Below are 126,245 nucleotides of genomic sequence, written 5' to 3' on the forward strand. Positions count from 1 at the left end.
TGCTTTAAATTGCCAGGGCCATCCGATGATTGGCTTTATGGATAACCCCATTGATTTTCCTCCATTCAATTTACTCATTCTGAGGTGAAAGTTAACTCAATTAAGGGACTTGAGGCTTGTAAGAGGTCACTCTGAATCAGGATGCATGCTTCCTATGCCAAAACGCTCTCAGGCTGATTAGGGCTGTAAGTGTTTCCACTCCTGTGTGTTTGATTCTCCTGCTGATAGTTTAGGGATACAATGCCAGCCAAAAGTCAGAGTAATAGCTCTGAGCGGTGGCGCTCCACCAAAAGACAGCAACAGATGGTGAGGGGAGTAGAAGAGGGGAGTGTCTGAGCTCACAATTGTCTAAGGTCCTTGAGATGAACAGTAAAGATAAAACTGAGACTCTTTGGCTTATTTCATTTTTTTGCAGCCCTAGGAGAAACACAATGTTTGAATTGTGTCTGCGAGTCCTTGAAGATGTTCAATATCTCGAATGAACCTCATTGTGAGGCTTCGTGTATTCATGCGTTATCTGCGGAGGCTGCAGCAGTGTGACGAAAACTGAGAAGAGGCCATGCATTGTGGGATCTTATAAAATGTTTTACCTTGAGGCGCATCTCGTGGGGGCCTACGAGGTAGAATAAGTAGCTGAAATATATCAGAGCCACATGCTTTTGCAAAAGTGGCCATTTGTGTTATTAAAGGGACATTGCTTGCAATTTAGTTTTGCACTTGCATGATTCTTAAAATTAGTTTCCTTGAGCTTCCATGCCTGTTAACTGTCCTCAACTTTAAAATTCACACCCCAACTGTATCCAGGCTGATTATATCAAGAGGGTAATTTTTTTAAGGCTTCTAGAAAGCTCCCATCAGAGCGGCAGATGACATAATACAGCTCTTTTTAACAAGCCGAGTGGTATTCTCCATGACGAGCGACCTTTTATGTGTGGTGTTGGTGGAGCATCCCTTTCAGGCGGCTTGTTGAGTGCATTGTGTGAAAGCAGAAGGCTAAAAAACAACAAGTTTTACAGTTCCACGGTCAGTATCCAAAGACCGGTGGAAGAAGATGAGACAAACTCCTGGTGTCTGTTCAGTGTCAGGCTCGGCTTAACGAAAACAATGTGGTAAATAAAAAGCATGTGTTTGACTGAAAAATCTTGTCTTTGCCCTTTTCACAAAGCCCTTGCTAATGTTCGTACAGCCAGGACTAGAAGGAACTGGAGGGAACCGAACTGAAGGGTGTGTAGATGATGGCGTCTCCGACATGCTCTGCTGCGGTGGAAGCTACAAACCCTAATCCATTGCAATCCAGAGCTTTGTTGACAAAGCAGCATATGTGCATCTGATCCGTCTGGAGAGCCAAAATGATCATAATCTTACAATCCTCAGAAGTATGTCTACAGAACCTGTTTGGACAGTGGCTGTGCAATGCGTCTTCATGGGAAACTTTTATTTAAAAAACTAAGCCTCTTCCTTGTATTCAAACTTCCTTGTATTTGCAGCCAGTGCTGAAGACATAAAGAAACAACAGTGAGTTATTGATTAGAGGTCATGCCACTAGTACGTGACTCTGACTAAAGTTTAAACAATATGAAGAAAAAACTGTAGTCTTAATTTAGATATATTAAAAACATCATATGTCCCCATGACGTGTATTAATTGGATACAAGTAGTATATAAAAGTAATTTGCCTGATGTAGACGTTTGGTAAAGCAGGATCACGGCATTTAACAGTTATTATTCAACAATCTCAAGAGGGAGAAGTGTTGCCTTAGGTTGCTATGAAAATCACACACAAACACACACACATACACCCACACACACATATTTGTCCAGCCATCCTTATTAGGACTTCACATTGACTTCCATTCATGGTGAACAGCCAAACCAAAACCTTATCACTAACCGTAACCACGGCCAATTCATGCCAAGCCCTAACTTTAACCTAACCAAAACTCACATAACTTATCAATAACCTTAACCATAGTTACTACTTACCTAACAATGACCCTGACCCAACCTAAACCTAACCTAACCCTAGACCTTAATTAACCTAACCACAACTCACATAACTTATCAATAACCTTAACCATAGTTACTACTTACCTAACAATGACACTGACCCAACCTAAACCTAACCTAACCCTAGACCTTAATTAACCTAACCACAACTCACATAACTTACCCATAGCCTCAACTATAGTTACTACTTACCTAACCCTGACCCCAACCTAAACCTAACCTTTACCTAACCACAATTCACATAACTTAACCATAACATCAACCATATCTACTACTTGCCTTAACCTGACCTAAACCCAAACTTGACTGTACCCTAACCTTCACCATAAAACACTTCTTCATCTTAAATTTGCAATGATTCACATTGTTATCCCAATGAGGAAGACAAGATTTAGGTCCTCACAACATGAGTAACACACAGACACACACACAAAGAGACACACACAGACACACAGACACACACACCCTGCCCACACCCTCCTCTGCCTCACTCAGTTTATCTTCTTCCTCCGCTCACTCAAACCCAGCTCCCGCTCTCTCTCCCTCCCTCTCTCTCTCTCCCTGTGTCCACCTCTCGGTCCAGTCTCCGTGAACAAAACTACATTTCAACACTTCGACCGGGGAGAACTTCACTTGCCCGAAACCTTGCGGGACATTTCCCCCCGTGGGCGAGACCCCCGTTCCGTTGACGGTAATTCGGCGATGAAGATTTCCACCGTGTGTCACCGGATGACTGGTGTATTCCAAACGTGCATCCGGTTCTTGTCTGGCGGACGGGAGCGGCTCCAGATGTGGGTCTGAAGGAGGCGAGGACACGGCTGTGGTGAGGGTGGGTGAGTTAATGGCGCTCTCCTCTGCTACTAATTTACCATTTATTTAAAACAAGAACTAGTGGGAAACTGTGGAGGGAAAAAAACTAAATCAAAAACAACGGGTTTAAATCTGTTTCCAGGTCAGTTAGGAAGAATTTTGAGCTCGTGCTAAGTTCGTTGAGTTAGCTTGTTGGCTGTAAGTAACATTTACCTGTAGGTTCGTTTACCTGAATGTTAGCTTTGCTAGTTATGTTGTTATTAAGTGTTAAGTTCATATTGTGTGATGTGTGTTCTTTTAAATTATTTATAAGAGTTACTAAGCATCCTAGTTCATCAAGTTTAAAAACTCACCGACCATATTCTCTTCGTAACTTTGACAGTTGGCTTAAAAGCTGTAGTTGCAAGGGTCTTAACTTTCTATTTCCGGTTTCAATCAACCTGTCATGTATTTATTTTAAATGTATTGTTTATTACAATCTAATAAATACATGTTAAAAAAAATGATGTTTCCCCCAAAAAAGTTTTACCCAAAGTTTTTTAATTAAACTATAATAAGTATCTATACGTTCAGATTATGTTATAAGTGCCTTTAGAGAATAATCTATCTTGAGAGTGCGCTATAACACCGTACAGTTAATTTATATTAGGCATTTATTCGAATCTTAATCTAATAATTTAACGTGGATCAAGGTTTTGCAAGATTTTTTTCAAGGAGATATTTATTTGGAAAAAGCTCTGCCGCCTTTAAAAAAGATGGTATTGTGTTTACCTTTTTATCTGCAGTAAATGAAAAAGTATATAATAAGCAATAATAACTCGACAAAGTACACTCTTTAAATAAAAGCTTTTAAAAACACAATTATTCCGTGAATTCACAACTATATTTCCAGCTATAAAAGCGTTGAGGAATTTGATGAAACTGATTTGTTTCTCTGTGTTATCTTTACAGCCACATTGGGGCTTGAAATTGCTCCAGATTTGGGCTGGGAAAACCAAAAGGACCGAAGGATATAACAAGAAGAGGTAATAAGGATTATGAGTGAATTTCATTAGCTGTAAGAACACTAAGTTTTGGAGCTTTTTTTAATAATTTGAGATTGGCTGAAGAGGTTGAGAGGGAGGAGGAGCCGCAGCAGAAAAAGTGTTGCTGTAAAATAGGAGTCAGCTGTTCATAAAATTACTATTTCTTGTCCGCAGACCTTGATGTGTACATATTTGTGTGTGTTAGATAATAAACAGATTTTACAAGCAATTTCTCACTATCATTTGCATAAGTAATAAGTAAGAAAGCTCCTTGTAATCAAATCTGCACTAACATTAAAGGGATGGTGTTTACTTCCACTGTAAAATTACATACAACTAATATGCACTTGGGCGGTAATTCTCCAGTTGCCCCTCTGGTTGTTCTCTCCACTAAGTTTTCCAGTTATAGTGTTGACTTTCTGCAGGTGGACAAAGAAGCTGTCTTTGCTAGAGGCTTGTGTCAAAATCAAATCATGTTATACATACCGCACCATCCGTGTGCGTTTTGACATGTTGTGAGTGTTTGACTCACAAAGTGACCTTAACATACCCTGCAGGCTTCATGTCTAAAGCAGTTGTCATAGTTATACAGATAAATGCTGAATTGTAAGTTTGGGTAAAGTACACAGGCAGCACTTATTGTAACTTTACGTCTTGGCACAATATTTTATTCCAATAAGTTGGCCAGGATGTGAAAGAAATGTGGTTATGGCTGGATCAGTGCTTGATTTAAAGGTATAGATATGTTCCGCTTGCTGCTGCCATCATAATTGTTATCTCTGCCAAGGATAAGATGAGGACAGGAATTTTTCTTTTTATCAGTATCTTTAATATTGCAAGATAGGGCTTTTTTTTACATTATCACAGATTTCCCAGGGAATAATTCTATATAATTAGATATATAAATTAAGGGTTTATACTGCTTAGCGTGACACCGACGTGGTGCATGATGTAGGACGTAAGCCGCACACTTAATGTTTTATGTTAGCACTTACTGGCAGTGTCTTAAAGCTTATTTTGTCCCTGGATCACAACATCAAAGCTACTGTACCTTGACTATCTTCGTAAGTCATGACAGGTGTGTCCACTTTGACTATGTGTTCATAGTTTACCTGGCACGTCCCCTGTGGGTCATTCGCTCCTCTCATTTCCCCATATTTCCTCATCAGCTTTCTACGGTGTACTGTGTGTAATCAAGAAAAAAAACTCTCCTAAAAATACTAACAAAAAACAAGTGCAGTGTCAGCATCCTACAAACATTTTACAGTTGCCTTTCAAGTTAAGAGTGGGTAAGCGTTTCGTACTCAAAAGATAGATGTTGGGTGGAGCATCACTTTAACAGCTTCGAAAGGAAACCGCAGCCCTTGAAATTCACAGCCTGGAGCCTTCACAGATATGCATGTACATGGGTGGCTGCTCTTTTAACTCTTTAACGCTCCTCAAATAGTTCATTTACTAGCACCGTAGGAAAAACTGGAGGCTGTTGGTCTGAGGTTGGAGGACATCTGGAGATAGGGCACTGTACCAACTTCTGGCTTTCAGTGTGGCACTGCCATCCGCCTTTGCTAGGGACGTGGTTTAATGCAAAAACATGTAGTGTCTGTGTGGTTTATAACAGATTTTAGTTGTTTGTTGAAGGCGACTCTGGTTTGCTGCATGTTTTAACAAGAGAGAAACAAAACTGAACGGTACTTTTGAGTGTTTGTGTTTCTGATAAGACTGATTTTGATCTGTTTAGTTTAGTAATTTGATGCTACAATAACTGGAAGGTTGACTCGCAGTTGGTTGAGCCTGTGTGTATCTGTGACTATACTGTGCAGTGAGAGACGCCAGCCTGTCTATTAGAAAGTTTTCCTACATTTTTGTACAATGAAAGGAAGTGGTGAGGCACCGTCAATCTATATTTATTGTGTCTGTGCTGGGAGGATGAAGCCCCTATTTCCTGTCCCAATACACTAAGGATGGGAATGTTGCTTTCCCAAGGGGACCTCTGCTAGCTGGGTCAAATCTATAATAGGTTGTTGAACAAAATGACTGAATGATCCACACAATGTTGAAATTAACGTCAGTTAAAGCGAAACAAACACACACAAGGAAACAGAATGATCATAGCGCTGTCAGAGAAATCACCTAACCCCTTCTTGTTTCTGACAGGTCTCTGCATATCACAGTGCCTATCTACCCACATTGCTACCATTTGACCTACATTTGTATTTTGTACATGTTATTATGAAGGTAACCATGTATTCTATAACTATCCATATATTTTATGACCAAAAAAGCACTTACATGGGCTTTACTTAGTCTTAGTGATGGTCTTTGCTGATGACCCGAAGAAAGGAGTGTTCCCAATCTCTCGCCCTTCGCTATAGACTCTTGTTTGGGTGTTGATAGCTGTGCCACTCGGTCTCCAAATAGTATGTTACACAACTGGGCCAGATGTGCAGTTTTAAAGGGCTCGTGACTCTTAATGAGACAGTCTGGATTTTTTTTCTTCACACAGTGAGGAACATTGTTAACTCTGGTGTTAGCAGCAGCTGGTCATGTTGTCCTGAGAAACCCTTTCCACTGAGTGGTTTTGTTAAAAGATATAGCATTTTATTACATTGCACTATAATTTGTAGTTGCCATTGCTTAGCATAAGATTAATAAATCTCCCCCCGAACAACCTTTTTTGATTGTTGTAATTACTCAAATATGACACAGAGTTAAATGCAGTGATTATGTCAATAATACTTTAGATCGGCACGAGTGGAAAAAAATTACTTATATAACATCTGGACAGTCAGATGTTGTTATGACCTACTGTAAAAATTAAAGGCTCAGGGGCATCTAATGAACAATAGACATCCCATTGTCGTCATTACTTTCCTATATTGTGGAAATGTTTAAACACAAGCTTAAGAGCACAGCTCCTGGCCTATGAGGGTACTGCTACTGTGGGAAATGCACTTTTTGATAAGCAGATACAGGAAAGACAAAGTACTTGTCAGTGATGCATTTCAAATCAGTGAAAACTGAACTATGTTTCCTGGTTGGTAGGTGTGCTCTCAGTTCATTCAGAGAACTCACGTTCAAACATGTATTGCAGCATTAGAACAAGTTTAGTGTTTGGCATCTAGGCTCCAACTTAATCACTCCCCCATATGATTACATAGGAATGATGTGAGTGATGACCAAACACTTGTAACCCCCCTGTTGGAGCCTACAGGTGGATGCTGGGGTGGTGGAGAGGGGCTGAAGCAAGTGATAGCAATACTGCAGCAGCAGTGCGAGCAAAGGGGATGAAGGGAATTTTTCTCTCTCCTTAAATAGACCACCTCATGAGGTGGGTGTGTATGGTTGTGGATAGTGAGGTATGTCACATGATGTATGTCACATGATTGGCGCAGCGCAGCTCGAGTTGGCTGCCTGAACTAGCTCGCCGGCGTCGCTCCATTTCTGGCAGAAACTAATTGTGTGCTGTTGAGCCATCTTGCCACGCTCATTTAAAATTACTCCAGAATACGTAGATTTTCGCCACTTTTGAAATTTCTGCGAACTTTGGTGAGTTTTTGATTATGTTAAAGCCCTCAAAAAGCCAATTAATTTGTCCAAAAATAATAACAATCATTACAATTTCAGTAGCGCCTATACTCCTTTCCAGTTTTCTCTGTACATTTCATATGCTGTTAATGCTAGGCTTGGTAACTTTGGAAAAGCTAGAGGAGGATACACTTTGAAAAAGGCAACTGCAACGTCCCATACATCCCATCAGCCCACTCGTCAAAACTGAATAGTTCTAACCAGATAATGTTCTTGTCTTTTACTTCTATTTTGCTGTCAGGAGACCTAAATAAATTGTGAATATTAATGTGGATAGTAACCATTTCTGCTCTCTCCCCAGGTGAGTAACAGGAGGTGTTGGTTGCTGTAGAATCTGTGCCACTACCATGAGCTGGAGTTTCCTGACTCGTCTGCTGGAAGAAATCCACAACCACTCCACGTTTGTGGGCAAGATCTGGCTCACCGTCCTCGTTGTTTTCCGCATTGTGCTGACGGCTGTAGGAGGAGAATCCATCTACTATGATGAGCAGAGCAAGTTCGTCTGCAACACGGGTCAGCCGGGCTGCGAGAACGTCTGCTATGACGCCTTCGCTCCGCTCTCGCACGTCCGCTTCTGGGTCTTCCAAATCATCCTGGTGGCCACGCCTTCACTCATGTACCTGGGCTACGCGGTCAACAAGATTGCTCGGGCAGAGGAGCGGGCTGGCGGTGGGGCAGGTAGTGGATTATCACGGAGGAAACTCCAGAAGCATTACCTGGGGGGCAGAATGCAGCACAGAGGTATTGAAGAGGCTGAGGACGACCAAGAGGAAGACCCGATGATCTATGAAATGACAGAGGTGGTGAGTAATGGTGCAGCAAAAGGAGACAGTGGTGAAGAACAAGTAAAGGTCAAGGCGCGGCATGATGGACGCCAGCGTATCAAAGAAGACGGGCTAATGCGTATTTACGTGTTTCAGCTCTTGGCCCGCTCTTTGCTGGAGGTGGCGTTCCTGTGCGGACAGTACTTCCTGTATGGATTTGCAGTACCTCCGATCTACATGTGCGCTGACCAACCCTGCCCTCACAGTGTGGACTGCTTTGTGTCTCGCCCCACTGAGAAAACTATCTTTCTCCTCATCATGTATGTCGTCTCCATGCTCTGTCTGGCTCTCAATGTATGGGAGATGCTTAACTTGGGCATCGGCACCATCTGTGAGATTGTACGCACCCGCCAGGTGCAGCTCCCCGATGGAGAGTTGTACGGACTGTCACATGACCATGGAGCTCTGAAAGAGGCCGGATTGGGCGGAAGGGATTACCACAGTTACCCTTATTCTTGGAACCCATCAACAGATCCACCAGGGTACAATATCGCAATCAAGCCTACTATGTCATCTACAAAGAACCACGACAAACCACTGCCCATCACCGACCTGGCTAATTCTAAGATGGCATGCCGACAGAACCACGTAAACAATGCTCAAGAGGAGCTTCAGCACTACTCCAGAAATGATGACAACTTGGGCAGAGAGGGGGTGGAGGATGCCTCCAGATGTGTCCAGAAGGACATCGGTCCATCTCAGAAAATGCTGGAGGCAGAGAGTCCGGCCTACCAGCACCTTCAGAGCCACAATAATAATAACCACAGCATTCCTCACCGGGATCGTAAACACCAGCAGGTCCACAAACAAGCCTCCAGCAAGGCCGAGGCAGACAGAGGCAGCAGCCTCACCAGTAGTAACAGCAAATACGGAGTAGTGAAGGGTTCCGAGTGGATCTGAAGGACAGAATGTGACTTCTTTTATTTCTTAAAATCAGTTTTTTTTACTCTTCAGATCAACACATATTTACATCGTGTATTAAATTGTATTAAAAAAGGAGGGGGTAGCTACTTTACATTATTTTCAATGACATTTAGGCAATTTAAATAGTAAGTTAAAATTAGAACCGCCCTGTACCAGCCCACTGAAGCTCTTTCCAATAAAAACAAAACCTAGACATCCATACTGATGATAAATTGCACACTTAATGCAAGTCTATTCCAAATAAAATTGGGTGTTAACAATTATCAGCTTGTGCTTTACAATTTTATTTTATTTTCAGGATTACATTTTGTTTAATGTCTCTGGAGGATGTTCATGTCAACTTAAATTTAGTTTGGATATAAAGTGCAGAGTCAGCTTTGCTGAAACCTATGGTGCCTTATGTAAACAGCCAAAGAGCTGCTTCCCACTGACTCTGCATCACTTCCTGTTCAACTGTTCAATAATTACTTTTTACACAATGTGCTCATCACTACGAACTGATAACAGGAGCCGGCTTCATGTGGCTAGTCTTCATGACTGGCCAGGTGTATAAGCAGTAATGCAAAAGTCGATCTTTATTTTCACCAAACTTTCATTGTTTTCAACACTATGAAGAAAAACGATGTATGTTGTCATTGGCTAAATTGACAGTTTTTCTTGTTTTCTCTTTAATATATTGTTCAATGGATGTTAGGCAAAGGTTAATGACCATAATTTGTTGTTCGTAGTATTTTTGTTGGCCTGTTGCTTTTAGACACGTGATGTTTGTGCCATGAAGGTTTTCTCAACCTTTCTTTATTCTGGCATCTGGCCTGGATTTTTACATTTTTTGTATTAGTATGAAAACTTCCTTGTTATTGATACCTAATTTCACTTTCAGATTTTCACATTGAAATGCCATGAAGCCCAGCCATTGTTTAATTTTGTCCAAAGTATTTTTATGAACAAAAGGGTGCATGTTTTGAATAAAGACTTTATATTTGTCTCACATTTTGACAATGTTGTCGTCATGAAAGGTTGTAAAACCTTAAACAAATGAATTAATTTAATCCATTTGAAGATATAGATCACAGATGATAAGTAGAGACAATTGAAGGTGCCACTTTCTTCACAGGGATGACTGTGTATCCCTGTGGCACACTGCCCTCTGCTGGGCAGGGAGGATAAGATTTTCTTCTTTTTCTTGAGGAAAAAGTATTTACATTATCACATTTTACCCCCTGTTGAAGGAGCAAACTAATATAATTATATATATCTGAGAGAGAAGTAACAAAGTGGCTAAGTCACGTAAGAACAACCTATTCCTGTTCAATTGTTTAAACCATCTCTAACTGAGTCAGAGTGAATCACACTCGATAACCATCTCAGCAAGCAAGTGTTGAAACTGACAGGGAAGTTGCTGCTGGATACACATTCTTTTGGAAAACAATAGTGCAACCTTATATATACAGTCTATGAGTGCAACCCATACACGCCCAAACTGAGTATATGCCTATTAGAGGCTTGTCTGATTCAAGTTTAGCTTCTCAGGTTGACTTCCACTTCATGCACAGACCGGGTGAGGCCTCACTACCGCACGAATCTAACAAATCCCTGGATCTTTACTGCTTAATTTCCAAGCAGTCTGCTGCAGCTTGTTTCCATGTGATGTCCTGAGGCTGCCCCCTGCTGGTTGCTGGGTTCCTCTGCTGCTCTTGCTTGGTTTGTGCAGCTTGTGATTAACTAAAGTTGTCCATGAAAGAAAATCTTTATTATCCTTCAAGGGCAATTTGATGTACAACCAGCAATCAGTGCACGACAAAAATAAACCAATGTATACAATGTATACATTGGTTTAACAAAACAACACAAAAACCCTATAGGTTAAGTAGCAGGGGGAAATTAGCTTTTAATAATTAATTGATAAGTCTACCAACAGAAGATTACACGTCAACTAATTAGATTTTCTAGAAACATTTCATTCTACTTTTAAAGCAACAATTCCAAATGTTTGCTGCACCCATTTTCAAAGGTTGTGATTTGACACTTTTCTCAGTAGGATTTTAAACTCTTTGTTTGACAAAACAATCACTTCAGGGTAAAAGTAACCCACAGATATAATCAACATTGTCCATCATTTTAACAAGATGTCAAAGATTAATGCAGAAATACTGATTAATCAAAAGTGAAAATCGTATTTAGTTCACATTAGCTTAGAGGAGGCAAATATCCCATTATTCTTAATGTTGGAGTCATTTAGATTTTCCTCCTCTCCATGTTTCTTGTTTTATTTCTTTCCCTTCTCTCTCTCCGTCTATCTGCCCTCCTCTCCCATTCACAGTATTTCTGACCCTCGTGTCATTCTCTCTCTCACTCTCTCCCTCCCTCTTCGTCCCCCCCTGCCGTCTTTCTCTCCCTCCACTCCTCTCACAGAGAAACCAGGGCTGTCAGGACACGCTGAGCAAGCCCTTCTCTCTTTGAGCTTTACCAAACGTTTGCATCTTGCAGTGAAGTCCTCACTTGACCGGGAACACATGCCTACACCCCGAGGATCATTGTTGTGTCATCTATTTATCATTCTTAACCCACTGTGCTTTTGTAAAAGTGCTTTTCCACACAACCTGTTGTCTTATCTACCAGGCTACTTGCCATTCTTTACTGTTTACAACCATGCAACAATTGTTTTAGAACATTCTTGACTTTGCCAAAGCAACATTTTTCATATCTGATAGATTTTTTGCTTTTTTATTTAACCTCATTATAGTCTTCTTCACTGACAGGCTCCTATTGACAGACAAGTCAACCTCGATTTATAAGTTAACTGTCAACTCTCACTCGAATTTTTTGACTAAATTGCAAGTTCTATAAACATTTAAGTGTCCTTGTGTCTCACACAGTTCTTTCTATACTGATGTATACCTACTACAAATAAAACAAGATACATGCATCACTTCCTTCAAAAAATGAACTGAGTTGTTGCAAAACGCCCTGTCTCACGTTCTATTTCTAATTCAATTCAAATTCAATTCAATTCAATTCAATTTATTTGTATTTGTCCTCACTATATAAAGAGCCACCAGATAATGTATGTTGTGATATGGAAGTATAAAAACATAATTAAATTAAATTTAACTTTATATTATCTCTTGACATTTTACATAGGACGACTGAGACCTTATAAGATTGTAGCGAAACACAACAGCTCCTTCTATGAGCCCCATACAATCAGCCGCACAGATCGGATGTGACGAGCTCCTCGAGCGCAGCACTGTACCGGAAGTGACCCGCACTCTACGTTGACGTCTACAGTGTTTTTAAAAAAGCGGCGGTTGCTCCTTCACCTATTCATGAACCATTTGCTACCGATTCTCTGGCTCGGCTCATCGGGGAAGTCACACTACGTAAGTGCGTTGTTGTTTCCCCCCACCCGGTCAACGTGGAAGCTCTTTCCCCCAGACCATCGATCCTCGTAACGAAGCAGCCGAACGCCATTTTTGTGTAGGAAAGCCCAGCTAGCAGGGGTGGGCTAATGCTAACCAGCCTCTGCTAAGTGTGTTAGCTCAGGGGCGAGGTGCCGAGCTAGTGCGTGTTGTGCTGTTTTTGTCACGCTGCGTGTGTTTCCTGCACAACTTTAATCAATTTGGAGAAAACCCTTAAGTCAATCTTACCTTTGAGAAGTCTTTAAACTTTAGCAGATAGACTTTATTAAGTTAGTTATATCATATTTTGGGGAAACAGCGGAGATTTGAACGGGGAGGTTACAAATAATAAGAAGTGTTGTGTAAGTGTTGCTAGACTCTTAATATCAGGTTCTTATTTTTTTAAATGTTTATATAAAATGTAATAGAATTGTAAATTCTGCTACTTTTTACAATCCTGTCTGTCTTTCCAGGTCAGTTTTACCATTAATTAATATGTTGATGGTTAACTCTGTTTTCTCTTGTTTACGCAGGATCCTGGTGCTTTGCAGTAAAGCTGTGAGCTCCTTCTCTGCCCCAGGATCATGCAACAGTACGCAGAGGAGAGAGACCTTCTGGGAAAACTGTGTCCTGGGGACAAGAAGCTGGAGGGGAAGAACTTCTATTTGGACAATTTGAAGAAACGTGCAACAGCTCTGCTTTTGGAGGCAATATCTCTTTTAGGAGGGGTGAGCTTGTGAGCCTGTCTGATCAAATGAAATGACCACTCTGACAGCATCCCAACACGTATTGGTTTCTAAACCGAGTTAAGCTTTTCAACATTAAACTAGAAACTAATGAGTCGATGTCTGTTTTGTCTCCTGCTGAAGAGTATCGAGAGTTTTCTTCACAAGGATGTGAGCTTTGTTGTGACTGGAAGCCAAGAGGGTCTGCAAGAGGAGAAGAGTGTGGTGACCAAGGGACGGGAGAAGGGAACAAATGAAGAAACCGAACAAAAACCCAAGAGTCAGAGTGTCCTCATCAGCGAGAAGCAGCAACCAGTAACTCCTCGACCGATGGTACTGAACATCAGGCACATGTGTCCAAAATATTTTAACATTCACTGATCAGGCTCACAGGAGTGTTAAAATCCAAAATTTAGGTGGTTTGAGCTGATAATAGAAAATGAAAAATAATTGGACACCTAGTGCTGCTGTTTAATACTAAACCCTGCATGTATTTGTGTTTCCAGGCTTGTGGCAGCCGGGGGAAAGCTCTTCTTGAAAAGGCCATTCGCAACAATGTAAGTCAATGTAGCCAAAGAATGTTTTAATCTAGTAGATCTTCAGGCTGTACCTTTTAACTATGAGGGTATTGGTGATGTTACACCGAAGAGAGACGTAGTTTGTTATTTTGATTTGATTCAAATGATTCTGTGTTGTAGGAGCGACTGCAGAGGGACAGTGTTCTCGCCAGTGCCCGATCGTGGGGAGTGAAGATTTTGTTTGTGGATGGTATCCTTTTTGTAATAACTTGAATATAAACACACTGGGATTCCACATAAGAAAGAAAAATGTCTGTGTTCACATATGTAGTGCTGTGAGGCCCTTCTCAAAGCAGGTGGCACCATCCAAGTGTTTTGTCCTTACTGTGTGTCTTACTAATAGAGACCGAAGAATTCTGCTGTGTACCAACACATAACTGTCACATTCTTAAAGCACAGAACAGTGTTTGTATTGTTCCTTAATGTGGTGACAGATGTGATTCTGTACCTGAAACAACTGACACGAGAGAGTTTCAACGTGAGGCACAGGAGACCTGAGGTAAGATTTCACTTAAAAAACACCCAGACATAACAGTTCAATATAAAGAAATCAAATAAGTAAAGTAAGTGAGTCGATAAAAAGCAAAAGATTTTAAAGATGGGCGTTCAATTAAATCAGCTTCCATGAAAAGGAGTAATGAATAAGTAATATAAAAACTACTATGACATAATGCACATCTCCATTTGTTCTTTAATATTAATGAGTCCTTAAACTTTCCTTTTTTTATTGCAGCGGACTTATGCCAAACCACAAAGTTCTCCTGTTGTCAAAGGTTGGTTTATGTTTTGTGTTTATTATCCAAATATTCTGATTTCTATTGGTGAAAGTGTTTGAAGTAATGTTATTGTTTTTTTTTTCTTCCCCTGGCACACAGCTGCAGCTTTAAGAACTCCATACCTTAAAATCGAAGACTCCAGCAGGTGAGTTTCTGTTTGTTTATTTTCTCCCAAGAAAGGAGATACTTTAATTCAAGTGAAAAGTTACGGTGGAGAAATTATGTATTAGGTTTTCCTCAGTCCATATAATGGTTGTTTAGTATCAGATTCAATTCCTTTTCTTGCAGTTGAAGCATAGTGACAGTGAAACTATAATGGGCGGCAGACGCCTGTCTCTGTTACCGCCCATCATACCCCACTGGGTGCTAGTTGTGGCGGTTTGCATTTCAGCCCAGGCGATTTTCCTGTTGGACCTGTTAAGAAGTCTATCATGTAATGTGACGAGGCCCCCCGCCTTCCAGTTGATGCCGCTCCCCAGGAGCCTTGTGCTCAGGCGGATATGATGTCTACTTGATGAGACTTTGCAGGCTTCATTGCCAGTTCCTCCAGGGGGACCTCTCTCTGTGCGAACAGGTCTTTTCATTTGCCCTCTCATTTCAGTTAATTGAAGTGCTCTGGCTAATGTTTAGACCCTGGCAATGAGAAACTGAACCCATGACATCTGAAAGGGTTGAGCAGCAGGGCAGCAGGGGTCAATCTCAGATGTGTTCTCTCATTTGCAGAGTTGTGAAGTAGGAAATAATACCCATGTGAGAGTTTGATAATAATCATAATCATATTATGTATGTGTTCAAATAGGCAGTCTTTTTTAATTCTTTTTATTTTACTTACTCACTTTTTGTCATCTAACCAGGAAATACAAACCCCTGCATATGCAGTCTACCACCTTCCCATCGCTTTGCTACTCGGGCCGATTCAGTCCCTTTGATATTCCACCTCCTCGATTTGAAAATCCGACAGAAGAAGGAGAAAGTAAAACAAGGTTTGTTCGTCTGTGCCGGAGTTGATATTTTGGAGCTATAGACAATTTTTAAGGTCCAAGTTCAACAACTGATTTCTCACAATTGTTTGTTCTTTGTTAATCAGGGAGACGAAAAAACTTGAAAGCAGCATTCAGGACCAATCCCAAACGCCGCTCCCCTGTATCCCTGCACCGTGGCGTCCGCGCAAAAAGGAAACGGCGTACTGCGAATGCTGTCATCAACCCTTCACCAATCTGGAGGAGGTAGACATCTTTTGAGTCTTTTCTTATAAGTATTTGATAGATTTGCAATCATTGTGTGCACAGTCTTTGACATAATCTATGATCGGGTCTTTGCAGCACTTACAGTCGGATCAGCACCGTATGTTTGTGCTGGATCCCTCCAACTACACTGTGTTTGATCAACTTGTGGCTGAAATGCTTCCAGGATTCAACCCTAGTCCACCTGAACAGCCAGAAGAAACGGAGTGAGTGCGATGATTACGTAGTAATGTTGGAATGCAGTGATACTTTTGGTATTTGGATTTCACTAGAAAAAACGTGTCTTTCTATATTTTTACTATTTTTGCACGTCTTCCTCCTAGATCACCAAGTCTGCAGCTCATCCAGGACGTCTGTGAACTGGAGCCTCTCACTGATGGCGAGGCGGAACGTGCCATTCAGGCCCTGCGCAGACAAAGTTCATCGTCCATAATCCTCATCTCCAGTTCTACCGCGGGTCCTCTTACCATTGAACCTGGCCGACAATCACTAGGAGTTCCGTTTCCCATCGCAAGTCCAGCAACACCACCTGCTGACATCCAGCCTTTCACTCCTACTGAGTGCCAGCTCCCGGATATCCAGCCCCACGCTTTGAGCCCCACCATGCCTCTATTGGATGTTAAACCACAAAACCACTCCTCACCCAGTCAGGAGCCATCCTCTTGCCCTGATACCCCTGATACTCCATCCGATGACCCTTACTCTCTGCCCCCAGTCCTCAGCCCTCAAATCCCTTCCTGCATTATGGAGCTGCACAGCCCATACTCGGAGCCGCCTGTCCTCAGTCCTCAACAGTACATCGAAGACGAAACTCTGGAAGTTAGTGAAGGGGATACTGCCGAGAGTTTGTCGGAGTCTGTCTCAGCTGTCACGGTTCCCATCACCGTCTCCCTCTCTTCCGCTGCAGCTGAGACAAATGCAGAGGTGGAAGATGGTTGTTTAGCATTCAGTGGGATCCTATTTTCTGGCAGTGGTTTGATGTGTGATAAACTGGTGTCATGTCGATCCCAGTCATTGCCTCGACAGTCAGCTACAGCTCCAAACTCCAAAAAACGCTGTCGATCAGCCAGCCCTGAATGTAACCACAGCAAAAGGAGTAGGATTACAGGGAAATGTAACCGGACTGAACAAGGGTTTATATCTATAAAACCAGAACGTGACATTATGGCAAAGTGTGGGGGGTATTCATTATTTGACAAGGCCTCTTGTCAGATAACACCGTGTGCTCGACAGCAGGTCTCTTCTCCATGCACGGGGGAAATACTTGATTTGACCACATTTTGTGTTCCCACTGTGCAGAATTTTCCATGGGAACCGAGTCAACCTGACATTTCGGGTCATAATAACGCACGTGGAACAACTCCTTTAAATACAAAGACTTTTGAGCCACAGCTTCAGCTCCCCTATGAAAAATCTCACAGTGCGTTTTCCAGCCAAGACTCTCAGCGTTCACTATCCCACTGTACCTCGGTGAGCATCGAGTCGGCCCTCATCCCTGACTTGGCTGCACTCTCTCCATCGTCATCTGACTCTGACTGGGAGTGTGACCTGCTGTCACGGCTGGGCCCGACCTCGGCGACACCTCTTTTGCCCTCTGAGCAGTGCTGTGTGGTCGACACGGAGCTCCTCCATAAGCCGTGCACGTGGATGCAAGACACCAGCTACGAGTCACGTCTGCACACAGTCCTCCAGCCGGCGACCCCAACGACCTCACTGTGTGGGGAGGAAATGGACCCATCAGCGTTTTCCAGGACTGTGATACAGATTGTTCAAGTGCAGCACTGACTATTAATTTGGGGATTGTTCCTGAAAACTAGAAGAACCACCACTGGGAGCAGTAAGTGTTGGACTCTGTAGCTGCTTATTCCACCTCGAGGAACAATGTGCAGCACTTAAGCCCTTCAAAATAAACCACTGACGTGTACATTCAATAAATATTTAAAATTTAGTGCAAACTAAAAGGTAACGCTCAACTGTTTTTAGGTCATGCACATTTGTATTATTGGTTGTAGTAGATGCATAGTGGATGCTGCATCCTCGCATGCATTTAAAGAGCTTCCATTATCATGCTTACTCTCAACCTGTAATTCTCCTTGTGCACTGAGCACGAGCAATTTCTGTATATTGTGCTGACTGCAGTGTTTCAGCAGCTATGTCCGGGAACACGCGGTGGTACTGAGAATTTAATGAGGCTTTTCTGAATGGGGGCATTACTCAATTACTGTAAGTGCTGCATCTGGATCAGATCCCAATTGCACCAGCGTAGATGGTCAAACGGGCGAGAGGGGGCAGTGGTGGAGGGGAGGCCTCGCACAAGGTGCAAGACAAACTGTCTAATTAATGTGAAACGACTTTTCCTCCCTTCTGAAGGTGGGCCAAAGAACCTGTTCCGCTGTAGTGCACTGCAGCTACAGGAGCTTTATTATCTTCACCTCTCGGTTGTGTTAAATTTCAGGTCCCGTTCCATTAAAGACTCGCCACAGCTCATCATTGCAGACAAAACTCACATCGAATGTCACCAAGAAATCTCACCCAGTTCTCATGGGGAAAATGTGAAGTGAAATCTTGTGGTGTTTTTAAATAAAAGTTTTTAACCTTAAACAGTTCCTGCTGCGTGTCTCAGAACGAGTTGTTGCTTCAGGAACATTGCAGCTGTGCTGAACATATTTCTTCCTGTTAATAAATGCTGATGGTGCTCCTAGAGTAAGGGAGGCAAGGATGGAGCAAGGGCAACAGCGAGGTCGATGTGTTCTCTTTGGCTCATCCCAGCGTCCAGCTGACACCGACAATATTTGATATCTAATCTCGGTGCCGTGTTGCGTAACCTCGTAACTTTCTAGATTTGTTGGACTGACAGGATCCTTTGTTGTGAGCAGCACTGGACAAAACCACAGCTGCTTGTCACAGGAGGATGGAGAACAACAACAGCCTTTAACTAGGCAGACTTCCTGGCTGTTGTGTACTGAATAGACTTTGTTGATAAGTAGAGGGGAGTGTGGGGAAGTACGTCTGCTGAGGCTGTAGCTGCCAACAGGGAGTCGAGTGTTGGTGAGATACAAAGCTCAAAATCTCAAATACTCCGGTCAAAGTATTTGGCTCCTCTGCCCACTGACTCCCGTTGGACAATGATGCCTTGCAGTCGGGCTTCTGTGGTGATGGATTACAGTCTGGAGCAGAGAATCAGATATATGTTCAAAAGATACATTGTTCAGAATCTCAAGCTTGGTGGTCCTCCTCTGAGACAAGGAGTCGGTGGATCGGGGAGGAGAATGGGAGAAAAACATTCACCAGAAGTCACCAGGGTCAGACTGCTGCTCACTGATATTCATGTATGTGCCTGTTGATAAGATGTTTATGACTTTGTGCAAGAGGCTGGAGGAGTCGTTACATTTTCATCTTTCGCTCCAATGTTTCCAAACACGATATCTCGAGAAAGCCACTCAGGTTGGTACAAATGTTCACTTGGACTCAAAGATGAACTGGTAAGATGTCAAAGTCATAGTGACCTGATGAATCTGGAGAAGAGTTACAGAAGAATGAATCTGCACTGGTTTGGTGGTTATTCTGTAACAAACCTCAGTTGGGTCATATTTAAAAGGAAAAAAAGACTTCAAGCTTCCTCTGATTAATTTAAAGCAGTGTAAGAAATAGTGTTTTAATTTGCATGAAGATATTAGACATGGGAAGATAAAAGACAGTTTTTCAGTTTAGTTTTTAAATCCTCAGAGGTGGGCCTGTCGACCCCCATGTGCTCTTTGGTCCAAGATAAACGACCCCTTGCAGCCTCAAGGAACATATAGGAGTGTGTGTGTGTGTCCTTGTACTTATTTGTGAGGATCATTTTGAGCATAGTCCCTACAGAGTGAGGCCATTTTTGGAAAGTTAGAACATTTTGGCAGGTCCTCACTTTTTCAAAGGGCTGTTTGAAGGTTAACACTTGGTTTTAGGGTTAGAATTATCGTTAGGCTTTTAGTTTGGGTGGTTAAAGCTACGGGCTACAGAATACATTACGCCAATGAGTGTCTACACTAAGATACATGTATGTACAAACGTGTGTGTATTTCTGCATGTCTTTCTATAATAAGGGCTAATTTTGGTTCAATGCCATCATTCTTGGGATATTTTGGTCGGTCCTCACTAATTCAAGAACTTGTTATGGTAGATGTTAGGGTTAGAATTAGGGGTTAAGTTTGGGTTAGGGTTAGTTTTGATGCTTAAGGTTTGCCTAAGGGGCTGGGGAATGCTGTATGCCAATGAGTGTCCTCACAATTATAGAGAGACGTGTGTGTTTGTGTGAGTGTGTGGGTGTGTGTGTATGTGATTGAGAGAGAGAGGGAGAGATAGACAGACAGCGGTGGAGCTCGTTGACACCGACACACACCGCGCAGCTGGATCCGAGCGCAGGAGCTTCATCAACGGGAGCTTCCACTGGCTGTAGGCGGAGAGGGAGGTGAGAGATGCGGGCTCCGCGCTGGACGGACCCCCGCTGTTGTGTTTGTTCTCACCGCGATCGACAGCCCCGCCGCCGCTGCAGCTCTGCTCCCGGCTCCCCTCGGTTCATCTAACGGAGCAGCACCGGAGGAGAAATCACAGGGACTATGTGAGCACCATGCTCGCCGTGGGATGCCTGCTGTTCGCCGCAGCGTGTGCACGGTGCGCCGCGACAGGTAAGAGGCTCCAGGGCTCAGCTCGACCCGGAGGAAGCTGCGCGTTCTCTGTCTTTTCGTGTTATTGCGGCCGCTCGACACAACAACAGGCTCCGTGCGGTTGTTGCATTGGCGTCAACAAGCGTCTCTCCATCGGCTCAAAGCGCAGAAATAATACGTTTTAACATCCGGTCCGATCCACCCTGCAGTGCTCTGATCCTCCCCCGGTGTCCTCTGCAGATCTGCCGCCCGCACAGGAGCTCGTTCAGCCCAAGCGGCTGCTGCAACAGATCCACTCCCCGGAGGAGCTGCTCCACAGCCGCCTGGACACCCGGGTCAGGAACCACACCACCGGGGTACAGGTGAGTGTTGGCCGCACCTGTGACCGGTGTCAACAGTACACGGGCTTCCTTCATGTATAGTGAAGGGGGCTTTAATCTGGATTCATTCACCCTCTGAAAAATGGCTGAGTTGCTTCATACAAAATTAGATGAAGAGGACCCCCCCCCCCCCAAAAAAAAAACTCTTCATCCTCATCAATGAAACCTCAATTTGTTCAATCATCTCGCTGAGGTGGAGAGATTATAGAAGTTGTCTCAGTTTGTATCTAAATGATGAAATATTTGAGGAGATATATTCCTCTTTTCTATATAAATACAAAATCATTTACCATTTTCTTTTTTCTACAACATTACCAATTGAAATATTCATGTTTTAGTTGCTACCTCTCAAAGATAGTTTATCTTGGCTCTAAATCAGCGGATATAGAAATCTGTACTGGCTTTAATAATTAATGATATGCACAGATATGAAAGCTTTATCTGCATAAATAATGTTAATGTTTTTTTTGCTCTAAATAGTTAGAATACTGTTCATGGTGAAATAAAGCTGAAATTGCATTTGCTTGTCGTAAGGGTTTGTAACAACAACTTATCAAACAAAGACATTTTTGTATGTATGTATCATAGGACTTATTTCCTTTTTTACTCCCTAATATAAATATCAGCATCGGTCACCAAATATCCATTTTGATCTGGCTGTAACTGCCACATATCAAAATATAAAGTATACTGAATGTTCCCGTTTGGCTCCGAATATGATTTTTCCAACGCCTAATCTATAACCATAAAATAAACTAAGAACAATATGCAAACAGCTATGAGAAAACAATGGGAGAAAGAAATCGTGTAATAGATATAAATGCATATTAAAGGAAAACAGAGACTATCGGTATCAAACATGTACCATAAGAGAGGTGATAACCTTTTGTCTGCTTCACCTTTTATGAGGTCACGTGTGTGTGTCACCCCTTCATCACCGTGTGACAGCTCCACATCATGCCCAGTTTGGTCAGGCTGAAGCAAGGCAGGGAAAGAACCCTCAGCCCAGCCCTCACCTCTGCCGTCTGCTCCACCTCTCCACCCTGTTAGATTATATTTCATACCTCTACCTGTCCTCTCTCATTACCGTCACTGTAAAACACTATCTGTCAGTGGATATGACACGGCTCGGACCTTGAGCTGCCCTCTTTGGTAAGCAGGTTGTCTCGTGACCTCTCTGTCTTACCTGAGACCGGAGGATATTTGCATCTTAAGTTCTGTCACGTAATGGGAATTCAGACATGAGGTTGAAGCGGTTCTCCTCTTAGTGTAAACCACATATTTAAAAGAAAACTCACCCACGAATACAAGGATTATCGTCTTTGTGATTTTGACATTTAGAGTTTTGAAAGATTGGCTTTATATGGATTGTCATGTCAAGTGAACACTGATATTTGGACCAAATGGCTGTTTCACAACCATAGAACGGCAATAAATGACCCAGATCAGATTTAATGCTGCTTAATATTTTACTTTTAACAGTGGATCAAATGATTGGGTGTAATGTGAAACTTGTTGCTTACAGCTACAAATCCATCAGTGTCTTTCAGCTCTTTGTTTCCTCCACCAAGGAGATTATGAGATCACCCTGACACTTGGTGGAAAGGTGCAGTTTGGGTCAGAGAAGAATCTCTACAGGGAGGATCCAGGAATTATTTTTTCGCATTCGTAAGCATCGCAAGATCGGGTGTCAGGGAAGTTCTACCCCTGAACTCATTTGACCCGAACCTACATTCATCATTAGTGAAACCCAAACTCCGGGGATATTGTGTCCATGGTTTAATGTCTGAAATCAGCTTATGATTCAGTGTCTTGAGCTGAGATGCTGCGTTGCCTGAATTATAGGCAGATTTTAAATATTTATGATTTCTTGTTAAAATGAAAAATACGAGATGATAAAAAAAGAGATCTAATGCAGTTTTCTTATCTCTGCTCACATTGTGGTTTTTATTTAACGTCCAGTATATGGACCTAGTGGAGGTCTAGGCTGATACTAAGAGGTTTGCAGAGAGTGCATGGTAATGCTAATGAGTACTTCCTTTCTGCTGGCCTTTAAGTAGCCCACTGCTGGGAGCCACCACAGAGCTCTGTCTTGTAATGGGGACGGGGTTCACCTTGGAGCAAGGTGAGACTGAGCCCATGAGTTTTGTCCAAAAATCCTGAGGGGTGTGTCGCCTTCAGGGAGAGGTCACTGTCGGAGGACAGTCCCTTATCATCCGACTCCTTTGTTGCTTTGTTCTCCATTCACGCTGTCAAATTATTCCATATTGAACATCCATCACTTTTCTTCCCTCCTCCTCTCTCCTCTCGTCACATTCTCTCATTTTTCTTCTTATTCACCATTCTAGTGAAAGCAGGAAATACTCGACAAATCAGTGAGTCATTTGTTTGAGTCACCGATGTGGGCCAACTTTGCAGGAATGTAAGTTAGGGATACGAGGTGTACATCTCTAAAAGTAAGATGTTGAACGTTCAAAATACTTTATTTATTCTCTGTTTGTCTTCTGCTGGAAGTCACGTCCCATCAGTTAACTCATCAAATCCCAGAGACATAACTTCTTTATGCTAGTTTAGCTTAACATTCTGAGCCTTAGATTTCCAAGGATGACATCGATTCATCAAGTGAAACGTCCCATCTGAACTCCCTCTGTGCTCCTACAGACTAAAGTGTTTAAACTTTGGTTTGGTTAGTTTAGGTTTCTAGCAGGATTTTTTATAAAACCTACTCAACAAATTTCATACCCCAAGGAAGAACAAATTAAATTTAGTTTCAAATCCGATTTTTCACAATATTTAACTTTTCAAGAGGGGGTGCATTCCAACATTTTCCTTAATCTCTCAGAGAATAGTTCATGGAACTTGTTGAAATAAGACAGGCAATCAAATCTGCTTTAGATCCAAATAAAAATCCAGATCTAGTGAAATATGAATGTGGTTTCATAAGGGCACTGTTGGACCTTGGCTGAGGCATGCACTCTAGAATGTAGTAAACATCTCCTCCTGTTTCTCTGTCTCCCTCTCACGCCACCTTCTCCCAACTTTTCCCCTTCTCCATCTCTCCCTCAGCCGGTCCATCTGGCCCAGTGCAGCTTCCTGGTGGAGGCGTTCGGTGCATTCTTCGTCCTTGACCTGGAACTCAACCAGTAAGTGAAACACATCCCTCGCCACGGAGCCAGAAAGCGGCACCCTCAGTGGTCACAGCCGTCACGGACAGAACTGTACCGACACGCACACTGTTTGTGTTTTGAGCAAATGCACATTCTTGTTTTTGTTTTGCATATTTGTAAGTGGTAGGGATTTTCCATATCCCTGTACTCGCCGAAATGTGTTTTTATTGTGGATGCTGTTGTTGAGGTTGTCTGTGTTTCTGTCTTTTTCGTTAACTCTTGTTGCACAACAGATTTCCCCATGTGGGAAAATAAAGAAACCTCACTCCCGCTACTCTTACTCTGATCTTCATCATCTGTCTCTGTCGACTGCGGGCAAAACAACACTGTACACCTCCCCCTCCCCCATCCTCTTGCTCCATACATCTTCTCCTCTAATGGACTACATTAATGTAACACCTCTCTCTGGCTGGATAAGCACTTAGAAGAAATGAATCCTCACACATTTTTAGTTTTACTTCCGAGCCGTTTGTTGATCCACACTGGGGCTGTATTTACAATGATGATTTTTGTTTTCTGTTAAATATCCCTTTATTAGTCTCACGGTGCTCTTGTCTAATGGAGGTGTGGAAACTTAATGTTACAGTGATTATTTTCCTTCTCTTCTCTTCTCTCCAGCGATCTCCTGTCTACAGACTATGTGGAGCGTCACTATGACGACGATGGACAGCCCTCAGAGAATATGGTAGGACTGGTATTATAGAGCTTGTTTTACCATTATAGAAATTATGCTTATTTGCTTTCTCGCCAGGGGTTAGTGGATGAAATTGACTGCACTCTCATGCTTGTTCCGTAAATAGGAAACTGCAGCGTGGCTCTGTCCAAAAGAAACAAAATATGACAACCAGCCAATAGCAAGCTCACAAATTAACACATTGTTTTTTATTAGTTTCAATCTGGGAAAAATAAATATATTTCTTGGCATAGAGCATAGACTGCCCAAAAGTGAAGCCAAAGCAGTACAGTCTATGATATGGAACATGCTGAATAACATTCAGGGTTTATGTGGATTCAATAAATTGGACAGCGTGTTTATTAATGGCCTTATAGAAAGATTGTGTACCTTGAAACTGCACCTAGTGTTCACTTACTAGCTGATTCCAGTATAAGCTGATTCCAGCTAAGCTAACTGGCTGCTGGATGTACTTTAAAACTCATATGGACATGGGAGCGGTTTTAATTTCTCATCTAACTCTTGACCGGATAATTATAAAAGTATATTTCCCCTGAATTGTCAAACTAATCTTTTATGAAACCAAATGATGACATCATCACTTTTGCCAGAATTTAATAGAAGCTTAAAGTCGATTTTGTGCCAACACCTACAACGATATAGTCCAGAGTGTATTGGAAATGTAACTGAAAACGAATCCAACAATATCGGCGGCGTGTTTTCATCTTAACCTTCGAGTGGAACTGGGTAAAAATGGCAAACTGGGAACCTGAATGGTCAGGCTGGTGTGAATGGCTGATTTTTTTTGCCCACACTCTGGTTTCTTTCACCTTTTGAATTCACAGCTCGTCCTGAATCCTGAGTGATGTGTCTCCGAAAACGATTCACACCAATTTTTAAATTGCTGACCTTCTCCTCTCTGTAACTAATGCTGACAGATCGACTGTCATCACTATCCTGGAGACTGTCACTTTCCGTCTTGTGTCCTCAGCTCTATATTTCAGCCTCTGTCCTTATCGTCTCTCCGTCTCTTTCTCGCCATTACTCTCTCTCTCTCCCTCTTTCAATCCCCCCCCCCCCTTTTCTCTGCCTAAGACCACCTGACCAATCAGTAGATGGTTGCCGTGGTAACATGCAGTCAGCAGCGTGGCTCTGCTTTTTCGTGTCGTGAGGGGAATTGAAATCATGTCCATTTCCAGAAACAATAATCCAAATCTTAACACCATATTGTGACATGACCTTCAGGAACGTATATTATTCCATAAAAGAAATATATAAATTATACTCTGCATGAGAAGATGAATCTATTACTAATATCGGGGTATAATAATAAAAAACAATAAATAATCTCATCTCATGTCGAACATGGATAAAGATTATGTAAAATAAAAGGTTATACACAGGAAGACAATTTTATTATTCTCTAAAAGGATCGGTGATACATTTATTTCAGAGCTCGATCGATATTAGCTCCACCCCCCAATCCTCCACCAACACCATCTCCATCTTGATTTATTTAGTTTTATTGACCTGCCAATAAATTCCCCCTTTGTGTGTCACTCTTTTATTGGTCCCCCGATGACACACGACTGAAAGAGGAACTGAGTAAGGGAGGAGGACGGGATGAAATAGATGGGAGCTGTTTCATGTATTAGTCCTTGTCCCACTGAAGCGCTTGTCTCTTTGATTTCTCGTTTCTCATCCCCTGCCATCACACATGCCCCATGACTCTGTGCACAAGACAACTATTGATCACGTGTCGTAATCTGCACATAACATACAAGATGTCAACGGGGAAGACATCACTTGTTTGACTTCTTGACGCCCTGATCGATACAATACTGAGAGCACGTACCTGCACCAAGGCTGATTGGTTTTATGTCCTCATTGTAAATTCACTCACACAGGAAGCAGGCAACATATACATTCTCTAATCTAGTTGAAAGGAATATGTGTTAAAGTAACTGAATCAAGACTTAAAATACATTATTTGATTCACAAAATCAGGATCATTACTTGGATCCGCTCCAGATTTCACAAGTTCTTAGCCGTCACCTGATGTTTTTCATAAGATCTGGAGAAATTAACAAAATAAAAAATGAAAAACTCTGGGTCCGCCCTCTGATCCCCACCCGCATCTAAATTAAATGCGTTTCTCTTCTCACTCAAAAATCACAATCTTTCTATTACTTATTGAGGATGTATACTATTCTGGATCGCTACCTTTCTTGGTTCCTGCTACTTTCCTCCCCCACTCCTCTCCAGCAATGCAGAGTCAAAGGGGTTAAACTCCCCCCTTTGTCTAATTCCGTTAAAGTTGATCATGTCAAATTTGATCTCGCCTCCATATGTGTGTGCCAGCAGTTTTTATTCCATTCATCTCGTCATCTAGCTCTGCTGTGACGTCCCTGCTCGAGTGGCACTGATGATATTTAATGACGAAGCCCGTTCGGTGAAGCATCTCGTCGGAAAACTCCCTCACAGTCGGTGTGTGTCTGCTGTGTCAGACAATTTGATTTCCTCCATTTAGCCTTGTAATCCTACCATTTATTTATTTATGATCCTGCCCGGGGCTAAGTGCTGTGGCCTGTCTAACTCGACTAGATGACTAATGAAAGTCCCTTTTCTTCCTGAACGAATCAACTGATGCTGAATATAGAAATGCGTCATTAAAAACAATACCTGGAATAAATTAAAGTTGTTTTTAATCGATTTCTAAAGGTCCAGTGTGCAGGATTTAGGTGAAAGGGATCTATTGACAGAAATGTAATATAAAATAATCCTAGTGATGTGTTATTCTCTAAATTGTATGGATTGTTCTTTTCTTGACCCTCGAATGAGACCATTTTATTCAATAACTTTATATTAACATGGGGGGGGGGGGGCTTCTCTACGCAGGACGCCATGTTTACTTACAGTAGCCCAAATAGTACAACCTTCTGAGTTTTAATGACAACTGGAGGCTTCCACAGGTTCTCTATCATGTTTGGAAGGGGAGAGTGAGGTAATGGGTATTCAGCTGCAACATGATAACTTACCACTAGGTGTCCCTACGTTCTACACACTGAACCTTTAAGATTCTATGTGATTATATCACATTTTTTGTATTGGAAGGTATTTACCATCGTTGGTTGGTGGATAATCTTTTTGCTTCTCATCACCACTTAGCTTGACTTAGGCCGCTCTTCAACAGGAGACAGGAAGACTCTGTGATGTTCAGTCCACCTCAGAGCAGATGCCTGAATGCATTGCAAACTGTGTTTCTTTCAAGAGTAGAAAAGTCGTGAAGACCATAACTTTTTCATGTTTGTGGATGACTTGGCTAGATTTTTTTTTTTCCAGCTTTGAGTTGCAGCTCGGAGTAAAGGTTGGCGATGTGTAAACAACAACAGCTCTCTGTTGCCTCTTTTCATTTTGGTCTATTAGACGTGCCAGACAACAGAAGTCTCAGGTGGCAGACATGACATTATTGGGGTTCATTACCAGCACCTGAAACTGACCCTCGCACACACACACACACACACTCACAAACATTCACGTATCAAGTATATGGTGGTACTGTATTCTCTGTCCACGTAGATGAGACGTGCCTGATTATTAAAATTCTCTCCTGAATGGAACTCTCTCCAACGCGCACACTTTGTTCTCTTCTCCACAACTTTCGATAGTTAGACACGTGGCGGTGTAGCATGTCTGACAGCGGTAGAGTCTCCTCTCTCACTGTCGTAATCGGATCATTCCTGTACTGTGAGAGGCAGCGTGGAAACACTATATCCCAAACATGATCATCTCGCTGGAGCCTCTCAGGGGGAATATGAATAATCAGGTCAAGGTATCTGGAAGCCGGGTGCGCGGGTAACACCTCAATGCATTTATCCCAACTGCAACTGATACAGACACACCCACAGTTTGTTTTATCCAATGCTAAAGTGGCAATTTATTATTCCACCTTGAAGGTCACAATGTTTGGAATGTCATAAAATCACTGGAATAGTTTTTGTGACCAAAAGAACTCCTGAGTCATACTGGGGGGCAGGACGTTTTAAGTACGTGGGCGTTTACCAGCCAGAGAGACAGTCTGGTGAAATATGCTATCAAGTTGCATGCTGGGAAGTGTAGGATCTGAAAGCCAGGATGCATCTCAGCCGTTGCTGCATCGATTTTCCTTCTGCCCTTTTAAACCCTGTCTCTTCCACGTCCTTCAAGTTTGACGGAGTTCAATTATAAATGACTGGAATATTTTTCTAGCACATCTAATATGAATTTAAAGCCCTCTCCATTACAGTTAGTTTACACATGAAACTGTATACTGACACAAATATATTGATATAGACTCTGTTGTGTCATGTTAGAGTCACATTGTACACACACTTACCTTCCATTGAAACCGGATCACATCACTAAGTTTCCCATTTGACCCATGGCCTTCCCGCACTTTAATTAATCTCTCCATCCCTCACACACACACGCTGTATGCACGCAGCTTTTCTTTGCTGAAACCCAACTCATCCACAGCCTCTGCAGGTGTAGGTTTTCCCCGGAGTCGAACACGTGTCACCGATACCCTTCAGTCCACCCACCAGGTGGCCCTATAGGCCCCGGACCGACATTTTCCACCTGCTCTGTGTTCACGTAGAGGTAAAGAGATCAGCTCCATCCAGGGGCTCACAGTCGGTGTTGGTTTCGCTCCCTGAAACCTTGATGTGGACGTGTTACTGAACAATGGTGGGTTTGGTGTCTCACTGTCACTTATGATTTGATTGGCAGGGGGGAGAACACTGCTATTACCACGGGCGAGTGCGTGGGCTGCCCGGCTCCTGGGCGGCTATGTCCACCTGCCACGGTCTGAGGTGAGTCTGAACCCTGTCACTTCACCTGAAAACACATCAATCTCCTCAAACTGTCCCTGCTACGTTTGCAAAACAATATGAAACACACTATATGGGACACTACGATGATTAAGAATCACTACACGGATTTAAAGCCATTTTTTTTCAACCTACAAACTATTATCCTCCTTCTGAACGTCCAGGACTCTCAGCGCACATCGTAACCTTCCTCTGATTTGTATTTTCAGAGGGATGTTTTCTGATGGAAGCTTCTCTTATGGGATTGAACCTGTCGGCAGTGGAGAGGTGAGTCAGGACGCCAGTGAAGCGGATCATGCACTTATCTTGTTTCCTCGGCTGCAGCAAGGTCGTGTGAAAAATGTTCCGGAAAAAAACTGGCACCAATCTGTCAAAGTGGCCAAAATAATACATTTAAGTCTCACCTTGTGAATATCGGCTAATCTAGACAGTGTTACTCTACCTCTGAGTTGCCGAATGGAAAATATTCAGTTGCCACCCAATCCACCATCACCTCCTGTCTCATACCTAAACTGAGACATCACCTGTCAGACAGAGTGACGACTCCTATAAATGAATAATGATGAGACAAAATGTTAAAGTTGCTTTTTAGATCTTTCAAAAAAAAAATCCGATTTGATTTGAGAGGAGAGAAAAGAAATGGCTGAGCATTTTTTCCCATTAAGACCCACAGCAGGCGAAGTGCAGCTCAATTACATAGACTGGAGAAATGGATCAATAGCAGCTCATCTTCAAACTCACCTCACTCTCTGTCTGTCTCTCTCCTCGCTGCTCTATCTCAGATGGGTCATTTTCATAAAGTATTTATCCTCAGCTCGAGTGTTCCACAGCGTCCAGTAGGGGTTTTGCCATTATGACAGCCAGGGCGACTGATTAATTATGCACCGCAGCACTTTTCTCTCCCGTTGATCCGCCTGTAGCTCAGAGGACACGGCAGCACTTCTCAGACAAAGAAGCTTTTAAGTTCAGGATGAGAAGAAAAATCGTTTCAGGGCCGGTATTATTTTAAAAGCATGTTTTTCCTTTTGTCTGAGGAGATCACATCTTGTTCAGATGAATATTTTCCTGCACTTTCGTCAGGAAGCAGTTTTGTAATTTTGACTTCTATTGGTCAAGGCCGGGTTCACCTTTTCAAAAGGGCAAAGTCGGATTTCCATCTCACTTGATCCACAATTTTTTCAGTCATTAAAAGTGAATAACCACAGTATTAAAGATGGAAAACACCTCTCCACCTTTTTTTACCACTATCCAGATGTGAAGCCAATTTATCCACGGATATAATCAGTGCCATCTTGAGCCAAATATGTAATTTGGAATCTGTGCTGTGACGATGGAGCTGCGGTATCAAGGTCCCACCGATACATGCATGCGTTTGACCAATCGTGAATCCGTCTCTTGAACGATTGACAAAATTGACTTGCACTTTGACCGCTAACATGGACGAGGAAGAGTTTATTACCCATACTGCAGCTAGCCACCAGGGGGCAATTGGGACCCTTTGGCTTCACTTTTGGGGGGCAGTCCCATTGTCCATCTCTATATAGTCTATGCACGCAACTAAAACCAACTATTCTGTTGACCCTTGATGGGTCAAATCTTAAATTCCAGAAGTTTAGTACCTTAGATAATACTTTTAAAAAGTTTATTTTTCTGCTTTAATATATTTAGTTTTTTTTTAATAAATAAATCTATTTTTCGGTTGGTCTTAGTTGTCCTTAAAAGCAAACAGCACTGAAAATAAGAAAATAAGCTAAAAAACTAAATTGAGTGACAACTTAACTTTTAAACCCTTTTCCCATCATCTCTTTCTCTCTTGTGTTTACTCCTGATGCCCTTCAGGAGAATAATGACCACATTGTGCATCGCATGCCGGACATCGACCTCTTCCACCCTGCCTGTCCAGGTAGGGCCTCCGCTTTGATAACAGGAAAGTTTACACACTGTTTCCATTCCTCCTGAGGTGGTGATAAAGAAAAGAAGCATATCTGGTTAAACTTTGTGATGTGATACATATAAATTGTATTAGCAGGCTCATCTGTGGGTGCTGTAGGTAAAGACATTAACCTGAGACTTTGATGAGACCTGGCGGGATGACAAACACACACAAACACACACACACACACACACACAGACACACACACACACACACACACACACACACTCTCTCCCTGCTGAGTATGATGTCCTCCTCAGGTTGTCTTGCTGCCCTTCTTGACCTTGCTAAACGTCTCATTTGTCAGTATCTCTTCTGTCTCTCCTCTCCGTCTCTGACACTCTCTTGATTCACCTCCTTCCTGTTACCCTACCTGCCTCCTCAACTCCTCTCTCTCTCTCTCTCTCTCTCTCTCTCTCTCTCTCTCTCTCTCTCTCTCTGTCTCTCTCTCTCTATCTCTATCTCCATTTAGCCTGTTATGCTCTCCCCTTTCCTCCCTTCTTCTCCAGTGGCTATGTGATATTGATTTCTCCCGCAGATTAGTGGACTAAAATACATGTTGCATTTGGATTGATGACTGGCCACTTTTCTATCTCACTCTAACTTAGTCTGTGTTTCTCCATACATCGGTGTGTGTGTGTGTGTGTGTGTGTGTATGTGTGTGTGTGTGTGTCAGGGTGCTCTGTGAACAGCACAGGGCCCGGGGGGCAGCCAGATGGCCACGGTGAAGGAGACAGAGAGCTGAGGGATGAAGACGAGTGGTCTGAGGAAGAGGAGCCTGTCGTCACAGGAACACTGAGACGCTCTAAAAGACAAGTCAGTTTTCACGCAGCCTCGTCCTCCTGGCACACACCTCCATGTTCTCATGCGTGCAGTTAACCTGCCAGGAAGTTGTCGCATGCATTGAGGGGGAGAGTGTTGAGATATGCAAACACAATTAATATTTTATGGAGTTGCTGTCTGATGCCAAATCACACACTCGCTCACAGCTTGTCTCAGCTTCCATGTTTAAAAAAAAGAGAGACAGAGATGTGCTTTTTGAAACCGGAGAAAATTAAGTTCATAATGACACTGGATTCATTTCTGATGGAAAATACGATAACTACGATTTATGAGGCAGGGACGGCCTACCAGAGGAAACTAGGAAATATTTTCTGTTTAATGGATTTGTGACTGATCAATTAAATTGTATTTGTATAGCGCCAAATCACAATATACATAATATACATTATCTCAAGGCACTTTACATGGAAGGTCAAGTCATGGTCTCTAAGTTGTGTGTCCTTCTCAAGGACAAAGACTAGAGTTTCCCTGGCATCAGCACTTGTTTGTATCAGTGTGTGAGTAATGGTGTCACCTGCTGGGTTTGTGTGTTGCATAGTTGTGTGACTGTTTGTCCTGTGTGAAGGTTATTATGACACTCGACTCAGGCTGTGTGGATTTCATTGTCCTCCTCCAGGTGCGGCGAGGCCATCGCACCGTCCAGACTGAGACCAAGTACATCGAGCTGATGGTGGTGAACGACCATGAACTGGTGCGCGTCCCTTCCATCACTGTACTTCTCTAAATGTGGCACAGCAATTATAGAAAGTTAGTTGTACTCATTCAAAAATAGATTTTTAAAATAGCTTCTCCTCTGCTTTTGTTAGTTTGTGCAGCTCCGTCGCTCGACCACTCAGACAAAGAATTTTGCCAAAGCGGTGGTGAACATGGCCGATGCGGTGAGTGGCTCTGAAATGCAACAGAATCACAACATCCACGTCCTCCTACTATCCAGAAATGAAGCCAAAAGTTATTTCTAACCTCCTCCGGTCTGGTTTTGTGTTGAAGGAGGTCGTGGATCAGAATTTCTGTGTTTATCAGCTGTCTCCAGCCGCTGTCTGACGACTGGACACCTGATGACATCAAATAAATCATCCATGTGTTTCTGCTCTCCCCTCCTCACCTGCTGCATAATTCATGAGGATGATTTCCCTCCTTTGATGTGTCCAGATTTACAAGGAGCAGCTGAACACGCGCATCGTCCTGGTGTCCATGGAGACGTGGTCGTCTGAAAACAGGGTCTCGATCGGGGACGATGCCCTGCTCACCCTGCGCGACTTCATGAAGTACAGGAAGGAGAGCATCAAGGAACGCTGCGACGCCGTGCACCTCTTCTCGTAGGTCCAGTCTGTCAATTCACCTCTTTTTTTTCTCCTCCTCCCTCTCTTCCTCCTCTGATACCTCCTCCTTATCCATCACTTCCTGCTTCTCTTCCCTTTACTTCTGCTTCTCTTCTCTTCTCTTCCCTCTTCTCCCTTTCCCACTGCGCCTCTTTCACCTTGTCCTCTTTCTTCTTCTACTCATTTTTTTGCTTTCTTCTCTACCGTCTTCTCCTCCCCATCCAATTCCTTCATCTCTTTTTCCTCTCCTTCTCCTCCGTCATATCCTCCTCATCCCTTTTTCCCTGCCATCCACATCCTTCTATCTCCTTCTCTCTCTTTTTTCATCTTTTCTTTTCTTTCCTTAACGCAAACGCCCTTCTCCCCCTATTTTTACTCCTCATTTTCTTTCTCAGTCTCTTCCTACTCCTCTTATTCTCCTCATCCTACAACTTATCCTCTTCCCTCTCTCATGATCTTCTTCCTTCCTCAACTTGTTCTCCCTTCCCCTTCCTCCTCTTTCTTGTGTTTCTTTCTCCTCCTGCTTCTCCTTCACCCCTTCTTCTGTCTTCTCCCTCACGTTAGCCTCCATCTCCTCCTACCGTCTTTGTAACTTTCTCCCATGTCTTCTCTACAGAGGGAGGACGTTCATGAGCAGCCGCAGTGAGGCAGCGTATGTCGAGGGCATCTGCTCCCTCACCAGGGGGGGAGGCATCAATGAGGTGGGACATGTGCCTCTTATGGCGTAAAAAGTCTTTAAGTCTAGTTTGCTCTTTTTCCTTCCAGTGTATCTTTACTTGTTTTGTTTATGTGTTTTCAGTTTGGCAGCGTGGGGCCCATGGCCATCACGCTGTGTCAGAGTCTGGGCCAGAACATCGGGATGCTGAGGAACAAGGAGCGACCGTCCGCAGGTAAGAGCAGTGTATTATTATCACTCACTGTACTAACAGCTCCCTCTAGTGGCGAGAAGTCAGCATCACCTTTTTCTGTGTAAATGTGTGTGTTCGTGTGTGTGTGTCCAGGAGACTGCAGGTGTCCAGATCCATGGCTGGGCTGCATCATGGAGGATACAGGGTATGAGCTCATTTACAATAAATCAATCAGTGACCAAGCAAAGATGGACATTAATCACATCGAGTCACTTTCATTAATTATAAAACATGTGACAGTGAAGAATCTAAAGTTTTGTTGATAAGTAGCATTTTATAATTTTGTTCCCTTTCCTGCATACCTCTGCCATCCAGCTAATGATCTGCAATGAAAGGACAATCAGTAACTTATTTTTTGTTACTGAATATAGTTTTTCTGTTGTCAATCAGCTACTACCTGCCGAGGAAGTTTTCCCGCTGCAGCATAGACGAGTACCTGCGCTTCCTCCAACAGGGAGGAGGCAGCTGCCTCTTCAACAAGCCCAGCAAGGTGAGCCTCCATCAGGTAGTATCAGAGGGGGGGGGGGTGTTACTCACTTGAACGGAGATCAATGAAAGAAAAACAGGTTATTATAATATTCATGCTGAATATCTAATATGAGAGTTAACTCATTTCAATGTTTTGTAAAAAAATCAAAGCAAACCCTCCAACCTTTAAGATAAAAATGTTTTTTTGGATCAACAGCTGTTTGACCCACCAGAGTGCGGCAATGGCTACGTAGAGCTGGGAGAGGAATGTGACTGTGGATCACTGGTGGTGAGTAAACTGAGAACTACAAGGGTCTTTATTCCTGCCAAAGCTCCTGCTATTTCATTTCTATGTTGTGTTTATGGCTCCACTATTAATATGTGCCGTTAGTTGTGTGAGTTCAGGATTTAGAGAAGCGTCGATGCAAAACACTGATGATCTATAAATGTGCTCTATACCCTCCCTGTCCTGTAGGACTGTGCTCAGGTCGGAGCCAACTGCTGTAAGAAGTGTACACTTACCCACAATGCCATGTGCAGCAATGGGCTCTGCTGCCGGGACTGTAAGGTGAACTGCTCTCATACGTCACGACACATTAAACGATCGACTCGTCCTATCTCACCTAGTCAGTTCCAAATCTGGAAGTTTTTTTTTTCTTCATCCATGTTCTCTCTCTTCTTCTGTGTTATTATGGGCGACAGTACGAGCTGAGAGGAACGACGTGCCGCGAAGCCGTCAACGACTGCGACATCCCCGAGACCTGCGCAGGAGACTCCAGCCAGGTAGGAGGAGCTTTAGAGAATGTTTTTATAAAATAGAGAAATCTGAAACCCACCGTGACCCTGAATGGACAGATGAGCTTCCTTCTCTTTCAGTGTTCTCATAATGTCCACAAGCTGGATGGCTACATGTGTGATGCTGGCCAGGTAAAGACATAATACATGTATAATATGTATATAGTACAAATATTATTCTCTTACTGTCTGTTATCATAACATAACCACTGTCCTCCTCCTCCCCCTCCCCTTCCTCCTCCTTCCCCTCCCCTTCCTCCTCCTCCCCTCCTCCTCCTCCTGCTCCTCCTCTTCCTCCTCAGGGCCGCTGTTACGGAGGCCGCTGTAAGACCAGAGATGGCCAATGCAGGAATCTGTGGGGCTACAGTAGGTTTAATATTGACTATTATTTCCCCCCCCAGGCTGTTGTTTGTTTGTTAAGTTTACACAAAGCAACTGAGCAAATATCCACGGAACTTGGTGGAAGGATGTGATATGTGACAGGGTTGAACCCAGTGCATTTTTGGGGCGGATCCAGGATTTCTTTTCACTCTCTGTAACATAGTGAGATAGTTTAGCTGTTTTTCAACATTTTCATTCATGGAGCTTGATGAAAAGAAATCCGCTTGTGTGGAATCTGGTGCAGCTTTATTGAGTGTTTGGCCTCGGTGGAGATATGCGCTCTACTGAGGGGCCTTGTGGTTTCTCAATGTTGCATGGCCTGCTGAGGATTAAAACAGGAATTCCTTGGCTGTGGGGAAATGGACAATATTAAAGAATTTTCAAAGCATTTGAGGTGTTTTTGCAAGACGCCCTTTCTCATTCAGCCATTGGGGTTGTAAATTAATTGAATCCACATTTCTGATGACAGAGTGAGCTCACTGAAAGTTTCCTCTTCCCTCAGACTCGGCCGACAGGTTCTGCTATGAGAAGCTGAACTCTGAGGGAACAGAGAAAGGAAACTGTGGCCCAGACTCCACTGGTCAGGGATGGGTGCAGTGCAACAAGCAGTGAGTGACCACTATAAACCACATAAACACCTCATGTGCGTGCTCTGAATGTTGAGCTATATTGTTGCATCTTCTGCCTCCACCAGAGACGTGCTGTGCGGTCTGCTGCTGTGCACCAATCTGACGGAGAAGCCGAGGTTTGGCGAGCTGCAGGGGAAGCTCACGAGTCTGACCATCCACCATCAGAACCGATACCTGGACTGCAGGTGAGGCAGCTGGGAACTTAATGGGTTTGAACAGCAATAGGAAGATTTGAGGAATGCAGAAAGCTGTTTTTTGGTTCCCTACATGAGGAAACAATGGATCAGGTGTATGTTGTAGACCTTTTATTTTAGTTTTAGTTGTCAGAGGAAGAGTGAAAGATATCTACTCATATTTGACCATGTCTTTCTTTACAAATGACATGTTAATGACAAATGTGATGAGATAATACTGAGAGATTAATCGATTCCTGAACTGATCCTGATGCTTGTATTATGATTTAAATATCACCTCACATGGATACAGTACATACAAACTTAATATAATCAATTTTATGTGACAATGAAACGTGCAGGGGAGGCCATGCTGTGCTGGATGACGGTCTGGACCTGGGCTACGTGGAGGACGGGACGCCATGCGGGCCGAACATGATGTGTCTGGAGCGCCGCTGCCTCCCCGTCACCAGCTTCAACCTGAGCATCTGCCCGGGCTCCTCATCCGCACGCATCTGCTCCCACCACGGAGTGAGTCCGTCTCATTTATCGAGATTTGGTTCAGTTTGTTTTTCTGTGACCTCCACAGGTTTGCTTGCAGAGATAAACTCTCCCCCCCTTGTGTTTCTCCTCCTCGCGCCGCAGACGTGCAGCAACGAGGTGAAGTGCATCTGTGACGTCGACTTCACGGGGAAGGACTGCAGCGTCTTTGACCCGCTCCCCACTCCCACCCTGCCAGACGGCCCGGAAAAATACAAAGGTGGGCACACTGAGCAGTTCACCTCCACACGCTGACATCTTAAACTAAATAAAGTGACATGATTATATAATAAATAGTACAGGTTAGACTGTAGTTTACTGAATGTGATTAAATGAAACGAAACTTTTACAGAGGCCTCAGAGTGCTGTTTGTTTTCCTCACCGGCTGACCCCTTCACTCCCACAGGTCCCAGCGGCACCAATATCATTATAGGTTCGGTTGCTGGTGCAATTCTGGTGGCAGCGATAGTCCTGGGGGGGACTGGCTGGGGATTTAAGTAAGAGCTATGACATGCCTCCGTCTGTGTGTGCCTGCTGTGTTGCTCTCTAACACACGTGCCTGCTGCGCTCTGCTTGCTGCTTGATCCTAACGACCGGAGACCGTCACAGGTTCATTTTCAATGCTGGGGCGGTAGATGATTTATCCTTCGGTGGTAGAGATGCTAGTCCTTATAGCCCCTGTTTGTACTTTAGGCTGCTAACCGTGTGGCATAACTAACATAGTATGTATGTATGGTATTTATTTGATTGTTAGAATGGGCCCAGTGGCATCGGTGTAACGGTGATGGAGCCCAAGTAGCCAGGTCACAAAGGTCTTAGCTGTAAATCGTGATGTTTCGTTCTGTTTTTATAGCATCAAATAACGAATCAAAACCAAACTTCACAGAAAAATCCTCAAAAACACACCAGTGGGATTAGAACTAACTAAAACGACAGACGCCATCTTTGAGAGGAATTTATTTGACATGTATTTTACCCTTTGGGGTTTGGTCCCTGTCTCATCCACTAACATGGAGGAGGCCTGTACTAGAGCTGACCATATTGAGGTGCTTTGGCTTCACTTGTGGGGATCCGTCATGTCGGCATTCTTTATACACAGACACTGATAGTGATGCAGTGAAATAATCAGATAAACACAGCAGATGAAGTCGCTTTATTATCCAGGTTTTCTTTTCTTTTCTCTCTCCTGTAAAGTTTTGCTTCATGCAAGCTTCGCTGAGACAGGCCTGCTGCATGCAAGCAAACAAAAATGCTGTAATATTGATGCAGCTTGTATGATAACATCAAATGTGCCTGCTGAGTTCCTCACTAGTGTCTGGGTGTAAACAGAGGCTCAGGGAGGGAGGTGGTGCCTCCGTTTACTTCTTCGCTTTTCAAGGCCTCTGGTTCACTGCATGTTTACTGTTTATTACATTAAAAAAAAAAGAACATGGTTGTTTTACTCGTCTTTCTACTTCACTTGTCCTGTCTTTTCTGTCTCCGTCTTGTTTCTGCCTCATCGCGGATCCAGAAACATCCGAAGAGGAAGGTATGACCCCGCCTTTCAATCCTGATCCCCACATCAGGCCATCTTTGTTTTATAATAATCCTCTGCTTCATTATCCTCTGATCACACACCTCATTCAGACTCATACACTTTGTTGCACTCAAATGTATTTTTATTCATCTTTCACACATTTTTTATTCATATACATTCACTTCACACAGCATTTATTTACAGTAGTGCATTATACAACTTCACTCATCATCATTTTATTTCAGAGCTTATTCAAGTTTGCTTCATTGGTATTTTTACTGCATGTCCCGTATTGACTTGGCCGCCATTTATAGAAAATAGCTGCAGTGTTGACTTTGTAATGTTCATTTCATAAGTTTCATAATAATAAAAGGTGAACATTTCTTTCATTTTCAGTTATTTTATTGTTATTATTGTTTTTCTGATTGAAGCTTGATTGAAGACCTTGTTCTTCATCTTCGCCTTCTTACATCTCTTCTACCTGTTTCTTCCTTCTACTCTTCTTCTTCTCATTTTCCTTCTTCTCAATCTTCCACTTCTCTTCCTTCTCCATTTCTTCCTCCTTTTTCTACTCCTGCCTCTACTTCTCCTCCTTCTCCTCCATCTCCTCCTTCCTCACCTTCTCCCTCTTTCTCTTCTTCTTATCATAACTGTTTTTATTTTGTTCGCTATCTGTATTAGAACCTCAATGATTCATTGATAAATCAATTAGTCAATTATTGACGGTTCCAGGTTCTAAAATGAGAGAAAAAGCTTAAAAAGAATACATAAAACAACACACACACACAACTATATAATTTCAATGATATGTAATTGAAATAACATCTGTAATGATAACAGTCATTTGTGGCATCAGTCAGTTGAATTCTAGCTTTGTTCTATCTGATTCTTTAGTCTTTATCTTCTCCTCTTCTTCCCTCTTCTGTTTCCAGATCTTCATGAGTGTGAGTCACATCTCTCCGCTGTCCTGTCTTCCTTTACACTGTGTCCAGTCCGCTCCGAGGAGACAAAAACAAAACACAAAAAATATGTCTTCCACCTACGAGCCATCAGACCTTTAACCTCCCTCTCTCTGACTCTGCTGAAGCTCTCTCCATCAGTATTTTCTCCCTGGATGCTTTTTGGGGAGTGGGGCTTAGGGACAGAAACCCTGAGGGGCACATTCCCACAGATCTGAATGTTCTTGTCTTGAACACCTCGCACTTAGTTTACTCCTCTTTTCGCTTTTCTTTTCTCTCCCTCTGGTTACAACTGCTCTTCTTCCATATTGACTGTTCTCCTGCTTTTTGCCCCTTCAGTGATGTTCATGGAGGAAGGCCGAGTCCTTCTCCTGCTTCTGGACTTTTTAAATTAGGCGTTCTGTTGTTACACAGTTGATATATTTAACCTCATGGAAAAAAAACGATCCAACTCTCCTCAGGAGTGTGACCCTTACTGCAATAGAAGTGTATAAATATACAGAATAGTGAATGTTGAGCTTTAATCTCTGTATTATTTTTGTGTGTTAGGACTTTACATTCCACGGTAATAGCCATAATTTCCCCTCAGATGCTGTGTTTCATTATCACTGCAAATGTCAACGCTTCAACATAATATGCATCAATGTAAGAATGTGTAGCTCAAACCTGCGAGGAAGCTTGTTCCGGTCCAATCTCTGTGCCGATGACGTCTCCGCAGCCAGGCCGGATAGAGAAGCTGCACATGTACACATCGAATGTTTAACCCCGCTGTATGATAGTAATCCATATAACACCAATACGCATACATGTATGCTGAACATGGGTGCTGATGTACATAGTGTATCATAAGGTTGACTTGTGTAGAAAGCAGTGACTCACTGCCGCTGAAGCACAAGAACACTCCTCCTGCCTCTCAGCCGAAACAAACTTCAATCAGCAAGAGAGGATTCTCGTCTTTGCAGTTTTTACGATTTAAGGACGTCGGAGCTCATCTGAGTTTTTCTAGCATCGCTCTCGGCTAAATGACAGATTATTAGGACTTGCAGAGAATATTTCAAAGACGACTATGAAGCCAATACTCAATTCTCTTCTCAGTTTAATCCAAATATGCTTTTTTCTAATTGAAAAAGTTAAATCCTGGCTCTACAAATCATTTAATAAGCAACTTGTCTCCCTTAAGACAAAATATGAAACTTCTGCAGCCTTTATGTGCACCACTGTCTCATTCTATCCTCTCTGCTCCTATCAGGTCTCATATCAGGTTCAGAGGATTTGACTCCTGCAATTATTTTATACGTGAGAAGCTTCGTGTCACCAGTAACAATTAAAAAACTAAAAACTGCGGCAAATAGCACAGATGCTAGAAGAGATGATCCAAGTTACACTGCCAGGTTAACCCACAGGTGCATGCAAGGAACATGTCTGAGTAAAAGTCAACGTCATACCTCTTCAGTGAAAGTCTCCGATAACATTCCTCACTGAAGAAGATAATTGAAGCAGAGGAATTTAGCAGCACCGAAACTTAATTGTAATATCTGTGTTTCCCTTTAATCCCACTCAGACTTCTCTTTGTTCCCTGAGTTCAAAGTTACCCGAGGACTCTTGGCTGAAAGCTCAGGTTTCGCTGTGTTTGAGATCACTCGTTGTAGTTAGACTCATCAGATCCATGGAAGTCAACACTGTCTATAGTGTCACGGTAAAGAATATCAATGTAAATACTCTATTACTGTTTATTCAAAAAATACATATTAAAACCTATGTGAATACCAGTGACTGTGTCATCATCATTTAACAGAGAGAGAGAGAGAAAGAGAGAGAGAGAGAGGAACACAAACTTTGACATATTTTGATATTTATTATTTTTTGGGGGTTAACTCTTTAAAAAATGCTAAATTGATTGACTTTAGCAGTGATGTCACATACTGAATCTATCTCTCTATCTATCTCTCTATCTCTCTATCTCTCTATCTTGTGTATCCATCCATCCATCCACTGTATCTATTTTTAAAAGTGTCCTGCAGGCTCCTGTACTTGTAGTTCCACTTGTAGTTCTGGGACAAAGTTATAAATCCCCTCTTGTCTAAACTTCACGGCATTAATGAAAAAGCTTAGTCTTGAGGTCCCAGGACTTTTTACGGCTCTGAGGCTGTTCCAGAGAGAGCCGCTCCTCCCTCCTCTCCTCTCCTCCCTCCTCTCCTCATCATCCCCCCTCCCCCCCTTGCAGCTGTGTACAGCTGTGCTGGAGCAACATCCTCTTCCAAAGTAAAAGCGGAAGAAGGACAAGTTTTAATAGAATGACTTGAACAAAAGCAAAAATAAATTTGGGGAATCTCTGCTCTATAATAAAATCTGAATTTATAATCTATTTATTACAAAAGAAAAGACACACACACACACACACACACACACACACACACACTCCATTATATCCCTTTTCTAGAAAAGGCAATGTCACAGTTATGATGATGATAATAATAATACATTTTGTTTATATAGAACTCTTAAAAACTCTTTTCAAACTTTATAAAGTTAAATTAATAAAAGATGCGAAATAAAAGAAAAAAGCAGAACTATGTAAAACAAATTAAATGTAAAAACACTTTTATGAAATTATGTTTTAATATCTATTGAATAATAATAATACACTTTATTTCTATTGCACCTTATAAAAACCAGAGTGGAAAGGTGTTTGCAAAAATTAAATAGAAAAGCATAGATAGAAAAGCCAGATCATACGCAGCAAGACAATATAACAGCATTAAAGAGTTAAATAAAATGATAACTATAACAAATGATCATCTATACAGGGGAGTTCGAACTGCTTCCAGGCTGAGGCCCAGATTCTGCTGATCTGACTTAGTGTGTTGGAGCTTAAACTTTAAACCAATGAGGAGCAGAGTTGGAAAAAAAAGTTGGGAAAAAAAGTTGGAATTACTATTTTCACTCAGCTCCTTCTCAACGTGGCCGAAATGAAACGTGTGTTTTTTTTTTTTCTTTCGAGTTTGTAACGGAAGTGATGCTCTCTTCTCACTGCGGGGAGTTTGACGGAGGCGCTTCCCACATTCAACAGCCCCTCCACCCTTCCCACTGGTTGGAAAAAGAGAAAAAAACTCCTCACGCACACTAACCTGGAGATTGTCCACGTTTACAGGCACCAGAAGCCGCTGCCCTGCGCCACAGACACATCCCCACTCGTGCGTAAAGAGCGCACCCAGCCCCCAGCCTCCAAACTTAACTTATCTGATTCGACTCTTCAACTCATCCAAGTTTTTCCCAGCGTGTGAAGATGTTTTCCTGCTGCTGCCTGGTCGCGGTCCTGCTGTGTACGTGGTCCTCCTCGGTGGAGTGCAACCCCAGTCCCGTGTTGGGAGATGTAGTCGTGGACAAATCCTTCACCCCCAATGTCTGCAGCCGGGAGGCGAAGGAGGGGGATTTCGTGCGCTACCACTACAACGCCACGTTCGTCGACGGGAAAACGTTCGATTCCAGGTCAGTTAAAGTCGCTTTGCACGTGAAAATGTCGACGCTTTTATTTTTTTATTTCAGCTCGGTTTGCTCGCATTCCGCTGCACGGAGGCCTGGCTGGGACCGGATCCCAGCCCGAGGCTGCAGCCGCGGCGTTCAGAGCAGGAGAGAGACGCTCACTCGATAATGGTTCACACGTTAAAACAAGTCTGCAGCGGATAACGTGGAAAAGATCTTTGTGCCCCGCAGATACACTTTTTTTTTACTATGACTTTCAATTCAACTCGTTTTTTTTTTCTTCAAATTACAACCTACATCATCTCCAGGCACTTTTTGATGAGGACGAGACCGTAGAAAACTACGCAGGAACCCAATGGAGCAAATATTTGGAGAATGTGGAGGAATTAAAAAACTTTTTTTAGGATATGGAGAAACTTTTTTAAGGACCAGACTCAATGTGGAGAGAGAATAGAGCCGGAGAGAACCAATCTAATTGTAAAAAATAGAATTCAGTTTGATCTATTAAGCTCTGTCTGACTTTTTTTTTTTAAAGGCTCGGTGTGTGGAATGTAATGACACCTAGTGGTGAAGTCGCATGTTTTCAGCTTAACACCCCTCATGTCACCCTCCCCCTCAACTTGTCAGGACAACTCAAAAGGGGTTTAGTTTGTCTCGTCTGGGCTCCTGTAAAAAAGATGTGTCCCCCCCCCCCCCCCCATTCAGAGGACCCAAAGTAAATATAAGGCTCATTCCAGGGTAAAGAAAACATCAAGTTCGGCTAAAAGATCCTTTTCACCTGAATCCTACACACTGGAGCTTTAAGAAAATGAGAATAGTCACACCTGTAGATAAAATGGTGTTATTAAAGCTAGCAGAACCAATTCATAATAATAATATAATAATATCTTCTGTTCCTCTTCCAGCCACCAGAGAGGAGCAGCTAAGGTGGGTCTGTTAGGAGAAGGCCGACTCATCGCTGGTATAGATAAAGGCCTGCAGGGCATGTGTGTGAACGAGCGCAGGAGCATCACCGTCCCACCCCACCTGGCCTACGGCAGCACCGGCGCCGGTAAGTCAAAATGTCCCATTCATTTCAAAATGTTTCAGTTAAAAAAATAAAACTTAAACATGGTTTTAGAAATTGTACATTCACAGTACAAATTTTACATTTTTTTTGTTGATGCCCCAGCCATTCAGAGTTTGAATGTTTGTTTAAGGAGGGGCCCACCCCGCATTTCTGCCCTCGGGCCGCCTAGTGGGTTAATCCTGCCCTGTTCATGTTTCAGGTTTACTGACGGATTTTCACATTTCTGTTACAAATGTCGTGAAAAATAACTGATAACACAAGTTAAAGGTTATTATTTAACTTTAAAAAGCAATTTAAGGAAGTAACACTTAAAATTTTTTATTTGAGCTTCACTTTTATAGATCAGATCACAAAGTCCTTCACAATAAAAGGCATATCAAATATTGTCAAAATAAGGAAATAGAACTTCATTGAGCCCCAGTAGATATAAATCAATTCAGAGCAATGCAGGTGTTTTATAGCGTTTCCTAACATCCTGTTCACACTTTGGCATCACTTGAGGAAAATAAGATGTTTCATTGAAAGTTAAAATTTCATAATGTCAAAGCTTTGCTCATATATAGATTTGTACTGATGTTATATTATATTGATGATTGTTCTCTTCAGGTGATGTGGTTCCTCCCGACACCACCCTGGTGTTTGAGATCCATCTGTTGGACGTGTGGAACAAGGCCGACATGGTCGTCACCAAAACCGTCACCACCCCCAAAGACTGCAAACGCTCTGTGATGAGCAGTGACTACGTGCGTTACCACTACAACGGCACCCTGCTCGACGGCAGCGTGTTCGAATCCAGGTGATCTTTCGACTTTTTATGAAACAATATCAAATGCAACGTGTGTGTTTCTCTCTCTGAAACGAAGCCCCCGTACGAATGACCGCTCTTGTGTGTGTTTTGCACTGTGTCATCCAGGTGTGTTGTCTCTGTGAGGTTGTGTTTGACAATGCGCTTGTATGAGCCCTACGTAGCTACAACAGGAAGCAGACCCACAACACCTTAGTGGGCGAGGGCTGGCTGGTCAAGGGCCTGGACGAGGGCCTGATGGGCATGTGTGTGGGAGAGATCCGACATATCGTCATCCCTCCATTTAAAGCCTACGGAGAGAAGGGATCCGGTGAGTACAGGAGACGGGAAGGAAGAGAAACGAGTGAAAATAAAAGTGTGGAATGTTTTATTCAGAGGCATATACCCCAAAAATCACATCTCACCCATAAAATACATTTCACGTATCACAGAAAATACTTTTACACATTTGTTTGGCCTGAAAGATGCACACACACACACACACACACACACACACACACACACACACACCCTCTGAGTGTGTTTTGTAGAGAAACCGACAACGTAAACAGAAAGTTGGTCCGTTTACAAGATGTCTACACAGAGAAACCTTAAAGTCAACCTTTTCACAAAAGTCGAACAAGTCTTAAATGGTCCCATAAACATTATTTAAAAATGTAACGGTCAAAATTATTACTTAGAAGCTCATACACTAAAACATAGATTAGATATGTTTTATATCCTGACATCTTGTGTTGTGTAGAACACATGCAGTGAAGCTTACTTATTAGCAGAACAAATAATAATTGACTTATAAACACCAATTAGGTCAATAAAAATGAACAAAATAATCTAAATAAACTCTTGAATCATTTAAATTTTTATAAAATGTTCCTCTTTCTGTTCACCAGGCACAGAGATCCCCTCCCAGGCGACGCTGGTGTATGACGTCCTGTTGGTGGACATCCATAACTCCAAGGACAACATCACCTATGAGAACCAGGTGGTTCCTGAGTCGTGCACTCGCAAGTCCGTCGTCGGGGATTACGTCCGCTACCACTACAACGGCACCTTCCTGGACGGAAGCACCTTTGACACCAGGTGAGCTCAGACACTGAAGACTTTAATGCTTTTTTACACCAAATTATTCAAGGGATTAAAAAGTTGTTTAATTGAAACCTGCCTGTGCCCACAGCTACCAGAGGAACAGCACGTACAACACCTACATCGGGATGGGGTATGTGATCTCGGGCATGGACCAGGCCCTGGTGGGAATCTGCGTCGGGGAGAAGAGGAGGGTCATCATCCCCCCCCACCTGGCGTACGGAGAGTCAGGAGCTGGTAAGTCCGTGCCTCCTTTACTGCAGCGTGTCACAAAATGAGACACTTAAAAAAAAGGACTTTAAAACTACATTTAATTATGAGACTTGATTCATTTGACACAAGTCCACTGACACAAAGCCGTTGAAGTCTTGAATTTAAAAGCGCTTTAAAAGAATAAAGTGATCATACAAACTAAGAAAATCAAAGGTTTTGATAAGCATAAGAAAAAAACATTTATTTCTCTTACCTGCTCACGTAAGCAGTAAATTCAACATCTTTGTATTTTTGTCAGTTAGATAAAATAAACATGACCCTTAATTATTTGCTGATGTATAACTAAAACACACATTGGTACTTCTAATCCAGTTCGACTTAATGCATCTGAACAAATATCATTTTTGGACACATAGTTCATAAAACGTTTTCTGTGATCCTTCCAGGTGAAGTCATCCCTCCCTCGGCCGTCCTCGTCTTTGACGTCGACGTCATCGACTTCCACAACCCCAACGACACCGTGGGCATCCAGGTCACCTACAAACCCGAAGTGTGTAACGACACCACGGCCGAGAACGACCTCGTCCGCTATAACTACAACTGCTCCCTGATGGACGGCACGCTGCTCTTTTCCTCGTGAGTCCGGCAGACGCACACTCTCAGCTGCAGCGTAACACACCACATGTCCACTTTTAATTTTAACGAATGCATTTTGTATCACTGTCCTCAGACACTCCTATGAGAACCTTCAGGACGCGGTGCTGGGCGCAGAAAAGGTGATCGACGGGCTGGACAGCGGTCTGCGCGGCATGTGCCTGGGGGAGAGGAGGGTGGTGACGGTGCCCCCCCACCTCGGCCACGGAGAGAAAGGAGGTGAGACTAAAACTTTATCAAGCTACAAATACACTTTACACGTATTACTACCAGTTATATACCACAAACTGTATGATCAAGCTGCACACACAAACTCTTTAATGGAGGTAAAGCCAAACCTAAACCGTGTCTTTCTTACTTTTCGTCTGTCAGCCACTGGTGTGCCGGGCAGTGCTGTGCTGGTCTTTGAAATCGAGCTGGTGAGCTTCGAGAAGGGAGTCCCCCCCGGTTACCTGTTCGTGTGGCTGCTCACTCACACTCCTGACAACCTGTTCGAAGCTCTGGACGCCAACAAGGACGAGGAGGTTCCACAGGAAGAGGTAAGACAGCAGCTGTGCCTGTGATCGCCAGAGAACCTCCTTACTTGGGTGACATCTAGTGGTGGTGTCAGCAATGACATGGGGCATTTTCTTTCATTGTCCTAATAAAATAAATTTAAAGATTTAAGATTAAACTGAGATTGACAGTTGCAAGTTACAGATTCAATGTTTTCAGATTTCAGTTTTAGATTGTTGCTTTATCCATTTATTTATTTTCCTATCGACCATATTCACATGATTTCCTGTGGAAAAAATGAGAAAAGATCTAATGAACTACCTCCACACTGTTATTAATCCGTTCATATTCCTCTTTGACTGTTTCTAGTTCGCGGAGTTCATCAAGCTGCAGGTCGCCGAGGGCAAAGGTCGTATCAAGCCCGGTCTGACTATGGACCAGGTCGTTGTCGACATGTTTGAAAACCAGGACAGAAATAAAGACGGCGTGATCACGGCCGACGAGCTGAAACTGAAGGTGGAGGAGGACAAGGAGCGGGAGGACATGAAGCACGAGGAGCTGTGATGAGGAGGAGGAGGACAGATCTTTTTTAAATTATCTCTCAGGGAGATACCAACACCTTGAGAAAAAAAAAAAAAAAAAAAAGGAACATCAACGAGAGACTTTTACCAAACAGGTTTTATTGTTGGACAGTTTTTGAAATGACAAGAACAAAGTGCAAGTGATCTTTTTGCAGAGTTTTGTGTTGTATGAGTGTTTTTGTTTGAGAGTTGTATTCCAGAAAACTGAGCAAGCACCTTTTTAATTTTCCTGAATTCACGTGAATTAAAATGTAAGAAAACAACATCGTTCCAGTTCTTCTATGACTGTTAACTTAAAATAATCACATTTGCTGTTTATTTATCACAGAGGTTAGACAACATATGGTTAAAAAAAAAAAAGCTTTATAAAGCTGCACATCGAAATAAATAATCATTCAAGTTTGGGTGAAAGATCCAGAGTAAAATCTAAAGGAGAAGTACACCCATTTGTTCACAGGTCAGTGAGCATTACAGTGTGACACATTAAACCTCTGGTGGAGCTGTAAGCAGTTAGAGTTGCACTGTGGGTAAGTAACAGGTTTTGTCAAGAAGATAGTATGGACAGATGTTATCACTGGTTCTGATTGTAAAAAAAATCGTACTTCCAAATCTGAAATAAAGTGTCTTATGAAACTGCTAAAATCCGGTTTGGTTGTATTTCTATCACCAGTAGGTGGCGTACTCGTGATTTATTCCAATCAGGGTGATCACACAGGAGTGTGTCTGGTGACAATGTGACAAGAGAAATGCTGCAACTCTGCATAAAACACTCAAACGTTAATGTGCAGTTTTGTTTTTAAGAAGATGAGGAAATAAAGAAACATTTCCACCAATGAAAATAGTTTTGAGAAGCAGCATAATATTCAATACATGGATTTGATTTAGAATTTTCCTGCAACTTTGCTGTTTACTAGGAGAAAAACCCAATTTGCTTCGAATTTAAAAAAGCATCTTAAAAATGGAGCGAAGCAACTTTACAAGCTGGGCCATCTCCATATTGTCTTCTAAATCATAAATATTACACCCATTGTAAAGTGCAGCTAGCTCAACATTTAGTTTTTCTATGCAGCAGCCACAAATTCAGCTAAGGAACATTTGTAATGAACACACACATCCCAGAATCCCCTGCAAGTAAAGTGACGATAGCCTGGAGCATCAGGTGTTCACAGTGGTAAAAGAAAGTAAAAGGGTAAACAGCTGTAAGAGAGTAAATCGGATTTGGCTGAAGTAAATAAAAAAATTCTACAAAAGTAGGTCAAAAAGATATTTTTAACCTTTGGACTTTGGTTGTTTTTTTAAGCAGATTAAAGTTAAAACATGTGAGTTAAACAAATTAGAAACAGTACAGACTGTGCAAGATTTGCACCATTATCCACTTCAGGGGACACCGAAGTGAAGAGGTCCGTGTTGAGGTCAGTTTGAGGTAAGTGATGATCCTGATGTGCGATTGTCCAGCTTGCAACACTGTAAATGGAGGGAACATGTCCGTCTGTGTGTCTCACTTGTCTCTTCATGAGGTAATATGTCTGAGGATGGCATTCGGAACATCCATCGTCTCGTCTTTCACCAGCACGATGTCAAAGGAGTTGACGTACGACTCTTTCCTCTCTTCCACCTGCAACACAAACGATGAAGAACCCAGTGTCAATCAATCAATCAATCATCTGTTTACAACGGATCCACAGTAGTCGATGCACTGTGGTCGGACCTGGTCGTTCAGGAAGCCGATGGTCAGGACGTTCTGGGGCTCGGCCACCCCGTCAGCCATGGTCAGGTCTCCCAGCGAGTCTCCCAGCAGCAGCACGTTGGGTCGACCCTGTAGCTCCCTGAGGCCGGCGGCGTGTGACAGAGCACCTTCCCTCTTGTTGAACGTGTGGATGAGTTGACCTTTGAAGGCTTGAAGGATGCCCTTAACAACAAGACAGTGTTTAAGAGAGGGTCTCACACATAGAGACTGATGTTGGTGGGGTAAATAAACTTGAGGTACTTGTGATAAAATGCATGTGGAGGCAGCCCTGGTCCAACTCACAGTTTGGTCAAAGTCCATGTAGTTGGAGACGATGTGGACGTTGGGATGGAAAACGTGGTTCTGTCGGATCACCTCCTCCAGGACGTCTCCGACACCGGCCGAGAAGATCAACAGAGGAACCTGCTGCTCTGCCAGACGCTCAAAAAACACCTTGTAGCCGTCCCTACACAAACACACACACCTCATTGGATTACACACATTAACTAATGACTATCTGAGCAGAGGGTTTAACATTAACGGTAACTCTGTGTTTACCTGAGCATGGCACTGGATTCCTTCACAGCCTGGGCGAGCATGTCCTTTCTGATCCTCTGCTGAATCAGCAGCTCATGAACTTTGGTCCACCTGTCGAGAGCAGCACAGACAAAGTCAGGATCCGAAACCTCCATAACCTTTCTACCGTTTTGAGTGTAAGTAGAAATATTGAACATTTTACATGGTTCACAAACTGCACATATTAAACAGAAGTGTGAGGATCTTTCGTACCACTCCACCATGAGAGGCAACTTCTCTTCAACACTCAGGCTTGCATCGATCTCTATGGGATAGTAGATGCTCAAAAGCTTCCTCATCTGCAATACACCAACGTAAAATATAGAAAAAGGATTTATAGACAAACTACACATACGTATCAGACTGTAATTGTTCATAGTGGAGTTATATGCAAAATTATAGAGTAGCAAACAAATCCTAAATCCTACCTTTCTAGTGCAGTCTTCATTAATCAATAACTGGCTATCCAGGATGTCTGCAAATGGAAGGAAAACAGGTTTGTATCAGTTTCAATTAGGCACAAGAAAGTCATAAATCCTTCACATCCAATTATCAGGAGCCTGATGATCATCATGCAGTTGATCTCTGTGGCCCGTGTGCTTACTGTGGGTGGTGGGCACTCGCTTGCCGTTGTGAGCAAATCTGGTCAGCGTCATGTCGAAGTCTGCGATGACCTGAGACAACAGTACTTTTTAGAATTGAAAACAGAAGAACACTCAATGGCGTTCTCAGTCCGGATGAGATTCTGATGAAAATGTGCCCTCCTCCGTTCATGTCTCTGACCTGCAGGCTGCCTGCACCTGCTCGCTGGATGGCGTGGATGGTCTCCTCCACTCTGCTGCGCTCCCTCATCAGCACAGAGCAATTGGCCAGCTCTGGGATCTGATCAGAAAAGAGTCTCAGTCTTACAATTCATGTGCTTCCTCAAACCGTTAGAGAAACAACTCAGTATGATTATCCTTCTTTTAGGCATATAAATTCATTTAAAACACACTTTTAAGTCATAATTATTTCTGGTTTAAGAGATTTTACTCCCACTAATCTTTACCGGGGTTTTGGTCAGCTGGTGCCAGATGGCCAGGACAGTCCGCGCCGGGGTGTAGATCCATGGAATCTGGTAAATCTGCAGGTGAAGCCAAGAGGAAAAGTCAATAGGTCATTTTATAGAGTTGGGTTTTGAAGTACTTGTGGAATTTGCTACCGACTCCACTGATACTAGGGGCAGTTTTCAGTTGGTACAGTTCCATTTAATTATTTAAACTATATAAGTCAGATATGCAAAATATCTAACTATATATAGTGAATAAATATTCCCTTAATAACGGAATAATACATTCATATTCACTTGAGTTTAAACTGATTCGATCTATCAGAGAAATTCCAATACTTGGTCACTATAAACATATTTTATTAGCTTTAAATTAGATCTTATGTTGCAGGCAGTTTAGAGCTGCTCGGTTCAAAAAGGTAAATATGTGTAGTCAGTGAGATTGCCCACCATGTTTTCAGCTGTTATATAAAACTATCTTTTTTCTCAGTGTAAACTCATCCCCCCGGTGGTTTTCACGTCCTAAATATGAACTAAAATGAAGTTTAAACCTAAATCTCGACGACGACTTCGATGAAAGAAACCTCAACTTACCATTTTCAAACGAAGTGACGAGTCTCCTCTGAAGTTCTGTTCATCACAAGCAGTTCATTGTTTTTACACACGAGCTGTTTGTTTCAGGAAAATCATTAAAAACTGCTAAAAACAAAGAAACAGCTCTGGAGGGTTTGTTTACATCCTCCGTGTGGGTCCCACCCGCAGCGTTCCCCTTGCAAACGCGGACTGTACGAGCATGGTTCCGACGGATATTTGTTCCTACTGCCTCAGCGTAGAAACAAATACAGAAAAATACAATAAAGTCAAATAATAATCTATCCAACATAAACATGATCATTTTAATCATACCAACAATTTAATACCAAAAAGTCAAACTCAATTTGTTTAATTCTACAAAAGATAGAGACCAAATATCAAAAAAATGATTATACAAGAACATCTACTAGCCCAGTAATTGAGGAAAAAAATTACAATTAATGACAAATATTATGGTTCTCACTGATTTTATGTTCCATCCTATAATGAGCTTAATACCCATAATTAAATGCGCATTTATTTAGCCTAGATATATATTTATTATATTTTGAAAATGATGTATGCCTAGTTAGCTATTACCAGCTGATTTTTTTTTATTTATTCCACTGGATGTACATATGACTATAAATAAATTACTTTGTTACAGAAAAGATCATAATAATTCTGTAATGTAAAAAAATTTGAACTGTTCCGTGACTTAAAATATTCACAAAACTATAATCTTAAATCATGATATAAAAACCTCGAGTGATTTATTATTGTAACTTGTCTGCTTTTGGTTTTGAGCAACATCAACAGCTCAAGACACTTGGCAAGAAAATTATCTGTTTGGCTAAATCTGGCATTTATCATACATAAATTTACTGTTATCACTGTTAATGAGTCCCTGACAAATATATTTCATCATCAGCTTGTAAAATGTATATTTGGCTGCGTGTAAATAAGAAAAAAAAGATGGGTACATTGTTTTTTCAGAGATGACATACTACATTTCACTGCAATAAGTTTTATTAATAGACTTTGTGCACTTACAGCTTATGCAATGACACCATGTCACAAGGTACCCTCGGCTTGGCCGCATGAAATCTGAATACATGGCACTGGGAAATCATACACAGTCTAAAATCACCTCTTATCAAATTTGGCACAAAAATCTGAAGCCTCAAATGTGACATCTATATATTACTTTGAAAATCTCCCCGTGTCTGTTTACACTCTAGAAAGGGACAGTAACTGAAAAAATCAAAGCCTCCACAACTGAATGAACCCATTCATCCACTAGTCCTGTTCACCTTATGCACAGTATGGTAGTGGAAAGGTGTCGGGCTCACCATGTCTAATGAGACCATATAGTTACAGACAGCTTGGCTGGAGATACCACAGGCCCGAGCAGTTTCTGATCAGTAACAGAGAAACACTGAGCTCAGCAACTGGTCCAAACAACACTGAGAAGGAAACATTTAAATTAACATTCAGGGTCTTTTAGTGCAGGAAATGCAGTTAAATCATCTGCATTGATAAAAGAAGAGTTCAGTGTCCGTGTGTGAACATGTGCTCTTTATCACTCAGAGGACAATGCAGAGCAAATTCTGCAAGAAGCACAAAGATTCCAGAAAAAAAACAACAACCAAGAACTCAACAAACTTTGGTTCCGGCCATAACGACACTTTAAATAAGAATTTAAATGTAAATCAGAAGCAGAGATTTTTTGACACGTTATCGTGGCGATATTTGATCGGAGTTTCAAGATATGTTGATCACATAAAGCAATTTTAAGCAGCTGAAATAAATCACACATTTATACACATTCATTGGAAATTAAAAAACATCAGTAACACAACAGTTTTTAGTGCAAAGTTGCCTTATGCAGGCTTATGTGTTTATATAATCACATTCCACCCTGTTCCCCAATATATGCTTTGCTTAATCCTTATTTCTTGCACATGAAATGATGGTCTCGTTCCAGCGGCACACACAAGGAACAATTCTAACAGCGCAAAAAAAGGTTAAATCATTGTTTTAGAGTTAGAAATAAATATACAAGACTGAAATCTTAATGGCCTGTCTTGGTATTTCTTATATTTTCCTCTTTTGGCAATTTGAACAGTGTGAACTTCAGCCCCACGTAAACCCATATAAGCCTCAGAAGTATTGTGCAAGGGCCGAACGTTTCAATAGAGATTCAATGTCAACATTCGATCTGAGTTTGCAGGTGCCTCCGCAGGCTGAGGGTGCGCAGGTGGAGCTGCTGCATCTGCTGCATGCGGTCCCTCTGACGAGCCAGGTTCTGGGGCATGGGGTAGCGCTGGCAGCCGCACAGATACTGGTACGGGATGCGCACGTGGCAGGCCGCTGCCCGACAGCGGGGCTGAGGTAAGGGCGGCAGCAGCATCCATCGCTTCTTTTCGGCACAGTAACGGTAGACCTCCTTGCGGTACTGCTTGTCCATGTTGGTGCTGTTCCTCCAGCCGCCAATGACGAACACGTCCTCAGCCAGGTAGCAGATGGCGGCACCTTCCAGACCGAGGACCTCTGGAGGGAGGCTGTCGAGGATGTCGTCGGAGATGTTTATGGATATTTTCTGCTGAGCGGCCTCCTGCGCCACATCGTAGTTCTTGGGGCAACAGGAAGACGTGTGGTAGAAGTTGGTGGACGCGACGGCCATTTGAAAGACGCAGTAGTTATCGATGAGCGGCAGTGAGTCCACATCCTGCCACTTGTGACTCTCTGTGTCGTAGCAAGTGGTCACGGTGCTCAGCCCATCCTCGAAGTCCAGGTCCACAGGGGTCCGGGCCATCACGTACACGTAGCGGTCCTCCACGCTCACCGTTTTGACGTCTCGTAGTATTTTTGGCGCCGGGTCGAGGTTGCGCCACTCGTCCTGCTCAGGCTCGTAGACAGTGACGTCCTTAAAGCCGGGACTGAAGTTTCCGTGACCACCGATGCCACAGAGAACCTCTTTGACACACGTGAGGCCGAAGGAGTGCTTGCGAGAGCTCAGGCTGCTGAGCTGCTCCCAGCTGTTGAGGTTGGGGTTGTAGCGCTCCACCATCTTGGCGTAGCCTGGCTCCATGGAGCCCGCCACATACACATGGCTGTCGGTGACTGCGATAGCATGTCCATCGAGGTGGTTGTGAATGTGCGGCAGGTTGACCCAGCGGTCCTCTGCCACAAAGTAGCCCACACACTCACTCAGATACTCTCCACCTTCTGAAACACCGCCCACGACCATGATGACGTCCATGTTCTGGCCAAACCGCGGCTGGGCGGCGGTCATGTGGGAGGCACAGAGCTCTAAGTCAGCAGACTTGAGGCTCTCGAAGTGAACAGCCTGAACCTCGAGGGTGTCGGACACCAGCTTCTGACAGGAAGCACTGTTTGCCACTAAGGGCTCCTTCCTCACCACCTGCAGCAGGGCGGTGGGAGCAATCTGTGACAGCCTCAAGAGCCCGAACAGCTCCTCAAAGTGCTTCTCTCGCTCCTCCGGGTTCTGCTGCACCCATTTCACGACGGCCTCGAACAGCTCCTCCTCAGAATCCACGGTGATTTCGGAGTCCGAGAGCCACGTTCGCAGGAGGTGAAACGGCAGCGTGAGGAATTCCTCGTTGCGGATGATTTCGTGGAAGTTCCTCCGGATCATGGTGGCGGCTCCCAGGGCGAGCTGGTCCAGGGTGTACATGTGGGCGAGGCTGTGCACGGCCACGCAGTTGGACAAGCTCAGCTTCTTCATGAGGAACTCTCCACAGAAGCTCTTCAGCTGCACCAACAGGAACCTAGAGGAGAGAATACATCCGAGTTATCAGACTAAAGTGAAGCCAAATACTGTCAACCGCCCCCTGGTGGCCAGCTGCAATAAAGGTAATATTCACTGCTTCCTCCATGTTAGTGGATGGGACCAAACTACAAAGTCAAAATGCACATTAAATCAATGTTTCTCAAAGATGGTTACTGTCATTTTTAGGTAGTTCTTATCAAACAGATTCTCTCTAATATCATAAGGTCTTGAGATAATGGGTGCTGTGATTAGGTGCTATACAAATACAATATGTTTGAACATGAACTGGAGCTGGGTGTAGTGATGACAATAACCATGACGTCACCAGTGTCTGTGTATTTACGAAAAGGGCAAAGGTGTAGGTGCAGCAGAACATGAGAGTTGTCCGACCAGCACATTGTTTACACCCAAAACAACAAGTCAAGGCAAATGACAACGATGTGTTCGGTCACGAAAAACACCAACACAAGCCTCAGCTATTCCCGGCAGACTCACTTTTGTACAAGAATGTAGTGGGTGATACATTAAACACAACAATGCACATGATGAAAGTATTTAAATCATTCATCCATAGATATCAGTCTTTTTCTATTTCTGATTCAGATTAAATGTAAGATTTAAATACTTTCATGTACATTCTTGTGTTTAATTTCACCCACTACATACTTCTACCCAAGTTCCTAGTGGGTGAATCAATTAAACGCATAAATGTACATGATATTTGTATTTAACTCGTTCATCCACAGACACCAGTCCCTTCCTCTTTCAGGTTCAGATAGAATGAAGTACATCACCTGTCAGCCAGCTCCAGTACTTCATGCACACTCGCGGTGGAGACTGTGATCTCCCCGGTGTACATGAACTGGATCACCCTCCTCACAGCCTCGGGCTCCAGCCCGCCCTCGGAGCTCCAGCCCTTCAGCTCCACTCTGGCCGACTGCGACTCGGAGAAGTGTCCGCCCAGCAGCAGGGTAAAGTAGTGCGACGCCGCGGACAGAACCGAGCGGTGGGCGGCCAGCGTCTGGACCCGCTCCCCGCCGGACCCGCACGCACCCCCGGAACGGAACTCCAGCGTCACGTCGCAGAACAGCCCCGCCTTCCTCTGCTCGTCCTGCCGCCGGGAGAGCTCGGAGCGGTGGGTCGGGCAGGTGAACTCCTCGGCCTCCTCCGGTTCCCCTTCACCTGTTAGCGCCGCTCCGGCAACGCAGCTCCAGTCAGCGCGGTCCTCCGGCTCCTCCGCAGCCGCAGCCATACCCCCGCAGGAGGCCAGTGTCAGAGGCGGCCGGACGCTCTGACGGATCTTGGGGAATATCTCGCAAACGTAGAAAACACACGTAAACAAACAGTCAGTCAGTGACATGCATGCGTTGCGTTCGCGGCCCGGACTGAACACTGCAGCTCACTTCCGTCTTCAGGTGATTTGTGTTTTTCCGCTGATGGAGCGTCAGTGGGACACAACAGGTCCATTGTGACACGCGTGCTCTCAACACAACACGGACACACTATCTCGAGGAGAGTCCCGCGTGATCTTTAACGTTGCTCACGAGCCGTTAACGCCTCGTTATTTCGGAGGGATTTAAACTTTGTTTCAGTGGAGGCTCCGTCTCTGCGCATGCGCGTGGTGCTTTGACGACCAATGACTTGTTACGTCTTATTTAATTTATATAAGTTATATTTATGATCTGTTGTTATACATCTACGGTGGCCCCCGAAGTACAAAACACACAAAACAGCTAATCACTACAAACAGCAAAACACAATAAATCATAAAATTATTTGTTGATGTACTTTTTGATTTGCCCCTCAGGGACACCGTATATATATACTTGCCAGACTATTCTATTTCAGAAATTTTAAAATCTAATGGTAAAGGATAAGTCCTAGTTATAAAGAGTTCATTAACAGTGATTGACTTATTGATGGTTAATAAATCATTTATAGATGAGTTATTAAACCTCACCTGCTTAAGACTTAGAACTACAGACGTTATTGATTATTGTACAACCTTTAATCAATAACTTAATCAAATGAATAGATGGCTGACTAGTTTTGCAAATGGACAAACGCACAGTATTATTACTGAATTAAAACAGCTCGTTTACATTTACTGTACTGTTCTCTTTGAGTTTGATTCATATCTCAAGTCTCATTAGCTCTGCCCACAGATCCCTCTTCTTCACCTTCAACCAATACACAAATTAACCAGCAGCCAGAGTGAAAAGTTAACACTTGTTTTATTATTATACTATATATGACAGCATTATTACAAAAACAAAGCATTTTTTTCACAGTTAAATAAAAACAGCAAAACAAAGGTCAAACATAACAGGCGGTAAAGTGGGTGGTTTCAAAGCCTTTTTTAGTTGGTGGCAAGACTTCAGCGAACAAATCTTTTACAGATCCCACATCATTATAATGAGCAAATCGCTTTTCGGCTTTCATGGTCCCTCTCCAAAAGATGCCTCCGAACTCGCAGGGCTCATTCATGAAGCGTTTTGTTTGGTGTGTCCACACGTTTGTGTTTTCTGACAGATATTCAGAACAGCAACGCATGTGGTTAGGTTTGGATTTATTGTAAAGGTCTCGAATGCATCTAATTTACAGCTGCAGATGAATTCCAACCACTTGTTATAACAGGGTTTGTAAACAGGGTAGTTGTCAAAAAAGGCAATGGTGGAGTGACACTTAAATCAGCTTGTGTTAAATTCCTTCAGCTCATTACGACGCCTCCTTCTCAAAATGTCAGATCTAGATTAGCTCTGTAATAACAACCTGTTTTTAAACTTTTAAACAAAGACAACTTCCTAAAAATAACTTTGGTTTATTTTTTGGACGATTCTCAATGGGATAGAGCCGTGGAGAAGAAATGAAAAGAAATCATGGGTCTACATTTGCTAGAGTTTAAACTAAGGTGCAATACTCAAAGACAAAGCATGCGTAAGCACACTTTTCTTGTGGCTTGATACAGGGAACTGAGGCTTATTTAAAATAAAATAAAAAAGTTTTTTTTTTTGGTAAGTAGTATTAAAGTCCCACAGTATTGCTGAGCTTGAACAAATTTCTCTTATCAGCTACTGCAGTTTAACTTAGACTCTGTATCACGGGTCAGGTTTGAAATGGGCTTTGAATCCCGGCCTCGTACCAACTAAGCAAAACAGATTTCTTCAGCATTTGGTTTTAAAGTACCGGTGGATTTTATGCTCCTGCAATTGCTGTAATTTGCATTGGTTTGGCTCTTGGTTCAAAACTGAATAAGTTACATCTTAGACTTTTTTTTAAAGAATTTGTCAAAAGATAAATCTAAAAATATACTTCCCCTTTGTCTCCGTAAAAACTAGATTGAAAACCTCTTCCCAGATCCCTCAGCCAGAGCGTCATTCAACTTTCCAGAATCCTCCTGGCCTTTTATTCCAGAAGGCAGCGGTTAACTGGGGCGTGCCAATACACCAAGTGAGACTGGCTGCCACATCAGGAAGTGCGTCCCAGTCTGATGTGCAGTTTACATGGACATGTGTTCAGGGAGAACATAGGAGATGTCGTCCCAGGGGTGTCGGTACAAACCCTGTTTCAGTCTCTTCTGGTCCAGGTAATGGCCTAATACAAGACAAACAAACAAACACAACTTAGACATGGTCTTGTTTTATCACTTTAAACAATTGGTGTCATGACTCAGTCTTAATGGGACTCACCAATGAAGCCCATACTGCGGCCAAGAACAAAGATGCCATTCAGTGCACCGATCTCCACAAACTCGTCAGCCTCATCTCTGGAACCAGTTCAACATTCATTTGAGAAACAATACAAGGCAGTCAGCGCGAGATCAGAGCCGAGAGCAACAGTACAGACAATGCACTTTTGACATGCATATTTTATTCAAAATGTATTTAAGAATCTTTTTATAAATAACAGTATAATTATCATTAGTACTTGAATGGAACTCTTATCCTACTGTGGACACCCATAGTCGGAGGCTGGAATAAAATACAGTCGTAATAAATAATATAATAATAGTATAACAAATAGCTTGATCGGAAAAGATGAAATTGTCTGAAAAATATTTTTTACATGAATATTTTACATATTTTTTATATCTGCTTACAGCTATACTATAGTTTTATAAACCTGTGTAATATATGCCTATTAATGATATATAGAAGAAAAGTAATAAAACAACAACTATTCAATGGTTTCAAAGTTGTGGTTTTGACATATATTTTATGTACTCATAAAACATTTTTTGTTTCCTAGCAGACAGTCTTACCGTGTGAATCCTCCACACGTCCTGAGCAGGTCCACGAAGGCAACACCAATAAAACCGTCCACATTAAGGATCAGGTTGGGTTTCTGAAAATAAATTTAAAAATTCAAAAATCAATTAATCACGTTATTTGTGAGCTAGCCAACCCTGTGTCCACAGATGTTGGACTATAATGAGTGTTTGTCATTATAATGTTCTTATTCTAACATTTGAACAATATACAGGTTCCTTTACAAATGCCCTGATTGTAGCTTCTGACTGCCTTTCTGACCATTTCATCTCATTAGTGTTTTTGCCTTGTTTCCCACTCGGCTAATTCAACTGACAAGTACCTTTGAGGTGGTGATTTTCTCGACGTCGAGGGCGTAGTCGAGTAGCTGGGTGGATGGGAAACTCTGCTTAACAAAGTCCTTCAGAATCTGCACCCGCACGTCCGGGTTGTTGATCTGAAAACAAAGACAAACTGTAATTATTAATACGTATATAAATAATCTTTTAAAGCTCATGACTATGTGACTTAAGAGATTGCGATAAGCTGAGCGCTGCATACCGATTTGACCCTGTGGCCGATGCCCATGATCAGCTTCCCGTCCTTCTTCATCTTGTTGACAAACTCCATGGGGAGCATGCCGCTGTCGAATGCTTTGCTGAACTGCTTTGCAGCTGCATCCAGAGCCCCCCCAAATCGGTCCCCCTGCAATAAGTGATTACATAACAATTCAGCACAGAAACATGTTGATCAGTTTGAACCATTTTGAAATTAAAGTGCAGGGAAATCAGTTTCAAATCTAGTTGGTAGAAAAGTACATATTCCTTCCACTTCTGTTATTTTGATGCTGGCACAGTGTGAATGTGTGTAATGTCTTTGTGTCGTGAATACTGACGATGGTGAGTAGACCAGAGGTGAGGCATGAGATAAGGTCTTTGCCAGCACGAGTACAGACAATGGTGTTGTGTGCACCAGACACAGCTGGCCCGTGGTCCGCAGTCACCATCAGGCACATTTCAATGAACTTGCAGGCGTAGTGCGGCAACCTTGACAAAAGAACAGAGATATTTCCAATGAAAATAAGTTTCTTAAAGAGAATAAAGAGCCATCTTCTTTCCCCAGTAACTGATTAACGTCGCGGTCTGGAGTAGTCACACTGACCTGCGCTGGAACCAGAGCAAGCCCAGCACTCCTCCTAAACCCATCTCCTCTTTAAAGACCTCAGTGATGGGCATGCCAGCGTAGATGAGCTCCTGGCCTCGCTCGTCACAGATGCTCGTCATGAACGAGGCTGGTTTACGGATCAGTCCCAACTCCTGGAAAAAAAAAACAGCGGTGAGTTCAAGTGTTATGTTTGCAGTAAAAGTGGCGTCATTAAATATTTTGTCCAGAAGAGAGCGCCAACAAGTTTATATTTCAACTTTAAAATGCTAAACTCCTAACATACTGTACCGAGGTCACATTTCTTAAACAAATAAATCCTTACCATAAAGGTTTCTTTATGTTATGAGTCTATCTACACATCCTAAATAGTTGCTCAAGATGCTTACCCTTGCCCAGGAGTAATCCATAGGTACTGTCGGGGGAGGAACCTCCTGAGCAGGAATGATGGTACCATTGGCCACCAGCTCATCATAAACGGTCCTGTTTCATCAAATATACAAACAGAACATCAGTGAAAAACCCTGGAAACAAATCAGGGATAAATTTTGCATGATCATGTGAAACCCTCTCACTTGATGACGTTTCCCAGCTCATCGAAGCTCTTCGGAACATAAGCGCCGGCGTCCCTCAGAGCCTGGTTCTTGGCTACTGCCGTTTCTGAAGCCTGGTTGGCGCAGGCCCCTGCATGGCCAAACTGAACCTGAAGATGACAGCACAACCAAATTAATCAAAAACCCTAAATCCTCACCAAACAACAAAATACTCAGCAATTTCATTCCTCAACAAACCTCTGAGGCAAACATGGTGGCACAGGTTCCAATACACCAGCACACTACAGGCTTGGTTATCCTGCCCTCTCTGATTCCTTGGCAGATCTTGTACTCCTCTGTGCCTCCGATCTGGGTTGTTGAGAGTAAAAGATGTTTAAAAATGACAAATTGCTTTACCCACAGGACAATCTGAAAATATGAACATTCACAGAGCCTGTCCCCACCTCTCCCAGCATGACTATCATCTTAATCCCTGGAGTGTCCTGGTAACGAAGGACGTGCTCCATAAACGTGGAGCCTGGATATCTGGCAAAGAGGAAAAAAATATAACACAAGTCCTTCCAACAACAAACATTTCTGTGTTGACAAGTTAAAACCATCTTAAATTCTTAACTGTCTCGGAGTCCAAACAATGTTAAATTAAGTTATTGTACCTGTCTCCTCCAATGGCAACACCTTCATAGACGCCGTCTGTGGTGCGGGAGATGATGTTGTTCAGCTCGTTGGACATTCCCCCAGACCGCGACACATAAGCCACACTGCCAGGACGGTAGAGTTTGGAAGCCAGGATGTTGTCCAGCATACCCCCTGTATTACCGATTTTAAAACAGCCAGGCTTGATGCCACCAACCTGGGAAACAGAAAATAAACTTAACTGCTCACAAGTGTAACTTACTGCTTACATGTATTTATCTGTGCAACATATCTATACATTCACAAGCAGAGAGTGACTAAGAAATTTACACTATCGTAGAAATTCAGAGTCCAGCTTTAAAAGTTGCAGTTGGTGTGATGCGTACCGTGGCGGGGCCAATGATCGTGACAGCTTTCTCATCAGCCATCTTGATCAGCTTTCTTGTCTGTGCTTCAGGGATACCCTCAGCTATAATGGCAATAGTGTGAATCTGGAAACACAATTAAATAAAAGACTTAACTTTAATGTCTGACTGAAAATCACATGTTTATTCAGAACAGTGTTTGACTTTCTACCTGTGGGTGCTGCATGCCCTCAATTGTACTGTCGAATGCGGAGCGCAGAGATGCGAAACTGATCAGGACGTCCACCTCCGGATGCCTCTTCATGGCATCGGCCATGTTCTTATAGACTGGCACCAGGATTTCTTTGTGGCCCCAATAAAACTTCTGCTTGTGATCCCCACTGTGCAACAGGAATATAAAGTTGAGGTGACTAGGTTTTCAAGTTTAACATTTATCAAGATATGAAGACATCAGATTAACACATTTTATCAAGATGAAATGTCTTGAAAGATATGAAGACTTGAATTGGTAAAACAAGGTAAAAAAAAAACAGAACTACAAGTTAAAAATGGCTGAACAGCAGCAACATGTGTTGGTTACATCATCTTAGTTTATGAAAACAGATGTTTTTTCCGAGTACACAAGTTTAAACCACTGACACACAAACACCAATGCAATTTCTGAAATAAACAGTTGTAACAATTAAGAAACGTATTGACTCTTTTAATTTCCTTAAACTGAGGCAGTGGTTAGATTTTGGTGAACCTACGTGAAGGGATAGACCATGGCTGCCACTGAGGGTTCTTCCCGGGAGCAAACGTAGTCAAAGTCCATCATGCCTTGCACAGCACGGGTCTGCATGCCCCAGACAATGGCCTTGGTGTTTTTTCTGAAGAGGGTGGTGGCTTTGGCTACATGAAGGAGAAGGCAGAGAGAGAGAGAGATTAAAGTTAGGGATGAAGAGAGAAATAAAAAGTAAAATCACAGTCAAGAGAAGGAGGTCTGGCTCAGATAAACACCAGGAATGGGGATGGAAGAAAGTAGAGAACAGAGAGATCTTGTTACGAGGACAGAGACACAGGAGGTAGAGTAAATAACTCTGACGACTTTTTACCACTGAAAACACAACTACAACAGATCGTGTCCGACTTTCTTGATGCACACAAGCATTTAGTATGTGACCTGCCACACACAATCTAATATGTCACACTTCTTATGAACAATAAGGGTACACAGAATATTATTTTGTCGACCCCCCTCACACCATTAAAAGGATCAATTTGGGATCTCACAGTGTTAATATTCAAACTTGTACAGGGGACACTTTACCAAATGATCCACACTGAAGTTGATTAGAACCATTCCATGCTCACATGCTGATAACAACTCTTAGTCCTGCACAAGGCCTGTGCAGTTGCACTGTGTGAGATAAGACAGATTGGCCAACTTCACTTCCTCAGAGGGTAATGACTTCATCGAATCGTCACGAAAGTAACTTCTCTGCCAATATGTGTAGATTGTTTTTCAAGAAACCTTTTCTACTCTGGGCTTGTAAAAATTGCTCAATGCTCTTAGAGACATGTTTCTACACCCTATCTTTTCACCATGTGGGGTTGTCTGAGAGACAGAACCCCCGAGTGGGGATGACGCAGTTGTCTCCTAGTTACTGAATTAATACTTTTCCCTATCCAGATACTGTGATGACTCTGGAGTAAATCAAGCCCATATGTGAAGAATAAAAAAACAACAGCCTGAAATATGAGGCATACTAAAAAAGCATCTGAAGACTCAAGTTCAGATCTCTGTTTTGAAAGTAGAACGTCAGTTTACAATGTGGCTTGAAATATATACTGTTAATCACCATGCCACATTTGTTCCAGTCCTACCAAGCCTCTCCTCCTCTCTGCCTCTGTTGTTACATCTGATCTACAGTAATTCAGGCACACAGCGATCAACTGTCCAGTGACGTTTTAGGACAAAGTTGTGAGGGGAACTGCTCAGTTTGTACCAACCAGTATAACTGATAGTTTTGTCCTTTTTAATTTACAGCTCTAAAAGGAGAGTAAGCCACCATCAGAATGGGGGAAAAGGGGGAGGGACAAACTGCTGAGAAACATCACAGAGCAGACAACGATGGGAAGGCAGAGGGGAAATAGGCAGAAGACCGAGAGGACTGGTTTTTCACACCCTTCCATACCTCCGCTGCAGCCTGAAGAGGCTTGTGCTTCTGTGACCCCCACGGGATGGAAACACAGAATGTGACAAAATAAGCACAAAAGGAGAAAAGAATGAGTTCATCTTTAGCTTATCGTTCTTGAATAGACTTCAATGCATTGTGGTAACTGTGTTATCTCTGAAACCACTCCATTACAAGCCTAGCAGAGGGAAGAGCATGCAAAGCTGAGCTGCTAAAGAGCATGCCTTTACTGTGCTGCTATACGAAGCGATCTAAAATGTATAGTCAAGCCGCTATTCAACTCTCATTCCCAAATAGCCTGAGATGAACTTCTGACACAACAGGTATCTCCACACAACAGCACACAACTAGACTCAACAAATCTTTCCAAAAAGATCCTTGTATTTATGAGCCTTAGCAATAAAAACTACAATAGGAGATATACTCAATTTGGGAATTAAAAATATTATTGCTAAGGAAAATATACCTGGAAAAGAGTTGATGCAAACATGTTTATAGGGCTGTGCGATATATTTTGTGTAATACAAAAAGATCTGATGTTTCACATTATTTTGTTGGGCAGTAAATCACTTTTCTGTCAATGTTTTTCATCATTTGGAAAGCACTTCACACTTACTGCAGGATATTGCATGAAGGCAACACAAACAAACATGAAGTGAGGGAGCGTTACATATAATGGGGTCATTCTAGACAGGAAGACTCAGAAGAGACAAAATGAGGAACATGTACACAACAGGGGAGCTACTGTTCTGTTTCATGGACAGGGTTTGAGTCTGACATGGACCTGAAAACCTTAGTTTGCAAATTATGCTGCAGACTCCAACACCACTAACGTTTTCATCACCCCCACGAGAATCATGAAAAACCATACAGACAGTATCTGGATGAGTAATCCAGACTCAGACGCACACGAGTGGAAGCAGATAACAGCTGAAGTTGCAACTTAACATCTGCAATGACATGACAACTTACAAGGTGGAGAATAAGGAATGAGTAACAAATAAAGATATGTGTTGTTTTCAGGATGTTTTTGTTCATATCGCACAGCCCTTTATGTAGGTGTCACACACACACAGTCAAAGTCCTTTCTACGGAGATGAGGAGACAATAGTAAAACCAACGTTGAGCATGAGGACAGCAGCGAGCAGTGAGGTCATGGCACACCTACCACTTACCTTTCCAATCAGCTATGACCACATTCTTCAGAGGCCACAGTATAGAATGAAGAGAGTCTTAGAGAAACAAGCATGACAAAGAAGTGGAGTGAGAGGACAGTTTGTGCAGGAAAACAAAAGAAGAAGAGAAGGAGGATAAGGAGGAGGAGGAGGAGGGAGAAAGCAAAAGAAAATGCAGAATAGCAGCGACCGCATTGGGGGAGGGAAAAAAATAGGAAGTGAGGGCAAGAGAAATGAAATAGCAGAAGTCTCTGAGTGCCTGGAGTCTTGCTGACGACAAACAGTGGAGATGAGGTCGACAGTTTAGATACCTGCTGGAAGACCTGCTTTACACTTTTTCGCTGGGATGGCGTCATTAGGCGTCCTGGGTTCAGAGAACGACGCCGTCCTTGTTGCAGCTGGAGTCTGGAGCAGAAAGAGAGAAATAATGTTTTGAGATGGAACTAACAATGTCGGCCTTTCAGGGAGAGAAATTGTAGGGTTTTAAAATGTTTTATAATTCTGCAGAGGCAGATATGAATTTTTGACGGCAACAGCTCTCGTCTTATAAAATGTCTTAAATTAATAATATGGTGCTGCAATGACGATTTGGTTGGTCCACTGTCTTGAGCAAGTTTGCCTTCACAATAAAAAAAATGCTAAACACTAAATCAGCTCTTCAGCAAATAACCAGCAGATCATTCTATTGTTCCCAAGAAAGTTACTGGATAAAAATACCATTGCACTATTGCTGGCGTTGAGGAGGAAGTTGGCGGTATGTGCGTCCATTGGAGGCTGGTTGGGGATCGGCCGGTGGCCCATGGCCATTCCAACGATGGCTGTCATGTGAGTCTCGGTACCAAAAACATGGATAGGAATACCTGTGGTCTTTCCTGCAGAGGAAAAAACACCATTTTAATAAATTCTGCTAATTCAACAAAAATTTTACAAAGAAAGACCAAAAGGTTAAAAATCACCATCTTTCTTGTAATGATTAGTCCAAATAACTTCTCTCACTGCATCAACTAACTCACCAACTTCTCCCATCACCCTCAGCCCCTCCTGGTAGTTGGGTCCACCACGTCGAACAAAGATTGTGACCTCATGCTCCTTCAGAGGACCTTGGTAGTCTTTGATGGCTCTGACAATGCCCTGAAGTGAGAGACACGCAGGTCAGCTAGAGGCTTGAACATTATCAACACTTTTAAACAGGTAAGACATTTGTCCCTCTCAGAAAACAAGAGGAAACTTGGATTCCATGTTCCTCAAACATACTGAGACCCATTTTAAAGTTTAAAAAACATTATTTGATGTGAAATTTCACACCGAGCTTCTCCACAAGCTGCTGCAGCTTTGGGAAGAAACTATTGCAGTGGTGTTGGCTTTCCTCTAAGGATATCACACTATGTGGCAATGTGATAATGTGTCTTAGATAAATATATCATTGCGTTTCACCTTGAATGTGGCTGCTACATTGGTGAAGTTGGCAATACTTCCTCCAATGATCAGCACTTTCCCTGTAGAATAAAGAGAGAGGAGGTGACATGTTAAGAGCATGTCCGTGACTGAAATTTGACACCCCCACTAACATTGTTGAAGTGACAGCCTTGAGGTCTATTGCTGGCAAAGTACAAATAGTTAACCTGGAAACAGGTGTGACGGTTCCCTGTATGTTGTGTCTTCCATTTGTTTCTAGGACTGGGGAGCAGAGACCTACTTAATTGGTCATTAGGAGTGATTGGCGTGCACCTGGGCCCGGGTGCCAACGCCCTATAAGAGTCTGCTTCCCCAGTCCTTCCCTCTCTGTTCTTTGCAGCTCCATAGCCATGCACACCTTTCAACACTTATGTTGAAACAACACACACCCATAATCCACTCATGCATACACACTCCACCATACGGACTTACTGACTTCCACATCCCATACTTTTATTATAAGTTGAGCACTTGGATTGGTTTGGTTTGATTAAATACTTATTTTGATTCGGAAACTGTTGTCTCCCGTCTTTTTTGTTGTGCAGCCTGGCGCCCCTAGGCCAGGTGCGTAACAAAGTGGGGGCTCGTCCGATAAATTGTTTGTACAGTGAGTTTGGAGCGTCAATTTAGTCTCCCTCCTGTATTGGATTTGTGAATGGAGTGACGTTAGTTGGGAATCTTTCCGGGAGGTTCCGTCGTTCCATGGTTTGGTCAACAGTCCGGTGAGTAGACAAAGCAATGTTACAGGCTTGTTATTCGGACTTTGGGGAGATGCAGTTAATTGTTATGAGTTGAATTAATCTGTTTAAATTTGAGTTAATTTGATTAGGTTTGGTTATTTCAGTACAGTACGGTAGCTGTTTGGTTCATTTTGTGCGGTTGGAGAGTTGTTTATTTCTGGTAGTTGTGCAGCTAAGTAAACGTCATTTGGGACGTCAAAAGTTGCCTGGCTGGGTTTTTTTTTGTATTTGTTGATACAAGTGTCCCTGGTAGGTGCGCTTAGCTGCCTGGGTAAAATAGCTCGTTGGTTTAGGCCGGGGGGTGGCTAGGTGCGTCAGGTGCGGCAGTAGCGAGAAGTTCGTACTGAATATCTCGACTCGGGGGCACGGCTAAGGGGGGCATGCGGGTCGCCAGTTATTGGTTGCCTTTCCTCCCCTTTGGTATGAGCTAGGCCTTTGCGGTGGCCTTCAGTGCGTAGAAATCCCCCGCAACCGGCACACGAAGAGGGTGGAGTTAGCTGGGGTTTATATAGGCTAGGGGGACACTTGTATTGTATTTTGTTTGTTTTTTGTTTGGTTTGCCAGCTAGGAGGCTCTTAAAGCGCACAATACCCAGGATGGTGACAGTGGATGACGTTGTTCAGTCTCCCTCGGTGGAGCGCTTAAATCAATGCACCAAAGACCAGTTGCTGAACATTGCAGATCGTTTTGGATTGAAAATTGAAGCTAGTGATAGAAGGTTAAAGGAGACATTGTTGGAAGTCTTGAAAAGAGAGCTATGTGGTATAGCGGTTTCAACTGAGGAACGGGATAAGAAAGAGGAGGCGTCTCTTTCTCCCGCAGTAGGTGCCGCAATGGCGGTGCCTTCACCAGCAGCTATGTCAGGGTTGACGTTCGACCAACAAAAAGAATTAATCATTTTGCAAGCTAAAGTACAAACTGATCGGGACCACCAACAAAAAGAATTAATCATTTTGCAAGCGAAATTACAAACTGATCAGGAACGACTTAGGCTAGATAGTGAGTATGCTATTGAAAAAATGAAACAGCAGACAGAACAGGCTAAGTTGCAGGTAGAGCAAAATAGATTGGACTTGATAGGGGATGGTAAGATTTCAGCGGCTGCACAAGTGTTTTCAGAACCTGCAGAACGGTCTGCAGGGGGGTTTGACATTAGTGGCAATCTACGTCTGGTGCCCAAGTTTTCCGAACGTGATCCTGAGGCATTCTTTGCCATGTTTGAGAGGGTGGCAGATGTGCGTAAATGGCCTGACTCGGCGCGCACATTGATGCTGCAGTGCGTCTTAACAGGCAGGGCGCAAGAGGTTTTTTCGGCTATGAATGCGGCTGACAGTCAAGAGTATGCCCGTGTTAAGGCGGTGGTACTGAAGTCATACGAGCTCGTTCCTGAGGCGTATAGGCAGCGGTTTCGATTTTGGAAGAAACATGACAGACAAAGTCATTTGGAATTTGCACGTGATTTGACGACGAGCTTTAACCGCTGGTGTAACGCCTCGGAGGTGGAAGATTTCGAAGGCTTACAAGATTTGATGATTTTGGAGCAGTTCAAAGATTCTGTTCCAGCTCGTGTGGCAACATATATCAGTGAGCAGAAAGCACGCAACGCAGCAGATGCGGCGGCGCTCGCAGATGACTTTGTCTTAACGCACCGTGGAGAGTTTAGAGCGGGCGGTGGCAATTATGTTGCTGCCAGTGAGTCGCATGGCCGATTTAATAAACCTCTGCCTGTTGATTCCAGAGCTAACGCCAACAACAGTAGGGATGTGCGTGACTCGGGGAACGTTTGCCATCACTGTAACAAATGGGGGCACTGGAAAAAAGATTGCTTCTTGTTAAATTCCCCTAAGGCGGGTCATTGGGAACCAAAAGGGGTTGCTACGGCAGCTCCAGTTCGTCCGGTGTCCACTGGTGTTACACCTATTTTCGGTTCAAATGAGGATACATCGGTTGTAGCTCTGAATTCTTACCGTCCATTTATCATGCAGGGGACTGTGTCTTTGGTGCAGGGTGGGGAAGAAGTACCGGTAACTATTTTGAGGGACACTGGGACTTTTGATTCATTCATTCAAGCTGGTGTTCTCCCTTTGACTAATGTTTCTGACACTGGTGATAAGGTTCCTATCCGGGGCATAGACATGAATATTTTGTTGGTTCCCTTGCATAATGTTGTCCTAAAATGTGAACTGTTCCAGGGAGAAGCAAAGCTCGCTGTGCGCCCAGCACTGCCTATTCCGGGTGTGACGCTGATCCTGGGCAACGACCTGGGGGGTGCTAAGGTCTGCGCTGGGGTCCCGCCGCCGCCGGCAGTGGTGACCTCTGTTCCCTTGGTAACGGAGGAAGCTGATGAATGTGAACATGACTTCCCAGAGGTTTTTACAGCGGGTGCGGTGACCCGTGCAATGGCTAAGTTAAAAGAGAAATCTCATTTAAATGATTCAATTAAGACAAAAGTATCTGAAAAGTTTTCGATACCTCTTTCTGATTTTCCATTGTCCATAACCCGTTCAGATCTGGTTGCGGAACAGCAGGCTGATGCCTATCTGAAGGAGATATTTCCATTGGTACGGCCAGAGGAGGAGCTGTTTGACAGTGCTTGTGGGTATTTTCTGCAGGACTCATTGTTGGTGAGAAAATGGCTGTCACATAAAGGAAGGTTTGTGGGTGAACCAGTGTTCCAAATTGTGTTGCCAGAGAAACTTCGCCAGTCAGTGTTAAAGGTAGCGCATAATGAATCTGGACATGCTGGTGTGAGAAAAACTTACGATAGACTACTTAGGCATTTCTTTTGGCCTCGTATGAAGAGAGATGTGTCAGCATTTATCAAAACTTGTCATACATGCCAGTTAACTGACAAGCCTAATCAAAAGTTGAAACCAGCACCATTGTATCCCATTCCGGCCATTAGCCAGCCGTTTGAACATTTGATAATAGACTGTGTAGGTCCTCTACCTCCTTCAAAATCTGGAGCGGTGTATTTGTCTGGTCATCCGCTTGCCAAGAAGCATTTGAGCAGGCTAAAAAGCTCTTGTGTACTGCTCCGGTTCTTGCAGCTCCCCGCTTAGACAGGTCATTCACAGTCTACACTGATGCTAGTCATGTGGGGGCGGGGGCCGTTCTAATGCAAGAGGACAACCTGGGCATAGATAAACCTGTTAGCTTCTATTCTAAGAAATTCAACGCTTACCAGCTAAATTACTCTGTCATTGAAAAGGAAGCATTGGCTTTGATTTTAGCTCTGCAACATTTTGATGTTTATGTTGGCGGTAGTACCCCCCTGGTTATTTATACAGACCATAACCCCCTGACCTTTTTACATTCTTTGCAGTGTCCAAACCAGAGATTGATAAGATGGTCACTGTTCCTGCAATCCTATGCCCTGGACATTCGTCATGTTAAAGGGGCGGAGAACGTGGGGGCCGATGCGCTGTCACGGGCTCCTCATGACTGAGGTTCGGTCTCCGTTGGTCCTTTTTGCCTCTGTCTGTCTTGCACCCCTTAAAGTGCTTCCGTGGTACTGGTTGCTGGGGTGGAGGCCTGTGACAGTGGGCAGGCGGCCATTGGAGTAGAGGTTGGGTATGATAGAGAGTAGATAGTATATATTTATCTAATGTTAAATGGGTTGCCGGTGATCCCTTTGGGACTCCGTCTTTATGGGGGGGGGTGTGACGGTTCCCTGTATGTTGTGTCTTCCATTTGTTTCTAGGACTGGGGAGCAGAGACCTACTTAATTGGTCATTAGGAGTGATTGGCGTGCACCTGGGCCCGGGTGCCAACGCCCTATAAGAGTCTGCTTCCCCAGTCCTTCCCTCTCTGTTCTTTGCAGCTCCATAGCCATGCACACCTTTCAACACTTATGTTGAAACAACACACACCCATAATCCACTCATGCATACACACTCCACCATACGGACTTACTGACTTCCACATCCCATACTTTTATTATAAGTTGAGCACTTGGATTGGTTTGGTTTGATTAAATACTTATTTTGATTCGGAAACTGTTGTCTCCCGTCTTTTTTGTTGTGCAGCCTGGCGCCCCTAGGCCAGGTGCGTAACACAGGCTAGAGGAGAAGAAACAGGTTGCATTGAAGAACAATTATTAAATCCAGAAATATCCAAGTTCATTAATGGAGTCCATTTTCTGGTAACCTCCTTCTCCCAGCCTTTCAACTTTGGCCAACTTTTTTTTAATTCTTCAATGATGTTTGTAAAGGGCGTTGGCTGTACTTGCCTTCCTGATGTTTTTCACGAGTCATGAGCGAAAGGATGGTTTTTGCATAGTCGTAGGTCTGCTGTTCGCTCGGAGCGCCAGAATATTCGCCGTAGTTTGCCAGCTCATCCACTCCACCCAAGTCACAGATGGTGTCACTTAAGAAGAGAGAAGATGGACAGTCAAGTACTGTGTCCTGATTGTAGTTTGTAAATCTTCCCAACTCCTGTTGGCTAAAACGTCTCACATAAATCTTGCGAATCAATGGACTACCTGTACACAACCGAAGCTCCTCCTCCCGCCACCATGGTCCAGATCCGGCCAGTAGGGTTCAGCAGGGTCAGCTTCAGACTGGCCCCGCTCTTTGCATCCAGATCTGCTATGTAGGCCTCCTACAAGTGACAAACCATATATGTATACAAAATATTACTAGGTATTCATGTCATTAAAATAAATTAATCTGTGAAGTCAAAAACATATACCAACAAGGCATTACACTTGTACAGCCTCTATGAATAAACTGAGAAGGTAGAAAGTAAACGGGAACATTATAACCCCAAAAAACAACACCAACTAGAAAGGTCAGATTTATCGTTCTTCAGATCTCACCTCTGGATATGCCTCTCTGCCGAAAGGTGGTGGGAACTCAATGTCACCCCATTTAGCCTTGCAGATATAATCCGCTGTGGCATCAATCTTTGCGGCCATGTCAAGGACGTACACTCCTTTGTGGGTGACAACTGGTTGATAGGAGGGAAAAAAACACACAAGTTCTTTGTTCATGCGATTTCATTATTATTATAATATAGAACATTTAAAAATCACAAAGAGATGAGTAAAATATCAAATAGTACTTACCGAGGGGGTTGATCTCGAGGTAGGTGAAATAGAGATCCTCGTAAAAGTTGAAGAGACCCACGATAAAACTAGACAGGGCTCTTTATGGAGAAACAAAATTAAGAAAAGTTCAAATAGGAAATCAAAGACAACTCTTAATAGAGAACCACAAAATTAAATAAATACGTAATAAATAAATTGAGTGTTCACATTTTCCTTCTTCTGAAATGAATCCGAGTCTGCATTTTGAAAGTATCAAATAAAAAGAATATTGTGATCTTTATGTTATGCTATAGATCTTTCCAAGTGGATGAATAAGGATGCATTCGTACTCTTTCTTGTTTTCAGGAACGTGTGTGAGGAGCTGATCTCTGACTTGCTCCTCGCTCAGCTTGTCGTCCACTGCAACCATCAGCCTCTGGGCCTTGGCGTCCACGTCGCCCACTTCCACTCCTCCCTCGTGGTGGAAAAGCACATGGTCGCCCTCACGTGTGGCATAGATACACACATAAAACTCCTCTTCCTGGTCAAATACATGGACATACAAATACATCATCATAGATTGACAAGTTCTTTTAACATTTGACTTGTTTAAGTGAGCCTGTTCACATACACTTCACTGCTAAAAACAAAAATGGCACACATACTGCTGCACCCGAGTTTGTTCATTTCACAACAAATATTAGGAAATTAACCAATTAATCACATACTCGGTGAACTAAAAGTAACACATAATAATTGATGAAAGCTGGTCCTAGATGCTTTATTGCCCTGCTTAGAAGACTGACACTTGGTTTTCTTCGTTGGTGTGGGGTCTATGCTGCTCTCTGATGATTTATCTATGATTAAAAGGCTAAGCAAATATACTTGACTTGACACAGGAGGGTGGAATACATTACCTGTGTGTGTGGAACAAACGGCTCAATGAGGAAGTTCTTCAGCACACCCTTTGCCTTTCCCACCTATTAAAGACAAACCCCAAACATGTTAGTTTCTGGCTCTAAACTAGAACCTATTGAAATTTACTAAATATAAAAGTCAGTCATAGTTTCACATTGAACATCTTGGTAGTTACTTTGTTTAGTGAGAGCAAGTTTAAAAAAAGCAAGAAACCAATGCCACAGTGGAAGTACGGCCTCTGGCTGTTTGGAGAGCAGATATGCATGTCTGTATATATGGTTGACCAGAATAGACCCCCCCCCCCCCCCCCTCCTCCATTGGCTTTACGTCACCTCTGACCTGACAGATCTAAACATAAGCTGGGGGTCTTTGAAACCAGACACAACATGCGCCTACACATGACAGGCCCTGGGAAAAAGGTCAAACTGTCGGGCAAATGTTACGTAATTTACAAAATAATAAGTGTGAAGAGCTGTTTGCTATATATATGGTTTTAACAACACATTTACCAGGTCTGCCTGTGTCACACATTTCTACCCAGGGGATAATAAAGTTGTATTTAAAAAAAAATTATAATAACAAAAAGTCACCCTACAAAAAAGGAGACAAACTGTGTTGCCCAATAAAATACAACCAAGTGAATATTTCTGGTAGGTTGCTTTGTGAACTTTGCAACATGAACAGCCTTTTTATACTGATTAACCAAGAGCAACAAACAATAACTAAAGAAGTAATATAATCCACTATAAAGTGTGATGACTTTTAGATCTGTTACAATAACTCGAATTCTCGGATCGTACTTCATTGTCTCAAAAGGGAATGCTGGATTGTTTTTGGTCTAAAATCTCACTGTGACAAAAAGAGGGAGTACAGTAAACTTACAGTGGTCTCTTTCATGAGGTGGCTTTTGACCCATTCCTTGACACCCTGCAGGTCCAGGTTTATGCCCACCAGCCCAAGCTTCCCGCGTCGCTTGATCAGCTGATCTGGCTTCACCACGAGACGCTACAGGAAGAGCGAGCGGAAGACAGATGAACCATAAATCAAACAAAAGCCAAGTGAAACCGATACTGGGCAAAAACCTGCCTGGTATCATGTACAGGCGTTTGTGTTTAATACATTTGAATGAAAACGCAGCAGCTTTACCTCTGTCAGCAGCCATGGGTGCTCCTGCGTGAGGCGGTCCCAGTCAGTCGCGGTGGTTACTCTGGCATAGGAAAAGCGATTCTGCACAGCCGCTGAAGTGCAGATATGCTTATATAATAAATCTTTTCCTGTCTGCTCTGAGATGGCTTTCGCCGACATGGCTGCGCTGGCTAGCACAGGACCTTTAGAGAGAGTGAGGAGGACAGTCAATTTAACAGGAGGAACATGATGATATCTACACAATGATGGATAAAAGATAAACAAAAAAGAAGCATATGTGGATTGGGAGCGACATGAGACTACAGGCCTTGGTTTAATCAATTAAAGGGTGTAAAGAAAGAAACTGTGATCGATTGAATGTGATTGAATTAAATTGTTTAAACGGTCCCAAAGACGTGTTTTACAAAGTAAAACTGACTCGTCTTCATTTCTGAATTGAAGCTATGTGGCCTTCCAAAGCTTTCTGATCCCTTGCCAGCGACACTTATCAGTGGTTGAGATTTTTGACAGAGACAAAATACAGAGATAAAGTGCGAATGCATTTGCTATCAGCTGCACGACCACATACCACCAAAATATTCATGATGGTTGCCCCAGTTCAATGCTATACTACGTTTTCATGCAGTTGTTGTGATGCTACAAATGCAAAACAGACCTAAGATAAGCAAATATTATATGATCTGAACTTGAAAATGATCTTGTCTTTAAAACTTAATAATTCTATATTGTAGTGACCGGACTGCATATTTTGTTTGATGTGTGTATTAATGTCCTCATTCGTCTAAAAGGTGATATATTTGAAATATTGGCAAACCAAAAGCATATGGAAAATGTACAGATAAAACGACAATACTGCAGAGCTTGAATGTTCCTGTTTGTGACTGACGACAGCTTCATTACTCTGATCTAAATGACTTTGTTCCAAACCTAGAAACCTGAGATCCACAATGAAAACAAATCCCTTTGTACCTCTTCAGTCATGTTTACTAATTAGGCCTTGGACTGCTTTCATTTCACTGACAGTGTCAAACTGTCAACACATACTTTGGAAACAGCGGTGAATCCTCAAAGTGACTTTGACCATTTATGAGCTTGAAATGAGAAGTACAATCATACTCTAACATTCAGTCAGTCACAGATCCTGTCCTCAAGTCCATGACTAGTCTGTGGACACAACTCAAGTCCCCTTGCATCATTCAACAAACCAGCCTTTGTGCATAAGATAGTAAGAAAGTGTACATAAGAAAATAGAAAACGTCAAAATCCCATGTAATTGTTCAGAGCACAGATGCAGGTGGAGCACAAATTATTCATCAATCATTGATACATCAATAACTGTTAGATTAATCAATAATAAGAAAAAGAATGGCCTCTGCCAAGGTCCAACAGTCCTCTTATGATACCAAACTTAAATTCCCTAGATCCAGATTTTTATTTGGACTTTACTTTCACACACTTAGGTATATCAGTCCCTTAAATGTGGAAGACCTCTGTGAAATCAATGTAAACTATGAAAACTGCGTGCAACGTTAAAGTAAAAAAACATTTTCCTGGATCTGCTCCAAAAACTGATGGGTTCCACTCTGAGCCAAACCACATCCTTCCACAGAGTGTTGCTGTACTTTTACACAAACTGGCAAACTAACAAACAAACTAATAAAAGTGAAAACATAGCCTCCTTAGCTGAGGTAGTAACGGTTAGTTCCGGTTCTAAACACAGAAACGATGCATAACCGCAGAGTAAATAAGATTTGGTATTGTACTACCAGACCCTAGGTATGAAGCCAAAATGATAAGTGAATCATATGTAGACTTAAGATTATTAACTGACCAAAACAAGTAGCTATCAGATCTAGCAATCTAAATGATGAACTCGGATGAGGACTGCACCGGTGACCCCACACTCCTGTTTGGAACATCACACAATGTTGTCAGACCTGCTCTGCAGACACGCCACTGGCAATGTTTCGTCAGCAAACACAAACAGATGTTAATATGTAGTTTGTTTACTTTGGTGTGGTGCCTGAAGTTTACAGCTCTAATCTAAAAGGGAGATGCGGAGCTCATGAAGGCTTCCACCATTAACTAAACAGTGATAAGCAGTGATGCTTGATAACATGAATCTTATCTCCTCTGCGATACCGAACACATATTCCAGCTTCTGAAATACAAAGCTCTGTGGTAGCTGTGGAACCATGTTGCATTAAATCTGCAAAGGGGTCTGTGACAGGTGGCTTAACGGGCTGACCTGCCATGCTTTTAGAGGCAGATGTCCCAGTATTTATCCTGCACATAATCCACGGGTCCTGCCCATTGTTTGAGACTATCTAGCCGTGAAATGAATGTCACTTTGGGGCTTTCTGAGATGAAGGAAGCTGGGTTTGGAGTCGGCAGGAGCAGCAGCAGCTCACGGGCCAGTGAAGGGGAGTTAGTGGGTGGAGGTAGTGGAGTTGATGAATGTGGTGGTGCTGCTTCACAAACAGCTGTTGGAGGAATCCATCCAATGCTACATCAACATGCGTCAGACGAGCACTAAATGAATGAAACCCCTGTAAGCAGCAGTAGCAGCTACCACACCCACCCCTGCTAGCTCTGCCTGCCGGGGAAGTTCAACAACTTTAAGCCTCGAGTAGCCACGGGGCTGCATGAAGGAGCAACTTGTGCGGACATTTCATGGACAAGTCATGAAAACATCCAGTGGGGGGGGGATGACAAGCTCCCCGGGGCAGTGGCTGCTAATTAAGGTTAGCATGCGAGTAATCAACGCTGCTAGTGATGAGGCAGTTAATTGAGCATGAAGTCCATTTTTAAAAGACTTCAAACTAAAAGGAGACATTAAATAAAACCCGTGTCATCGCTGGTGGAGCCTCGCATCATCTCATATCCGCTGACACGGACTCCTCACTCACTCACTCACTCACTGACTGACTGACTGGGGCTAACCCCTGTAGCCTAGCTAGCTAGTTCTCAGCTAACACCGGGCTTTAAGAAAACACACACACACACACACACACACACACGGGGCGGAAGTGGTCACCTCGTCGGTCGGGGTCGTTTTTGTTCCAGATGCCGCAGATACTCGTCCTTGGAGAGAAGTGCCACCGCCTGAAGAGTCGCTCGGTCCCCGGGTGAGTCCTCAGCCGTCAGTCGGTCGTCTCCTCCTTCGCTCCAGTGGTCTCACCACAATCTGGCGACCGATTACACGTCGCTGCCGCCCGCTCATTGGCTCAGAGCGGTCACGTGGGAGGTGCCAGACACGCCCAAGGCTTTAGAATGAGAACAGCGGTTGGAATAAAACACCGTAAAACTGTCAAGATTAAAATAAGCATTGTTCAGAAAATTACAAAACGTACACACAAAAATTCCTCACTTTCTTTGAATTGAATTTTTGTTTCAAAATTCTATGTTAGGGCGTTTAATTTGTAGAAAAAAATAAGCCAAGACTTTATAATAAGAACAGTGTTTAGAATAAAACTAAGTAAAACTGTAAACACAAACTCCTCAGTTTTTAGGGCCCGAGCACTGACAGGCATTGACAGACGTGAGGCCCTATTGAAATATAATATGGTATCTTGCCTGTAGGGAAGGCAAAGTGAAGACACAACCCTGCTTGAAGTTGTACACATTAGCCAGTTTGTACAATACATATATAAAGACTCAAGAGCTTCTAAGTTGTGTTGAGTCAGCACAAAGGGCGACTAAGGATTGGAATTGGCAATATTTAAATATATAATATCTTTGCAAAAATTATACTGGCATTATAGTGAGTGGGGTTCCATTTGGCGAGGTCCATTGACAAACCTGAATTGTGTGCGTGAATATGCAGTCGGCCACAACACACTTTTGGTTGTGTTGGCTAAAAGTTGTTTTTGCGGTTGGTTATATAATTGGTTGTGTTGTGTTTTTCCATCTCAACTTGATTTAAATCGGTTTGTTTTGTTTACGTGGACGTGTAAGACTTAGCAGACACGGCCAACCAATGATAGTCTATTTGCCAATAGTTTTTGTTTTAACCAACTTCTTCCAATATTTGCTTCAAGCTAAGTCTACCACTGGCTGCTTCAAGCTATGCATTTATGTGCAGATGTTGACACAAAGCAGGAAAGGGAAAACGAATGTGAATCAAAGGAATACTTAAAAAAAAAAATCATGTAAAGTCACCTAATAACATTAATAAAAAAAACAGTATTACTAGACCCTGGAACGTACCAACTATAACATTTCTAGGACTGCAAAGCAGCACTGGGCGGGCTAGAGCACATGCATTTTGAAGCATTGCATGCGTTTTGCCCATGGTTTTGCCTGAAACAAATTAATAGTGACTGAGGAAATATTGATACAGAGCTGTTCAGGCTTGGACTCTGATCATGAGACAGAAGTTTGCTGGCGATGGGACAATGCACAGTGGAATTATGACAACATAGCCTCCTTTGGAAACAATTGTGTAGATTGTAAATTTGTCAGTATATATATATATACATACACACACACACACATACACACACACATATACACACAAATTAGCTACGTCGCACATCTGGTAACTGAAAAAGAGATACATTTTAAGAGAAAAGTCAAACACTACGGTAAAAGACAAGCCTTTATTTACATTATAAGAAAAGCATGTCTTGTTAATACTGTGACAAGTTGTTTTTAAATGATACACAGACAAAATAACAAGAAGCTTCCAACCTACTATGGTCGTCCCTTTGAACAGGTGGAACGAGTAGGGGAAGTGCTGCACTGGCTGAACGTGCATGACGAGTTTGGGTGAATGACGGCTGGGTGTGACGGCGATGGCAACAGGACACGTATCTCACCTCATGTTTGTCAGGATGAAGAATTTACATGTAAAAATCAATTTACTAGCCAGACAAGAGAAGGGGTTTCCTATTGAAAAGCACAAAAAAAACGGCATGAAAGTGACTCTTGTCATTTGCAAATAAAACGGGGGCCTGCTCTACTGCTTTTGATGGTGTCACTGACTGATCTGCTCATTTTGGTAAGGCACCACTTGAATGAAACGGTCGAGCAATTGCGACTGGTGCTTTCAAAAGGAAAGGTGTGGGGATGCGAATTTTGGCCCGATTCACGAAAAAAAAAATAACACAACTTGCACAATCTGTTAGTGACGACAATGATGCAGAAAACATTTACAAATGACGTCTCTTACAAAAGGAGGAAGACGATGGCATCCTGCTGCATACATTTTAAGATACACAGTACAATAAATATAAATAGACTGGGGAAGACCGAAGAGAAAAAAATATGAATGGACAAAAACAGCTTTACATTCAAGTCAAATATACAATGCAAAGAGGAGAAAAGGTGAAGGGGAAAATAACCCAGCAAGTCTATTCTATATTTGGCAGATGAGCCAATAAAACCTGGACACACATTCCAAGAGTTCAGCGTTGTCCTCTACGTCTATCCTGAGGTCAGTTTTGATATTGAACTCATCCAATACATAGACTTGCTCAATGGATACCGAGTGAACCAGTGGAAACTTAAAAATGTTTATCATGTTCTCTAAAAGAAACATTTCAACCATGACGCTAATATTTCTAAAGCACTCCTCATTACTCATCACCTTTAGAAAAGTCGAGGCAGTTTTGCAAGACTACATTTCATTTAATATGATTTTGGCAATACCAACATGCTCTGAATCAGCTGATCACAACCTCTTTATCTTCATTGTTAATTCACATCTAAAGTCTCAGGGTTTTACCTTCCGATGATTGTTAGCGTCAATGTAAGGGGTAAATTAAGAGAATGCAATAATCAGAGATCTCTTCAGAGAAAGAATAGTTGGGAGATTTTTCTAGACACTCAGGAGTAAGAGCGTCACAAGGGGACAGTGGGCCCAACTTGATTTTGTCCTCAGCAGAACAGCAGTTTCCCACATCTTCACTTTAGCCAAATTGGAAAAAGAAGTTTCCAGGTCCAGTATCTACAAAAAAAAAAGAAAAAGGGGGGGGTTAGTTTATATGATGAACCTTCTCAGATTGTTTCTTCCATGTTCTAAAAACCTTAAGATGTAAAAACTGGCAAGAAACAAACTAACCTGGACTGGAATCAAAACTATATCCTCCACCATGTCCACCAAAGAAAGCCCTGAAGATGTTGTTTGCATCGAAATCTGCAGAGAAAGCAAAGCAGTGATTAACTGGTGATCGCCATCTTCAGGAAATATAAGATAGAAAATGTATGCCCAAAATCTCTCAACTAAACAAAGAGTGGTGGTTCCTTTTTTTAGTAGTTGCCCACATTTTTTTTCTTCTTAATTTTTAAGATTTAGAGTGGTGAATTTTTTAATGTTTGGATGCAAGCTCACTATATCTTTTGATCATTTGCTAATTCATTCTGCTCAATCTCATTATTAATAACTAATGGCACATGGTGACTTTGATATGACCTTCAATTATAAACATAACATCTTCATGTATGTTAACATCTTCAAATATGTACTATGTGTACATATTTGTTACACTGCCTCCAGTTTGAAGGCTATGAAACTTGTTATGACTCCAAAGACGTTTTACTCAGCTAGAGGTTCAAAAGAAAATGTGACCAAGCTGACGCTTCAGTTATTCTTTTCTATCCTTCCATGTCCTGTAGGTTGAACGTAAATTTACCTCCACCATCCATGCCGTTGTCATCATCCAGGTCGTGTCCATTGTCATAGCGGCCCTTCTTCTTCGGGTCGGAGAGCACAGTGAAGGCTTCGCCCACCTCCTTAAATTTCTTCTCCTCCTCTTTCTGCACTTCTATAGAAGCTGCACTGTGGCGGTCTATGAAATAATGGGACGATACAGATATTAACCCATTGAATATTCTCAGCAGCTGGTATTCTGTGGGTGAAAAGAAAGAGGTCTACCTGGGTGGTGCATGAGGGCGCGTTTGCGATAGCCTTTTTTGATCTCATCATCTGTGGCATTCTTGCCAACCCCCAGCACCTTGTAATAATCTTTCCTTTTACTCCTCTTCAGCTGCAGCTGTGCCGTTTTCAGCATATGCTTGTGATCTACAGCAATAAAAGACAAAACAGGCAATGTAAGCATGTGTACATGTGACCAGCCATATAAAAATGAGACAACTGAATCAGCGGCTTACCTGCAGTTTTTTCTGTCTGGTAAACTTTTTCATAGTCCCGTACAGCCTCTTCATACTGCTCAGTGTCCGTGTAACTACAAGTCACATATAGTCACTCAAAAACGGCACAATCCGGGAACAACAGAACACAACATTTGTAGAGCATACTCATGTTGACTTACCACTGTGCTCTTCTTAAGTAGGCTTTGATGTAAGAGTCATCGAGTTTGATCGCACTGGAGCAGTCATCAATGGCTTGTTTGGGTTTCTTCAGCTGTTGACGAGGAAGAATTAATGACAGTGGAATGATGGAGCCATTTTTAATTAAGCGATCAGTATTATTGATCCAGTTCTATTTAAATAATTGCCGTTTTAATAATTTCCTTGCTCTCGGAGGATACTGTACAAGCTCATGTTAGTAAGTCGTATTAGACTTATGTAGACGTGTTGCCTTTTACCTTTGCTCCCGCCATAGCTCTATTGCAGTACAGTTTAGCGTTAGTCTTGATGTTGTTGGGATCTATCGTCAGGGCCTCAGTGTACAGTTGGTAGGCAGCGTCATAGCTGCAGTTCTTGAACGCCAGATTGCCCTCGTCCTTCTTGGCTTTTAAGGCTTTGGCATTCTGATTTAGGAAGAGAAAAGTCCAAGTGTTATTTATAAACATTTACATATGCACCATTAACGGTCAGAAACTCATCAGGGTTCTTTTAATTAAAGTTGATAACAATGTCTTTAAAACTTACAGTAACCGATCACCTTTGCAAAATGTGGTAGAATTTTGGAGGCAATTTGTATTATTTCAAGTTATTTTCCATTAGATATTTCAAAACACCTAAATAATGTCTATGCAAATCCTTGTTTCTCATTACAAACCTTAGTCAAAAACACAAAATGACAATCCTACCCTGCAGGCTAGTCGGGCCTTTTCATGATCAGGTGCCATGCGCAGAGCCTGGACGAAGAACTGAACAGCTTTGTCAATGCAGTCCTCATAGTAGAGACAGAGACCTCGGACGTACAGTGCGTCTGCGTTTGTGGAATCCATTCGCAGGATATCACTGTAAAAGAAATTTGAGGAATGAAATCCAACATTATAGTCGGAAAGCTCCTGAAGCAGAACCAGTAAAATAATGACCCCAACACCAGTTACTTCATTATAAAAGCTTAAGTATTCCTACCTTGCTACAGACTGAGCTTCTGGATAGCGTCCCAGTAGAGCCAGACACTCGGCCTTGAGGATTTTAAAGCGGTGGCAGGCAGAAGCCATAGCTAAGGCCCGATCCATACAGTACACCACCTGGACCAGGATGAGAGCACAAGAGTTACTATACCCATTACGCTCCATCATTACATGAAGAGAAATGCAAATATTGACGCCTTTTCAGTCAAACAAGCTGTTGTTGGTGTTTCAGTACTAAAGTAAGTGTTCGACTAACAGTGATAGACCCTAAGAGGAGCTGAGATATGGAAGTATTCTTTCGAGAATTTGCTGAAAAGAAGAACTGTAAAGTACCTTTCTGAAATCCCGCTTGTCAAAGCCAAATTCTGCCATCCGCTCATAGTCCAACAGAGTCGCAGAATTCTTGTTCTAAAAAAAGACAAGAAAAAAAACGTCATCTCTTGAGGATGCAGTCAGTGTTTCCCTAAAGGTACATTGAAGTGTTAGTGTGTGTGTGTGAGCACTACAATGAAGCAGCAGCATAAAAAACTACATAAGAGATCAATTGTGTTATTATAAGAAGTGTAAAAAAACATTTGGATCATTAGGAAACATTGTGAAATTGCAGTGAATAAATCAAACTATGACAGGGTACCACCGTCTAACACTATTAATGAGAAACAATGAATCATGCAAATTTTACTCAGAGACAAGTGCATGGTGTTTAAGTCAAATATTTATAAAGTCAGGTGATCACCCACCTCCTGCTGGGCCTCTCTGTTGCTGGGCTCAAGTTCCAGAACCTTCTGAAAGCAGCGACTTGCTGCCATGGCATTTCCCAAAGACATGTGGCACTTACCTTCACGTAGATGTCCCTGTGAAACAGAAAAGGAAAATGTCTTATTTGTAAAGATAGTGCAGGAAAAAAAAAAAAACTCTTGATTTGAAAGCCGGTTCAAACTGACCTTCATGAAACATTCATCCAGCCGCACAGCCTGCTGGGAATCTTCAAGGGCCTCTCGAAAGCGACTAAGCATCATGAGGGTGGCTGCCCTGTTGCCATAATAACTTGCATTTTTGGGGCAAGTATCTTAAGATAAACAAAACAAAAATCCATGTCACACAGGCAAACTGAGATATAGATTGAAATTGTTGAATAAAAACAATAATACAGGAATATTTCCAATTGTATATCCAATACCTCACGTATGCTGGGAAAAGCATTCAAATGGGGGGGGTTAATGAGTCAAATCCTAATAGAAATTTCCCAAATCATATTTGTTTGACTGATCAAGTAAATCTGACAATTCTCCTCTTGCACTATTCAGTGGGTGCTTTGTACAACATACGCAAGGCTGCCACTAGATGTGCACGAGGTATTCCAGTCCCACACCAAATCCCTACAAAAACTCCTTTCCAGCCATAAAGAGTGGTTAACTCACCGATGGCCTTAGTGTAATAGTTGAAAGCTTCAGAGTAATCTTTCTGGCTGTAGAGAGCGTTCCCTTGCTCTTTGAATCCTTCCGCCTCCCTGGAGAGAGGAGACACAGAAAAGATGAAGCCAGTAGTTTACAAAAGATAAAACAAAGCATATAAAAGAAGACAAAATATTCTGCAAGAAACCGGTCCATTTTACATTTCTATCGATGTAGGGATTTCTTGATGGGACGCGAGAGTGTGAGATTGGCTGACAGGACTCGCCAGGGTGTTATGCCTGGAACTGGGACAGAAGAGCAGGGTACACACAGTGCCGATAGTTCCAGTACTAAACATAGCAGTGAGGTTCGCCTGCTGAAGTCCTGTCAGACATGCCAGGTGCTAAAGGGTCACGGCTGATTCACACAAGGAAGAAGCTACTGCTCTGCCGTGTTGTGTGGGTAAAGAATTTTTAAGATGGGCAACACCAACCAGAGACATCACAGTGGGTGTTTTCCTGTAACTAATATAACATCACTTACTAAGGCTGGGAGCAGAAGAAGACAAGTCCAGATCCATAAAAGCAAAAATCCCTAAGTAATCACACTAATTTTGTGACAATGCAACTACACTAAATAATATTAAAAGGGATAGTTCACCTAAAAAAAATGCATGCATTCACCTTCATGCAGATTTGGGGGGATGGATGAAGTGTTTGACTCTACAAAACACTACTGGAGTCTGAGGGGTAAACTTTGTTTGAGCAGAATCCGATACAATTGAGGTCAATGCTGACCTCTTCTTCAGATGCAATAAAACACGTAAGATCATTCATTTCATTTACACCATATTTTTTGCCTTAAAGTCTACTGATATATTCCTATGAGGTGTGCTCACCTTGGACGTGCTAACATCCGGTAGCTTAGCCTCTTCCAGTGGAAGTTTTAGACTAAGAACACGGTGTAAATTACCTCCTTTTGAGTCGTATATGAACTCCGGGGCTTCCGGACACTGGGATGACACCACAAGAGCAGTATGAAGACATGTCATTTTTTTCTTTCTGTTTTATTACGTCTGAAGAAGTGGTCACCATTGACTTCAATTGTATCGGATTCTATGCTCCAATGCTGGTCACCCCTGAGAATCCAGAAGTGTTTTGTGGACTCAAACACTTCACGCACCCCTTCATCGGCATAGTGGTCAGTAGATAGAGTGCATTTTCATTTTTCAGTGAACTATTCATTCAAGGTCGTGTTCTAGTGGTATTGATATTATCTTTGTAGAAATACACAAGTAAAACAAAACGATTGAAAATGATATCACAGCTTTATTATCAATTAATCTACATGTTATTAAAGTAAAATTCACTCACAATTTAGACGCAGGTTATTTGTGCAGCTCCCTGCTCTGTTACAAAAGGGACATAACACTAAAATGGTGAATGTTCACCAGTCATTTGTAAAACTGTGTTGTACTTTCTATAAAGAATAAAGGTGTTCTTTAATTTAAATCTGCAGTAATTTAAATCTGTGTTGTGCCTACATTTCTGGGTTTTATTAAAAACACCAATAATTGGAAAAGTAAAGCGAAACAAACTACAGAACATGTTGGACTTGACGTCACATAAAACTACTCACTGTACATCATTGCTGACCCTGAGGGATAATAGGAGAATAGGAGAAACATTGTCATCATGATTTCCCTGCTCAGACTCTGCAAGCACCTCAGTAAATCTACAGAATTGTGATTCTGGATACAACAGTGGAATCTACTTCATCCTGGTACCTTAGTTTGTTTCAGCAGCGAACAACTGAACAAAGCACTTCATGCAAGAACGTCCCAAGACATTTATTTGATCATTTAGATATTTTTAAGAAATGATACGAGCAGAGCAGCTGTTAATATTTGTGGGAACAGTTATGTAAAAGGAGGCCACAAACAAGCTATGTATAGAAATTCTGAACCATGCATTTGAATATTTAAATTGAATACAATTCTCACATTGTATCGCTGATGACATCATTTGTTATTGGCTTTTGTCAGTGTGATTAAACGTGCAATTGTCATGTTTAAAAACTGAAATCAAATGGATCACTTCACATTCACAGTGAAATGAAATGAAAGCTTAGACATCTCACCGGAAACTGAGAAAAACACTCGTTGGCTTAGATAGCCAGACGATAATCCCGATTTTGGTTTGTAATACTGAAATCTACACTGAATCGTGTTATGTTCTTTTTCGTATTTTGAGCCTGTTGTAGATGTTGGGGGCAAAATGCTAAGTTATATAATCGCTGCGACTTTATCTAAGAGTTGAGTACCGAAGGCTAGCTTGGTGCGAGCTAGCTAGCTGACTATCTGCTGTAGAATATTCTCGAAGGCGGAAAATCACCGACGGCGGAAATGTTCCGCAGGGAACCTGATTAACGCTTTATTGTCTCGTCTATAACGTGTATGTTTAAAACACGTCCACACAAACACGTAAAATAACCAAATAATATGATGGTTTTAGGATGTGTGTGGCTAAACATGTGTCGCGGCTAACGTGTCCTATGAAGCGCTAGCAAACAACAATAACAAACAATTTCAATGATTTCTAATTTAACAGACGTGCTGCGTTTACTTCCTCGGGTAAAGACGTCGTCTGTGGTTTATAGAAACAGACACAATCGGGATTTAGATTCGGTGAAACACGGTGCCCCCGTCGGTTGAACCCCAGCACGCTAGCATCGTTAGCTGGTCCCGGGGCTGACCGACCGCGCGGTGGTTTCCGAGGCTCGTCCGGGAGCCAGAGGTCGGATTCACTCGGTTTATTTTCTGTTTACACAAACAACACAATCAAACACAAAGGAGGTCGTGTATTTACCGATCCAGCTCATCCTGGTTACGGATCTGAGGCTCCGGATCTACCGGCATTTCGATGTCAACAGCTGCCATTTCTGCTGGAGAGGACGAACAGGAACGGACGTCATTTCCGGAACACAATTTATTTATTTATCTATTAATTAATTAATCTATTTATTTAGAGGTCATAATAAACTAGGCCACTGTTAAATGATTTAATAAAGAATATAGTAAACACACGCATACACACACGTCTAAAACATATATTTTCTTTTTTCTTTTACATTAATTCTTTTAACATTTGTTTATAAATGTGTTTCTTTTTTACAAATCAGTTAATGCTTTTATTTTTAGTTAATTAAATACTCTTAACCAAACACTAAACCCAATATTTAGGGCCTGAGCACTGACAGGCACTGACAGACAGTGAGGCCCTATTGAAATTGTAAATTATTATTATTATTTTTCAGGCCAAAGAATTGGCTTTTTGAGGCCTTTAACATGCTGGGGAAAATGAGCTTTTAATAAATTAATTAATAAGTCTACCAACAGAAAATTACCCGTCAACTATTTAGATATTCTGGAAACATTTCAATCTACTTTTAAGGCAACAATTCCAAATGTTTGCTGCACCCATTTTCTCAAAGGTTGTAATTTGACCCTGAATCATCCACATTAGCTAAGCATTGATTTGACTCCCACAAAATCCAACCAATTTAAATTAAGTGTATCTTGTTAATTTGAAATCGCTGAAAAGCTTTTATACACAATCAGATAAATATGCAGATTCACTAATATGCTGCTATTTAAGTGGCTGTACGTTTTTGTCCCTCTTGAGACACTCTGACCCTGGGAGATGCCCGATGGGTCAAACTCCCAACACTGAAATTGTATAACAAGTAGGACATTGTACAGTCCACTTTTCTATTCATAATGAAGAAATGTCTTATAACTTTAACAGCAGCTTTGGAGGCAATTAAGTACAGCGCAATTAATATAATCAGCTATATTTGGCTGTGCGCAACAGAATACGTGTTTAATAGGTGCCTAAGAACTAAAATACAAAGCCCCATTTTGCACACATGCACACTACCTGATATATGTTGACTTTCAGGTTGAAAAGATTAATTAAAAGTGGCATTAGAATGAAGCAGAGAGAAATAAAGTTTTAATAAAATGTCTACCTTTTCCCACTAGCTTGTGACTCTTTATCTGGAAGTCTGCCTGAAAACAATTCCCACGCAGTAATATAGAAATCTATTGTGATTCTAAGCAGGGGTTTTGCATTAATAGTAAATATATCTAGTTGGAATATCTATTTTTTATAATGGCCATTGATTGATGTCAAACTGATCCACAACTAATACTGTTCACATTTAGTTGAGTATCAGTAGAGGGCACTAGAGCACTGTACAATATGGGATATGCTCCTGTGTGAGGAACACATCAGCAATGACTTTTGTTGTGTTTTAGTAGGTGGTTATCAGTATTTCAGAGGCTTTACGTTAATACTCGAGTACAAACTGATCCAAAATATGCATGCCTTCATAAGAAAAGAAACGATCACAACTGTGTAAAAAAAAGTACTATTTATACATTTTCATCGAATACAGTACTGACATTTTAACACATAATAATTTACATTATTGCAATTAATGCAGTTACACTTGTCATGGATTTTACACTAGTCAGGGGACACATCAAAAATACATATTGCTTATGATGATTCAGCACAACCATGTGGGAGAGAGAAAAATTAAAGAACAGTTTTTAAATACCACTTTATACAAAAAAAACATGATAAATATTGTCAGACACATTTGAAATGTGGTTAATTCTTTTTTATTACACTCTGGATAACAGTTCATCTCTCCATATTGCACAAACAACCTCAAGCTGTTGCAAAGATCGTATTCATATAACCGTCCCCTGAAGAGCTATTCATAATGGCTCATGTCGAACAAAATCAAGTTTCAAACTTTAAATAACTTTAAACATTAAAGCATCTCATTGTATGCATTACATGTAGGGGATTTCAATAAAGCAAGCATTCTTGGCATCATTATCATGGTGGTGGTTGATTGTCATCTCATAACACAGAGAGCAAGTGAGAAAAGAAGAATGTATATATTTATCTAAAATAAATATTATATATGTCTATCGGTGGGGGATGTTCTATGGAAGTAGCCAGTTCCATGGGAGATTTACATCATTTAGATAAGTTCATAAAAGCAAAGATGAAATATTGTACATGATTGTACGTTTGACTAGAAAGATCTAAGAATTAAAGACATTTGGCAACAAACATATAGTAACATTTACACAGCCTAGTGTATCTGTCTATTATATTCTTATAAATAAAAGGATGCTTGTCATTATGGCTTCCATGTTCCCCTAACCCTGGGGGAACATGCACTCAACAGCTTGTCGAGAGGAAACAGCTGAGTGATGGTCCGTCCATTTTTAAGAAGACAAGACACTGGTCAGTCAGTGCTGATATCTCAACCCACACCAGGAGATTGAGGCATACTGTTCCCATGACCATAAACAGCCAATGATAACATGCTGACACGTTGCCCTCGCTGTCGATGCATAGTGTCCTGTTGTCATTCAGGGAGGGGGGGGGGGTCCCCTGCCAGGTCCAGCTTTTGCACGGTCGGGTCCTCTAGCCTTTGGCTCAATGCTAGTAAGGAGAGAAGATTATGGGTGCATGTGTGGCCCTCAAAGGTCCTGGGGCGGGCCTGAAGAGCGTGGGGCTGATCAGGGGGCCCTGGAAGATGGTTGGCGGCAGTCGTAGTGCCAAGGGTCCGTGAGCCATGGTGCAAAAGGCAGCTGGATTGAGGTGGCTGGTCAGGAAGCCGGCTGGCAGGGCCTTACAGAGATGCTTCTGTAGGGCCAGTTTAGTCTGACACACAAGACAAAAGATTTATTTTAATTATACAAAAGACTCCAAAGGTCTTTCACTGTAGACACATATTTTCCATGCAATTAATTCACTTGTCATAAATATCCTTCAAACTAGTATCAAATTTAGTTGTGTAATATTTCAGCTTTTATTTTTTGGACCAAGGTTAAACTTCGGCCTCTATCCAGTCTGATATAAGGATTTATTTAATATATTTGTATTTAGCCATTGATCACGGTTATTACAAAACTGGGACCGACAAACAAATGTGATCATATTTAAATAAAATACTCAAAAGAGAAGTAGCATTTCATTATCTGCAACTTATGCATACAGTGGTTATATCAACTTGAGTATATGTGTATGTACTGTTTGAAGGAGGGCCATTTAGAATATGTACAAAAATAAAAACAGTCAAATCTGATGTGTGTGATAAATTCTTACCGCTAAGATTGCACTGGGCTGTAGTTTATTATAGGGGCTGAACTTTGTCTTGACAGGCTTCCCAGCCAAACGCTCTTTGTGTCTCCTGCTGCTCATGTGCTAAAAGGGGACAGAGCAGCGATTCGCTCAGGACAGATCTGACTCACACAGCGAAGATCCCATTACTTCACCTTGTACAACACAAAGGGTAACCGTCCTGTCTCTTTAATTGCCGGTGGTCGGCCGTTTAAATAGCAGCCAAATTAGTCACATTAATTACATTCGGATCAACCCACACACCTGCTTCAGCTGTGTCTCGGAGTTGACGGACATCTGGCACAGTTCACAGTGAAAGGGCTGGCTGGACACGCACACCACCGCTCTGGTCTTGCTGCCCATCCGCTGCTTAATTCTGCTGGTGGGTCTGGGCGATGATGTCATCTTGGCCCTGCGTTGTGACTGGCTGCTGTTTGGACCGTCCAGCATCTGTTTGTGCTTGGAGCCTGATGCAGCCAATCAGAGAGGAGGAGGAAATGACAGAATGATAATTGGTTATAGGTAAAAATAATGTTTTTAAGCGCTGAATAAGATGTTGTTCTTATTGTAGTATACCACTACCACTGTAGTTGTAGTGGTAGTAGTACGTACCACTACAGTGAGCTTCCAACTGGGAGCTGGAATTGACCGTCACTTTGCAAGTAGGACAATGGATAGGTTGGTTTTTGTTGCTCTTGGCCTCCTTAGCATCATCCACCTTCGCCACCTCCTCCTCACCTCCCGTGGAGCCTCCCTGAGGATCAGAGGGTGGGGCGGAGATGGTGGCCGGGCTGCACCCTTCCACAGGTGGACTCACCGAGGGTAGATCAGAAAGCTGAGAGCCAGGGGAGACCTGAGGGGAGACCTGAGGAGAGACCTGAGGAGAGCGGAGCAAGGAGTCCAAGGCTGAAGGTTGAGATGAAGGGGGGGCTGCCAGTGAACTCCCCAGGGTGATTTCAGTTTGCTGCTGTGCAGGTGGAGAAGACAAGGTTGGGCCTGAGGACAGAGAGATAAAAAGAGGTTGTGCTATACGACAATTCCATATTTGGCTTTATCTTTCTATCTATCTATCTATCTATCTATCTATCTATCAGGCAGACAGACAGTATCATAAATGGCTTGTAGCATATACAGTCTACAGCCTGTACGGGTATGAATAAAGACCAGATGATTTGAAAATGAATTCTGCTGGGAAGTTTAGCCAGAGGGGAGATAAAAAAAAAGAATTCTCGACTCATGCAAAAACCAAAACATAAATTATTTTCCCACTCTGCTCTTCTATCGTCATTCTATATAATTGACCTGTCATTTTGTATATGTTCCCTGTCTTTCATATGAGCTTGTCATTCTACATTTCTCACACTCATCAAGTCATTTTTCTCCTCTGCTCTATCATCTCTCTATAATTCAGACCGTTCCCTCGTTTTTTCGCTGCCATTTCAATTTTTCTTCCTCCATCACTCTGCCTCTCTGTCATTGGTTCTCTGTCTCTTCTGAAGCTCCCTCTGTCACCATCAATCAACAACCATGGCAACTGGTGAATGTAACAACCTTATCATTATGTGGTTAGAGGGAAATTGATAGGTGCTGAAAGAACATGGGAGAAGGAGATCAATAAGGCTCGACGGAATCTGGAAAGGGAAGATGGTCATATTTTTTTCAGTGAGTCAGAACAAGAGACAAATAACAGAAAGAGAGTAAAGAGACCGAAGTCGTCAAAATCGTACAGTTTGTAGGCAAGACGCGGAAGATTCAATAGTTAGAATATAAAAAATGGGGAAAAGGTTCCAGGGAAGGTTTGACCATCTAGGACCCTCATGTGTTTTGGTATTTGAGTATTTGTGGATTTGAACAATCTTAAAGCAACAGTGTGTAACATTTACTGAGCAACAGCGCCCTCTGCAGCCACACGTGGTGATTTATTCTGATGCGCGAGCTACCACTGCAAGAAATCCATCAAAATAAAAGCTAGATTTGAATGACTACTACGTATTTTTTAAACGATCTGATTACTCTTGAACTTGCATGAACCTGGTTCTGACACTTAAAGCTGTGACAGCAGACCAACAAAAATCTTAACTTTAACCGTTTTTACTGGTCATCATGCTGCCACCTCTTCTGCTACACACTTTTCTACTCTCTCTGACCAAGTCACAACAAATCTTCTAACAGGGGCACGGAACCAAGGAAGAAGTTGTGTTGAGGTGCTGAGGATTTGCAAGCAAAAACCAACATCAGAGGAAATAACCCCCACTGCATTCACCGGATTTTTATTCTTAAGTGCTTTGAGGCTTCTCATCATGAAGAATGTCTTTGCATGATGAGGGTAATTACGTATCTGACAGAGCCAATGATAGCAGGACAGGTAATAGCAGGTAATTAACCAGATGAGTGACAGCAACCGAGCCTTATTGCTTATGTCACTTCAATTACCAATAATTACTCACAGGATGGAGAGTTTAAAAAAAAACTAAACCTTTTTTGTCTTTCATAAGAGAGAGGTCTCTTGGCACCGCTGCTCCTCCCATCATGCCCCTCTCTCGGTCTTTTCCCGCTGTGGATGGACCGTGTCCGTTCTTGTGCCGGTTCCTCTGGGTCTCCAAGGCCTTTAGCTTGCGAGCATGCTTGTGACCTTTGTAGTGGGCCTCTGCCTGGGTCTAGCACACACGCAGATACATACACACAAGCAGAACAAGCAGAGTGGAAAGTCAATGGACAGCACATGCACGGAATCACTGAATTAAAATGATTAAAAGGACAGCATGAGATCAGTAAACTGTAATCGTTCCATCTGTTCCAGCTCTCTGGCTTCACATGCTTCTATGGAGTCGGGAGGGGGAAAAAAAATGATGCGATCAAGCGTTTGACTCTGAGGAAGAGTCACGTCACCATTTCGATCATCGCCATCGTCATGGCTGTGCACAAATGAGCATCAGTTGGACTCATGGCGTCTCATGACCATCCACTGAGCTCATCATCCCACTGATTCGTTCTGACACAAAATGGCCTGTGTCCGTTATGCCGCAACACGAAATGACTTCTCCGCCCTTCTGCGGCGAGAGAAAACACATTTGTTGCAGCGTGACAACAGATGCATTCAGATCGGGGATCTGTAGATAAAAGACGTGCTCTACAGAGGAAGATCAGTGTCCGGCAAACGGGAAGTGCACCACCAGTGAAACAAAAACAGCCGAAGCAAAAACACATTCATCTTGGAATCCATACAGATATTACATAGCTCAGATATCTGTGTTTACAGGTAAGGAGGGAAGATGACTTATTCACTGTCACCAGCCTTTAAATGTTGGAGAGAGCATTTTGCAGCACTTTTGTAAATGAAGGACACGAGTGCGCTCCCTAAATCAACATCGTAACTCAGTGGGGATCACTGTGTCAAGACTTCAAGTGTCTGGCTTCACACGAGGCCGTTAGATAATTTGTCATTCGCTCAAATTATCCATCCTAGTTACCAAGCACACGCTCCACAGCCTCTGCTAATGCACATATAGCTCATAGTGTGTGGAGATGATCTTTTAGTGTGTATGTGTGTGTATGTGTGTGTGTGTATAGGTAGGGGGGGCCTAAGTGTTCCCATCAACACTTTGCATAAGGCTCGGCCTGCGACACAAACAGAAAGGGCAGCACCGTGGGTTGAGCAAAGGGTGCACGACCCCTTTGGCTACGCTGAATGTCAGTGCACACCAACCATTCAGGGAGAAGTCGCTCTCATCTGCATAACTACCCAGCATGCCAGTGCAGTATGAGTTTACTATGTTCCACCATAGTAACTTAAAACAACAAAACAACAAAGTATCCAAGGATAGCTAAACACAAATCCCCAGGGACTGCACGACCTCGGCCGACCTTCTTTCCAGCAGCTTTATGCGTTCTCACACCACTGAGGCCCAGATGCTTCACACACAGTGAGCAACAACTGTCCTCCACTAAAGGGCAGAATAACTTAAAAAACAAGTTCAGTCGTTCATGCTCTTGTTCACTGAGTTTATAGCTTTTTGAATATTTCCAAGTCCATATACACTTTTCATGTAGCAGTTTATAGGTTTTACTTATCAAAAAGAAACCTATGTACGACTATATAGTGTGTATATAGTCGTCATCGAGTTTTGACACGGAACGAACAGCTTCAGCTTTCTATTTGGGTCAATTCACATTATCATCCGACTTAATGTGTGTTCATCTGGTTGTGGATTTTATTTCCTGTGTATGTCTCTACTTTGGCCTAGCATGGCACGTTGGCTTAAACACACCCTATGTTGTGTATTGTAAACACGACACACCTTTTTTATTAATTTTTTTATAATTAATATGATAGTCTGCTGTGACATCAGGTTTTTCCTTCTTCTCATAATATCAAGCTAAAGCTGCACGTCCAACATGACAAATACAGATGGACGTCTCTGACAGCGACACCTTCCATTCCTCCGTACAACACAAAGCAGTGAGTATAAAACACAAACAGACTTCAAACATTCGGAACTATTCCTTTAATCTCAATTCTTCAAGGGGTACGATTTCCAGCCACTCAGTGCTGCCCCCTGTTGGGACCTGGTACCTGCCTGCAACTTGGCATCCACCTCCCGGGTCAGGCTGCAGGTAACAGAGGGGGGAGGAGGAGAGAGCCTGTTAGCTAAAAGAATAAAATACTTGACAACATGACTGTCTGTCCAAAAGTGAAGAGCAGAGGAGGAGAGAGATGAGGAGGTAAGGAAGTGAGGATAGTGTGCGCCAGTGTCCTGCTTCCCTCAAGTCTCAGGCGACACACAAAGAAGAGTCATTGTCATTCTGCCAGGTTCCTCCTGACAATATAAATGCTAATATGCATAAATGAACTCCACAGGAACAGGAGCCAAATGAACTTGAAAGGGGAGGCGTGATAAGATGGGGAAAAAGCCACAGAATTAGCTGACTGGTTTTTCTTTTAAAGAACTCAGCAGTCGATTAAAAAGAAAAAAGGAAGCCGCACGATAGGAACGATTAGAGGAGTAACCTGCTTCCAGATTGTCTTCAGACCACTAGGATGAAAAAATATTAAATGTGGAGAAAGAACAGGGACGTCTGACTGCAGGAATAATCAAAAGATGACAACACGCATCAGGAGGGTCACAATGTTTTAGACTCATAGAGAGATAAAGCTCATTTAACAATCCCTTCACGCTGTCATGTAAAAATGTCTCAGGTTGATTTAACGAGTGACGAAGTTCTGCTGAAATCACGACTGTGTTGTCAAAAGTAGTTTTCCCACCTTCCGACAGGAAAAAGAAAACGCTGACTGATTGAACGAGCGTCTGACTCACGGTGGAGTTGAAGCGCAGGTGACAGATGTTACAGGAGATGATGGGTTTCTTCTTGGGGGGGGTCACACCAAAGGTATGGTTGATCACTGCCTTCTGCACTGGGTCCATCTACGAGATACAAACACACACACGCACACACACACACACGCATACATATCTCAATAATTTGCACTTTGTGTGGCACTTTTAACACAGTTTTCTGGGTTTGAATGCCTGTTTTTTACTTTACAAAAATACATATATATATATATATATATATATATATATACAAACAATATAATTCCATATGATGTTTGCGTTATCAACAGTTATTTCCAAAACCATCAGTTAAATGTATTTGTCCCAGAGCCAATTACATTTTGGAGCAGATCCAGATAAACCGATACATTCTTCATGTTCTTAAACATTGCGTTTTTTTAAATTTTCCCAATTTCATCCGTGAACAATTCACGGATCTTGATGAAGACAATCATTATTTTTTAAGGGAATAATATCCATGAGTGTTTGCTATTTGGTGAAGCTTGATTGACTTTGAGAAGTCCCCCGAGTGCCATTCTAGTTCCACGTGGGACATTACTTTGACTTTAGCATTTAGTCGGCGGCGTATAGTAAGATGAAGAAATTACAGCTCAATTTACACTTTTTAAATATCCCATTCTGATCAGTTCTATTCATGGAGGTAATCCCTACAGTGCAGTCGTGTTGGTGGAGTCTTATTTTTAGCCTCTAGGTGTCAGACAGGAATCTTCTCTCAGCCTCCCACCTGCCTACGTTTAATAAGTTTCCTCGGATTTGTCTCATAAAGGGTCAAAGCTAAATGTAGACTGAATGTACAATATTAGTTTCACCTTCCGGAACCAGACCAAATTCATATGCGTGCGGGTGTATAGTGAACTTAGGGATGTCCTGATCTTGTTTACCACTGACTGGTGCGAATATGACAACCTGCCAATGTAGTCCCGGAGAAACATTTATATTTTCCTATACACCATGGCCACAAAGTGCAGGTTTCAAGTGAAATAAAGAGGATTATATAAAACATGCTTCTGCTTCACGGCTCAAACCAACAAGACGAGTAAATAAAAAGCTTAGAAGTTGGTCTTGCAAACAAAACAAGTCCTAAATATTCTGAGCACAACATTGAATGAAAAAATGTTTCCTCTTGTAAATTGTTGCCTAATACTTAGTTCAAGTAGACAGCCGCCGCTACTCAGACATCACAAGACGCTGATCTGATGCCTGCTTTTTCTAATTAAAATCGTGCATCATCTAAGCTTCTTGTTGACGTTCGAAAATATTTACCTTTCTGCTCCAAGTTGTGGATAATGTTGGTTTATAACATATGTATTATGATGCTAGTTTAGACAAAGTATTTACAGGCCCTGTTCGGGGGCTGGAGATATTTCCCACTTGCATTTACCTGCACGACGTGTGTGTGTGTGTCTGTGTGAAATCTGATCTGGTATCTCACCGTGTTGAAGTTTGGGAAGAGGCTAAGCGGCGAGGAGCCGTTGACCCTCAGTGGCAGAAAGTGCTCCAGCGGGGCATGACCCTGCGCCTGGAGGGGTCGACCCGGCAGAGGCAGGGATCCCAGGAGGGGGTGCACCTGACCCTGGGACAGTGCACCTTCAGAAAGGGAAGAGAACATTTACATGAACACATCGCTGGGAAAAACTGGTTCCTTCCAGCTTCTGTCATCTCATTAGAGGGAATTGTGGTGTTTTTCAACCTGGGCCCTTTGTGTGTTAATGAACAGTGTTGGATCACGTTTGTGGATTTTCCTCACACAAGCCCACCTGAGCAATTCATCCTAACACACACAAAGAAAGATTTTAGCACTCAGCATATGAGCTCAAGATCCATCGCCGCAGTGAATGATTCACTCAGTAAAGCTTTAATGACTTCAGTAATAGCAGGGGATAAATGATGAGAGCCTTCGCGTGGCCTTTTCCCGCTTCACTAGTCCATAGTTTATCTTGACAAATGTCTCTGGCCTTTAAACACAGCACTTGTGTGTGTAATTGTGTGGTTTGGTTCTTCCTCAGATCCTGGAAATGTGTCTCACTGGATAAAGAGGAAAGGGACTTTGAATGAGGGGTTAGAATGAGATGGGGACTGTACACACATATTTTTGTTTTGGTTTTATTTGCTCCCCAGTTTTCCATCTTTTTGCACACATCAGTTCTGTAGCATTTATTCAAATCAATCTCACAATCACATTTAGCTTTGAATTCTCCTTCCACGTGACCTCTCCTCTCGCTTCATCTCAGTTGCCCTAAATGCTTTTAGACGGCTCATGCTTCAAGGAGCCCCATGGCATGACCTTTGTCTGGACCCAAAATAAACATCAGTGCGCCCGCATGTAAATTAATTCATTCTTACATCAGCATGGTGTATGCTAAAAGTATTGTTGGAAGAATAAAATAAATATAAATCAGCATTGGATCTGGATCCAGTTTATCAAGTTATCCTAACGTTGAATGGGTTTAATGGGTACAAAACCAAATTTTTGAAGCTCTTGAAATATGAGGTTAAAGGAAATTAATGGATGAAAAATCCAGAATATAACATTAAACACAGCCATCTTTGTCATACATTACAATATTTAAAAGACTTGGGTGGGAGGTTTGGCTTTAGCAGGATAGAAATTGTCAAAAGGATGCATAGATGGATATTTATCTATAATAGACTGTTGCAGATTATTGTACCAAAACAGAATATCAATAAGTGTATTGGTCATGAACAGCTGGATACATTCTGTAAATACTGCAGTGAGTGAATCAAAGATGTTTTTTCAGCACAACAGGAGAACACATTTCCCAACTGTACTTCCTCTGCACCTCTGGATTTCAAGTGTTATCTCTGAGGAAGAAGCAGGTCTGGAAGTCCTCGAGCATGAGCATGTTTTTTTTATTAATCTGGTCTCATTCAAACTGGTTCTTAAGTCTGAAAGGAGACATAGGAACGGAGGGAATACTAAATATAGGGACACGGCTTTAGCAGGAACATGAAAAGAAGCTTAAGATCATATATGTTGAGTTGTTGAATGAATCTGTTCCATGCAAGTGAGCCGATGTTTGCTACAGGCAACAGATAATAAAGCAACAGTGAAAACATCATCGCCTGCAGCAACAAACGCCCGAGGGACCATTTCTTTTCTGGCAGGGAAATAAGCAAGATATAAAAACTTGCCACAAGGTATTTAAAAAATCTGACTAATCCAAAACCAATGGCTTAAATAGAAATGAAATGTGAAAATACTGTATAATATCGAGTTGCATAACAATTCCCATGTTTAGCAGGTATGATTGTACATAAAGTTATATTTGTATATAAACATCGTTGACATGATTGCTCCCCTAAAGTGAAGCCAAATCATCTTCATCGCCCCCTGGTGGCGAGCTGCACTACATGCCATAAACCCTGCCTCCTCCATGATGGGACATGGGTCAGTCTAAAATGTCAAAGTACAATAAATATTTGGTTTCTGTCATTTTAGGTTTACAGAAAACGGAGGAAACTGATTCAACAAACCAAAACTTGCACTGAGACGACAAACAAATTCTATTCGAGTAAAACCCATGAATAATAACTGGAAGATGCATCTATTCCCTACAAAGAGGAGATACACCAGAGATAAATACAGAATCCCAGAGGAGCGTCCTGGCCATCGAAAGAAGAAGAGAACACAGCTGCCGAGGGCAAGACAGAGTGGAAAACAATATGAAATATGAAGAAATGTTTTTTATCCCCATCAAATAAACATTACTGGTTATTTTATGTATTCAGGAATTACAGCCACTCTGGTACTTTGCAAGTATTTCGATTTGAAAATGAAATGAGAGGCGCGATTATGATTATTACTGTGTATTTGATCGTGCATGTGCAATTGGCAACACAAGTCCCCGGGAAACACACACATATGCAAAACACACACACACACATACACAAAGGCAACACGTGTTCACTGATTGAATTTGTTTTTGATGAATTCCATTTTCAGTCAAATGCTCCTCCAGGACTGTTAATGTAGCGTCAATCTCAATAAAGTATATTGAATTGTGTTACACTGAATAAACAGGGAATGACCGAGCAGCGAGAACTGAGGGAAAGTAAAAGAGAGAGAGACACAGATGAGACAGTTTCTTTTCCCCTCCTCTTCCAGGCTGATGTGCTTAATCTGCCTGTCAGTGTGACTTTTGGGGACATTGATTCCCTCCCACACAAATCTGAAATTGATCTCATTAATCTGCTCGGCATATATTCACAAAGCACGGCAGAGCGAGCTGTTTAATTAACTGCGTTTTCACCGAACAAACTAGAAAGTGCCATCGTCCGTGTAAATGTGGATCAGGCGAGCAGAGGAACATGCTTCTGACAGGACTGTGCCTCCAGTTACCATCTCATCTGCATCCACAATGTGGGCCCTTGTTTAACCATCTAAGTGAATAGTACAAAGTGCATTTGGTGCTTGAACAACGTATGCAAATATAACAACTGCCTCAGTCTGAAACTAGCTGAGAGCTTGTGTCCGGGTGTCATGAAGGCTTCATCCCAGCGAATCTGACAAGATGGTTTAAAGCTGTGGTTATATTGGTTTAATCATTCTTGTAATGTGTTACCCAGCAGGACTTGATTCGTTTTTTAGAACTTCATGGAGTCAGAGTCATGAACTTGATTATAGAACCCATTACCTTAAAGTTGCAGTCGAATTTAGTGACATAAAGTGGTGAAGTTGCATGCAGCCTGAACACCCCTCACCTCACCTCACCCTCCCCTTCCAAACATGAGAGAGAACCAGTGGTAACCCTCAGTTTTCATAAAAACTCAAAGCTCTATAAGCTAATATACAAGGAAAAACAAACAAACAAAAAGAGATATTACAGCAAAAAAAAAAAAACATATTCCCAATTAAGTGTGTTTATATATTTGCTGACAAAACCATCTTGTCCACTAAAGTAAGGCTCGGATTCCAGTGCAGGTCTAAGCTAGTTAGCTGGACATGATAGTCAGTTCAGGTTACAGGATACAACCACACAGATTAATCCATTAACGTCTGTGTTTCAAGCAGTGACTTGAGCAGGGAATTGTGCTTTTGTCAATTTTGATTTCCCCCTTCTTAATGTGTGAAATTCAACATATTAAAATGAGCCAGCTCCTGCTCACTAATCTGCATTCACTTTCTTTTTCTGTGCAGGAAAGAGAGATTTCTCATGGAGGCTGGGAGTGTAGGTCACATCAGCCAACCTCTCCGCATTGAGAAGGGATAAAAGATTATGAGCTGGAGAAATTATAGCACCTTGAAAAAAGGAAGAAGAAGAAGAAGAAAAACGGGAAGGAGGGGGGGGGGAAGCTTAATCTCTATTGTGTCTTGGATTAGACTCTGGGTGACTCAACATCCCAGCAATCAAAGAGGGAGAGAAATGGCCTCTTTCCATGAAACGCGGGGAAAAATGGGTGGGGGGTTGGGGGGGGGGGGGGGGATGAGAAGCTTTCATATAGCGACGAATCAGAGCGAAGGCATCAGAGGAGAATGCTGCTTTGGCTCGTTTCATGGTGAATGCATTTCATAGTATTATCTGTCTGAGCCAGTTTCTCTGTCTTCACTCTAAAACATCATGGCGTCCCGGAGGTAGAGTCACATTTCACTGACCGACATTCCCCCCGGGAGCCTCCTATGTGTGGTGTTAATCACTTTTATTACTTTGCTCATCCAAAATGTTTCGCCATCCACATACGTTAAGTGAGGATCCACGGATTTGAGGATGAGAGCAGATTTAGGCGGAGTGATGAAGACCAGAGCTGCTATGGTGTCAGTGAAACTAGAGCGAGACAAAATGCAGGAGGAGCGTGCAGATTATTTTCCTCCTTTTCTCACATTATTATAGATGTTATATATATCAAAGTTTTCATTCTCATTCTGACTTATCCCCATAGGTTTGGCCTCAAGATTCACATTTGGCCCCTTTACCTTCTAAATAAGATATTTAAAATCGTAGTGTTTAGCCTATTGTCGTTAATCCTGTACAGTATCTCTAAAAAAGTTTCATGAGCTAAGAGCTAAAGTCAAGATTTCAGCTTTGTAATAAGCTTCATAGCTTTTTCAGATAATTTAATACGGGTTTAAGTTTTTGATTTAGCTACAAAAGATGTTGAATCTTCTTCAATTTAACACCTGACGTTTACCTGGTTTTTCACAGGACAATGAGCTTTTCTTCCACTTTAGAAGTATTTACTTATCTTTACCACTGAATATATGTACTGCATGTATTTGTAAATGTATAACCATTTTTCTGTTTTACACTCAACAATACAAATGACCATGTATAAAGGAAAAAGGCTGGGGGGGGGAAAAAGGCTAAATAATTTAGCAAAACCAATTTTCATTTAAAGAAACTGTCACAGTTTTAGTAGAATTTTGATTATTTGTAAAGGTTCCACGTAAATTTCCTTCGGGATCAATAAAGTATTTATTTATCTATAATCTGTGTTTTCAAGTCTAATAAGAAATATTATAGTTTTCCTTATTTTGGAAACCATAAGGAATATGTGTTTATATCAGGGACTTTAGAGATCGCGCATATAAATCTAAACGTACAGTGTCAATTGAGTGGTTTGTTGAGATGTTTGACATTAGCACTAAATAAAGAGGTTGTAAAGAAATCACATTTGAATGAACTATTCACTCTTGTTATTAAATATCTTACCAAGATGTGTAAAAAACTAAATAATAAGACATAAAGCCATGGTAAGCCACTGCTGCACACTTTATTCAGTGTGTATGGTGCCCATCAGAATATCCCACTCCCACTATCTCTAACGAACACTAATCTTTCTATTTGCAGAATAGCACTCAGTCGTAACAAACGGTTTAATCAAATGGGCCAGATTAAGCACTGAGGAACGTGGAATTTGAACGCCGAGAAAAATGCAGCCTCTTGACTGTATTTTTTCTGTTAAGCCTGCAAAACACATTGTCGCATAATGAAAATTGAATGGTATGTTTTCCACGCCACAATGGCATGACGCACACGGCCTCTGTGAGTCATAAAACAGAAGTGGTTAGTGCGCTGCTGCTGCTGCTGCTGCTGCTTTGGCTGTACTGTTGATGCCATTCATTGCTTACACAACAGGCACTGAGATAGGCATTTATGATGAGCTCTGGTGGATGAATTAGCATCCATTAAAACCGCCATTGACGGCTCCGCTGAGATTTCTCCGTTGGAAACAAAAGGCTGGAGAGCGAAGGCCTAATTTCCATGATGGCTTAAAAAGACTGCCCCCACCTTTTGCACTGGGTGGTCTTTAAATAAATCATCTTTATTGTGACAAAGTACATTTAGGCCACGACTGGCAGCCAACAGGCAAATTCTCCCACTGGCTGTCAGCGTCTATTTAAACTCGTGCAGCTGCAGCTGGCGGAGCCGGCGGCTTCCAGAGAGTTTCTACCTGCAGGGCACCATCCAGCCCAGATCAGGCTCCCCACGGAAATCTGTCCTACTTTCAACATTTTCCACGCCAGGGTCCATAAACCTGTATTGAATTTGTTCAATGTGAAATCCAGGAATAGGTGTCTCCTGGTCAAAGAAGAATAAAATCAGAGTGTGGGTCTACTCTTCAAAAAACCACAAACAGCAGCTTTTAATGTCCCCACGGTACGATTACACCAAAAACAATCAAGAGGTTGAAAAATCATCAGGTCTCCAGTGTGCTACAGTAGATCAGCTACACAATGTAATGCTATCTGATTAACCTGACCTTTAGAGGAGGCTGTCATCTCGCTGTTTGTTTACATCATTTCCACAAGATATTCTATCTAGTAATACATGCACCAATTAAAGTGTTTTCAACCACTGCCCCTATAAGGGAAAGCTATATTCTTTGTATGTTTCAACCATCGTTTGGTTAATCTTACAATGATCAATCATTTCCATAACTAGATTATGTAAAGAAGTTGTTATCTTTTGAAAGCAGGTTAACAGAAAATGAAATCTGGTAAACACACAACGGTTGTTTGGAGCGAATCTGAATCTTTTTTCACCGTGTGCGTAAACAAACACAGAGATAAGACCGATCTGCAGGGAAATGAGCACATACACACAGTATCACTGCGGCTCAGGCAGAGCAGCGCCTGTTGTGTTTCCTGCACATCTGTATCAATCCCACTTAAAATAAACTGCCGCCATCTGCTTGAATTGAGATAAGCACGGAGTCCAATCAGACCGGCTGAATGGCAGTCAGCGGATGTGCAGCACACGCTTATTGATATTTCAAGTCTGTGAGCGGCTTTATTCGCCTCATGAACTTAGTAATTAGCAGCTCTCTGTCTCATGCCGCCAGCATCCGTGTATTTATCAAACAGGACAGAAACTGTGCTTGTAAGAGATTTTTTAGTTTTCGGCCTGTTTGTTTAAGATAAGAAAAGTTTTTCCAAATCGATTATTCTGCTAAATGAAGATTCAAAGTAAGTCACCTCGGGGTTTACTAAAGTTCATCCTGGAACAAAAAAACTGTCCAATCAAAGCTCAGCAGCTGCCATGGTAAAAAACAGCCAACCTTGACCTTTGACCACGCTGCTCCATTGAAACTGCGAGTTCAAGAGAACATATCAAAACTTACCAGAAAAAGATTTGAGCCTTCTAATAATATTAAATAACTTATATGTAGAGCAAGAGTCAAACACCACCGCTCAACTTGACTCTTACACACACCTCACTGCAGCTAACATAATCACACACACACATCTTGACAGTGTGTTGCATTGAATCCTAATGGAATCCATTTGAATTTGCAACATTCAACGTTTTTTTGCGGCGGGGGGGGGGAAGGGGGATGTCATGTCATTTTCTGCTTGATTTTCGAGGCACGTTGTCGGAATCGGAGGCGAAACATTTTCATTTATGTCAGCGTTTCAGCAAATACCAAAACTTGAATGCATTTAGCTGACACGTGCAGTTTGTGTCTCAGCGAGCCTGCGTTCACGTCCGTGTCTTAAACCGAAGCCTGTGCAGCACTTGAGCCAACGTGTAACAGTTGACTTCAATCGTCTGTCACCACTCCGGAGGGAGATAAGGAAAATGTGCTCGGTCAGCAGCTGGTCGGGTACAGCGACCCGCAGGATGTACTTAGAAATCCAATGTCACGTACAGTGCCTTGCATAAGTATTCACCCCCTTTGGACTTTTCTACATTTTGTCATGGTATAACCACAGATTAAAATTTATTTCATCGTGACTTTATGTAATGGACCAACACAAAATAGTGCATCATTTGGAAGTGGGGGGAAATATTACATGGATTTCACAATTATTTACAAATAAAAATCTGAAAAGTGTTGAGTGCATATGTATTCACCCCCTTTACTGTGAAACCCCTAACAAAGATCTGGTGCGACCAATTGCATTCACAAGTCACATTTGCAAGTCACATAATTAGTAAATAGGGTCCACCTGTCTGCAATTTAATCTCAGTATAAATACACCTGTTCTGTGACGGACTCAGAGTTTGTTGGAGATCATTACTGAACAAACAGCATCATGAAGACCAAGGAGCTCACCAAACAGGTCAGGGATAAAGTTGTGGAGAAATATGAAGCAGGGTTAGGTTATAAAAAAATATCCAGAGCTTTGAACATCTCTCTGAGCACCATAAAATCCATCATAAGAAAATGGAAAGAATATGGCACAACCGCAAACCTACCAAGAGGAGGCCGTCCACCCAAACTGAAGAGTCGGACAAGGAGAAAATTAATCAGAGAAGCAACCAGGAGGCCCATGGTTACTCTGGAGGAGTTGCAGAGATCCACAGCTGAGGTGGGAGAATCTGTCCACAGGACAACTATTAGTCGTCTACTCCACAAATCTGGCCTTTATGGAAGAGTGGCAAGAAGAAAGCCATTGTTGAAAGGGATCCATAAAAAATCCCGTTTGGAGTTTGCCAGAAGCCATGTGGGAGACACAGCAAACATGTGGAAGAAGGTGCTCTGGTCAGATGAGACCAAAATTGAACTTTTTGGCCTCAATGCAAAACGCTATGTGTGGCGAAAACCCAACACTGCCCATCACCCTGAGCACACCATCCCAACAGTGAAACATGGTGGTGGTAGCATCATGCTGTGGGGATGCTTCTCTTCAGCAGGTACAGGGAAACTGGTCAGAATAGAGGGAAAGATGGATGGAGCCAAATACAGGGAAATCCTTGAAGAAAATCTGATGCAGTCTGCAAAAGACTTGAGACTGGGGCGGAGGTTCATCTTCCAGCAGGACAATGACCCTAAACATACAGCCAGAGCTACAAAGGAATGGTTTGGATTAAAGAATGTTAATGTCTTAAAATGGCCCAGTCAAAGCCCAGACCTCAATCCAATAGAGAATCTATGGCAAAACTTGAAGATTGCGGTTCACAGACGGTCTCCATCCAATCTGACTGAGCTTCATCTTTTTTGCCAAGAAGAATGGACAAACCTTTCCATCTCTAGATGTGCAAAGCTGGTAGAGACACACCCCAAAAGACTTGCAGCTGTAATTGCAGCGAAAGGGGGTTCTACCAAGTATTGACACAGGGGGGTGAATACTTATGCACCCAACAGATGTCAACTTTTTTGTTCTCATTATTGTTTGTGTCACAATAAAATTTATTTTGCACCTCCAAAGTACTATGCATGTTTTGTTGATCAAACGGGAAAAAGTTTATTTGAATTCCAGTTAGTAACAGTACATAATGGGAAAAAGTCCAAGGGGGGTGAATACTTATGCAAGGCACTGTATGTCAAAACTTAGAAAGAGAGAGAGTAGGTTTGTTGAGTAGCTACAGGGCTCAGACAGAGGTAGAGCTACAGGTGCACATAACAGTCTGAAGGTGCATCAGTGTCACTGTCCACTCCCCAGTGGTGGTAGTCATTTTACCACAGAGTGCTGGATCTCATTAAGACTGATTTAGTTGAGCTGAAGTAAATCTATTTTCTGTGTATGACAGAACTCTGCCCCAGAATGACACTGGATCTAGTCAGGTTACTGTAAAAACTATACAGATTCACTTCTTGTGTTCTCATAGAACTCGTCTAGTCTCGTCTTATTCCAGTCTCCCCTTTAGACGTGTGATTCATTGAGTACAGATTTAAGCCTTAGTGGACCGTGAAGATCCCCAGGAAATGTCAAGGAAATAAAGATTCCGAGATATGGAGTAAAGTGATTACAGAGAAATCTTGAGCAAAAAAAAGTCAGTATGTGACTTAAAAAGGTTCAGGGTAAAGTGAACACCTGAACGTCAATGACAATGTGTCCGGCTGCTTCTTCCTCTGGACCCAAGTGTTAAACCAACGAACATCAGGGAGCAACGATCTCTCCGTGTGCACTGCTGCAGTGATGATACAGACAATGAGTCACAACCCACCAACTCGCACATAAAGAATTAAAAGAGACACACACACAATAGAAATAACAAACTAAATTAGACCTGTGATGAACAGGGCACAGTGCAGGCAGAATAACCAGGTCCTTCCCTAGTTAGCGGAGGCCACAGCTGTTGTTGAGACTTCAGTTTCCTCTTCTTTCTGTTCCTATCTCTGTTTCTCTGCAGGCTCATCTTGTGTTAACCACTGAAAGTGCTACCTGTACGATCTGTTTCGGGAAACATTTGCAAAACAAATTTTGGAAGCAATGCGTCTGCTATGGAAGTCTGTAGAAAGCTGCAGCAGATGCAAATTTACCAGGATCAGTTGGTTGTGAAGACCTATTGATGTTGCTGAAAATGTATTCTGGTGTTATGCGGGAGCATTACACAATTATCCCTTTTTCTTTTTTGTCAAACCTGTCACTTTTGATCACCAGGTATTTGTTCTCTTTCAGTTGGAAATGAATCGTGGGGAGTCGCGAGCCATATGAATGTCCTCTGAGTGATGGACAGATTCACAAGAAGTGTACAGACGAGAGGTGTCTCTGTGAACGAAAATAAAGTTTTATCAATTCTGCCTTTTCCTAACTTTTCTCCAGTGTTTTCCTCGTAGTCAGGGAAATATTTTACCACTTATCTGCTCTTCATCTCCTTCAGATTAGTTCTGTGTAATGCTTTTCCCAGCCCCTATCCCAGAGGTTATTATTCAGGAAAAATAAAGAAATCAGATTTCACTTTAATCACAAAAGCCTCACAGCAGTTGGTGTAAACTCTAACACATTAACAGCCTCTCACTGATGCTGGATGGCAGCAGATCACTGGTCACCCGATATCTTGAGGCAGCATGAATTTTTGCCAAATCCAGAATATAACAGAAATCCGTGGCATGTGTCTAAATCGTTAAAGTGCCTTAACTTGGTGGGTCTTGGCTTGCAGCTCCAGTCCTGAGATAAACTCGGAAAAATGTCTCTCTCATTTCGATGCAGTCACGTGGGCAGCCTGAAGTTTGATATGATTTTGAAACAGAAATATTGTTCCACAGATTGTCGACTTTCAACAGCGCTTGATCTTTTAAACTCAAACACACAACTGTGGGGATTCAACCTTGTCACACAGCAAATGTCTTTCTACAGATTCTAATTCAGGTTTTACCGTCGCGATGAATCAAGTGCAAAGTGTCAATCGCGCCATTCAAACTTAAGTCTTCTCAACACTCGCTTCTTGTCCCTGTAGCCACACTCCAATGGAAATACTGGCACTTATGGTGCACTCTAAGCATAAAGAGTAGAAGACAGATGACCGTGGGGAGTTAGATGTAAGATAACATCACTCCACTGATTGTGATGAAACAAAGACTTTATATCTGTCTCCTACATGCTCTGAATGCTCAGGACATTTTCCTTATGGTGTTCACAAGCGCATATTGCATGGTTTAGATACTGGTGGTAAGCACTCAGAGTGTTATTGTGTGTATAAGTGTGTGTGTGTGAACCACAGTCATTACCAGGGAGGCTAATCAAACTCACACTGTCAACACTTCACAATGACTGATTGGGGCTGTCAGTCTGGCTGAGGTTAAGGAGGGCAACAGATTTGGAACAACACACTCAAAATTAGATCAGCTGCCATATTGATCTAGTGTTTAGTGAAATAAGTTGGTCTTGATTATCTATGTACAAGGTCAGGAAACTTGTCCGGACCACAAAAGTTTATAGTTCCACATCGAGTTAAGCCAAAATGCTTTTCGGGTAAAGGAAGGCAACCCAAGCTTGGATGAAGACATACAAAGTACAATGTAAAGCATAAAATCTTTGGAAAGGGAAAAACGTAAGATGTGTAAAACAATGAAAAGCATCAACAAAATCCTGAGACTCAAAAGACGAGAGACTGGTTCAAGCTGACCAACAGGCCACAGTGACTCAGAAATCCACTATTTACAGCTGTGAGGAGCAGGAAAGCTTCACTGAATGCACAACACGTCGAACCTTGAGAGTCTGGAATACGAGGCTCGCACATGGCAGGGTCACAATGTGGCATCGCCAGCATGAATTAATGGACCTGGCCTCCCTTGTGTTAACAGTCCAGGCTGCTGCTGCTGGGGGTGCTGGTGGTGATGATGGTGGTGGTGGTGGAAGGGGTGTGGGAAATGTTTTTTTAGTCACACTTTGGGTATTGTTGTTGACCATGTGCATCATCTTATAACCACATCCTCTAATGGCTCCTTCAAGCAGTAGCATGGCGCTCCTGAGCATATGTGGTCATTTACATACAAGCTTGTACATTCACTTAAATATAAAAGTGTATAAAAGTAAATCCAAGTCAAGTTGGCTCATTGGAATGTACTGGATGACAACCACAGAGACAAATAAACTCAAATACTCTCACTGACTCACGGCGCAGAGTCAAAGTAAAGCAGACTAATTAAATTTGTTCTCAAAGATAATCTGCGGTATCAGTATTACAATTAAAACCATACTGTGCCATATTCATTACCCTTTGATTAGAGTAAAGAGTCATTAGCGCTGGAGGATGGTGAGTACGAGCCCCAACAGGAGAATTAATGGTCCCATTTAAACTGACTCATGAACTTCCGGCTCCGGAAACATTTTCCATAACGTCACAAGAAAACAAGGATCGTCTCTCGCCGCCCTTAAAAAACTCAGGAGTCATAGTTTTCTTTTTCAGTTTTCTTTCCTCTGGTGCGTAGTATAGGAAGATTCTTGGTAAATTGTAAAATTATTTTTTTGACAGATTTTAGTAAAGATCGGCAGATAAACTGAGAACAACCGGAAACACGACTGTGCTTTGTGAAAGCAAGTGTCTGATGTACACTGTAACCTGCAGCAGGTTATTTTTAGCTGATCACACAAAGATCATTGGCGGCAGTTTAAAGCGAGTCCCCGGTGTTTTAACCTCTGATATATAGTAAATGATTTCTGCGAGTGGGTGGCAAATTGCATTACAGGGTGTTGTGTTTATTACAAAACACAACGGAGCTCAGCACCATCAGGATTTTAGTTCACTGCAGATTCACTTGCTTCAGGAGAATGACACAGCCCCCTTTCTGCTGGTCAAAAAAACCACTAACACCCACTAACATCTGTACTCTGTCTTCAATGGGAATGGATAGAAACAGCATTCACTCCCAGTTCAAATGACTCTGCAGGAGACACTGGTTTTTATCAGCTTCGGCTCCAATCAGCAGTGATGGAAACACCCATTTGTTTGTTGAGAATAGAGAGCAACAGAAATGTAGGAGGGGGAACAGGGAGTTGATAACTAGACTCAAAACTAAAGGAGACAATGTGCCCCAAAGCTTTGGAATACATTATTCTGCAACGTCAGAATGAATTAATGTGTGAATGTGTTTAAATCTTGGTTTAACACTCACTTTCCAAAGCATGTTTATTTTTGTATCCTATTAATTATAGCTATCAGTGTTTTCGTTTCAATCGAAATCTAATTTCTTCATTTTTTACAATCCTGTGTTTTGTTGCATCACTGGGTCAGAATAGGAAATCGCCCTCTGTTGTCTCCACCAGGCTGTAGAGTGATTTAGGGTATCATGTTTTTTGAAAAAGCACTACACAAATATTTCGTGCAAAAGACCCCCAGCCAGACTCGGGCCAACGACCTGGCAGCAGTCACATTTCCGGCGTCTCACTCCACTGAACGCAGTTAATTTCCAACCGAAGGGCAATTGTTCTGTGTACCTCGCATCACGTAATTACTAAAACCATTCAGCTTGTCGTACTGTAGGTGGCTGATGCATGTGCTATGATACATGCAGACAAAGCCCCCCCGCTGTGTATATATTGCACTATTGTGCTCCTGTTGTGATCCATAATGATGATTTTATCCAATTTTTTTCGGTAGACTGCTCTTGAAATTTCCTTCCCCCTCAAGTTTCTAGGGCTTCTTTTACTCAGAGAGAGAAACACGTCATATTTTGAAGTCATTTCCCATGGTGTCACATCTCTTACATATGATGCTGAACAGAGAATGGAATAGTGCACATGCTCCTGAACAGAGCCCTCTGACGAGGGGTGGGGGGGTGGGGGGGGCAGCTGCTGCATGGCCACCAGGCAAAGCTCTACAGTTATCTCCTCTCCAACTGTTTCCTTTTGATCTCCCTAATCTGCCATTTAAAGAAGAAAGCATCCAGAGCTGCTGCTGCTGCTGCTGCACACACTTCTTAGCATTTCTATCCAGGCTCACGCTGCACTCTGAGTCTATGTGTGTTTCCATAAGCTTCTCAACTATATCAGAGTATGTTAATGTTTACCACATATAGTACTTCAAACCTGCGATTCGGATTAGAAGTCTACGAGATTAGAAATAACGTGGATAAGTGATCCATTTTTCTTACTTTTTTATTTAAAATTCAGAACACTGGGCTTTAAATGAGGATTATAGTCATTATTTTCTTGACTAAAACATCTATAAACATCTATAAAATGTAAGACAATAGGAAAAAATGCCCATTGCAACCCGAAAATTCCTTCAGGCTCACATTAAAGGACACTGGTGCCGTGTCTGTTCTAATCATGTCTGTTTGGACTGTTTGTTTATCCTGTGGCGATGCCGGTTGCAAGTTTCTTTCTGAAACTGTATCTGCAGTAATTGAGGCACGGCAAATAAAAACCATTGTCGTGAAAATGCTTTTGTCTAAATCGACAACCTCACGTCTCAGTGGCTGCTAAAGAGCGCCGTCTATTCAAAGTCCATTAATGTTGAATGCATCTCGTGTCCAGATTGCACCAAATTAGACCCCGCACCTGCTTGGGCCATTACAATACACTTGCCAAGTGTGAAGCTGATAAGATGGTTCTCAAGATATGCATTCCACATCCAGACACAGAGGAGATTTCTGGAATTATATATATTATTATATATATTAACAAGATTAAACTCGTTTGGTGTTTAATTTGTATCCATTCGGAGGTCAAACTTAGCCGATCTTCTACACGTACCATCAACCTGTGCTGATATAATAAGAGTTTAACTTTGGAAAAACCAAGGTGGTTCTAAATTTAAAAAAACTGTAAATGCAATCAGCCTTTTGTTCCTTTCACTGAAAAAAACAAAACAACCCCAACAACCTACAAATGGCTACAAATCCCCACCCTGCCTTTATCTTTAACAGGCTCCAATTATGCGAGCTAATCTGGGCATATTTCCCTCGGGAGGCAAAGACATAATTGCCAGCAATCTACACAATGATATCAGGGCTGTTCTTGAGTGGCTTTAAAAATGGCTCGACACATCTGGGATGGACGGTGGGGGGGAAGGGGGGGGCGTTGTATGAACTCCACACTTGGCTCCATCATAAAGGGGTCAATTAGAGAAACAAACAGGCCGGGGACTCAATTAGGATGCAGGGGAACCGAGACGGGGGCAGATGGTGCACGGGCAGGAGGACGGAACCTGCCCTTGAGCAAAGATGTGGAAGTCAAACCGCGCACGGTGACACACTCGCATGCATTTAGGCAGACGGAGGACGGAACAGCAGCTATTGTTGCGTTCCCATACACAAGAGGTGCTGACATGCTGTAAGAGTAAACATCAGTCTTACCGAACAGCATCTCCACGAGTTGGGTGATTCCTCCGCTCGCAGCTCTCTCCCGATTCAAGCTTCTGCTGCCTGCGTATCTCCCATCACAGAAGTTCAGCAGAAAACCAACAAAGTGCAGCCGCCTCGTCGCTCACAACCTGCTCTCCCCTCTCTCCTGGATCTATCCCCCCCTCCTCCTTGCACTCTGACTCTCTTTAACTCTTGAGGTGAAACGGCACTCAGTCCTCAGTCCTCCTCTCAGTCAATGACACATCCCGGCTGCGAACCAACCCGCCGCGGCTGAAGGATGACACACATGTGCTTCAATTAAAAGCCTCATGCTCCGCCGATCACGGCGCCCCTCACGAAAAGGAGCGGGGAAAGAAAAGAGGCTGCGAGAGTGTGTATGCCTCTGTGTATGTAAAGAGAGAGAGAGAGAGAGAGAGAGAGAGAGAGAGAGAGAGAGAGAGAGAGAGAGAGAGAGAGAGAGAGAGAGAGAGAGAGAGAGAGAGAGCGAAAGAGCAAGAGAGTATGAGGGAAAGAGGGTGAAGAGCTGAGAGAGGGAGAGAGAGCTGGAAGAGGACTGGCTATTAACAAAATGAACATCCCACAACACCCACATCTCCCCCTCTTCTGCTTCTTCATCTTCCACTTCTTCTCCTCCTCCCCCCCCCCCCCCCCACCAGCACTCTTCACCATTCAGGGTTCCCACCTGCCTGCTCCCTTAAGGACACTCAAATGTAATTTTCTTCCTGTCATGAGAACAACAGGCGTCGTTTATCAGCCTGTTTCCATTCTGTGACACTTGTGCTCATGATGCAGCTGTGCGCCACTCACATTAAAATGACACAGGCCACGTGAACTGAGGTTATTGAGCGTCGTTAAGTGTTTGTGATCAGTGATTGTCAGATTCACTTTGATTATAAATAATTAGTTCTGCAGCCATAATAGATTTTTTCTTAACTGGGTCTGAAATAATCGCTGTCGTCATCAAACAGCCTGTGTTGCGGTGCTCAAACCCAATGTAATTTTTTTTTAATCATTTTTAGAGTAAATCATCTTATTTTGACCTCCACACCACACATTGATAAATATTTATAATATCTAATACTTCACGCAAGGGCCTGAAGTGGTTATAATGTTGTATTTTGGGATGCAGAGCCAGAAGAGGTAAAAGATAAATCTGAATATTCAAAGTGACTGTGTATCGTCTCCTGCAAGATGGGAACTGTGGCCTCCAGAGACAATGAGAGGTTAATTGTAAATGTTAAGTGTAACAATAGAAGGAGGTAGAAAGAAAGAACTGTCCTATAGAATTCATGTTTATATCCCACACATTTCGAACCATTAGAGAGACAAACAACATCGCATTCACTGCAATGGTCAAATCTAGAGTCTATTTAATCTGCAGGTATTTGGACTGTGGGGGGAATCTAAACTAGGATTCGAACCAAGAACTTTCTTCCTGCAAACCGCTGCACCACTCTATTTCTGTTGTGAAGGAAAACAATGGCAACTGGTTTATATTTTCTGATAATATAATGAGGGAATGTTAACTAATATTTCACTGAACATAGTAAAATGTTTATAGACAACAAATAGTTTTTCTGCCAAAATATTCTACTGATTAAAGTATTTTTTTTGCACTTATGTTACCAACACAATAAACTCAGAAAAATATAATGGAGACAGAATTTATCGAGCCAGCAGTTGACAGACAACACCTCAGATTTGTTGAACATTAGTCATAACACAGCTCTGGTCATATCAGTCCATTTGTATAAAGATGTGTTTTTCTGAGGTTTTGTTTCACACCTTTAAAGGGGCAGCGTGTGGGGGTTGTTATGAAAAGTCTGGAGGAAGTTTGCGAAGAGAAATGGACGATAACACAAAAAAGAAACAAGGGAGCGTTCACGGACGTTGTCAAATAAGCGGAAACGCGACGAGGTGAAATGAAACGTGAAATGAAGACAGAAACCAAAACAGTATAAATTCAATCTGTTGTTTGATAGATCAGTGTTATTGCTATGCACCGTAACAATATAACGTTTGTAGTCTGTTGGTTATTGGTATAGTTTCATTTACATTGCTACAGATACATACTGTGATCTCTTAATGTCTAAGATCAGAGTTGTAATTGTTGAGACAGCAGAGATGTATGCGTTTTTATTTGTTTTGCTCTGTGAACTGAGCAGATGGAGCAGATTGTTGTTCACCTAATAGTCTGCTCATTTTCCTGACTAATCTGTTCATGATTGTTCTGTCGATGCTGCAGAGCAGAGTTGCAGCCTGGGATCCGTGTTTCCTCGTCACGCTCCGCCACAACCCAAACAGGCCATTTCATATATGAATAAGGCATTTTACTGCTCTGTGCAAGATGTTTACCTTGCAGGGCTCCAGATGCATTGTAATTTGCACAGAAATGGTCTTTGCATTTCCACTGGGAAAAGATCTGAGGAGAATATTCTAAATTTCGAGCCGATTTGCCGCAGCTTCGACTTTCAAGATCATTTCTTTTACTGTTGCAGCAGCAATTTTGTTTTGGGGTTGTGTTTTTTACTCATATGCAGCAGTAGAAAAAAATCTACGCCTGCCTTTGCAACAGTTGTCCAACAACTGGCAGCTTTAAAAGATTTAGCTCAAACTATGACACATTGTTCAGGGATAATCACAGCTCATAAGTGAAATGCTTAAAGGGTGTGATGCCTCATAATGGACCGATACTTTCATCGCATCCTGTGCAGTGATGGAAGGTGAATAAGTATTTAAACTATGATAAGTACATTTCATTTTCAATGTACTATGTAATATTTAATCACATTTCAAAGAGAAATTATGCAATACTACACCACTCAATTCATTTTGAAAACTATTCCAGCTATTCAAAGGGAGTATTTGTCCTATATTAGAACAATAGAGCAGTTTTCAATGTGTGAGTCTGCAGGTGATGCAACACATGTTCCTGCCAATGGTTTCACACTAGTGCGCTGATCAACAGGTGGCGTCACTGTGGTACAGGTAACGCAGCCAAACGCCAACAAAGACGGGAAAGAAGAGAAGACTGCAAGATGGTAAACATGGAAGGGAACAATGTAATAAAACTACTCAAAAGCAATGTGACAATAGGTATAAAGTATAAATATACATAAAGTATCATTTAAGTTTAGCATGGATGAATATATAAATTTTACTTTAAATTATCTATATTTCTTACAGCTTGCCACAGCTTTCAGGTCCTTTCACATTAGCATGAGACATTTGCTTCAAAATGGGCAGCTGTGCTTTTAGTTTTTGAAGAAGACGATTTTAACTGCATCTGAAAACTCGACTCGCTCCAGATGCACATTGGTTTTGATTTGTGGAGGCAACACGGAGGCTTGAATGCCGCAGACGGGAGGGGGGGGGGGGGGGGGGCAGGCCTTCAGTGCATTGTTATTCATTCCACAGTCACTATAATCACTTCAAATAAACACAATTATTCTCACAGTCTCTATAGAAAAACCAGGCCTTAAATGTCACAAGTGTTGTGGAGATACACACATATACATTCACACTGTTTCACGGCTTGTGTCTGCCCTGTGTGCTCCTAGCTGGCTCCTTGTCCACTTGAATAAGTGTGGTGTGGAAGCACAACACTGACGAACCCTGACAGTTTTACACTTGATTTCGGGCTGCTGCATTCAAATGAAAGAGCAGGGAGTCGGCCTGGAGCACAACGGTCATCTGGCTGCAGATCTACTGAGCATTGGCTGTGCGAACCTCATTTCACCAACAGACTCTGCATGTAAATACATGACAGCTACTTATGATAATCACAGACTCAGAGAGTAAAGACAGGGAGATAGAACACGAGAGGGCAATTATTGAAAAAGCCTGTTTCTCCAAAGTCCACTCCCTGCAGAGCTGTGCATATAGCAACACTTAAGATACGAATGCAACCATAAAAATCACAATTTCATCTAAAAACATAAAATTTCAAAAAATCCAGTCGATATGGATCTAGCATTGTTCGAGTTAATTCTCAAGGCTTCAGATACATTCAGCGACTGCTCAGGCCACGTGACTCTGCTGCACATGCAGGGTAATGACTCACAAACAACCCCAACGCACTGTCATCCAGAATACTGAATACTGAGCAGGAACTCCACTGGTTTCACTCGAGTCTAAGATCCAGGTACAGCTCCCCGAGTAATCTGTGACCCGTTTAGATGACACAGCCGTTGGGAATACTGTACAACAGGCGTCTGCTTTATGGTGATCAGGATTTAGATTTAGGTGCTGTAGGCGGCCACGGAGTGTTACAAATTTGGAAATGGGGAACCAGCCACCATCCCCTTCCCCCCGTGTATCTGCATCTCCAGATTACCCCCTCTCTCTCTCTCTCTCTCTCTGTCTCTCTCTGTCTCTCTCTGTCTCGCTCTGTCTCGCTCTCTGTCTCTCTCTGTCTCTCTCTCTGCAGGCCTTCACACTGTGCAGACGTATCGTTGATGACAGATCGACTGACATCTTGAAAATCGCTGCTTTTTCTCTGCAGCCTCTGTCACAGCAAATGAAACAAGGTCAAGAAAGCACCAATCTCCAGCTGATAAATGTCCTATTTTGCAGCTCACACAATAATATACTGTATTTCCGCCTGCAGGGGCTTTTTTTTTGGAAACATGCATCTACAGTGTGTTGGTAAACGAGAGAAGCAATTCAAAAGATTTTCCATTTGTGAGGGGGAGGCATTTGTGCAGGAAGAAAAAGGCTTAATTTTCTCTTTCAGTGGGGAAATTGTTATAAATGGTACAGGAAATGTAGGTCAACTCTCTGACTTCCGATGTACGAGAAGGTCTAACTTTGAAAAAATCCAATCAAAGACGAGTCAGGGTACAGTCACGTTACACTTTTAACCAGAGGTGGATTAAATTACATAATTCAATCTGCAGTGACTGCACCAAAAATAATAAATATCAATCAAGTTACAGTCTTTAAGGAAATCTGTGATGTTAACTATGCAAAGTGGCCCCTGGGAAATTTTAACCAAGTCTGGAAAGAAAAAGCTGTATAGGGACAATAAATCTAATTTGTCTTACTGCTGCTCCATGTCAGGCACATTCAATACAACTGCAAATATGAAGGGAACATACCAAAACACATTTATTAGTCTTTGACAGGATGAATAATCTGTCCATTTATCAATGACAACACCAGTGACAGTTGTGGTTTCTCCAAAGGGAAATGGACATGATGGAAGATAAAGGAGAGAGCAAGGTCCGCAATGTCTCCACATGAGACCACATTCAAATTCTGTAGATCCACATACTGCAGATTCATAAACATCAGTCCCAATAAATATGTCTGATTTTAAAATGTAAATCCCTGAATTATTCCCCAAGAAATCATGTAAAAGTTGAGAATATTAAAGACAATTAAAATAAATAACTGGATATGGCTTCATGTCACCGATTGAAGCTGAACTGTAGCAAATTTACAGAAAACTAGAAAAAGCACAAACCCCTGAACTGAACAGTATTGGTCCTGAAGCTTAGTGAGGAGAGCAGGAGGTGCAAAGGGCTTTTCTCCCGGCCTCTTTTCAGAAGAGCCACTGTATGCTTTCAGTTTAGCAATCGCTTCATGCAGCTAAATAAAAGGGAAAGTTAGTTCAGCTGTGAGAAGGGAACGGGTATTATTAGGCTGGTGTCACTGCAGCACAGTCTGCATTATACTAACAGTCACCTTAATGGACTTGGCTCGTCCTCCCTTCCTCCTCTCCACTGTGAAATAGACGGCCGGGAAAATGGCTCGCTGAGAAACCAGTTAGTGAGACACTGTTCGAGGACTGAAAATTGATTATTTGGAAACATGAATATGGCAGAAGAATCTTCCAAATAGAATTGAAATGTCCTGTCTATGGTTTAGTTGCATTTGCTTTTTTTTGTTTCACCAAATAAACCAATGCTGGGCTAATTTAAGTCCAGGCCAGTGGTTTGCTCTGCTGCTCAATTTGTCTGTGCTGTTGTCAGATTCACAACGACCCAAACAAAATGGGTCAAATCCTGTACGGTTCATTTAACCGGTTCAAACACGGCAGGTGTTCAAACCGCTCTGCGTCCGGCACTTGTGTGGAAATGAGAGCCCGTTTTCCCCGAGGGACCAACACTCGCTGCCAATGAGCCAGTTCCTTCTTAACTATCAATTAGGGGATGAGATGGCTTTGACATTGTGGCCTGCAGGAGGTCGAGGGTTTACAGCGAGGATGGATGATGTAGATGCAGAGCTAATATTTTGACGTCTTTTTTTGCAAAATACTCTGGTGTTAATTTCTTGTGTCTAAATATATCTACATGTCTTTGTTTGCAGCAGAATCCTTGTTTCAGAGAAATTTGGGCAGAGTTTCATCTGAGAGAACAAATCGCTTCCTGCTGTCTTGCAGGTAATCTGGAGCAAAATGGAGTTCTCATTAGAAAAGATAAATAAAAAATAAATAGAAACGACTCTCTCAGTTTGTTTTGAGACGGTCAGACACTGACATCATTCCACACACACACACACTTCTAACCATAGACTGTTAATAAAAACAAGTCTGCAGACAACATTTAGCAAACAAACAATAAAAAGTGACAGTATGAAGTAGAACTGTTGGAGGAGGACTCACTAATGACAAGGAATAACTCTGAAATAGCTCTGAAGCCTTAACACAGGACAAGAGAACAGCCCATTCCAAACAAGCAGCTTGAGAAATGGGCAAAAGCGACATCACATATTTCACGTCAGGCTCAAACGGTGTCACTGCGTTTTAGTTCATAAATTGTGAAAGATAAAAGGAAAGTAATTATTCGTGGTAATCAAAAACAAGATATTTAATGAATACTTTGAATATTAAATGATGAAATAAATTAATTTCCAAAAATATAGCAAAGAAACACTCAGCTGTGTATTAAATAACATTGTAGGTCAATACGGGTAATTTTTAACCCATGTTGTGCCTTAGAAGGGGTTTGCATAGCCTCTGTATCAAAGGGTTAAAGAAGATATATTTAGGTCCCCATTACATCAGCTATACCTGTACACACACACATCAAAGGATGAAATGCCTATAATCTTGAACAATATAGAACATTCTACACATAGATACGACTGCAGCATCTTACTCACACCATTTCCTACTGATTACCACTTGGCTTACGATTGGCAGGAGGAAAAGAGGTCAACCAGCAACAAACAGCGAAACAATAAGATTGATCCTGATTCAAACCTATAACCATGGACTACATCGGAAGAACTGCTGAGCAGGTCAAAGCTGATTGCCAGGCCCATGGTCGCCAAAACCGAGAGTTGACAGGGGACAAGGCCCACGAAAAGTTGGGCAAATTGCAACCCCTGGAAGGAAGCTACTGCTACACGAATGAAGGAGTATGGCAGGAGGAGGATGGGGAGGAGGAGAGTGACTTGGATGAGGACACGCAGCAGTCTGAGGATTCCGAAGAGGACAGTGAAAGCCTCAGCACTTCAAAGATCCTCACTGAGACAGACCTCCAAAGATATTACAAGGAGGTGCAGGAGGCTTATATTATCAAGCAGCAGATGTTTGCTTCGGAGCTGCAGTTTGAGAGGACAAACAATGTTCTCCCAGATGAACTGGAGAAACTTACAGCTTCAAACAATGAGACGAGTCAAAGGTATGAAGCAGAAAACCTCAGAGCCGGGCAGCAGGCCAGCCACCTGAAGGCTGAGTTTGAGCAAGACGAGTCTCAGATGCACTCCTTCCAGGATGAGCAGAACTTCCTCCGTCTGCAGATGATGGAGGAGATGAGATGTCTCCGCAAAAGTGCTGCTGAGGAGAAAATGCTTCTGCAGAGAGAAGTGGAGGAACTGAGAGCTTCAAACAATGAGATCAGTCAAAGGGCTGAAGCGGACAACCTCAGAGCCGGGCAGCAGGCCAGCCGCCTGATGGATTTGCTTGAGCAAGACGAGTCTCAGATGCACTCCTTCCAGGCTGAGCAGAACCTCCTCCGTCTGCAGATAATGGAGGAGATGACATGTCTCCGCATAAGTGCTGCTGAGGAGAAAATGCTTCTGCAGAGAGAAGTGGAGGAACTGGCTTCTCAACTCTCAATGAAGAAGGAGAGAGAGGATGTCAAGCATCAGGAGTGGCAGGAGGAAAGGGATGAGGAGAAGCAGGAGGAGAAATGGGGGGAGCTGCAGGAGGCTCATATAATCAAGCAGCAGATGTTTGCTTCGGAGCTGCAGTATGAGAGGAACACAGTCAAGGCTCTCCTAGATGAACTGGAGACACTAAGAGCTTCAAACAAAGAGATCAATCAAAGGGCTGAAGCGGAAAACCTCAGAGCAGGGCAGCAGGCTGAGAGCCTGATGGCTTTGCTTGAGAAATACGAGTCTCAGATGCACTCCTTCCAGGCTGAGCTGGACCTCCTCCGTCTGCAGACGATGGAGGAGATGAGATGTCTCCGAAAAAGTGCTGCTGAGGAGAAAATGCTTCTGCAGAGAGATGTGGAGGAACTGATTTCTCAACTCTTACTGAAAGAGAGAGAGCCTGTCAAGCATCAGGAGTGGCAGGAGGAGATATGGAGGGATCTGAAGGAGGCTCATATAATCAAGCAGCAGATGTTTGCTTCGGAGCTGCAGTATGAGAGGAACACAGTCAAGGCTCTCCTAGATGAACTGGAGAAACTAAGAGCTTCAAACGAAGAGATCAATCAAAGGACTGAAGCGGACAACCTCAGAGCAGGGCAGCAGGCTGAGCACCTGAAGGCTGAGCTTGAGAAAGACAAGTCTCAGATGCACTCCTTCCAGGCTGAGCAGGACCTCCTCCGTCTGCAGATGATGGAGGAGATGAGAAGTCTCCGCAAAAGTGCTGCTGAGGAAAAAATGCTTCTGCAGAGAGAAGTGGAGGAACTGACTTCTAAACTCTCAATGAAAGAGAGAGAGGATGTCAAGCATCATGAGTGGCAGGAGGAGATATGGAAGGATCTGCAGAAGACTCATATAATCAAGCAGAAGAGGTTTGCTTCGGAGCTGGAGTATGAGAGGAGCACAAACAAAGCTCTCCTAGATGAACTGGAGACACTAAGAGCTTCAAACAATGAGATCAGTCAAAGGGCTGAAGCGGACAACCTCAGAGCAGGGCAGCAGGCTGAGCACCTGAAGGCTGAGCTTGAGAAAGACAAGTCTCAGATGCACTCCTTCCAGGCTGAGCAGGACATCCTCCGTCTGCAGATGATGGAGGAGATGAGATGTCTCAGAAAAAGTGCTGCTGAGGAGAAAATGCTTCTGCAGAGAGAAGTGGAGGAACTGACTTCTCAACTCTCACTGAAAGAGAGAGAGGATGTCAAGCATCATGAGTGGCAGGAGGAGATATGGAGGGATCTGAAGGAGGCTCATATAATCAAGCAGCAGAGGTTTGCTTCGGAGCTGGAGTTTGAGAGGAGCACAAACAAAGCTCTCCTAGATGAACTGGAGACACTAAGAGCTTCAAACAATGAGATCAGTCAAAGGGCTGAAGCGGACTACCTCAGAGCCGGGCAGCAGGCCAGCCACCTTAAGGCTGAGCTTGAGAAAGACAAGTCTCAGATGCACTCCTTCCAGGCTGAGCAGGACCTCCTCCGTCTGCAGATGATGGAGGAGATGAGATGTCTCCGCAAAAGTGCTGCTGAGGAAAAAATGCTTCTGCAGAGAGAAGTGGAGGAACTGACTTCTCAACTCTCACTGAAGAAGGAGAGAGAATGGCAGGAGAAAAGGGATGAGGAGAAGCAGGAGGAGAAATGGGGGGAGGAGCAGCAGGAGAAAGAGGAGGATAAATGGGGGGAGGGAGCAGGAGGAGGAGAGCCTGTGGACAAACCTGCCTACCTGGAGTCCCTCTCTGATGCCCTCCCTGCTTCAGAACCTATGGAGACTGAGTTGTCTGAGGAGACGCCCAAAAAGAAGAAGTCTTCAATCTGGAAAAAAATCAGACAGCATCTGGGACTGAGGAGGAGGAAGAATCAACCTCACGACTGATTCACACCTCACACTTGTTCACCTGTGTTTCTCCTGCATGAAATCAGGTCTGAGAGGAGGAATTAAAAATGCTATTAAATGTATTTAAGTGATATAACATACATAATGTATATGTATATTATATGATGTTAAAAAATATTAAAGATTACAATTATCTCATGCATATTGCTTCATTTAAGAATTGTTCATTCGTTTTTCAGTTGAGTTTTTAACCTCACCTAACCTTAACATAAACCTGAACCTTAATCCAACCGAACCTATAACATACATTTAGCTAATTATAACCTTAACTACTCCTTGCTTAATGCTACCCTTTAACTAAACCTTATATAGCCCTTAACCTGAAAGTAACGCCTAACCGTAAAACACATCTTCACATTAAAATATAATGACATATAAGTCTTTTTCCTCACTTTCACCTGACTCGAGGCGCGCACACACACACACACACACACACACACACACACACACACACACACACACACACACACACACACACACACACACACACACACACACACACACACACACACACACACACACACACACACACACACACACACACACACACACACACACACACACACACACACACACACACACACACACACACACACACACACACACACACACACACACACAGGAGAAAAATGGAAACTCCAGACAGAATAGCTGGGATTTGAACCCGGTACCATCTCGCTGTGAGGCCTGTTTTCCGCCTTAGTGTATATCATATAAACACAACAAACTTTTAATAGTGTAAAATAACTCAAACTTTAGAAAAACACTTTCAGAAACGTCTCCTCTCTCACACACACTCACCAGTCACCTCCATCCACTTGGAGGAACAGTATCAACATTCCCACAGGTGTCTGCTCCTGCACCACAGAGTCGGCCACTGACCCAGATTCCTACTGAAGCGTGTTAAAAAATCACCAGGCTTGAACTTTTAAGTATGAATGATGATGCACAAAGGCCATTATCTGACACAGAAGAAGTCGATAACATTCTGACGATAACAAAATGAGGCCGAGATAAGGGAGACATTAAACAATGGATAAAGTAATAATCTAATCTGGTGGAAATATGTGTGGCGAGTCCACCGAGCGGGGACAGAGTCATAAATCAACATTAAACATGTCATTTTATTGGCCGGTTGTTGATGAGAGGCTTTTTTTTTTTCTCCTTCCTGCCTGATCAAGCTGGTCACTGCGGCGGAGTGACAGGTGGTGGAGAGTGAAGGTGATTTATGGCCTCTCGTACAAACAGGTGTGCAGAAAATGCTCGGAAACGGCGAAGGGGGGTGGTGGGGGAGGGGGTGTTGTGAAGCAGCAAATGTATTCTGAGCACATAACGCCTGCTCGAGTCGGCACGTTTACTAGATCACAGCTGAGGAGAGAGAGAGAGAGAGAGAGAGAGAGAGAGAGAGAGAGAGAGAAAGAGAAAGAGAAAGAGAGAGAGAGAGAGAGAGAGAGAGAGAGAGAGAGCGCTTCAAGTCAAAATAGATAAACACCTGAATGAACTGTTTAGAGTGATGCTGCGTTCCAAGAGTCCGGGTGAGCACAGCCTCGTCGTGACATTCGAGACCTCAGGTGTCAGATGTTTCTGAAAGCTCTGAGGTCTGATGTGTTCGCTTTCAGAAGGACACAGAAGTTCATTTTTCATAGGATGGTAAAAGTTGATATAGTGTAATTTTTTTTCCGTGTGCAGTTTGTCTGTGTAGCTGCCAAATACGCCGATATAAATTGCCGAATAAATGCCAAAGGGGAAAAAAGAGCTTTTATCTTTTCGTTCGTCTACAAACTTGGGATCTTTTTTGTTTCCTATGCATCATTAGGTTGTAACAATTTCTGAATATGCAAAATGTCTCGATGTGAAGAAGCATGAGAATCAGTGTGTGTTCATATATTGTCGGGAGGATATGGAAAATTTGTTCCCTGGGAAAATTCACGTGAACGCCGTCTCAAATGTAAACAACACGGAGGAAACTCAGCGAAAATGGTCGATAATTTAGAGAGTAGCTGATGTCATCACTTATAAACCAATTAACATAATTCTACAATCAATTATAAATAATAGCTTCTAATGTGACTCTGTTAAAATGCACGTCACCTATATGTCGCTATGTTTTTTTTGTCCCTTTTCTTTGCTCTTAGTTATTATGCAAATATTGGTTGGAGCTATACAATTATTATGCAAATGTTCTAACACATATATAAAACATATTGGTGACAGCGTTTCCACATTTCCACCTCAAAGCACATGAAAACGCTGAAGACAAAAACAATTTCACACAGCAGAATCTTTTTCTTTCA

The 126,245-nt window shown here is 42.4% G+C and overlaps 9 protein-coding genes across 12 annotated transcripts; 4 read left to right on the forward strand and 5 right to left on the reverse strand.

Moving 5' to 3' along the window:
• The first annotated feature begins 2,466 nt into the window (after nt 1-2,466).
• On the forward strand, nt 2,467-10,165 carry LOC128426370 (gap junction gamma-1 protein). 2 transcript variants are annotated; one of them, XM_053413215.1, is made up of 3 exons: nt 2,467-2,840; nt 3,769-3,842; nt 7,729-10,165. In XM_053413215.1, exon 3 carries the CDS (start codon nt 7,775-7,777, stop codon nt 9,149-9,151), a length of 1,377 nt encoding a protein of 458 aa, XP_053269190.1. In that variant the 5' UTR covers nt 2,467-2,840; nt 3,769-3,842; nt 7,729-7,774; the 3' UTR covers nt 9,152-10,165. The 2 variants fall into 2 exon arrangements, with proteins under 2 accessions (XP_053269190.1, XP_053269191.1); XM_053413216.1 differs by having other exon boundaries at nt 2,467-2,836.
• A 2,261-nt stretch (nt 10,166-12,426) lies between these two features.
• dbf4b (DBF4 zinc finger B) lies at nt 12,427-18,497 on the forward strand. Its single transcript, XM_053413214.1, has 12 exons — nt 12,427-12,555; nt 13,107-13,301; nt 13,443-13,631; nt 13,805-13,855; nt 13,997-14,066; nt 14,311-14,375; nt 14,610-14,649; nt 14,752-14,797; nt 15,507-15,635; nt 15,740-15,878; nt 15,975-16,102; nt 16,220-18,497. The coding sequence occupies exons 2-12, from the start codon at nt 13,158-13,160 to the stop codon at nt 17,679-17,681; spliced, it is 2,463 nt and encodes an 820-aa protein (XP_053269189.1). The 5' UTR covers nt 12,427-12,555; nt 13,107-13,157; the 3' UTR covers nt 17,682-18,497.
• Nucleotides 18,163-39,518, forward strand: adam11 (ADAM metallopeptidase domain 11). Its single transcript, XM_053414346.1, has 27 exons — nt 18,163-18,213; nt 20,335-20,563; nt 20,783-20,904; nt 23,989-24,065; nt 24,708-24,774; nt 29,530-29,612; nt 29,840-29,897; nt 31,470-31,533; nt 32,240-32,379; nt 33,023-33,097; nt 33,213-33,284; nt 33,556-33,722; nt 34,342-34,426; nt 34,525-34,615; nt 34,727-34,778; nt 35,024-35,123; nt 35,319-35,390; nt 35,577-35,669; nt 35,804-35,884; nt 35,978-36,028; nt 36,199-36,262; nt 36,780-36,885; nt 36,972-37,091; nt 37,442-37,610; nt 37,725-37,839; nt 38,026-38,116; nt 39,130-39,518. The coding sequence occupies exons 1-27, from the start codon at nt 18,163-18,165 to the stop codon at nt 39,170-39,172; spliced, it is 2,538 nt and encodes an 845-aa protein (XP_053270321.1). The 3' UTR covers nt 39,173-39,518.
• Nucleotides 39,519-43,137: 3,619 nt separating this feature from the next.
• fkbp10b (FKBP prolyl isomerase 10b) lies at nt 43,138-49,119 on the forward strand. Its single transcript, XM_053414272.1, has 10 exons — nt 43,138-43,583; nt 44,483-44,628; nt 45,253-45,442; nt 45,616-45,761; nt 46,342-46,531; nt 46,626-46,771; nt 47,194-47,383; nt 47,478-47,620; nt 47,774-47,940; nt 48,266-49,119. The coding sequence occupies exons 1-10, from the start codon at nt 43,381-43,383 to the stop codon at nt 48,458-48,460; spliced, it is 1,716 nt and encodes a 571-aa protein (XP_053270247.1). The 5' UTR covers nt 43,138-43,380; the 3' UTR covers nt 48,461-49,119.
• On the reverse strand, nt 48,557-52,711 carry LOC128427175 (7-methylguanosine phosphate-specific 5'-nucleotidase). Its single transcript, XM_053414273.1, has 10 exons — nt 52,422-52,711; nt 51,828-51,902; nt 51,563-51,661; nt 51,384-51,453; nt 51,208-51,254; nt 50,993-51,078; nt 50,762-50,851; nt 50,507-50,669; nt 50,186-50,386; nt 48,557-50,092 (listed from the first exon to the last, which is right to left on the reverse strand). The coding sequence occupies exons 1-10, from the start codon at nt 52,422-52,424 to the stop codon at nt 49,988-49,990; spliced, it is 939 nt and encodes a 312-aa protein (XP_053270248.1). The 5' UTR covers nt 52,425-52,711; the 3' UTR covers nt 48,557-49,987.
• Nucleotides 52,712-53,411: 700 nt separating this feature from the next.
• Nucleotides 53,412-58,310, reverse strand: klhl11 (kelch-like family member 11). The gene is made up of 2 exons (XM_053413498.1): nt 56,991-58,310; nt 53,412-56,194 (listed from the first exon to the last, which is right to left on the reverse strand). Exons 1-2 carry the CDS (start codon nt 57,554-57,556, stop codon nt 54,610-54,612), a joined length of 2,151 nt encoding a protein of 716 aa, XP_053269473.1. The 5' UTR covers nt 57,557-58,310; the 3' UTR covers nt 53,412-54,609.
• Nucleotides 58,311-58,411: 101 nt separating this feature from the next.
• On the reverse strand, nt 58,412-79,003 carry aclyb (ATP citrate lyase b). Of its 3 annotated transcripts, XM_053413497.1 has the most exons (30): nt 78,834-79,003; nt 75,797-75,978; nt 75,533-75,655; nt 74,650-74,712; nt 74,083-74,273; nt 73,772-73,851; nt 73,523-73,653; nt 73,187-73,305; nt 72,935-73,071; nt 67,943-68,004; nt 67,522-67,639; nt 67,226-67,380; nt 66,820-66,913; nt 66,509-66,565; nt 65,334-65,363; nt 63,906-64,047; nt 63,368-63,536; nt 63,178-63,282; nt 62,812-63,008; nt 62,602-62,683; nt 62,396-62,506; nt 62,180-62,307; nt 61,994-62,087; nt 61,605-61,759; nt 61,339-61,489; nt 61,005-61,148; nt 60,787-60,900; nt 60,458-60,540; nt 59,886-59,962; nt 58,412-59,790 (listed from the first exon to the last, which is right to left on the reverse strand). In XM_053413497.1, exons 2-30 carry the CDS (start codon nt 75,953-75,955, stop codon nt 59,696-59,698), a joined length of 3,366 nt encoding a protein of 1,121 aa, XP_053269472.1. In that variant the 5' UTR covers nt 75,956-75,978; nt 78,834-79,003; the 3' UTR covers nt 58,412-59,695. The 3 variants fall into 3 exon arrangements, with proteins under 3 accessions (XP_053269472.1, XP_053269470.1, XP_053269471.1); XM_053413495.1 differs by lacking the exon at nt 66,509-66,565 and having other exon boundaries at nt 78,834-79,002; XM_053413496.1 differs by lacking the exons at nt 65,334-65,363; nt 66,509-66,565 and having other exon boundaries at nt 78,834-79,002.
• A 1,375-nt stretch (nt 79,004-80,378) lies between these two features.
• Nucleotides 80,379-88,436, reverse strand: LOC128426793 (dnaJ homolog subfamily C member 7). Its single transcript, XM_053413836.1, has 14 exons — nt 88,331-88,436; nt 85,491-85,579; nt 85,014-85,138; nt 84,810-84,923; nt 84,403-84,477; nt 84,068-84,186; nt 83,794-83,947; nt 83,347-83,511; nt 83,071-83,162; nt 82,910-82,983; nt 82,674-82,820; nt 82,432-82,587; nt 81,861-81,935; nt 80,379-81,746 (listed from the first exon to the last, which is right to left on the reverse strand). Exons 1-14 carry the CDS (start codon nt 88,399-88,401, stop codon nt 81,709-81,711), a joined length of 1,494 nt encoding a protein of 497 aa, XP_053269811.1. The 5' UTR covers nt 88,402-88,436; the 3' UTR covers nt 80,379-81,708.
• Nucleotides 88,437-90,991: 2,555 nt separating this feature from the next.
• On the reverse strand, nt 90,992-98,635 carry LOC128427257 (zinc finger protein 385C). Its single transcript, XM_053414347.1, has 7 exons — nt 98,459-98,635; nt 96,988-97,095; nt 94,149-94,329; nt 92,285-92,668; nt 91,937-92,139; nt 91,658-91,756; nt 90,992-91,213 (listed from the first exon to the last, which is right to left on the reverse strand). Exons 1-7 carry the CDS (start codon nt 98,633-98,635, stop codon nt 90,992-90,994), a joined length of 1,374 nt encoding a protein of 457 aa, XP_053270322.1.
• Nucleotides 98,636-126,245: the final 27,610 nt, after the last annotated feature.

This window comes from Pleuronectes platessa, chromosome 21, assembly GCF_947347685.1.
Source record: "Pleuronectes platessa chromosome 21, fPlePla1.1, whole genome shotgun sequence".
NCBI lineage: Eukaryota > Metazoa > Chordata > Actinopteri > Pleuronectiformes > Pleuronectidae > Pleuronectes > Pleuronectes platessa.

Coding starts and splice junctions, on each gene's coding strand:
- dbf4b (XM_053413214.1), top strand. CDS start 13,158: ATGCAACAGTACGCAGAGGAGAGAGACCTTCTGGGAAAACTGTGTCCT. Junction 14,650..14,751: donor AAGTTCTCCTGTTGTCAAAG/GTTGGTTTATGT, acceptor CCTGGCACACAG/CTGCAGCTTTAAGAACTCCA. Junction 15,636..15,739: donor GAAGGAGAAAGTAAAACAAG/GTTTGTTCGTCT, acceptor TTTGTTAATCAG/GGAGACGAAAAAACTTGAAA.
- adam11 (XM_053414346.1), top strand. CDS start 18,163: ATGGTCAAACGGGCGAGAGGGGGCAGTGGTGGAGGGGAGGCCTCGCAC. Junction 35,885..35,977: donor GCGCAGGAGACTCCAGCCAG/GTAGGAGGAGCT, acceptor CTTCTCTTTCAG/TGTTCTCATAATGTCCACAA. Junction 36,029..36,198: donor ACATGTGTGATGCTGGCCAG/GTAAAGACATAA, acceptor CTTCCTCCTCAG/GGCCGCTGTTACGGAGGCCG.
- LOC128427175 (XM_053414273.1), bottom strand. Junction 51,079..51,207: donor ATGAAGACTGCACTAGAAAG/GTAGGATTTAGG, acceptor GGTGTATTGCAG/ATGAGGAAGCTTTTGAGCAT. Junction 50,670..50,761: donor GAATCCAGTGCCATGCTCAG/GTAAACACAGAG, acceptor GTGTTTGTGTAG/GGACGGCTACAAGGTGTTTT.
- aclyb (XM_053413497.1), bottom strand. CDS start 75,955: ATGTCGGCGAAAGCCATCTCAGAGCAGACAGGAAAAGATTTATTATAT. Junction 73,654..73,771: donor CCTCGAGATCAACCCCCTCG/GTAAGTACTATT, acceptor CCTATCAACCAG/TTGTCACCCACAAAGGAGTG. Junction 67,640..67,942: donor ATGTAGCAGCCACATTCAAG/GTGAAACGCAAT, acceptor CTCTCACTTCAG/GGCATTGTCAGAGCCATCAA.
- fkbp10b (XM_053414272.1), top strand. CDS start 43,381: ATGTTTTCCTGCTGCTGCCTGGTCGCGGTCCTGCTGTGTACGTGGTCC. Junction 45,443..45,615: donor GGCAGCGTGTTCGAATCCAG/GTGATCTTTCGA, acceptor AGCCCTACGTAG/CTACAACAGGAAGCAGACCC. Junction 46,772..47,193: donor GTACGGAGAGTCAGGAGCTG/GTAAGTCCGTGC, acceptor TGATCCTTCCAG/GTGAAGTCATCCCTCCCTCG.
- LOC128426370 (XM_053413215.1), top strand. CDS start 7,775: ATGAGCTGGAGTTTCCTGACTCGTCTGCTGGAAGAAATCCACAACCAC.
- klhl11 (XM_053413498.1), bottom strand. CDS start 57,556: ATGTCACTGACTGACTGTTTGTTTACGTGTGTTTTCTACGTTTGCGAG. Junction 56,195..56,990: donor GTACTGGAGCTGGCTGACAG/GTGATGTACTTC, acceptor TCTCTCCTCTAG/GTTCCTGTTGGTGCAGCTGA.
- LOC128427257 (XM_053414347.1), bottom strand. CDS start 98,635: ATGTTCTCTTCCCTTTCTGAAGGTGCACTGTCCCAGGGTCAGGTGCAC. Junction 97,096..98,458: donor TCTTCCCAAACTTCAACACG/GTGAGATACCAG, acceptor TGTATCTCGTAG/ATGGACCCAGTGCAGAAGGC. Junction 92,669..94,148: donor TCTTATGAAAGACAAAAAAG/GTTTAGTTTTTT, acceptor CTCTGTCCTCAG/GCCCAACCTTGTCTTCTCCA.
- LOC128426793 (XM_053413836.1), bottom strand. CDS start 88,401: ATGGCAGCTGTTGACATCGAAATGCCGGTAGATCCGGAGCCTCAGATC. Junction 85,139..85,490: donor CTATTACACTAAGGCCATCG/GTGAGTTAACCA, acceptor GTTTATCTTAAG/ATACTTGCCCCAAAAATGCA. Junction 83,512..83,793: donor AGGCCCGACTAGCCTGCAGG/GTAGGATTGTCA, acceptor TTCCTAAATCAG/AATGCCAAAGCCTTAAAAGC.